At 44.5% G+C, this 144,179-nt stretch overlaps 1 protein-coding gene and 1 long non-coding RNA gene across 11 annotated transcripts; both read left to right on the plus strand.

Annotated features, from left to right (window-relative positions):
* Positions 1-9,312: 9,312 nt before the first annotated feature.
* Positions 9,313-102,986, plus strand: LOC119958360. 10 transcript variants are annotated; one of them, XM_038786818.1, is made up of 41 exons: positions 9,313-9,478; positions 13,255-13,341; positions 29,060-29,074; positions 30,993-31,010; positions 32,438-32,458; positions 38,337-38,354; positions 39,868-39,888; positions 41,132-41,149; positions 42,321-42,341; positions 43,405-43,422; positions 44,601-44,621; positions 45,686-45,703; positions 47,947-47,964; positions 49,123-49,143; positions 50,495-50,512; positions 51,663-51,683; positions 53,053-53,070; positions 54,221-54,241; positions 55,608-55,625; positions 56,776-56,796; positions 58,165-58,182; positions 59,333-59,353; positions 60,723-60,740; positions 61,992-62,012; positions 63,382-63,399; positions 64,550-64,570; positions 65,939-65,956; positions 67,033-67,053; positions 69,027-69,044; positions 69,579-69,599; positions 71,183-71,200; positions 72,441-72,461; positions 81,543-81,563; positions 83,669-83,689; positions 87,651-87,671; positions 90,586-90,600; positions 92,420-92,440; positions 94,546-94,566; positions 97,446-97,460; positions 99,942-100,039; positions 102,015-102,986. In XM_038786818.1, the coding sequence occupies exons 2-41, from the start codon at positions 13,327-13,329 to the stop codon at positions 102,046-102,048; spliced, it is 861 nt and encodes a 286-aa protein (XP_038642746.1). In that variant the 5' UTR covers positions 9,313-9,478; positions 13,255-13,326; the 3' UTR covers positions 102,049-102,986. The 10 variants fall into 10 exon arrangements, with proteins under 10 accessions (XP_038642746.1, XP_038642748.1, XP_038642750.1 ...); XM_038786820.1 differs by lacking the exon at positions 90,586-90,600; XM_038786822.1 differs by lacking the exon at positions 67,033-67,053.
* A 28,561-nt stretch (positions 102,987-131,547) lies between these two features.
* On the plus strand, positions 131,548-135,539 carry LOC119958468. The gene is made up of 4 exons (XR_005459033.1): positions 131,548-131,576; positions 133,569-133,583; positions 134,004-134,091; positions 134,767-135,539. It is a non-coding gene; the product is annotated as an uncharacterized LOC119958468 (long non-coding RNA).
* Positions 135,540-144,179: the final 8,640 nt, after the last annotated feature.

Consider the following 144,179-nt stretch of genomic DNA (forward strand, 5'->3'; position numbering starts at 1 on the left):
CATGTCCACTATTGGATTTAATGTTCAACTACTAAGTGTTCATTCACCTCCCAGAATGCAACTTCTCCTGTTTGATATCCTTCCTCAAGGACATCATCCCTCAAACACACTAGACCCAACAAATATTCATGTGAGCCATTGTAACATCATAGTTAAAAGGGATAAACTATTCTCTGATAATCTCTCAGACAGCAAGAGGCTCATGGAATTCAGTCAAGTAGTTTCCAGGTTTTCTTCTTTGTCAAGGCACATCCAGTAACGTGGCACAATGGGAAAAGGGGGAATGTGGAGCAAGTTTGAGAGGAACAAATGAGTTTGGGCCTACGGTTCACAAAGCTCTCCATCATTGAGGGCTTTCCTCACATCCTGTGTTCTATATCTGAACACGTATTGGAATAAACAGATTCCAAAGATTTCGCAACAACCCACCCACGCAGCACAGTGGCAGTTAGCACTGCTGCCTCACCATGCCAGGGATCTGGGTTTGATTCCGGCCTTGGGATGACTGTCTGTGTGGAATCTGCACGTTCTCCCCATGTCTGTGTGGATTTCGTCCAGGTGCTCCGGTTTCCTCCCACTGTTGAACGGTATGCAGGTTAGATGGATTGGCCATGATAAATTGATCCTTAGTGTCCAGGGATGTTCAGGTGAGGTTATGGGGATAGGATGGATGGCTGAGTGGACATGGGTAGAGTGCTCTTTTGGGGGGGGGGGGGGTGGGGGGGTTTAGTGAGGACTTGAAAGGCCGAATGGCCTTCTTCGGCACTGCAGCGATTCTATGAATTCATCAACACTGTGAGCCAACCAACCTCACTGAAACGTTGTCTCACTCACGAGGGTTTCTAATCGCTCTCCAAAAACCATTGCAACTTGGATGGCTCCCACGAAGGTCGACCTCCCACGAAGGTCGACCTCCCAAGAGCTGCAATCTCACTTTTTGTAATTACTTTCCCCTGGATCTGACTGAAACACAAATGCACAAGCACAATTTGATTAGTTTTCCACGTCAATACGGTTCAAAAGGTTTACCTTTGGCACAACCACCTACAGCATGGAGCCTCCAACCATTCATGATGCCTTCTCTGATCTTCTGGGATTCTTCGGAGCCCTCTTTGATATTACCCGGGCATTCCTAGAGCCCATCATTTTAAGTCTGCTTCCAGCTGTCCTTTTTCTAATTGGAGCCGATTTTCACGGTCCTCTTCGTTTCTTAACTGCAGTGGGACCTATTTCAGTCCCACATCTTTGGCCATTACCTGTGACTTTCGTTTGTGACCTTTCCCTTGTCGCTCTCTGTGGTAAACATTTTGTGATCTCTCTCTGTTCTCTCTCAATGGGAAGCTTTCTCGGACTCTCTCTAGGACATATTTCGGAACCTCCCTCTTGAATACTTTTTGGGACTTCTCCCATGTCCCCTCTCCGTTGTCTCACTCTCTATGACATGATTGGGACGACATTCCTGTCTCTTTCTCTCAAGGGTCTCAGTCTCCTCTCTCTCCAATAAATATCTGTACATTGGCTTTGAGTCTCTCAAACATCCTTTCTCAGGGAGATATCTGTACATTGACTGGTGTCTCTCAGTCCTCCCTCTCTCTCAGGGAGATATCTGTACACTGACTGGTGTCCCTCAGTCCTCCCTCTCTCTCAGGGAGATATCTGTACACTGACTAGGGTCTCTCAGTCCCTCTCTCTCTCAGGGAGATATCTGTACACTGACTGGTGTCTCTCAGTCCTCCCTCTCTCTCAGGGAGATATCTGTACACTGACTGGGGTCTCTCAGTCCTCCCTCTCTCTCAGGGAGATATCTGTACACTGACTGGGGTCTCTCAGTCCCCTCTCTCTCTCAGGGAGATATCTGTACATTGACTGGTGTCTCTCAGTCCTCCCTCTCTCTCAGAGAGATATCTGTACACTGACTGGTGTCTCTCAGTCCTCTCTCTCTCTCAGGGAGATATCTGTACACTGACTGGTGTCTCTCAGTCCTCCCTCTCTCTCAAGGAGATATCTGTACACTGACTGGGGTCTCTCAGTCCTCCCTTTCTCTCAGGGAGATATCTGTACATTGACTGGTGTCTCTCAGTCCTCTCTCTCTCTCAGGGAGATATCTGTACACTGACTGGTGTCTCTCAGTCCTCCCTCTCTCTCAAGGAGATATCTGTACACTGACTGGGGTCTCTCAGTCCTCCCTCTCTCTCAGGGAGATATCTGTACACTGACTGGTGTCTCTCAGTCCTCCCTCTCTCTCAGAGAGATATCTGTACACTGACTGGTGTCTCTCAGTCCTCCCTCTCTCTCAGGGAGATATCTGTACACTGACTGGTGTCTATCAGTCCTCCCTCTCTCTCAGGGAGATATCTGTACACTGACTGGTGTCCCTCAGTCCTCCCTCTCTCTCAGGGAGATATCTGTATACTGACTGGGGTCTCTCAGTCCCCTGTCTCTCAGGTAGGTATCTTTACACTGACTGGTGTCTCTCAGTCCCCTCTCTCTTTCAGGGAGATATCTGTACACTGACTGGTGTCTCTCAGTCCCCTCTCTCTCCCAGAGAGATATCTGTACACTGACTGGTGTCTCTCAGTCACCTCTCTCTCTCAGGGAGATATCTGTACACTGACTGGTGTCTCTCAGTCCCCTCTCTCTCTCAGGGAGATATCTATACACTGACTGGTGTCTCTCAGCCCTCTCTCTCTCAGAGAGATATCTGTACACTGACTGGTGTTTCTCAGTCCCCTCTCTCTCTCAGGGAGATATCTGTACACTGACTGGCGTCTCTCAGTCCCCTCTCTCTCAGAGAGATATCTGTACACTGACTGGTGTCTCTCAGTCCTCTCTCCCAGGAAGATATCTGTACACTGACTGGTGTCTCTCAGTCCCCTCTCTCTCAGGGAGATACCTGTACACTGACTAGTGTCTCTCAGTTCTCCCTCTCTCTGAGGGAGATATCTGTACATTGACTGGTGTCTCTCAGTCCTCCCTCTCTCTCAGGGAGATATCTGTACACTGACTGGTATCTCTCAGTCCCCTCTCTCTCTCAGGGAGATATCTGTACACTGACTGGTGTCTCTCAGTCCTCCCTCTCTCAGGGAGATATCTGTACATTGACTGGTGTCTCTCAGTCCCCTCTCTCAGATAGATATCTGTACACTGACTGGTGTCCCTCAGTCCTCCCTCTCTCTCAGGGAGATATCTGTACACTGACTGGGGTCTCTCAGTCCTCCCTCTCTCTCAGGGAGATATCTGTACACTGACTGGTGTCTCTCGGTCCCCTCTCTCTCTCAGGGAGATATCTGTACATTGACTGGTGTCTCTCAGTCCTCCCTCTCTCTCAGAGAGATATCTGTACACTGACTGGTGTCTCTCAGTCCTCTCTCTCTCTCAGGGAGATATCTGTACACTGACTGATGTCTCTCAGTCCTCCCTCTCTCTCAAGGAGATATCTGTACACTGACTGGGGTCTCTCAGTCCTCCCTCTCTCTCAGGGAGATATCTGTACATTGACTGGTGTCTCTCAGTCCTCCCTCTCTCTCAGGGAGATATCTGTACACTGACTGGTGTCCCTCAGTCCTCCCTCTCTCTCAGGGAGATATCTGTATACTGACTGGGGTCTCTCAGTCCCCTGTCTCTCAGGTAGGTATCTTTACACTGACGTGTCTCTCAGTCCCCTCTCTCTCTCAGGGAGATATCTGTACACTGACTGGTGTCTCTCAGTCCCCTCTCTCTCTCAGAGAGATATCTGTACACTGACTGGTGTCTCTCAGTCACCTCTCTCTCTCAGGGAGATATCTGTACACTGACTGGTGTCTCTCAGTCCCCTCTCTCTCTCAGGGAGATATCCATACACTGACTGGTGTCTCTCAGTCCTCTCTCTCTCAGAGAGATATCTCTACACTGACTAGTGTTTCTCAGTCCCCTCTCTCTCAGGGAGATATCTGTACACTGACTGGTGTCTCTCAGTCCCCTCTCTCTCAGAGAGATATCTGTACACTGACTGGTGTCTCTCAGTCCTCTCTCCCAGGAAGATATCTGTACACTGACTGGTGTCTCTCAGTCCCCTCTCTCTCAGGGAGATACCTGTACACTGACTAGTGTCTCTCAGTTCTCCCTCTCTCTGAGGGAGATATCTGTACATTGACTGGTGTCTCTCAGTCCTCCCTCTCTCTCAGGGAGATATCTGTACACTGACTGGTGTCTCTCAGTCCTCCCTCTCTCTCAGGGAGATATCTGTACATTGACTGGTGTCTCTCAGTCCCCTCTCTCAGAGAGATATCTGTACACTGACTGGTGTCTCTCAGTCCCCTCTCTCAGGGAGATATCTGTACACTGACTGGTGTCTCTCAGTCCCCTCACTCTCTCAGGGAGATATCTGTACACTGACTGGTGTCTCTCAGTCCCCTCACTCTCTCAGGGAGATATCTATACACTGACTGGTGTCTCTCAGTCCCCTCACTCTCTCAGGGAGATATCTGTACACTGACTGGTGTCTCTCAGTCCCCTAACTCTCTCAGGGAGATATCTGTACACTGACTGGTGTGTCAGTCCTCCCTCTCAGGTAGGTATCTTTACACTGACTGGTGTAATTTCCTGTTTGAGCGGACTCTCCTGATTTAATATTTTCTTCTTCTACTCATTTCTTGTTTCTCTCATCAGTAAATGTCTTTCATTCCCACTTTTGTCTTAGGAATCCTCCCCTTCACTACAGCTTACACTACTCTTCCACCTACAATCATCGACCACTCAATACACAAACTATTTTTCTTTGTTTCAGTCTGAAAACATCTGGATCAAAATATTCCACACAGGCACAACACTTGTTCAAGAGTAAAGTTCCCTCCACATCTCCTTTTAGGATAGAACGCTGAGTCAGACTCAAAGTTCCTTTACGTTTTTCCAAAGATTGAGACATTGTCACTTTTCAATTTGACGTTAAGCTACTAATTGTTCAATCACAGCCCAGAATGCAAGTTGTCCTGTTTGATGTCCTTCAAGGATGCCACGTCAACGAGAGTGTCTGCTCCCTCCCTCGCCCAAACTTGGCCCAACAAATATTCATGTGAGCCAGTATAACGTTCCAAATAAATGGCCTAAGAACACAATGAAATTGGATAAACTGTTCTGATGATCTCGGTGATATCAAGGACTGATTATGAGATTTGTGGCATTCAATCAGGACATTTATATTTAGTCTTCTTCGCCAAAGTGCATCCGGCAACGTGGCACATTGTGAGTGCCACCTGGCACAATGGGAAAAGGGGGAATGTGGAGCAGGTTAGAGAAGAAAAGGCGAGCTTTCAAGCATTCCTGCATTCGGGCTCCCACCCTTCCAGAGGCCCCTTCATACCAGACCTGCACCCTCCTATCATGGGCATGGGCCCCTCAGGCCTTGACCTCTGGCCCAGCTACCCTGGCAGCGCTCCTGCCGGCTTTGCTATGCTACTGGGCATTTTGGGGAGTGCCAGGGTGGCAGTGCCAATGTGCCAGCCTGGCAGTGTCCACATTCAAAGGGGAGGGCTAGGGGGGGCCTCCGATGGCCTGGGAGCCATTCCCCCTGGTTCACGTTTGTGTAGACTAGTCCGGAAAGGCACCTGGCTGGGGTCTCCCTGGGGAAGCTGGTTGATGCCAGGAGCCCACTAAATCCCTTGTCAGCATGCCTAAGCGGGTCTGAAACCTACATAAGCGTGCGAGGCTTGGCTCGCCATTGTTGGTGGGACCCTAATCCCGAGACCTGGGTAATCTTGTAAGGTGAACTGGCTGTCGGGAAGCCCGCTGGAGGCCACTCCTGGCACCTACCTGCTGCATCATGGTCCTGTCCGGGTGCAACATGGCTGGCAGATTGGGTCCATTGTCTCTTTCATCAGGATTTCCAATCTTTAGCTTTGAAGATCTGGGGGTGCAATGTACCCGAATGGGAAAAAAAATCAGTTGGCAAGTGCGTTCAGCTGGGTGTTTCCCGCCGCTCAGAGAGGCAAAAAACACCATGCTATTGAACGCCCATTCGGGTTGATCCGGGGCCTCAGTGGTGAATGCCCAGACGAGGCTACACTTTGTCTCGCTTTCGCATTTTCCACCACCATAAGTGGTGCTCCTTGCAGGAGATCGGGTCGCCGTTAAAAATTGATTTGTGATCTCTCAACCCGACAATGCAACCCCCCAACTCACCAATAAGGGGGTCCTCATGCTGATCATCTGGGAGAACTTCATGAGTGCCGTTCCGTTTGGTTCCCATTTGAGAAGACCAGCACTGAACGGCACTTGCCCGAGATCCCCAAGGCAAAGGAGTTCGATTCCAACGCCTGGATCGTGGAAGAGCATATTAGTGACCTCAGTCTCAGTCTCATATGCAGACTTGCTAAAAGGTGATGCATATTTCAACGTTCCATGTTAGCTCTAGTGAGGCGAGCCGGCTGCATCCCGGGAGAGGGATTGCCTGGCATCAACCGGCCCTGCTGCCTTTTTGAGGTGCAATGCGGCTGGTAGATCACGACCCTTAAACTGCTGATTCTTTCCAGAAATTTTGTCCCCAGGGGCGGGGCTACAAGGCTGGGCTGGCCTGGCACGGCCTTCCCACCCCATGTCCCTGACTTGCCCGTGAGGGAACGCGCGTCCTCGGCCTCGTGGCTGCCCAGATGCGCTTGCACCCCACCGGTGGAAGGTCAGTTTTCGATCGGTGTGTGCATTGGGCTCCAGGTCCCACTTCAACGCCCGCTGCCGGCCCGCACGGGGACGGCCAGTTGTCGATCGGTGTGTGTGCGAACTGGGCTCCAGGTGCTGCTTCACCGCCTGCTACCCTCCCCCCCCCCCCCCCCCGCACGGGCAGTTGTCGATGGGTATGTGAACTGGTCTCCATGTCCCACTTCACAGCCCGCTGTTGGCCCACATGGGGACTGCCAGTTGTCGATCGGTGTGTGTGAACTGGGCTCCAGGCCTGGCAGAGAGGTCTGTAGGTCTCACTTCACCGCCTGCTGCCGGCCCACATGGGGACGGCCAGTTGTCGATCGGTGTGTGTGAACTGGGCTCTGGGCTTGGTAGAGAGGGCTCCAGATCCCACTTCACCGCCCGCTGCGGGCCCGCACGGGGATGGCCAGTTGTCGATCGGTGTGTGAACTGGGCTCTGGGACTGGCAGACAGGGCTCCAGGTCCCGCTTCACAGCCCGCTGCCCCCCCGCACAGGGACGGCCAGTGGTCGATTGGTGTATGTGTGAACTGGGCTCTGGGCCTGGCAGAGAGGGCTCCAGGTGCTGCTTCACCGCTTGCTGCCCCCCCCCTCCCCCGCACGGGGACAGCCAGTTGTCGATGGGTATGTGAAATGGTCTCCATGTCCCACTTCACTGCCCGCTGTCGGCCCGCATGGGGACTGCCAGTTTTCGATCGGTATGTGTGAACTGGGCTCTAGGCCTGGCAGAGGTCTGTAGGTCTCACTTCACCGCCTGCTGCCGGCCCACATGGGGACGGCCAGTTGTCGATCGGTGTGTGTGTGTGAACTAGGCTCCAGGCCTGGCAGAGAGGGCTCCAGATCCCGCTTCACCGCCCGCTGCCGGCCCACATGGGGACGGCCAGTTGTCGATCGGTGTGTGTGTGAACTGGGCTCCAGGCCTGGCAGAGAGGGCTCCAGATCCCGCTTCACCGACTGCTGTCGGCCCACATGGGGGCTACCAATTGTCGATCGGTATGCGTGAACTGGGCTCCGGGACTGGCAGAGAGGGCTCCAAGTGCTGCTTCACCGCCCGCTGTCCACCCCACCCCCCGCCACGGGAACGGCCAGTTGTCGATGGGCGTGTGAAATGGTCTCCATGTCCCACTTCACCGCCAGCTGCCAGCCCACATGGGGACGGCCAGTTGTCGATCGGTGTGTGTGTGAACTGGGCTCTAGGCCTCGCAGAGAGGGCTCTTGATCCCGCTTCACCGCCCGCTGTCGGCCAACATGTGGACGGCCAGTTGTCGATCGGTTTGTGTCAACTGGGCCCTCGGTCTCTCTTCACCGGCTGAAGGAATCGGACGTGCTTTGGTCCCCTCGACCACAGCACTTCTGGTTGGATCTGGTAGTCCGTGTGTGGCTGCGAGACACTGGAGATAAACAGCCGGACTTTCCGCTCCACCCGGCCAACTGCCGCTCGCCGCCCGATCCGCCAATCACAGCGATCGCGCGCCCGATCCGCCAATCACAGCGCCGCTTTCCCTCCCGCTCGCGCTTCAGCTGTTCGCGCGATTTTGAACCGAGCCCCGCCCACCACAGGCCGCTCAGCCAATCGCAGCGCCGCCTTCCATCCCGCTCGCTCGGCGCGTGGGCCGCGGGCGTTTGAAAGCCGCGCCCCGCCCACAGCGCTCGCGCGTGGCCCGCCCATCCGCCAATCACAGCGCCGCTTTCCCCTCCCGCTCGCGCGCTTCGGCCGTTGGCGTTTGAAAGCCGGGCCCCGCCCACAGCGCTCGCGCGTGGCCGATCCTCCAATCACAGCGCCCCTCCCCTCCCCCACCGCTTTTCGCGCGCTTTCCTTTTGCCGTTGACGGCCGCTTTCCGCCTCTTGAGGCTCAGTTGCTGCCCTCCCTCCCTCCGTTCCTCCCTCCCTCCGTTCCTTGTGTCCCATCCCCTGGGCATTGGGGTGTTGGTTGCTGCGTGTGTGTGTGTGGTGCTGCCTCCCGCCTCTCCTGTTTGGGGGGGGGGAGATAATTCATGTCACCCCCTCACCGAACCGTCAGAAATAATCGGCCAAATGAACCGCCGGCCGCGTGTGGAAAAGGAAACCTCTTTGCCCAGCGGGTGCTTCGGGAGGGTGTGCTGGGCGGAGCTCAGAGTCGGGCACTTGCTTTGGGCACGCGGGCAATGTCCGCCTGTCGCGGCTGGTCCCCGAGCGGACCCACCCCCCCCCCCCCCCCCGAGATATCGGCCTGGGAGAGGGCACTCACGTTGGGTACGCCTCTCCTGCCTGCGGGTTTTTGCGAAGGCAGCATTGCGGATATATCTCTCCAGGGATTCGAGGTGTCTGCTGTCCCATGCTTCCGACGCACGCGGGAGGGTCGGGAGCGACCACGGCTGCTCCGTGGACCAAGAGCTTGGTGCTGGGTTTGAGGTCTGGGCGGCACGGCAGCACAGTGGCTAGCACCGTTGCTTCACAGCTCCAGGGTCCCGGGTTCGATTCCCGGCTTGGCTCACTGTCTGTGCCGAGTCTGCACGTTCTCCCCTGTGTCTCCGTGGGTTTCCTCCGGGTGCTCTGCTTTCCTCCCACAAGTCCCGAAAGATGTTCTGTTAGGTGAATTGGACATTCTGAATTCTCCCTCTGTGTTACCCGAACAGGCGCCGGAATGTGGCGACTAGGGGCTTTTCACAGTAACTTCATTGCAGTGTTAATGTAAGCCTAATGGTGACAATAAAGATTATTATTATTTGAATACTCTTCCTCAGGCGGCCGAAGACTGCGCTGGCACATTGGACTCGATGTTGGAATTTGCCGTCAATGTCTGCTCGCACCGAAAGGAGGCTCCCGAGGTATGGGAAATTATCCACATTGTCCAAGGGCTCATCGTGGATCTTGATGGTTGGGGGTGGGGGCAATTTTATGTGGTTGGAAGAGAACCCTCGTTTCCCAGATGTTTAGTCTGAGGCCCATTCTCTCATAGATACATGCAACATAGGAGCAGGCCTTTTGGCCCTTCGAGCCTGCTCCGCCATTCATCATGATCATGGCTGAACATCCAACTCAATAGCCTAATTCTGCTTTCTCCCCATTCTTTGATCCCATTCTCCCTAGGTGCTATATCTAGCCGCCTCTTGAATATATTCAAGGTTTTAGCATCTCCACACGCTTCCCAGTCTGGGTGAAGAAATGTCTCCTAATCTCTGTCCGAAATGGTTTACCCTGAATCCCCTGTTTCTGGACCAACCCACCATCGGGAACATCTTCCCTACATCCACCCTGACTAGTCCTGTCAGAAAGTCTCTGAGATCCCCCCTCGTTCTTCTAAACTCCAGCGAGAACAATCCCAACCTAGTCAATCTCTCCTCATACGAAAGTCCTGTCATCCCTGGAATCAGTCTGGTAAACCTTTGCTGCACTCCCTCGAGAGCAAGAACATCCTTCCTCGGGAAAGGAATTGATAGGAAATCAATTGAAAACGAGCCTGGCAGGAAAGACAGTGGAACAGCAATGGCAGGAACTTTTGGGGGTTATTTGGGAGGCTCAACAGAAATTCATCCCAAGGAGGAGGAAACATGCTAAGGGGAGAGGACAAGACATCCATGGCTGACGAGGGAAGTCAAGGACAGCATAAAAACAAAAGAAAAAGTATACAAAGTGGCGAGGATTAGTGGGAAGCCAGAGGATTGGGAAGCCTTTAAAAACGAGCAGAGGACAACTAAAAAAGCAATAAGGGGGGAGAAGATGAAATATGAGTGCAAGCTAGCTAGTAATATAAAGGAAGATAGGAAAAGTATTTTTAGCGAGGCAAAAATAGACATTAGACCACTGGAAAATGTGGCTGGAGAAGTAATAGGAAACAAAGAAATGGCAGAGGAACTGAGTAGTTACTTTGCATCAGTCTTCACGGTGGAAGACACCAGTGGGATGCCAGAGCTCCAGGAGAAGCAGGGGGCAGAGGTGAGTGCAGTGACCATTACTAAAGAGAAGGTTCTGGGGAAATTGAAAGGTCTGAAGGTGGATAAATCACCTGGACTGGATGGACTACACCCAGGGTTCTAAAAGAGCTGAGGAGATTGTGGAGGCATTGGTGATGATCTTTCAGGAATCACTGGAGGCAGGAAGGGTCCCAGAGGACTGGAATGTGGCTAATGTAACACCGCTATTTAAGAAGGACAGAAGTTGGGAAATTTTAGGCTGATTAGCCTGACTTCGGTCATTGGTAAGATTTTAGAGTCTGTTATTAAAGATCAGATCGCAAAGCACTTGGAGGTGCATGGTAAAATAGGACTGAATCAGCATGGCTTTGTCAAAGGGAGGTCGTGTCTGACAAATCTGTTGAGTTCTTTGAGGAGGTAACAAGGAAGTTAGACAAAGGAGAACCAATGGACGTGATTTATTTACATTTCCAGACGGCCTTTGACAAGGTGCCGCAGAGGAGACTGTTAGATAAGTTAAGAGCTCATGGTGTTCAGGGTAAGATCCTGGCATGGATAGAGGATTGGCTGACTGGCAGAAGGCAGGTGGTGGGGATAAAGGGGTCTTTTTCAGGATGGCAGCCGGTGACTAGTGGTGCGCCTCAGGGGTCTGTGCTGAGACCACAACTTTTCACAATATACATCAATGATCTGGAAGAAGGGACTGAAGGCACTGTTGCTAAGTTTGCAGATGATACAAAGATCTGTAGAGGGACAGGTAGTATTGAGGAAGCAGGGGGGCTGCAGAAGGATTTGGACAGGCTAGGAGAGTGGGCAATAAAGTGGCAGATGGAATATAATGTGGAAAAGTGTGAGGTTATGCACTTTAAGAGGAGAAATAGAGGCATAGACTATTTTCTAAACGGGGACATGCTTAGGAAATCAGAAGCACAAAGGGACTTGGGAGTCCTTGTTCACGATTCTCTTCTATCCCCATAACCCAATAACCCCCTCCTAACCTTTTTGGACACTCAGGGTAATTTAACACGGCCAATCCACCTAACCTGCACGTCTTTGGACTGTGGGAGGAAACCGGAGCACCCGGAGGAAACCCACGCAGACACAGGGAGAACGCGCAGACTCCACACAGACGGCGACCCAGTGGGGAATCGAACCTGGGACCCTGGCACTGTGAAGCCACAGTGCTATCCACTTGTGCCACCGTGCTCCCTGGGAAGCTATTGGAGAATGAGCTTGGTTATTAGCACAGGCTTAAAGTTATACATTCACCTTTACTGCAATTAGCTTCTTATTCCAGATTGATTTAATTAACTGAATTAACAACTTTGGACTTTTGAGAAAACGGTTGTTCATCCAGTAATAATTTTTGAGTTCAGTCACCAGGGGGCAAAATGTTCATGACAAATGGGTCCGGGCGAGGGAGGTGCAAAGAGAGACCCTTGGGAGACATCAGGGGTAACAGAACAAGAAACGGAGCAGAAACCATTGAACGTTATTCTCTGGCCAGTGAAATCCGATGACAAAGTTCCTCCGGGTGCGGTGTTTTCGATTGACGGGCACCTCTAGCCAGTGAACATGGCACTTACCAAATCGTCAGGCGTGCAAGGTTCATGACCTTTGGTCTGGCAAGATGCCCCAGAAATTGGTGAATGGACCCACTCACGGCCGATGGGCATTACTGGCGTGTATTGTCCATTCCGAGTCGGCCATTGAGAAGGTGACGGTGTACAACCCTGTTGACCGGCTGTGATCCATGTGATGAAGGTTCTCCCACGGCGTGGTGAGGTAGCACATCTCTGGTTGCCGGACACTCTCAGAATTGAACAGCAATTGGAAACGCTTCGGTGTCAAAAATGACATTTGAATTGAAGACCTTGGAAGTGAATCATCGACCCCGTTACACACAACGCAAAGCTGGGCGCAACGGGTGCATCACACGAGCTCCGCGGCCTGCGTCAGACCAATCATGCCTCACCTGACTAGGTCCACTCATGGGTCATTTAAATAGGTGGATTCTGGATTCGCCCAGCGTCAGGGCCTCTGGGAGCCCTCAGCAGGGTGTTGTATAGTACTGATCCTCACAAACGTGGACCAGGCATAATGGTTCCTGCCGGGGTGTGATCTCCCAGGCTATTGGAGACCCCTGGGTGGTCAAGGGCAGGGTTGGTTCCATGGCACAACACCTGGTACCATGGCGGTGCCACCCTGGCAGTACTGTCCTGGTACCGCCATGGTGGCAGAGCCTGCGTGCCAGATTGGCACTGCCAGGGATCTCTCCCAGGCGGGGTCTTGTCAATTGAAGGATTGGTGCGGGGGGGAGGGCTGTTTCTCAGGCCTCGCCAAGGTTGATGGGGGGCTCGCAATAAAGTTGGAGAGGGTCTGAAAGTTGGGCAGAGAAAGATTGTGGTGGCTGTTGAAGATGGCGTCCTGATTTGCAAATGGCCTTTCCTGCTGAGCTCGCCAACAGGAGATCACGCGAAGAGAGATCTCAGAAGGGAGGAACTACCAGAGGCTACAAAAGGGCTTAATGTCTTTGAATAGTGGGGTGTTTCCCGGTACTGCAGCCGCCGAGAATCGCCCCGCTAAATAAGCCTGACAGCGGACTTAGTTTAAAGTCGGAAAAATTGTGCCCCTAATATTACATAGGCCTTCCATAATCTAACCAATGGCTTCTTCCATTGTCTCCACAGGATGTACTGCACCTGTGACAGTGATTGTTTGCCCTATCTGACGTGCTGCAAAGGAGTGTGCCTTTAGAATCAATGTCTTTCCTTCTGGTAAGTTCTTTAGCAGTTTGTGTTACAAGGTAAATGACTTGTTTAGTTACAGAAAAAAAGATTGTCATTCCTGACATGGCCACTGGGTGTCTCAAAGCAGTTACAGCCAATGACCTTCTTTGCAAATCGAAGCCCCTATTGTGATGTCAGAAACATGGCAGCCAATCGGGGAGGGCGTGTTTCCCGACGCCGGCCTTGAATGAGCTGGTTTGAATTTTCAATGATTCCCTCTTGTTCCCGACACCCTCTGCCTCACCATCAGAGGAGATAGATTCTCTCCCCTGACCCTGTCAAACGCTTTGATCATCACTCAGAGCTGAAGCATTCATGGCTGATCTGGGCGGTTGAATAAATCCAGTGAAGAATGAGGGCTGAATTTCTGACACAGAAAACTACAGGACTTGGAGTATCTCAACCCAGTGATCTCCAGATCCCTCCTTCAATCCCTACCCAATCCTTTGGCCAATGTATCTCCAGCCCCACCGGATCTCTGAGTCCCTCCACTCCGTCCCAAACTGATTCGCTTCGATCACAATTCTGTTTTGTTAATATTCTGCTTCACACTGTATCCACAACAAACTCCATTTGGTTCATATCCCCCCCGGGTTCTGTTTCTCCGCCGGGTCAGTTGATGTTGAATAATGAAGTACGTTAACATTCCTGTCGCAAGGGCAGCACGGTGGCCTAGTGGTTAGCACAACCGCCTCACGGCGCTGAGGTCCCAGGTTCGATCCTGGCTCTGGGTCACTGTCCGTGTGGAGTTTGCACATTCTCCCCGTGTCTGCGTGGGTTTCGCCCCCACGACCCAAAAATGTGCAGAGTAGGTGGATTGGCCACGCTAAATTGCCCCTTAATTTAAAAAAAATAATTGGCTAATCTAAACTTATTAAAAAAAAACATTCCTGTCCTGAATTTCAGGAACCACTTTCTGGATTGGATCCCTAATGGACGCAATTGTGGCTTCTGCTCTTAACCTGCTTTGTGTGAAATCAGTAGCTGTTTAAAAAGGGACATCTCTTCATCGTCGGATCGGCGGCACCGGGGGGGCTAACAGATACTCCGGGAACACCACAACCCATCACTGTGGACCACCCTGCTTGGTGGTGAGCGTCACAATTGATGCCACCCCTTGGCAGAAAGGCCTTCCTGCTTCTGACTGGAGAATGATTGTTAGCCAGCGAATAACATCCATATCTGGAGATTGTCCCCATGATTCCTGCATTAGTTAAAATATATTTAGAAAGAAGTTGGTGACCATTAGATGTCCATTAAAGAGTTTATAAATGTGAATATTTTTGGACTGGGGAGTGGTGGGGGCTCCCTCTTATTCGTTAGTTTGGTTTCCTCTGTTCCATCTCCCTAATATAATTTTTAAAAAATAATAATTTTTATTGAAAGTTTTGAAAAATGTATAACAACAGAACAATAATAATAACAATAATAAACACCCCCCGGACCTGTAACAACGCATATAATGAACCCCCCCCCCCAAACCCGATGAACAACAAAATAAATTTAAAATAAATTAAATTAACATAAACAATACCCCCCTGAAACCCCCGCCCCCGGGTTGCCGCTGCTGCTGACCTAGTTCCCTATCGTTGCGCCAGAAAGTCGAGGCAAGGCTGCCACCGCCTAAAGAACCCTTGTACCGACCCCCTCAGGGTGAATTTGACCTTCTCCAGCTTAATAAATCCCGCCATGTCATTGATCCAGGTCTCCACGCTTGCGGGTGTCGCATCTTTTCATTGCAACAAGATCCTCCGCCGGGCTACTAGGGACGCAAAGGCCAGGACACCGGAATCTTTCGCCTCCTGTACTCCAGGCTCCACCCCAACCCCAAATATCGCGAGTCCCCAGCCTGGCTTGACCCTGGACCCTACCACCCTCGACACCGTCCTCGCCACCCCCTGCCAGAATTCCCCCAGTGCCGGGCATGCCCAAAACATATGGGCATGGTTCGTTGGGCTCCCCAAACACCTAATGCACCTGCCATCACCCCCAAAAAACCTGCTCATCCTCGTCCTGGACATATGAGCCCTGTGCAGTACCTTGAACTGGATGAGGCTAAGCCTCGCACATGAAGAGGAGGAGCTCCCGTCAATGAACAGGTCTCCCAACTTCCTTAGGCCCGCCCTGTGCCACCCCAAGAACCCGCCAACAATGTTCCCTGGAACAAACCGGTGGCTCCCCCACAGCGCGGCCTCCACCCAGCCCCCCACATCCCCCTGTGTCGCCTCCACTGCCCCCAAATCTCGAGGGTAGCCGCCACCACCGGGCTCGTAGTGTACCTCGTTGGAGGGAGCGGCAACGGCGCCGTTACCAGTGCCTTCAGGCTCATGCCTCCACAGGACGCCATCTCCATCCGTTTCCATGCTGCCCCCTCCCCATCCACTACCCACTTGAGTACCATCGAGACATTAGCCGCCCAATAGTACCCAGAGAGGTTGGGCAGCGCCAGCCCCCCTCTATCTCTGCCCCGCTCCAAAAAGACCCTCCTCACCCTCGGAGTCCCGTGCGCCCAAACAAATACCAGAATGCTGCTGTTCACCCTCCTAAAAAAGGCCCTCGGAATAAAAATGGGGAGGCACTGGAACAAAAACAAAAACCTCGGGAGCACCGAGGTACTCTACCCGCCAACGACAGCGGCAGCATGTCCCACCTTTTAAATTCCTCCTCCATCTGCTCCACCAATCTAGTAAAATTAAGCTTGTGCAAAGACCCCCAACTCCTAGCCACCTGAACCCCCAGGTACCTAAAACTCCTCACTGCCCTTTTTAGCGGGAGCCTATCAATCCCATCCTCCTGATCTCCCGGGTGTACAACAAACAGCTCGCTCTTGCCCAGGTTCACCTTGTAGCCCGAGAAACTCCCAAACTCAGCAAGAATCTCCATCACCTCCGGCATTCCCCCCACCGGGTCTGCTACATACAGCAACAAGTCATCTGCATAAAGTGACAATCGGTGCTCCTCCCCACCCCGCACCAGACCCCTCAACCTCCCCGACTCCCTTAGCGCCATGGCCAGAGGCTCAATTGCCAACGCAAACAGCAAGGGGGACAGGGGGCACCCCTGCCTCGTCCCACGGTAGAGCCTGAAGTACTCGGACCTCCTCCCATTTGTCGCTACACTCGCCATCGGGGCCTCGTACAGCAACCTCACCCATTTAATTAACCCCTCCCCAAACCCGAACCTCTCTAACACCTCCCACAAGTACCCCCACTCAACCCTATCAAAGGCCTTCTCCGCATCTAATGCCACCACAATCTCCGCCTCTCCTTCTGCCGCCGGCACCATTATCACATTTAGCAGCCTTCGCACGTTAGTGTTCAGTTGCCTCCCCTTCACAAAACCCGTCTGATCTTCATGTATCACCCCCGGCACACAGTCCTCTATTCTAGTGGCCAAGATCTTCGCCAGCAACTTGGCGTCCACGTTCAACAGTGAAATTGGCCTATATGATCCACACTGCAAGGGGTCCTTATCTCGCTTCAGGATCAGGGAAATCAGCGCGCGTGACACCGTCGGGGGCAAAACTCCCCCCTCCCATGCCTCGTTAAAAGTCCGAACCAGCAGGGGGCCCAACAGGCCTGCATATTTTTTATAAAATTCAACCGGGAACCCATCCGGTCCTGGCGCCTTCCCCAACTGCATGTGGCCAATCCCTCTAACCAGCTCCTCCAACTCGATCGGTGCTCCCAGTCCCTCCACCTGCTCCTCCTGCACCCTTGGAAATCGCAGCCTGTTCAAAAAGCTCTCCATTCCCGCTTCGCCTTCTCTCCATATTCGTAGACCGCTCCCTGCGCCATCCTCCACTGTGTCTCCGCCTTTCTGGTAGTCAGTAAATTAAACTTAGCCGGCAGGCTACGCCGCTCCCCCAACAATCCTTCCTCCGGGGCCTCCGCATACGTCCTATCGACACTCAGCAGCTCCCCCACCAGTCTCTCCTTCTCCCTCCTCTCCCCCCCTCTCCCTATGGGCTCGGATGGAAATCACCTCCCCCTAATCACTGCCTTCAGAGCCTCCTACACCATCCCCACCTGGACCTCCCCAGTATCATTGACCTCGAGGTACCTCTCAATACATCCCCGGACCCTCCTGTACACCACCTCATCAGCCAACAACCCCACGTCCAGACGCCAAAGCGGGCGCTAATCCCACACCTCCCCCATCTCCAGATCCACCCAATGCGGAGCATGGTCCGAAATTGCTATAGCCGAATATTCGGCATCCTCCACCCTCGGGACCAGCCCCCTACTCAGGACAAAAAAATCAATACGGGAATAAACCCTGTGCAAGTGGGAGAAAAAGGAGTACTCCCAAGCCCGCGGCCTCCCGAACCTCCAGGGATCCACCCCTCCCATCTGGTCCATAAACCCCCTCAACACCTTGGCCGCCGCCGGCCTCCTGCCCGTCCTAGAACTAGAACGATCCAGTAGGGGATCCAGCACCGTATTGAAGTCCCCCCCCCCCCCCCCCCCCCCCATGATCAGGCCCCCGCCTCCAGGTCAGGAATGCGGCCCAACATACGCCTTATAAAACCAGCATCATCCCAATTTGGGGCATATACATTTACCAACACCACCCTCTCCCCCTGCAGCTTACCGCTCACCATCACATATCTGCCGCCACTATCAGCCACCACCTCAGACGCCTCAAACGCCACCCTCTTCCCCACCAGGATCGCCACCCACCGGTTCTTTGCGTCGAGCCCTGAATGGAAAACTTGCCCCACCCACCCCTTCCTCAGACGAACCTGGTCCACCACCTTCAGATGGGTCTCCTGGAGCATGGCCACGTCCGCCTTCAGCCCCATCAGATGCGAAAACACCCGGGCCCGCTTAACCGGCCCATTCAACCCTCTCACATTCCACATGATCAGCCGGATCAGGGGGCACCCCGCCCCCCCCCTCTCCCGCCGACTAGCCATAGCCCATCGACTGCTCGCCCCTGGCCAGCACCCCCCACTCGGCCCGTTTCCCATGGCGATAGAACCTCACCCCCCCCCCCCCCCCCCCCCAACCTGCACCAGCTCCTTGTTGGCCAATCCAGCAGCAACCCGGTATCCTCCCGAGGCTAGGACCCCTCCTAGCCGCGGCACTCCCTCTATAGTGCTCCCGTGAGCCAGCTGACTTCTGCTGACCCCGGCAGCTCCCGCCCTAACTCCGACCCCTCCCGATATGGGGTCACCCCCACCCTGCAGCAGTTCCTTGGCACCGCTCCAGCGCGGGAAAACGGAACTGATATCCACGCCCCTTGCCTCCAGCAAGATATAGAAAAGAATATGATTTAAAATGGAGAGATTCCAGAATACCACGGTGCAGAGGGATCTGGGTGTCCTTATTGATGAATCGTTAAAAGTTGGCATGCAGGTGCGGCAGAAAATCAATAAGACTATCGGTCTTGATTGCAAAGAGAATGGTTCATTGGCCAATCAGTTCTGATTGTTTGGAGAAGGGGGGGGTGAAGTGGTGTCTCCCCCTCCATCAACATTTCCCAATCAGCTTGTCCAAGGGGCCCCGCCCACCCTCGTTTAGCTGATCTAAACAGTGTTTGAGGACAGAGTTGAGGAGGGAGACTCCCCTCCGCCCAGTGAGTGAAGGGACTGGGTGAGGTGAGGTGGTGGAGAGATTTGGGGTCCATAGGTCTGTTCCTCTCAAACCTGCTATGCATTTCCCCTTTTCCTACTGGAATGTGCCACATTGCCAGATGCTCACAATGTGCCACGTTGCCAGATGCACCTTGGCAAAGGAGGCAACATGGAAATGTCCTGACTGAATGCCACAAATCTCAATCACTCCTTGATATCGTAGCTATTATCAGAGAACAATTTATGCCTTTTCCTTATGTTCTTAGGCCATGTATTTGCAATGTTATACTGGCTCACATGAATATTTGTTGGGGCAAGTGAGGGACAGGGCAGACATTATACCTACAGGCATCTGAAGAAGGCAATCAAACAGGACAACAATTAGTACTTTAAACATTAAATTCAACAGTGGCCATGGGCAGCACAGTAGCACAAGTGGATAGCACTGTGGCTTCACAGTGCCAGGGTTCCAGGTTCAATTCCCCGCTGGGTCACCTCCTGTGCGGAGTCTGCACGTTCTCCCCGTGTGTGCGTGGGTTTCCTCCGGGTGCTCTGGTTTCCTCCCACAGTCCAAAGATGTGCAGGTTAGGTGGATTGGCCGTGCTAAATTGCCCTTAGTGTCCAAAAAGGTGAGATGGGGTTATTGGGTTACGGGGATAGGGTGGAAGTGGGTTGGATCGGTGCAGACTTGATGAATGAATGGCCTCCTTCTGCACTGTGTGTTCTATGTGTCAATCTTTGGAAAAATGTACAATACAGAGAGAATTTTATTCTGACTAAACCTGTGCTGTAACTGCCTTGGGAATATTTTACTGGGGACAGCATAGAGGGTTCTTTATTCTCTATCTAACCCTGTGCGGTAACTGCCTTGGGAATATTTTACTGGGGACAGCATAGAGGGTTCTTTATTCTCTATCTAACCCTGTGCGGTAACTGCCTTGGGAATATTTTACTGGGGACAGCATGGAGGGTTCTTTATTCTCTATCTAACCCTGTGCGGTAACTGCCTTGGGCACATTTGATGTTCCCAGGCAGAATCAGGGAGAGTTGAGTATTGAGGGGCGAGTTTGTGCCTGGGATCATTGTGGGAGAACGAAAAGTTAAGGGACGATTCCTGGGACAAGATTGGGAATAAAAGTTCTGGTGAGGGGGAGCAAATAAAATTTAAAAAAATTAAAGCAGGCGATCCTGGCCAGAGATGAAATAACTGTTCAGTGTAAAGATTTCTCCCTGAGAGTGGGAGAGAGAGGATGGACACCTTTCAGAGAGGGACAAGGGAGGGGTCCCAAAACGTTTCCCAGAGAGACGGACAAGGAAGAGAGAACATAAGGAGATCCCAGAAGCTGTCCCAGAGGGTGGGACAAGGAATATGGAGCAAAGAAAAGGTCGGGAAAAAAAGTGCCAGTGAGAGACAGAGAATGGAGGGAGACCATATCGAGATCACAACAACTGTTCCAGAGAGTGGGACAAAAGTGATTGAACAGGGAGTACTCCCAAAAAGTGCAAAGAGAGGCACATGGGAGAGGGATCAGAGAGAGTCTCATCAATTGTACCAGAGGGAGGGACAAAGAAGTCCCATAAGTGTTTTAGGGAGAGGTTTTCAATTATGTCCCAGAGAGAAGGACAAGGGAGCAGCCCAAGGGTGAGGGGACAGAGAGACGTCCAAAAAGTGCCCCAGACAGAGGGACAAGGGAGAGGAGACACTGATAGATTACAGATAAGGGGCAGAGAGATGGGACAGAAACAAGTCCCGCTTAAGTTCAGACAAGGAGAGGAGCAGAGAAGCATTCTCGAATTAGAAAATTATCAGTCGGGAGCAGATTGTTAGCGAAGTGGACTCAGGAGAAGCTGTGGAAATTAAAAAGGGCTGAAAGGTAATAACCCTTTTGAGCAATAATGTTGTGCTCAATGTGGCCGAGATTGTGCTTGTCAGTTGGGCGCGAGCGCAGACTCAGACATCGAGGGAAATGGAATTATCTAAGGTGCGCTTAAAACTCTGCGAGGTGCAATGCTCCATCGTTGTAGCTGCTCCAGTTGTAGTGATTTTTTGAGTGGCTTCCAAGGCGAGATCTTTGAAAGTGAAGATTGAAAACCCTCATGAGAGAGACAAGCCACTGTTGAATTTATTGTTTAAAGTACTAATTGTTGTCTTGTTTGATTGCCTTCTTCAGATGCCTGTAGGTATAATGTCTGCCCTGTCCCTCACTTGCCCCAACAAATATTCCAATATTGGTTAGCACACAACATTACTGAATTCTGGGTGGGCAGAAATCCATCAAATCTGTTTTGGTTGTATTTGGCACCCTCGATTCACATAATAATGAAGGAAAATCACAGAATTACATCCGGAAATATTGAACTTTAAGTAACAACTGCGAATCTTTCAGAATGGGCAGACAGGCCAAAGATGGCTGAGGACGTAGTCAGTCACCCGCCCCACCCTATCCCTGTAACCCCAGAACCTAACCTGCACACCCCTGGACACTAAGGAGTAATTTATCATGGCCAGTCCACCCAGTACATCTTTGGACTGGGGCAGGAAACTGGAGCATCTGGAGGAAACCCACGCAGAAACGGGGAGAATGTACAAAGTCCACACAGTGACCCAAGGTTGGAGTTGAACCCGGTTCCCTGGCGCATTGAGGTAGCAGTGCTAACCACTGTGCCACCGTGCAGCCCTAATTGCTGGTGGGTGATACCCTGAGAGACATGGAACCCCACCCAATTCCCAGACAAAGGGACTACTGCATCAGTTAGTGTAGAGATATCTATCTCGCTGAGAGTTTATGCAAGCTTGGGAAAAGAGGAACCATAGAACCTGACTGAATGCCATAAACCTCGTATTCTTTCCTTGCTATCTGAGAGATTATCAGATAACAGTTTGTACCTTACGTTCTTACACCCTTTATCTGGAACGTTATAATGGCTCACATGAATATTTGTTGGGTCAAGTGTGAGTGAGGGGAGTGGGGGCAGTCTCTCCAGCTACTGACGTGGCATCCTTGAAGAAGGAAATCAAAAAGGACAACTTGCATTCTGCGGCTTGAAATAAACAAATCGTAGTTAAAAGCCATCAAACTGAAATGTGACGCTGTCTCAATCATTGGACGAAGATAGTGAGTTTGTGTCCAGGATGATTATGGGGGGAAAGAGGAAAGTTCACTGTTGTGAAGTGGAGGATTCCTGGGACAGGAGTGGGAACAAGAGAAGACATTTTCTGCTGAGAGAAAGAAGATGCAAACAGAAGAATAAAATTAAAGCTGGAGAACCAGTCAGCAAGGGAATGACACCAGTCAGTGTACAGATATCTCCCTGAGAGAGAGAGGGGACTGAGAGACACCAGTCAGTGTACAGATATCTCCCTGAGAGAGAGGGGACTGAGAGACACCAGTCAGTGTACAGATATCTCCCCGAGAGAGAGGGGACTGAGAGACACCAGTCAGTGTACAGATATCTCCCTGAGAGAGAGAGGGGACTGAGAGACACCAGTCAGTGTACAGATATCTCCCTGAGAGAGAGGGGACTGAGAGACACCAGTCAGTGTACAGATATCTCCCAGAGAGAGGGGACTGAGATACACCAGTCAGTGTACAGATATCTCCCTGAGAGAGAGAGGGGACTGAGAGACACCAGTCAGTGTACAGATATCTCCCTGAGAGAGAGAGGGGGGACTGAGAGACACCAGTCAGTGTACAGATATCTCCCTGAGAGAGAGAGGGGACTGAGAGACACCAGTCAGTGTCCAGATATCTCCCTGAGAGAGAGAGAGGGGACTGAGAGACACCAGTCAGTGTACAGATATCTCCCTGAGAGAGAGAGGGGACTGAGAGACACCAGTCAGTGTACAGATATATCCCTGAGAGAGTGAGGGGACTGAGAGACACCAGTCAGTGTACAGATATCTCCCTGAGAGAGAGGGGGGACTGAGAGACACCAGTCAGTGTACAGATATCTCCCTGAGAGAGAGGGGGGACTGAGAGACACCAGTCAGTGTACAGATATCTCCCTGAGAGAGAGAGGGGACTGAGAGACACCAGTCAGTGTACAGATATCTCCCTGAGAGAGAGGGGGGACTGAGAGACACCAGTCAGTGTACAGATATCTCCCTAAGAGAGAGGGGGGACTGAGAGACACCAGTCAGTGTACAGATATCTCCCTGAGAGAGAGAGGGGACTGAGAGACACCTGTCAGTGTACAGATATCTCCCTGAGAGAGAGGGGGGACTGAGAGACACCAGTCAGTGTACAGATATCTCCCTGAGAGAGAGAGGGGACTGAGAGACAACAGTCAGTGTACAGATATCTCCCTGAGAGAGAGGGGGGACTGAGAGACACCAGTCAGTGTACAGATATCTCCCTGAGAGAGAGAGGGGACTGAGAGACACCAGTCAGTGTACAGATATCTCCCTGAGAGAGAGGGGACTGAGAGACACCAGTCAGTGTACAGATATCTCCCCGAGAGAGAGGGGACTGAGAGACACCAGTCAGTGTACAGATATCTCCCTGAGAGAGAGAGGGGACTGAGAGACACCAGTCAGTGTACAGATATCTCCCTGAGAGAGAGGGGACTGAGAGACACCAGTCAGTGTACAGATATCTCCCAGAGAGAGGGGACTGAGATACACCAGTCAGTGTACAGATATCTCCCTGAGAGAGAGAGGGGACTGAGAGACACCAGTCAGTGTACAGATATCTCCCTGAGAGAGAGAGGGGGGACTGAGATACACCAGTCAGTGTACAGATATCTCCCTGAGAGAGAGAGGGGACTGAGAGACACCAGTCAGTGTCCAGATATCTCCCTGAGAGAGAGAGAGGGGACTGAGAGACACCAGTCAGTGTACAGATATCTCCCTGAGAGAGAGAGGGGACTGAGAGACACCAGTCAGTGTACAGATATATCCCTGAGAGAGTGAGGGGACTGAGAGACACCAGTCAGTGTACAGATATCTCCCTGAGAGAGAGGGGGGACTGAGAGACACCAGTCAGTGTACAGATATCTCCCTGAGAGAGAGGGGGGACTGAGAGACACCAGTCAGTGTACAGATATCTCCCTGAGAGAGAGAGGGGACTGAGAGACACCAGTCAGTGTACAGATATCTCCCTGAGAGAGAGGGGGGACTGAGAGACACCAGTCAGTGTACAGATATCTCCCTAAGAGAGAGGGGGGACTGAGAGACACCAGTCAGTGTACAGATATCTCCCTGAGAGAGAGAGGGGACTGAGAGACACCTGTCAGTGTACAGATATCTCCCTGAGAGAGAGGGGGGACTGAGAGACACCAGTCAGTGTACAGATATCACCCTGAGAGAGAGAGGGGACTGAGAGACAACAGTCAGTGTACAGATATCTCCCTGAGAGAGAGGGGGGACTGAGAGACACCAGTCAGTGTACAGATATCTCCCTGAGAGAGAGAGGGGACTGAGAGACACCAGTCAGTGTACAGATATCTCCCTGAGAGAGAGGGGGGACTGAGAGACACCAGTCAGTGTACAGATATCTCCCTGAGAGAGAGGGGGGACTGAGAGACACCAGTCAGTGTACAGATATCTCCCTGAGAGAGAGAGGGGACTGAGAGACACCTGTCAGTGTACAGATATCTCCCTGAGAGAGAGAGGGGACTGAGAGACACCAGTCAATATTCAAATATTTCCCGAGAGAGAGGGGGGACTAAGAGATACCAGTCCATGTGCAAAACTTCCCTTGTGAGAGAGGGGACTGAGAAACACCAGTTAGTGTACTTATATTTCCTGCAGGGGCCACACTGAGAGTCACCAGTCAGTGTTTAGCTTCCTTTCTAAGGGAGTGGGATTGAAGGACACCAGTCAGTGCACTAATATTTCCCTGAGAGAGAGGACTGCGACATACTAGTCAATGTAGAGACTTCACTGAGAGGCAGAGAGATTGAGAGACACCAATCAGTGTACAGATAGCTCCCTGAGAGATTGGGGCTTGGGAGATATCAGTCAGACTGCAGATATTTTTCATAGAGGAGGGGTCTGAGAGACATTGGATATTTCCCTGAAAAATTAGCGACTAAGAGACCGTAGTCAGTGTACTGATATTACGCTGAACTGAATAATGTTGAAGGATCTTTACTCTGTATCTAGCTCTCTGTTGTAGCCTGGGATTGTTTCAAGAAACAGTGTAGAGGGACGTTTACACTGAATCAGACCCAGTATTGTACCTACCCTTGAAATGTTTGATGGTGACTCGCTGCGCCTGAACAAAGTTACTTGATAGAGCTGCACCACTGCCACCTACCCGACAAATGTTGATAATTATCAGTTATGACCTGTCCACAAAAACCAGAACAATCCCAACTCGGCCAAATACCACACATCAGTCTACTCTCAATCATCAGAAAAGTGATGGAAGGTGCCATCAACAGTGCTATCAAGCACCACTTACTCAGCAATTATCTGCTCACTGACACTCAGTTTGAGTTCCACCAGGGCCAGTCGGATCCTGTTCTCAATGCAGCCAAACATGGACAATAGAGCTGAATTCTCGAGGTCAGTTGAGAGCGACTGCCCTCGACATCAAGGCAACATTTGACCGAGTATGGCATCAAGGAGCCCGAGCAAAACTGAAGTCAGTGGGAAAACTCTCTGCTGGTTGGGGTCATACCTCGCACCAAGATTGTGGTTATTGGATGTCAATCATATCAGTTCCAGAATATCACTGAATGAGTTTATTTGAGTGCTATTGTGGGCCCAACCATCCTCAGCTGTTTTCAAAAGGTGACCTTTATTGTCGGCAGGATCAAATATAAATGTACGGACATCTTGATGCAACTGTACAAGATTACACCTAGATTACACCGAGAGTATGGTGTATTAGATTCCACCTGGAGTATGGTGCACAGTTTTGGCCACCTTATTTTAGAAAGGATAACTTGCATTGAAGGCATGTTCAGATAAGGTTCACTAAGCTGAAAGAGTTGTGTTATGAGGAATGTTTGGGCAGGTTGAACTATTGTGCAATTTAGAAGAATTAGAGGTGATTTTAACAACATTTAAGATGCTGAGAGGATGTTTCCACTCGGGGGGAATCTAGAATGAGCAGACGCTGTTTGACCTGGAGATGAGGGCGTGTGATAACCCTCACGAGGAGCATGGGGAATCGCTGCTTGATTTCCCCGTGGGCTTCGTACAATATGGTGGACAGCATACCCAACTGGAGCTCGTAAGCGAGACCTTTAAATTTAGCTCCTAGACCTGGACTTGGAGTTACCAATCGTCCTGGGCTGGGGCATTTGTTTTACAACTTGAAGATGTGCAGCAGAGTTGTCTGTGTGCGCTCTGCTCAGAAGCAAAAGTGTAACCAACACTGGGCTTGACACACTCCCCTTCTAGCATTGCCCTTCCATTTTGCAAGAGGTTCATGGATCCCTCCCTTTAGGACTAAATCATTATGGAGAAATCTTTCCATGAACTGAGTTTTTCTGTTGTTCTATCCTAGCTTGGGTGGATAAACTGCTCCACGTGTAGACACAATTCTGTCAAATGTATGCCCAACACCATGAATACCAAGATCCATCCTCCTCCACCCTTTACCACAGAATTGGAGCCTTTGTTGTTTTCAGTCTTCCTCAGGAGCCTCGTTTCAGCCCCTCGATTCTGATTGGTTGGGCAAGCCAGGGTTGATGGCTTTCAAAATGAACTGAGTGCTGCAATTAATGTTTTATCTTTTGGCTGACATTTCATTGCATGTTCATTGAATCCTGGTCACGCTTGTCAGAAAGGCTGATTCATGGTGAGAACAGAGTGTCACGTGTTCAAAACAGAGCCAGAAACTGCTTAACAGGGTCAGAAATGCTGGTCAGAAAATGTATATAAGCCCAGAGTCCGCAGTGCACAAACACCTCACCGAGAGGCAAACAACCCACTGCAACCATGAAGTACCTGAGTCTACTTCTCCTTTCCGCCCACATGGCAGGGCTCTTGGCAGGTAGGGAGCAATGTACTTTGCCTCTCTTTTCATACTGTTTTACCTGTCCTTGCAGCCTCTGGACAGAGCTCCAAGTGTCCAGTGTGGAGCTTGCAGCCTCTCGATGGGGTTCTGCCACTTTAGAGGGGATGTCAAAGCCTTGAGGAGAGTTTGCAGAGGAGCTTTACTAGAATGGTAACACGGCTGGGGTGACTTGGGTTATGCCCGAGACTGTAGAACCTGGGATTGTTCTCCTTCGAGCGGAGAATTTTAAGGGGGATTCAATGGAGGGTCACAATAATGAAGGGACTTGATGGAGTAAATGAGGAGAGATTGTTTCCACTGGCAGTAACTAGAGGAGTCAGATTGAACTGATTCTCTAAAATACAAGAGGGAAAATGCGACAACTGTTTCTGTACAGTGAGTTGCTGTGATCAGAGAATGACCGGGCAAAAGAACGGTGGCAGCAGATTCACAGAATTATTTTGAATTTACAGTAGTGAATTTGCCAGTGCAACTGGAGGAAGCATTCTACCCAAATATTCTTCAGCAGTAACAGTAAAGACTTCAGTGATAAAGAGTAACGAGATAAACTGGGATGTCCTTCCTCAGGGGAAAGAATGTCCATGGGAGATTTAATCCAAATGTTCAGAATTATGTGCATTTGATAGGATAACAAGGAAACTCTCCTCTGGCAGGATGGTCGGTAAGCACAGGCCAGGATGTGAGATAAGTTGTAAAGATATGAAATGAAAATGGCTTATTGTCACAAGTAGGCTTCAAGTGAAGTTACTGTGAAAAGCCCCTTGTCGCCACATTCCGCTGCCTGTTCGGGGAGGCTGATACGGGAATTGAACCGTGCTGCTGGCCTGCCTTGGTCTGCTTCCAAAGCCAGCGATTTAGCCCTGTGCTAAAAAGGGAGCAGAGGGGAAACATATTGACAGCGTGTTGCTATGATCTGCCTGAAAGGCCAGCGGAGTCAGATTCATTAGGAACTTTCAAAAGGGAATTGGTAAGTATTGGATTGGGAAACATTTAAAGGTCTCTGCGGAAGGAGCAAGTGGAGTTGGGCATCCGGGTATAATGTGAGTATATAATTACACAAATCAAGGATTTGGAAACTGCACAAGTCTGTCCTGCCTTGAGATGTGATAATTGACCAGATATCAATGTAAAATTAATCTAACTGCATGTTTCATCATCATGGATAAAGACTGCTGAGTCCTTTTTCCACAGGATTGAACTTTTCCTTTCCTAATTAACGTTTAACAGTTGTATTAACTAGTGGAGAGGGTAATGTTGCACAGCTTATAGATGTCCTCCAAATATTTTGGATTTAATAAATAAATTAGGGAAGCAAAATCTATAATACTTTCTTATATTAATTTATTATATTGACCCTGACTTTTATTTGTTTGTGTTGTTTCTCCGTTAACCCCTTTTTCCCCCCCAAAAGAAAACATCCCCATCCAACAAGGCCTGATGTTCCTCCTCCATCATGTCGACCCACTGCTGTGCCCGGTTGTGCAGCATGCAGTGAGCTATCATGTTGCTCAAGGCCCTCTGATGGCTGTATTGGAGAACTCCACCAGAGTGGTTCAGGCAGTGGAAGTGTATCTTCAGCCCGATGCACCGCTCGACAACGCTTCTGGTTGCTGAGGGGACGTCATTGTATCTGGTCTTTGTCTCGGTCTGGGGCCTCCACACTGGCGTCATCATAAAGTGAGGTGTGACTCAGGCGAATCAGATGGCGAGACAGCCAGTAATGGTGAGAATCTCATGGGAGTTCATGTTGAGCACAAAGTGCCATTGAATACTGTCCACGGTCACACCAAAGCGGCCGTTAAGGAACACCCCGCCAAACACGCCCAAAATGACACTGAAAAATGTTTCCAATGCATCGCGCCCATTATCATTCTGGATAATAATATTTAATAATGAAGACAAAATGAACTTAGATAGGTTAAAATGTAGGAAGTGTGAAATTTGTACCAAGTTATAATTTGTAAAGGAAGGAAATATGCACTTATCTCTCCACTGTAGTGCAAGATGATATTCATCTGAAAAGGAGATGGGTAAACGGATATAAATAATTATGAAGTGTAATGACCTGTACAATGTGAAAGGTACTGATTATTCAACTGGTTTTGTGTAAATGTAGTTTTCCAATTCAAATAATGTTAATTTGTTTGTTCCACAGCTTACATATATCCTGGTAAAGTATTATCTTTAATTTATATATTTCGCTCTCCAAACAGTACAGTGACAGTGCCAAGCAATGAAGGTTGTTGATAAAAGCCAAACACACACATCCTTCAATGCAGCATTAACTTGTACATTGTCATCTAATGTCTCGTTACAAAGCACTAATGAAGTGAATTTTCTGCACTTGAAATTACTCGCCAAGGAAGCAATATACATTTGTTATCCAAAACACAGCAGAAAATAGTACTGCCCAAATCTAGTACTTGGCTAGATGTTCAGCTGACCGTATCGACAACAAATTTCAGATCCTGCCCATCGAGTCTGCACCGGCTCCCTACCCAAGATTAACACCTCCACCCTATCCCATAACCCAGTAACCCCACCCAACACTCAGGGCAATTTTGGACACTAACGGCAATTTATCACGGCCAATCCATCTAACTTGCACATCTTTGGTCTGTGGGAGGAAACCGGAGCACCCGGAGGAAACCCACGCACACACGGGGAGGATGTGCAGACTCCGCACAGACAAGTGACCCAAGCCGGAATCGAACTTTGGACCCTGGAGCTGTGAAGCAATTGTGCTATCCACAATGCTACCGTGCTGCCCATTACTGTAACACTAACAGGGAATGAACTAACATTATTGAAAGACAGTTAGAAAACCCATTGCAAACTGCATTGACCTCCCCACCTGTGTACAATCAGCAGTGAAGGCAATGGTCTATATAGCGAGAAGCCATTCAGGCTATTGGCTAGGATTGTCCAGTAACTGGATGTTACAACGTCAATAGAAATAGTTCTATCCAAACAGCGAGGTCAAATATTTCCAATTTAGCTGATGGTCATCAAGCAGATGCCACCTGAACTTATAATTCGATCCAGTCAGGAACATTCTGAGTTACTCAGGCTGTTCCTGACCTGAGAGGTGACCATTAACCAGACCGCAATGCACATTTATCAAATATATAGAAAAACCTCTGCACTGTTGTCATACAGTTCTGGGATTTTTTGAACAATATTTAGATTTTGAAAACAACAGAGCGAAGAATTTCACACAAATCAGACTGGATTAGCTGCAAATAATCCCAGTATAAAGAAAAGCATTAAGCAAGTTCAAATGACGTGAAAAGGAATGGTAATGTTTATATCAATTATAAAAGGTTAGGGCAATATATGAACTGTGAAGGAGAGAATTTTATATTTTATTCTCTGTATTGATGCAAGACAGATATTCATCTGCCAAGGGATGGGAAATTAATAAAGGGAAATAAGATGATTATAATAAAATCAATGGTCACGATATGCCTAATATATTGTGTTCACTGCTGGACACGTCAGCATCCAGGCATCATGGGAACATATCATTCTAAACAATCAATGATGGCCTCAGCTATTGAATTGAGTGCTGCCCTGTGGTATTGGTATGGATTAATCAGACAAACATGCAAATTCATACAACTTGATAATTTAGCAAAATGATAAATAATCAGCATTCCTCCATTTTTGTCACAATGAACAGCGACACACTGTGGTGAATATCAGATAAAGGAATGTCACATACTTTGTACATTACCTGTTCTGGAGCTAAAATGATTGTAAATGAATTGAAATGATGAAAATGTGAATGATCAAATTAATTTCATTTGTGGAAATATATACGGTTATAATCCAAAAGGAGGGAAATATACATTATACGCTGACCTTTAGGGCAAGATAATTAGATATTTCACCTGAATCACAAGAAAGGACCAATAAACTGCTAAGAAAACATACACAGCAATGTTCCTTCAATATTTAGAATAGAAATTATAACCCAACAACTATGCAACGTGTAAGGTACAGATTATTGAACAGGTTTTGTGTAAATGTAGTCTTCCAATTAATTCTTTGCAAACAATGTTAACTTCAATCTGTTTGTTCCACAGATTGCGATTATTATACAGGTAAAGGATTATCTTTAATTTTATATATTACACTCTCCAATAAGTAGTGACAGAGTTGGAGCAATAAATATTGATGATAGCCAAACAATCCCTTCAATGCATTACTACAGTAGATCTAATCCCTCACTCCAAAGTATTAACTGGTAAATTTGCTGTTCTCAAAATTACTTGCCAAAGAAAATATGTATTTGCGTTCTCCAGAACGCAGCAGAAATTGGTATTTCTCAAATTTTGTAGTTGCCGAGAGTTGCAGCCTATGAAAAATGATTACAGCAAACTTTAGATCCTGCCAAGGAAAACCTCTCCCTTTATTCAAGGGAAGGAATGAACAGTATTGAAAAACAGCAACAGTGAGAATCCCCATGGTAAACCGCATTTATCTCCCCAACCTGTTTACAGTCAGCAGAGAAGACAATGATCAACATCAGGACAAGTCATTCAGACTATTGGCTGGGATAGGCCAGCAGCTGGATATTTTTAACGATAAATGAGATAGTTCTATCCAATCACCTGTGTCAGACATTTCCAACAGCCCTGTTGGTCAACAACTAGGAACAGAGTGACGTTATAATTCTATCCAATACAGAGCTTTCTGAGTTACTCAAGTCTGTCCTGCCCTGCTCAACGACCATTACCCAGACCGCAAGGCTAATTGATCAAATATATAGAAACATTACTGCACTGTCGTCATACAGTTCTGGTAGATTTGGAACAAAAATTGTGCACAAAAAACTGCATTATATAATAAAGAGGAGAATGTCACACAACTCAGACTGGATCAGTCCCAAATAATCCGAGTATAAATTGGAGTCATAAATAAATTAAGGGTGTTGAAATGAAGTGAGTGTGAATGGCAATGTTCATGTCAATTGTAAAAACTTAGCTCAATAAAGAAACTGTGAAGGAGCAAATTTTATATTTTACTCTCTGGATTGATGCAAGATAAATCTTCACCAATGAACGGATGGAAAATTAATAAACTAAAATAAAATGATTATGATGCATAATTTTAATTTAATTTTTGAAAGAGTAAAACCTACTGGGTCACTGTCTGTGTGGAGTCTGCACGTCCTCCCCCTGTGTGCGTGGGTTTCCTCCGGGTGCTCCGGTTTCCTCCCACAGTCCAAAGATGTGCGGGTTAGGTGGATTGGCCATGCTAAATTGCCCGTAGTGTCCTAATAAAAGTAGAGTTAAGGGGGAGGTTGTTGGGTTACGGGTATAGGGTGGATACGTGGGTTTGAGTAGGGTGATCATGGCTCCGCACAACATTGAGGGCCGAAGGGCCTGTTCTGTGCTGTACTGTTCTATGTTCTACCCATAATCCTTGCACCATTTATTGTTCCAGTTGTAGAACTAACTGTGTTGAACATGTGGATTTCCAATAGATTCTGTCAAAATGTGTTAACACCAATCTATTTTTTCCACAGGATACGGCGGCCAATCCCATGGTAATGTCTTTACTTTTACTGATCAGTTTCTCAACAAGGAATAAGGACACAGACACTGAAGAATATAAGATGTTGATGACAACCAATCACAAATCCCATCTCTGCCCCATCACCCAGCACATTGACATCTACTCCCTTGTTACACAGCACTCATATATTTGCTATTATTCAAATTACTGGTCAGGAATTCTGTATGTTTCTGTGATTAGAAGATGCAGCAGAAATTACAGCTTCCAAGCATTCTAATTATTTAAATATTCAGCAGACTCAATGGAATATGACAGCTGCAAATTTCAGAACCTCTGTCAATCCAGCCTCTCGTTTTGTGAGGACACAAAATATATTTGCGCACCCCCACTGTGGGAAAATCCATGGTGAACTGCATCTGCCTCCCACACTGTGTGAGGACTGTAATAAAATCAATGGTCATAATATGCCCAATATATTGTGTTCAATGCTGGACAGGTCAACATCTAGGCAGCATGGGAATATATAATTCTAAACAGTCAATGATGGCCTCAGCTATTGAATTCAGTGCTGCTCTGTGGTATGGGTATGGATTAATCAGACAAACATGCAAATTTATACAACTTGATCGTTTAGCAAAATGATAAAAAATATCAGCATTCCTCCATTTTTGTCACAATGAACAGCGAAACGCTGTGGTGAATATCAGACAAAGGAATGTCACATAGTTTGTACATTACCTGTTCTGGAGCTAAAATGAACGTAAATCGATTGAAATGATGAAAATGTGAAAGGTAAAATTTGTTTCGTTTGTGAAAATCGTCACTGTTATAATCCTGAAGGAGGGAAATATACATTATACTCTGCACTTTTGTGCAAGATAATTAGATATTCATCTGAAGCACCAGAAAGGATCAGTAAACTGCTAAGAATACATGCACAGCAATGTTCCTTCAATATGTCGAAAATAAATTATAACCCAACTGGGCAATGTGTAAGTTACAGATGACTAAATTGGTTTTGTGTAAATGAAGGTTGCCAATTCATTCTTTGCAAACATTGTTAACTTCGATCTGCTTGCTCCACAGGTTATGATTATTATTCAGGTAAAGTATTATCTTTAATATTATATATTGCACTCTCCAATAAGTGACAGTGATGGAGCAATAAATATTGATAACAGTAAAAACAATCCCTTCAATGCATTACTACAGTACACATCAACATCTAATCCCTCCTAACAATGTATTAATTAGGTGAACTTTTTGTTCTTGAAATAATTAGCCAAAGGAAATATATATTTTTGTTCAACAACATGCCGCCGAAACTGGTATTTCTCAAATTTTGTAGTTGCCGAGAGTTTCAGCTGACCCTACGAAAAATGATAACAGCAAACTTTAGATCCTGCCAAACAAGAACTGTCTCTTTATGATTCTTGTAACACAGGGAATGAATGAACAGTATTGAAAGACAACAACAGTGAGAATCCCCATGGTACTGCATTTACCTCCCCAACATGTTTACAGTCACCTGTGAAGGCAATGCTGAACATCGGGACAAGTCATTTAGACTATTGGCAGGGATAGTCCAGGGGCTGGATGTTTTTAACAACAAATGAGATAGTTCTATCCAATCAGCTGTGACAGGTATTTCCAACATCCCTGTTGGTCAACAACTAGGAACAGAGTGAAGTTATAAATATATCCAATACAGAGCTTTCTGAGTTACTCAAGTCTGTCCTGCCCTGCTCAGTGACCATGAACCAGACAGCAAGGTTAATTGATCAAATATATAGAAACATTACTGCACTGTCGTCATACAGTTCTGATCGTTTTGGAACAATAAATTGTTAACAAAAAACTGCATTATGTAATAAAGAGGAGAATGTCACACAACTCAGACTGGATCAGTCCCAAATAATCCGAGTATAAATTGGAGTCATAAATAAATTAAGCGTGTTGAAATGAAGTGAGTGTGAATGGCAATGTTCATGTCAATTGTAGAAACTTGGCTCAATAAAGAAACTGTGAAGGAGCAAATTTTATATTTTACTCTCTGGATTGATGCAATATAAATCTTCATCAATGAACGGATGGAAAATTAATAAACTAAAATAAAATGATTATGATTCATATTTTTAATTTAATTTTTGAAAGAGTAAAACCCACCCATAATCCTTGCACCATGTATTGTTCCAGTTGTAGAACTAATTGTGTTAAACATGTGGATTTCCAATAGATTCTGTCAAAACGTGTTAACACCAATCTATTTTTTCCACAGGATACGGCGGCCAATCCCATGGTAATGTCTTTACTTTTACTGATCAGTTTCTCAACAAGGAATAAGGACACAGACACTGAACAATAAAAGATGTTGATGACAACCAATCACAAATCCCATCCCTGCCCCATCACCCAGCACATTGACATCTACTCCCTTGTTACACAGTACTCATATATTTGCTATTATTGAAATTACTGGTCAGGAATTGTGTATGTTTCTGTGATTAGAAGATGCAGCAGAAATAAAATCAACCAAGCTTTATAATTATTTAAATATTCAGCAGACTCAATGGAATATGACAGCACCAATTTCAGAACCTGCTCTGTCAACCCAGCCCCTCGCTTTGTGAGGACACAAAATATATTTGCGCACCCGCACTGTGGGAAAATCCATGGTGAACTGCATCTACCTCCCACATTGTGTGAGGACTGTAATAAAATCAATGGTCATAATATGCCCAATATATTGCGTTCACTGCTGGACAGGTCAACATCCAGGCATCATGGGAATATATCATTCTAAACAGTCAATGATGGCCTCAGCTATTGAATTCAGTGCTGCTCTGTGGTATGGGTATGGATTAATCAGACAAACATGCAAATTTATACAACTTGATAGTTTAGGAAAATGATTTTAAAAATCAGCATTCCTCCATTTTTGTCACAATGAACAGCGAAACGCTGTGGTGAATATCAGACAAAGGAATGTCACATAGTTTGTACATTACCTGTTCTGGAGCTAAAATGAACGTAAATCGATTGAAATGATGAAAATGTGAAAGGTAAAATTTGTTTCGTTTGTGAAAATCGTCACTGTTATAATCCTGAAGGAGGGAAATATACATTATACTCTGCACTTTTGCAAGGTAATTAGATATTCATCTGAAGCACCAGAAAGGATCAGTAAACTGCTAAGAATACATGCACAGCAATGTTCCTTCAATATATCGAAAATAAATTATAACCCAACAACTGGGCAATGTGTAAGTTACAGATTACTGAATTGGTTTTGTGTAAATGAAGGTTGCCAATTCATTCTTTGCAAATATTGTTAACTTCGATCTGTTTGCTCTACCGGTTATGATTATTATCCAGGTAAAGTATTATCTTTAATATTATATATTGCACTGTCCAATAAGTGACAATGATGGAGCAATAAATATTGATAACAGTAAAAACAATCCCTTCAATGCACTACTACAGTACACATCAACATCTAATCCCTCCTAACAATGTATTAATTAGGTGAACTTTTTGTTCTTGAAATTACTCGCTGAAGAAACTATATATTTTTGATCTGCAAAACGCAGCAGGAATTGGTATTTCTCAAATTTTGTAGTTGTCGAGAGTTTCAGCTGACCCTACGAAAAATGATAACAGCAAACTTTAGATCCTGCCAAGGAAATCCTGTCCCTTTATGATATCTGTAACACAGGGAATGAATGAACAATATTGAATGAACAACAGTGAGAATCCCCATGGTAAACCGCATTTATCTCCCCAACCTGTTTGCAGTCAGCAGAGAAGACAATGATCAACATCGGGACAAGTCATTCAGACTATTGGCTGGGATAGGCCAGCAGCTGGATATTTTTAACGATAAATGAGATAGTTCTATCCAATCACCTGTGTCAGACATTTCCAACATCCCTGTTGGTCAACAACTAGGAACAGAGTGACGTTATAATTCTATCCAATACAGAGCTTTCTGAGTTACTCAAGTCTGTCCTGCCCTGCTCAACGACCATTACCCAGACCGCAAGGCTAATTGATCAAATATATAGAAACATTACTGCACTGTCGGCATACAGTTCTGATCGTTTTGGAACAATAAATTGTTAACAAAAAACTGCATTATATAATAAAGAGGAGAATGTCACACAACTCAGACTGGATCAGTCCCAAATAATCCGAGTATAAATTGGAGTCATAAATAAATTAAGGGTGTTGAAATGAAGTGAGTGTGAATGGCAATGTTCATGTCAATTGTAAAAACTTAGCTCAATAAAGAAACTGAAGGAGCAAATTTTATATTTTACTCTCTGGATTGATGCAAGATAAATCTTCACCAATGAACGGATGGAAAATTAATAAACTAAAATAAAATGATTATGATGCATAATTTTAATTTAATTTTTGAAAGAGTAAAACCTACTTGGTCACTGTCTGTGTGGAGTCTGCACGTCCTCCCCCTGTGTGCGTGGGTTTCCTCCGGGTGCTCCGGTTTCCTCCCACAGTCCAAAGATGTGCGGGTTAGGTGGATTGGCCATGCTAAATTGCCCGTAGTTTCCTAATAAAAGTAGAGTTAAGGGGGAGGTTGTTGGGTTACGGGTATAGGGTGGATACGTGGGTTTGAGTAGGGTGATCATGGCTCGGCACAACATTGAGGGCCGAAGGGCCTGTTCTGTGCTGTACTGTTCTATGTTCTATGTTCTACCCATAATCCTTGCACCATTTATTGTTCCAGTTGTAGAACTAATTGTGTTAAACATGTGGATTTCCAATAGATTCTGTCAAAACGTGTTAACACCAATCTATTTTTTCCACAGGATACGGCGGCCAATCCCATGGTAATGTCTTTACTTTTACTGATCAGTTTCTCAACAAGGAATAAGGACACAGACACTGAAGAATATAAGATGTTGATGACAACCAATCACAAATCCCATCTCTGCCCCATCACCCAGCACATTGACATCTACTCCCTTGTTACACAGCACTCATATATTTGCTATTATTCAAATTACTGGTCAGGAATTCTGTATGTTTCTGTGATTAGAAGATGCAGCAGAAATTAAATCAACCAAGCTTTATAATTATTTAAATATTCAGCTGACCCAATGGAACATGACAGCAGCAAATTTCAGAACCTGCTCTGTCAACCCAGCCTCTCGTTTTGTGAGGTCACAAAATATATTTGCGCACCCCCACTGTGGGAAAATCCATGGTGAACTGCGTCTACCTCCCACATTGTGTGAGGACTGTAATAAAATCAATGGTCATAATATGCCCGATATATTGTGTTCACTGCTGGACAGGCCAACAACCAGGCATCATGGGAATATATCATTCTAAACAGTCAATGATGGCCTCAGCTATTGAATTCAGTGCTGCTCTGTGGTATTGGGTATGGATTAATCAGACAAACATGCAAATTTATACAACTTGATAGTTTGGCAAAATGATAAAAAATATCAGCATTCCTCCATTTTTGTCACAATGAACAGCGAAATGCTGTGGTGAATATCAGACAAAGGAATGTCACATAGTTTGTACATTACCTGTTCTGGAGCTAAAATGAACGTAAATCGATTGAAATGATGAAAATGTGAAAGGTAAAATTTGTTTCGTTTGTGAAAATCGTCACTGTTATAATCCTGAAGGAGGGAAATATACATTATACTCTGCACTTTTGTGCAAGATAATTAGATATTCATCTGAAGCACCAGAAAGGATCAGTAAACTGCTAAGAATACATGCACAGCAATGTTCCTTCAATATGTCGAAAATAAATTATAACCCAACTGGGCAATGTGCAAGTTACAGATTACTGAATTGGTTTTGTGTAAATGAAGGTTGCCAATTCATTCTTTGCAAACATTGTTAACTTCGATCTGCTTGCTCCACAGGTTATGATTATTATCCAGGTAAAGTATTATCTTTAATATTATATATTGCACTCTCCAATAAGTGACAGTGATGGAGCAATAAATATTGATAACAGTAAAAACAATCCCTTCAATGCACTACTACAGTACACATCAACATCTAATCCCTCCTAACAATGTATTAATTAGGTGAACTTTTTGTTCTTGAAATTATTAGCCAAAGGAAATATATATTTTTGTTCTTCAACATGCCGCCGAAACTGGTATTTCTCAAATTTTGTAGTTGCCGAGAGTTTCAGCTGACCCTATGAAAAATGACAAAAGCAAACTTTAGATCCTGCCAAATAAGACCTGTCTCTTTATGATTCTTGTAACACAGGGAATGAATGAACAGTATTGAAAGACAACAACAGTGAGAATACCCATGGTATTGCATTTACCTCCCCAACATAGAACATAGAACAGTACAGCACAGAACAGGCCCTTCGGCCCTCGATGTTGTGCCGAGCAATGATCCCCCTACTCAAACCCACGTATCCACCCTATACCCGTAACCCAACAACCCCCTCTTAACCTTACTTTTGAGGACAATTTACGGGCAATTTAGTACGGCCAATCCACCTAACCCGCACATCTTTGGACTGTGGGAGGAAACCGGAGCACCCGGAGGAAACCCACGCACACACGGGGAGGACGTGCAGACTCCACACAGACAGTGACCCAGCCGGGAATCGAACCTGGGACCCTGGAGCTGTGAAGCATTTATGCTAACCACCATGCTACCGTGCTGCCCCCCTGTAACATGTTTACAGTCAGCTGCGAAGGCAATGATGAACATCGGGACAAGTCATTTAGACTATTGGCAGGGATAGTCCAGGGGCTGGATGTTTTTAACAACAAATGAGATAGTTCTATCCAATCAGCTGTGACAGGTATTTCCAAAATGCCTGCTGGTCAACAACTAGGAACAGAGTGACGTTATAAATCTATCCAATACAGAACTTTCTGAGTTACTCAAGTCTGTCCTGCCCTGCTCAGTGACCAAGGTTAATTGATCAAATATATAGAAACATTACTGCACTGTCGTCATACAGTTCTGATCGTTTTGGAACAATAAATTGTTAACAAAAAACTGCATTATATAATAAAGAGGAGAATGTCACACAACTCATATAGGATCAGTCCCAAATAATCCGAGTATAAATTAGAGTCATAAATAAATTAAGCGTGTTGAAATGAAGTGAGTGTGATTGGCAATGTTCATGTCAATTGTAAAAACTTAGCTCAATAAAGAAACTGTGAAGGAGTAAACTTTATATTTTACTCTCTGGATTGATGCAAGATAAATCTTCATCAATGAACGAATGGAAAATTAATAAACTAAAATAAAATGTTTATGATTCGTAATTTTTATTTAATTTTTGAAAGAGCAAAACCTAACCATAAACCTTGCACCATTTATTGTTCCAGTTGTAGAACTAACTGTGTTGAACATGTGGATTTCCAATAGATTCTGTCAAAATGTGTTAACACCAATCTATTCTTTCCACAGGATACCACGGCCACTACCATGGTAATGTCTTTACTTTTACTGATCAGTTTCTCAACAAGGAATAAGGACACAGACACTGAACAATATAAAATGCTGATGACGGCCAATCACAAATCCCATCCCTGCACCATCACCCAGCACATTGACATCTACTCCCTTGTTACACAGTACTTATGGGGTTTATTTGCTATTATTGAAATTGCTAGTCAGGAATTGTGTATGTTTCTGTTATTAGAAGATGCAGCAGAAATTACAGGTTCCAGGCATTCTAATTATTTAAATATTCTGCAGACTCAATGGAATATGACAGCAGCAAATTTCAGAACCTCCTCTGTCAATCCAGCCTCTCGTTTTGTGAGGACACAAAATATATTTGCGCACCCCCACTGTGGGAAAATCCATGGTGAACTGCATCTGCCTCCCACACTGTGTGAGGACTGTAATAAAATCAATGGTTATAATATGCCATTGTCCAAAGATGTGCGGGTTAGGTGGATTGGCCATGCTAAATTGCCCGTAGTGTAAGGTTAATGGGGGTTGGGTTAGGTTACGGGTATACGGGTTACGTGGGTTTAAGTAGGGTGATCATGGCTCGGCACAACATCGAGGGCCGAAGGGCCTGTTCTGTGCTGTACTGTTCTATGTTCTATATTGTGTTCACTGCTGGACAGGTCAACATCCAGGCAGCATGGGAATATATAACTCTAAACAGTCAATGATGGTCTCAGCTATTGAATTGAGTGCTGCTCTGTGGTATGGGTATGGCTTAATCAGACAAACATGCAAATTTATACAACTTGATCGTTTAGCAAAATGATTTAAAAAATCACCATTCCTCCATTTTTGTCACAATGAACAGCGAAACGCTGTGGTGAATATCAGACAAAGGAATGTCACATAGTTTGTACATTACCTGTTCTGGAGCTAAAATGAACTTAATTGAATTGAAATGATGAAAATGGGAAAGGTAAAATTAGTTTCGTTTGTGAAAATCGTAACTCTCGTAATTCTAAAGGAGGAAAATATACATTATACTCTGCACTTTTGTGCAAGGTAATTAGATATTCACCTGAATCACAAGAAAGGATCAGTAAGCTGCTGAGAAAATATGCACAGCAATGTTCCTTCAATATGTTGAAAATAAATTACAACCCAACAACTGGGCAACATGTAAGGTATCGATTACTGAATTGGTTTTGTGTAACTGCAGTTTTCCAATTCGTCCTTTGCAAACAATGTTAACTTCAATCTGTTTGTTCCACAGATTACAATTATTATCCAGGTAAAGGATTATCTTTAATTTTCTATATTTCACTCTCCATAAAGTACAGTGACAGTCGGTGCAATAAATATTGATGATAGTCAAACAATCCCTTCAGTGCACTATTACAGAGTACATCAACATCTAATCCCTCAGTACAAAACATTAATTAGTTGAATTTTATGTTCTTGAAATTACTCGCTGAAGAAACTATATATTTTTGATCTCCAAAACGCAGCAGAAATTGGTATTTCTCAAATTTTGTATCTGCTGAGAGTTTCAGCTGACCCTACGAAAAATGATGACAGCAAACTTTAGATCCTGCCAAGGAAATCCTGTCCCTTTATGATTCCTGTAACACAGGGAATGAATGAACAGTATTGAATGAACAACAGTGAGAATCCCCATGGTAAACCGCATTTACCTCCCCAACCTGTTTACAGTCAGCAGTGAAGGCAATGATCAACATCGGGGCAAGTCATTCAGACTATTGGCTGGGATAGGCCAGGAGCTGGATTTTAAACGACAAATGAGATAGTTCTATCCAATCAGCTGTGTCAGATATTTCCAACATGCCTGCTGGTCAACAACTAGGAACAGAGTGACGTTATAATTCTATCCAATACATAGCTTTCCGAGTTACTCTGTCCTGCCCTGCTCAGTGACCATTACCCAGACCGCAAGGCTAATTGATCAAATATATAGAAACATTATTGCACTGTCGTCATACAGTTCTGATCGATTTGGAACAAAAATTGTGAACAAATAACTGCATTATATCATAAAGAGAAGAATGTCACACAACTCAGGCAGGATCAGTCCTAAATAATCCTAGTATAAATTAGAGCCATAAATAACTTAAGAATGTTGAAATGAAGTGAGTGTGAATGGCAATGTTCATATCAATTGTGACATGTTAGCTCAATAAAGAAACTGTGTGAGAGAGAATTGTATATGTTACTCTCTGCATTGATGCAAGACAAATATTCATCGATGAACGGATGGGAAAGTAACAATCTAAAATAAAATGATTATGAGTCATAATTTTAATTTAGTTTTTGAAAGAGTAATACCTACCCATAATCTTAGCACCATTTTGTTCTCCACTTGCAGAACTAATTGATTTGAACATGTGTATTTCCAATATGTTCTCTGCAAAAAATGTTTACACCAATCTATATTATTTCCACAGGATACCACGGCCACTACCATGGTAATGTCTTTACTTTTACTGATCTGTTTCTCAACAAGGAATAAGGACACACAGACTGAACAATATAAGACGTTGATGACGGCCAATCACAAATCCCATCCCTGCCCCATCATCCTGCACATTGACATCTACTCCCTTGTTACACAGTACTCATGGGGTTTATTTGCTATTATTGAAATTACTGGTCAGGAATTGTGTATGTTTCTGTTATTAGAAGATGCAGCAGAAATTACAGCATCCAAGCTTACTAATTATTTAAATATTCAGCAGACCTACTGAAATATGACAGCAGCAAATTTCAGAACCTGCTCTGTCAATCCAACCTCTCGTTTTGTGAGGACACAAAATATATTTGCGCACCCCCACTGTGGGAAAATCCATGGTGAACTGCGTCTACCTCCCACATTGTGTGAGGACTGTAATAAAATCAATGGTCATAATATGCCCAATATATTGTGTTCACTGCTGGACAGGCCAACAACCAGGCATCATGGGAATATATCATTCTAAACAGTCAATGATGGCCTCAGCTATTGAATTGAGTGCTGCTCTGTGGTATGGGTATGGATTAATCAGACAAACATGCAAATTTATACAACTTGATAGTTTAGCAACATGATAAAAAAATCAGCATTCCTCCATTTTTGTCACAATGAACAGCGAAATGCTCTGGTGAATATCAGACAAAGGAATGTCACATAGTTTGTACATTACCTGTTCTGAAGCTAAAATGAACTTATTTGAATTGAAATGATGAAAATGGGAAAGGTAAAATTTGTTTTGTTTGTGAAAATCGTAACTTGTAATTCTAAAGCAGGAATATATACATTATACTCTGCACTTTTGTGCAAGGTAATTAATTATTCACCTGAATCACAAGAAAGGATCAGTAAGCTGCTGAGAAAATATGCACAGCAATGTTCCTTCAATATGTGGAAAATAAATTATAACCCAACAACTGGGCAACATGTAAGGTATCGATTACTGAATTGGTTTTGTGTAACTGTAGTTTTCCAATTCATCTTTTGCAAACAATGTTAACTTCAATCTGTTTGTTCCACAGATTACAATTATTATCCAGGTAAAGGATTATCTTTAATTTTCTATATTTCACTCTCCATAAAGTACAGTGACAGTCGGTGCAATAAATATTGATGATAGTCAAACAATCCCTTCAATGCACTATTACAGAGTACATCAACATCTAATCCCTCAGTACAAAACATTAATTAGTTGAATTTTATGTTCTTGAAATTACTCGCTGAAGAAACTATATATTTTTGTTCTCCAAAACGCAGCAGAAATTGGTATTTCTCAAATTTTGTATCTGCTGAGAGTTTCAGCTGACCCTACGAAAAATGATGACAGCAAACTTTAGATCCTGCCAAGGAAATCCTGTCCCTTTATGATTCCTGTAACTCAGGGAATGAATGAACAGTATTGAATGAACAACAGTGAGAATCCCCATTGTAAACCGCATTTATCTCCACAACCTGTTTACAGTCAGCAGTGAAGGCAATGATCAACATCGGGGCAAGTCATTCAGACTATTGGCTGGGACAGGCCAGGAGCTGGATGTTTTTAACGACAAATGAGATAGTTCTATCCAATCAGCTGTGTCAGATATTTCCAAAATGCCTGCTGGTCAACAACTAGGAACAGAGTGACGTTATAATTCTATCCAATACATAGCTTTCTGAGTTACTCAAGTCTGTCCTGCCCTGCTCAGTGACCATTACCCAGACCGCAAGGCTAATTGATCAAATATATAGAAACATTATTGCACTGTCGTCATACAGTTCTGATCGATTTGGAACAAAAATTGTGAACAAATAACTGCATTATATAATAAAGAGAAGAATGTCACACAACTCAGGCAGGATCAGTCCTAAATAATCCTAGTATAAATTAGAGCCATAAATAACTTAAGAATGTTGAAATGAAGTGAGTGTGAATGGCAATGTTCATATCAATTGTGACATGTTAGCTCAATAAAGAAACTGTCTGAGAGAGAATTGTATATGTTACTCTCTGCATTGATGCAAGACAAATATTCATCGATGAACGGATGGGAAAGTAACAATCTAAAATAAAATGATTATGAGTCATAATTTTAATTTAGTTTTTGAAAGAGTAATACCTACCCATAATCTTAGCACCATTTTGTTCTCCACTTGCAGAACTAATTGATTTGAACATGTGTATTTCCAATATGTTCTCTGCAAAAAATGTTTACACCAATCTATATTATTTCCACAGGATACCACGGCCACTACCATGGTAATGTCTTTACTTTTACTGATCTGTTTCTCAACAAGGAAGAAGGCCACAAGAGACTGAACAATATAAGACGTTGATGACGGCCAATCACAAATCCCATCCCTGCCCCATCACCCTGCACATTGACATCTACTCCCTTGTTACACAGTACTCATGGGGTTTATTTGCTATTATTGAAATTACTGGTCAGGAATTGTGTATGTTTCTGTTATTAGAAGATGCAGCAGAAATTACAGCATCCAAGCTTACTAATTATTTAAATATTCAGCAGACCTACTGAAATATGACAGCAGCAAATTTCAGAACCTCCTCTGTCAATCCAACCTCTCGTTTTGTGAGGACACAAAATATATTTGCGCACCCCCACTGTGGGAAAATCCATGGTGAACTGCGTCTACCTCCCACATTGTGTGAGGACTGTAATAAAATCAATGGTCATAATATGCCCAATATATTGTGTTCACTGCTGGACAGGCCAACAACCAGGCATCATGGGAATATATCATTCTAAACAGTCAATGATGGCCTCAGCTATTGAATTGAGTGCTGCTCTGTGGTATGGGTATGGATTAATCAGACAAACATGCAAATTTATACAACTTGATAGTTTAGCAACATGATAAAAAAATCAGCATTCCTCCATTTTTGTCACAATGAACAGCGAAACGCTGTGGTGAATATCAGACAAAGGAATGTCACATAGTTTGTACATTACCTGTTCTGAAGCTAAAATGAACTTATTGAATTGAAATGATGAAAATGGGAAAGGTAAAATTTGTTTCGTTTGTGAAAATCGTAACTTGTAATTCTAAAGGCAGGAATATATACATTATACTCTGCACTTTTGTGCAAGGTAATTAATTATTCACCTGAATCACAAGAAAGGATCAGTAAGCTGCTGAGAAAATATGCACAGCAATGTTCCTTCAATATGTGGAAAATAAATTATAACCCAACAACTGGGCAACATGTAAGGTATCGATTACTGAATTGGTTTTGTGTAACTGTAGTTTTCCAATTCATCCTTTGCAAACAATGTTAACTTCAATCTGTTTGTTCCACAGATTACAATTATTATCCAGGTAAAGGATTATCTTTAATTTTCTATATTTCACTCTCCATAAAGTACAGTGACAGTCGGTGCAATAAATATTGATGATAGTCAAACAATCCCTTCAATGCACTATTACAGAGTACATCAACATCTAATCCCTCAGTACAAAACATTAATTAGTTGAATTTTATGTTCTTGAAATTACTCGCTGAAGAAACTATATATTTTTGTTCTCCAAAACGCAGCAGAAATTGGTATTTCTCAAATTTTGTATCTGCTGAGAGTTTCAGCTGACCCTACGAAAAATTATGACAGCAAACTTTAGATCCTGCCAAGGAAATCCTGTCCCTTTATGATTCCTGTAACTCAGGGAATGAATGAACAGTATTGAATGAACAACAGTGAGAATCCCCATTGTAAACCGCATTTATCTCCACAACCTGTTTACAGTCAGCAGTGAAGGCAATGATCAACATCGGGGCAAGTCATTCAGACTATTGGCTGGGACAGGCCAGGAGCTGGATGTTTTTAACGACAAATGAGATAGTTCTATCCAATCAGCTGTGTCAGATATTTCCAAATGCCTGCTGGTCAACAACTAGGAACAGAGTGACGTTATAATTCTATCCAATACATAGCTTTCTGAGTTACTCAAGTCTGTCCTGCCCTGCTCAGTGACCATTAATCAGACCGCAAGGCTAATTGATCAAATATATAGAAACATTATTGCACTGTCGTCATACAGTTGTGATCGATTTGGAACAAAAATTGTGAACAAATAACTGCATTATATAATAAAGAGAAGAATGTCACACAACTCAGGCAGGATCAGTCCTAAATAATCCTAGTATAAATTAGAGCCATAAATAACTGAAGAATGTTGAAATGAAGTGAGTGTGAATGGCAATGTTCATATCAATTGTGACATGTTAGCTCAATAAAGAAACTGTCTGAGAGAGAATTGTATATGTTACTCTCTGCATTGATGCAAGACAAATATTCATCGATGAACGGATGGGAAAGTAACAATCTAAAATAAAATGATTATGAGTCATAATTTTAATTTAGTTTTTGAAAGAGTAATACCTACCCATAATCTTAGCACCATTTTGTTCTCCACTTGCAGAACTAATTGATTTGAACATGTGTATTTCCAATATGTTCTCTGCAAAAAATGTTTACACCAATCTATATTATTTCCACAGTATACCACGGCCACTACCATGGTAATGTCTTTACTTTTACTGATCTGTTTCTCAACAAGGAAGAAGGCCACAAGAGACTGAACAATATAAGACGTTGATGACGGCCAATCACAAATCCCATCCCTGCCCCATCACCCTGCACATTGACATCTACTCCCTTGTTACACAGTACTCATGGGGTTTATTTGCTATTATTGAAATTACTAGTCAGGAATTGTGTATGTTTCTGTTATTAGAAGATGCAGCAGAAATTACAGCATCCAAGCTTACTAATTATTTAAATATTCAGCAGACCTACTGAAATATGACAGCAGCAAATTTCAGAAAACCTCCTCTGTCAATCCAATGTCTCGTTTTGTGAGGACACAAAATATATTTGCACACCCCCACTGTTGGAAAATCCATGGTGAACTGCATCTGCCTCCCACACTGGTGGGAGTCAATATGCCCAATATATTGTGTTCACTGCTGGACAGGTCAACAACCAGGCATCATGGGAATATATCATTCTAAACAGTCAATGATGGCCTCAGCTATTGAATTGAGTGCTGCTCTGTGGTATGGGTATGGATTAATCAGACAAACATGCAAATTTATACAACTTGATAGTTTAGCAACATGATAAAAAAAAATCAGCATTCCTCCATTTTTGTCACAATGAACAGCGAAACGCTGTGGTGAATATCAGACAAAGGAATGTCACAGAGTTTGTACATTACCTGTTCTGGAGCTAAAATGAACTTAATTGAATTGAAATGATGAAAATGGGAAAGGTAAAATTTGTTTCGTTTGTGAAAATCGTAACTTGTAATTCTAAAGGAGGAAAATATACATTATACTCTGCACTTTTGTGCAAGGTAATTAATTATTCACCTGAATCACAAGAAAGGATCAGTAAGCTGCTGAGAAAATATGCACAGCAATGTTCCTTCAATATGTGGAAAATAAATTATAACCCAACAACTGGGCAACATGTAAGGTATCGATTACTGAATTGGTTTTGTGTAACTAGTTTTCCAATTCGTCCTTTGCAAACAATGTTAACTTCAATCTGTTTGTTCCACAGATTACAATTATTATCCAGGTAAAGGATTATCTTTAATTTTCTATATTTCACTCTCCATAACGTACAGTGACAGAGTCAGTGCGATAAATATTGATGATAGTCAAACAATCCCTTCAGTGCACTATTACAGAATACATCAACATCTAATCTCTCAGTTCAAAACATTAATTAGTTGAATTTTATGTTCATGAAATTACTCGCTGAAGAAACTATATATTTTTGTTCTCCAAAACGCAGCAGAAATTGGTATTTCTCAAATTTTGTATCTGCTGAGAGTCTCAGCTGACCCTACGGAAAATGACAACAGCAAACTTTAGATCCTGCCAAGGAAATCCTGTCCCTTTATGATTTCTGTAACACAGGGAATGAATGAACAGTATTGAATGAACAACAGTGAGAATCCCCATTGTAAACGGCATTTATCTCCACAACCTGTTTACAGTCAGCAGTGAAGGCAATGATCAACATCGGGGCAAGTCATTCAGACTGTTGGCTGGGATAGGCCAGTAGCTGGATGTTTTTAACGACAAATGAGATAGTTCTATCCAATCAGCTGTGTCAGATATTTCCAAATTGCCTGTTGGTCAACAACTAGGAACAGAGTGACGTTTTAATTCTATCCAATACAGAGCTTTCTGAGTTACTCAAGTCTGTCCTGCCCTGCTCAGTGACCATTAACCAGACCGCAAGGCTAATTGATCAAATATATAGAAACATTACTGCACTGTCGTCATACAATTCTGATCATATTGGAACAAAAATTGTGAACAAATAACTGCATTATATAATAAAGAGAAGAATGTCACACAACTCATACTGGATCAGTCCTAAATAATCCGAGTATAAATTAGAGCCATAAATAACTGAAGCATGTTGAAATGAAGTGAGTGTGAATGGCAATGTTCATATCAATTGTAAAACTGTGAAGGAGAGAATTTTACTTTTTGTTCTCTGCATTTATGAAAGATAGATAATCATCAGCGAATGGCTGGGAAATTAATAAATTAAATAAAATGATTATGATTTGTAACTTTAATTTAATTTTTGAAAGAGCAGCACCTACCCTTAATCCTTGCACCATTTATTGTTCCAGTTATAGAACTAATTGTGTTCAACATGTGGATTTCCAAAACGTTTTCTACAAAAACTATTAACACCAATCTATTCTTTCCACAGAATACAACTTTCATCGCTATGGTATTGTGTTTAATTTTACTAATCAGTTTCTCAACAAGGAATAAGGACACAGACGCTGAACAATAAAAGATGTTGATGACGGCCAATCACAAATCCCATCCCTGCCCCATCACCCTGCACATTGACACCTACTCCCTTGTTACAAAGTATTCATGGTGTTGATCCCTATTATTGAAATTATTGGTCACAACATGAATATGTTTCTGTTATCAGAAGATGCATCAAATATTACATACACCAAACTTTCCAATTAATTAAATATTGATCATAATAATTATAAGCTTTATTGTGACAAGTTAACTTACATTAACACTGCAATGATGTAACCGTGAAAAGCTCCTCGTCACCACATTCCGGCGACTGTTCGGGTACACTGAGGACGAAATCAGAATGTCCAATTCACCTAACAGCATGTCTTTCGGGACTTGTGGGAGGAAATATGAGCCCCCGGAGGAAACCCACGCAGACACGGGGAGAACATGCAGACTCTCCACAGACAGTGACCCAAGCCGGGAATCAAACCTGGGAACCTGGCACTGTGAAGCAACAGCGCTAACCACTGTACTACCCTACCGCCCATAGATAACAACAAATTCCATATTCTGCTCAGTCAATCCGAGCCTCCAGCCTCTCACTTTGTGATCCCGCTAAGAGGGCACGAAAAATGTTTACATATTCCAACTGTGGGAAAAACCATGGTAAACTGCATCTACCTCCCACACTGTGTGAGGACTGTAATAAAATCAATAGTCACGACATGCCAAATATTTTGTGTTAACTGCTGAACACGTCAACAGACAGGCAGTCACCTGAACATATAATTCCAAATAATCAATAATGGCCTCAGCGATTCATTTCAGTGCTGTCCTGTGGCGTGGATTAATCAGACAAAGATACAAATTTATGTAACTTTATAGTTCAGCAAGAAGAAAAATAATCAGCATTCTTCCATTCTGTGGTGAACAGCAGACAAAGAAATGCCACATAGCTTCTACATTACTTGTTCTGGGGATAAAATGAACTTAAATGAATAGAAGAGAAGGAAATGTGAAAGATATAGTTTGTGTTGTTTGTGAAAATCTGCACCGTTATAACCCTAAAGGAGGGAAATATATATTTTACTCTGCACTTTGGTGCAAGCTAATTTGATATTCATTCGAATCACGAGATAGGAGCAAAAACTGCTACAAAATATAAGAAGAGCAATGTTCCTTCACTCTTTGGAAAATAGCTAATAACTGAACAACTGTACAACGTGTAAGATACCGAATATAGAACTGGTATTATGTGAATGAAGTTTCACAATACATTCTTTGCAAACAATGTTAACTTCAATCTGTTTGTTCCACAGAGCAAAATACTTATCCAGGTAAAGTATTATGTTTAATTTTTTTATATTTCACTCTCCATATACTAGTGACAGAGTAGGAGCAATAAATATTAATGATAGTCAAACAATCCATTCAATGCACGATTACAGTATACATCAACATCTAATCCCTCACTACAAAGTGTTAATTAGGTGAATTTACTGTTCTTGAAATTACTCGCTGAAGAATCTATATATTTTTGTTCTCCAAGATGCAACAGAAATTGATATTTCTCTAATTTTGTAGTTGCCGAGAGTTTCAGCTGACCCTATGAAAAATGATAACAGCAAACTTTAGATCCTGCCAAGGAAAACCTCTCCCTTTATGATTCCTGTAACAGAGGGAATGAATGAACTGAATCGAATGAACAACAGTGAGAATCCCCATGGTAAACCGCATTTATCTCCCCAACCTGTTTACAGTCAGCAGTGAAGGCAATGATCAACATCGGGGCAAGTCATTCAGACTACTGTCTGGGACAGACCAGTAGCTGGATGTTTATAATGACAAAAGAGATCATTCGAAACAATGAGCTGGGTTGGGTCAAATATTTCCAACATGCCTGCTGGTCAACAACCAGGTACCGAGTGAAGTTATAATTCTATCCAATCCACAAATTCCTGAGTTATTCAAGTCTAAGACCGCAAGGCTAATTTATCAAACCTATAGAAAAATGACTGCACTGTCGTCATACAATTCTGATCGATTTGGAACAAATATTGTTAACAGAAAATGAATTATATAATAAAGAGAAAAATGTCACACAGCTCACATTGGATCATCCCGAATAATCCCAGTATAAATTAGAGCCATAAATAACTGAAGCATGTTGAAATGAAGTGAGTGTGAATGGCAATGTTCATATCAATTGTAAAACCTTAGCTCAATAAAGAAACTGTGAAGGAGAGAATGTTACTTTTTGTTCTCTGCTTTGATGTAAGACATAATCATCAGTGAACGGCTAGGAAATTAATAAACTAAATAAAATGATTATGATTTGCAACTTTAATTTAATTTTTGAAAGAGCAGCACTTACCCTTAATCCTTGCACCATTTATTGTTCCAGTTATAGAACTAATTGTGTTGAACATGTGGATTTCCAAAACGTTTTCTACAAAAACTGTTAACACCAATCTATTCTTTCCACAGAATACAACTTTCATCGCTATGGTATTGTGTTTAATTTTACTAATCAGTTTCTCAACAAGGAATAAGGACACAGACGCTGAACAATAAAAGATGTTGATGACGGCCAATCACAAATCCCATCCCTGCCCCATCACCCTGCACATTGACACCTACTCCCTTGTTACAAAGTATTCATGGGGTTGATTTCCTATTATTGAAATTTTGGTCGCAATATGAATATGTTTCTGTTATCAGACGATGTAGCAAATATTACATTAACCAAACTTTCCAATGAATTAAATATTGATCATAATAATTATAAGCTTTATTGTGACAAGTTAACTTACATTAACACTGCAATGATGTAACCGTGTAAAGCTCCTCGTCACCACATTCCGGCGACTGTTCGGGTACACTGAGGACGAAATCAGAATGTCCAATTCACTTAACAGCATGTCTTTCGGGACTTGTGGGATGAAATATGAGCCCCCGGAGGAAACCCACGCAGACACGGGGAGAACATGCAGATTCTCCTCAGACAGTGACCCAAGCCGGGAAAAGAACCTGGGAACCTGGCACTGTGAAGCAACAGCGCTAACCACTGTGCTGCCATACCGCCCATAGATAACAACAAATTCCATATTCTGCTCAGTCAATCTGAGCCTCCAGCCTCTCACTTTGTGATCCCGCTAAGAGGGCACGAAAGATGTTTACATATGCCCACTGTGGGGAAAACCATGGTAAACTGCATCTACCTCCCACACTGTGTGAGGACTGTAATAAAATCAATAGTCACGACATGCCAAATATTTTGTGTTAACTGCTGAACACGTCAACAGACAGGCAGTCACCTGAACATATAATTCCAAATAATCAATAATGGCCTCAGCTATTAATTTCAGTGCTGTCCTGTGGCGTGGATTACTCAGACAAAGATACAAATTTATGTAACTTTATAGTTCAACAAGAAGAAAAATAATCTGCATTCTACCATTGTTGCCACAGCTAAACGCTGTGGTGAACAGCAGACAAAGAAATGCCACATAGCTTCTACATTACTTGTTCTGGGGATAAAATTAACTTAAATGAATAGAAGAGAAGGAAATGTGAAAGATATAATTTGTTTTGTTTGTGAAAATCTGCACCGTTATAATCCTAAAGGAGGGAAATATATATTTTACTCTGCACTTTAGTGCAAGCTAATTTGATATTCATTCGAATCACGAGAACGGAGCAAAAAACTGCTACAAAATATAAGAGGAGCAATGTTCCTTCACTCTTTGGAAAATAGCTAATAAATGAACAACTGTACAACGTGTAAGATACCGAATATAGAACTGGTATTATGTGAATGAACTTTCCCAATACATTCTGTGCAAACAATGTTAACTTCAATCTGTTTGTTCCACAGAGCAAAATACTTATCCAGGTAAAGTATTATGTTTAATTTTTTTATATTTCACTCTCCATATACTAGTGACAGAGTAGGAGCAATAAATATTAATGGTAGTCAAACAATCCATTCAATGCACGATTACAGTATACATCAACATCTAATCCCTCACTACAAAGTGTTAATTAGGTGAATATACTGTTCTTGAAATTACTCGCTGAAGAATCTATATATTTTTGTTCTCCAAGATGCAACAGAAATTGGTATTTCTCTAATTTTGTAGTTGCCGAGAGTTTCAGCTGACCCTATGAAAAATGATAACAGCAAACTTTAGATCCTGCCAAGGAAAACCTCTCCCTTTATGATTCCTGTAACAGAGGGAATGAATGAACTGAATCGAATGAACAACAGTGAGAATCCCCATGGTAAACCGCATTTATCTCCCCAACCTGTTTACAGTCAGCAGTGAAGGCAATGATCAACATCGGGGCAAGTCATTCAGACTACTGTCTGGGACAGACCAGTAGCTGGATGTTTATAATGACAAAAGAGATCATTCGAAACAATGAGCTGGGTTGGGTCAAATATTTCCAACATGCCTGCTGGTCAACAACCAGGTACCGAGTGAAGTTATAATTCTATCCAATCCACAAATTCCTGAGTTATTCAAGTCTAAGACCGCAAGGCTAATTTATCAAACCTATAGAAAAATGACTGAACTGTCGTCATACAATTCTGATCGATTTGGAACAAATATTGTTAACAGAAAATGAATTATATAATAAAGAGAAAAATGTCACACAGCTCACATTGGATCATCCCGAATAATCCCAGTATAAATTAGAGCCATAAATAACTGAAGCATGTTGAAATGAAGTGAGTGTGAATGGCAATGTTCATATCAATTGTAAAACCTTAGCTCAATAAAGAAACGGTGAAGGAGAGAATGTTACTTTTTGTTCTCTGATTTGATGTAAGACATAATCATCAGTGAACGGCTAGGAAATTAATAAACTAAATAAAATGATTATGATTTGCAACTTTAATTTAATTTTTGAAAGAGCAGCACCTACCCTTAATCCTTGCACCATTTATTGTTCCAGTTATAGAACTAATTGTGTTGAACATGTGGATTTCCAAAACATTTTCTACAAAAACTGTTAACACCAATCTATTCTTTCCACAGAATACAACTTTCATCGCTATGGTATTGTGTTTAATTTTACTAATCAGTTTCTCAACAAGGAATAAGGACACAGACGCTGAACAATAAAAGATGTTGATGACGGCCAATCACAATCCCATCCCTGCCCCATCACCCTGCACATTGACACCTACTCCCTTGTTACAAAGTATTCATGGGGTTGATTTCCTATTATTGAAATTTTGGTCGCAATATGAATATGTTTCTGTTATCAGAAGATGCAGCAAATATTACATCAACCAAACTTTCCAATGAATTAAATATTGATCATAATAATTATAAGCTTTATTGTGACAAGTTAACTTACATTAACACTGCAATGATGTAACCGTGAAAAGCTCCTCGTCACCACATCCCGGCGACTGTTCGGGTACACTGAGGACGAAATCAGAATGTCCAATTCACTTAACAGCATGTCTTTCGGGACTTGTGGGATGAAATATGAGCCCCCGGAGGAAACCCACGCAGACACGGGGAGAACATGCAGATTCTCCTCAGACAGTGACCCAAGCCGGGAAAAGAACCTGGGAACCTGGCACTGTGAAGCAACAGCGCTAACCACTGTGCTGCCATACCGCCCATAGATAACAACAAATTCCATATTCTGCTCAGTCAATCTGAGCCTCCAGCCTCTCACTTTGTGATCCCGCTAAGAGGGCATGAAAGATGTTTACATATGCCCACTGTGGGGAAAACCATGGTGAACTGCATCTACCTCCCACACTGTGAGGACTGTAATAAAATCAATAGTCACGACATGCCAAATATTTTGTGTTAACTGCTGAACACGTCAACAGACAGGCAGTCACCTGAACATATAATTCCAAATAATCAATAATGGCCTCAGCTATTAATTTCAGTGCTGTCCTGTGGCGTGGATTACTCAGACAAAGATACAAATTTATGTAACTTTATAGTTCAACAAGAAGAAAAATAATCTGCATTCTACCATTGTTGCCACAGCTAAACGCTGTGGTGAACAGCAGACAAAGAAATGCCACATAGCTTCTACATTACTTGTTCTGGGGATAAAATTAACTTAAATGAATAGAAGAGAAGGAAATGTGAAAGATATAATTTGTTTTGTTTGTGAAAATCTGCACCGTTATAATCCTAAAGGAGGGAAATATATATTTTACTCTGCACTTTAGTGCAAGCTAATTTGATATTCATTCGAATCACGAGAAAGGAGCAAAAAACTGCTACAAAATATAAGAAGAGCAATGTTCCTTCACTCTTTGGAAAATAGCTAATAAATGAACAACTGTACAACGTGTAAGATACCGAATATAGAACTGGTATTATGTGAATGAACTTTCCCAATACATTCTTTGCAAACAATGTTAACTTCAATCTGTTTGTTCCACAGAGCAAAATACTTATCCAGGTAAAGTATTATGTTTAATTTTTTTATATTTCACTCTCCATATACTAGTGACAGAGTAGGAGCAATAAATATTAATGGTAGTCAAACAATCCATTCAATGCACGATTACAGTATACATCAACATCTAATCCCTCACTACAAAGTGTTAATTAGGTGAATTTACTGTTCTTGAAATTACTCGCTGAAGAATCTATATATTTTTGTTCTCCAAGATGCAACAGAAATTGGTATTTCTCTAATTTTGTAGTTGCCGAGAGTTTCAGCTGACCCTATGAAAAATGATAACAGCAAACTTTAGATCCTGCCAAGGAAAACCTCTCCCTTTATGATTCCTGTAACAGAGGGAATGAATGAACTGAATCGAATGAACAACAGTGAGAATCCCCATGGTAAACCGCATTTATCTCCCCAACCTGTTTACAGTCAGCAGTGAAGGCAATGATCAACATCGGGGCAAGTCATTCAGACTACTGTCTGGGACAGACCAGTAGCTGGATGTTTATAATGACAAAAGAGATCATTCGAAACAATGAGCTGGGTTGGGTCAAATATTTCCAACATGCCTGCTGGTCAACAACCAGGTACCGAGTGAAGTTATAATTCTATCCAATCCACAAATTCCTGAGTTATTCAAGTCTAAGACCGCAAGGCTAATTTATCAAACCTATAGAAAAATGACTGCACTGTCGTCATACAATTCTGATCGATTTGGAACAAATATTGTTAACAGAAAATGAATTATATAATAAAGAGAAAAATGTCACACAGCTCACATTGGATCATCCCGAATAATCCCAGTATAAATTAGAGCCATAAATAACTGAAGCATGTTGAAATGAAGTGAGTGTGAATGGCAATGTTCATATCAATTGTAAAACCTTAGCTCAATAAAGAAACTGTGAAGGAGAGAATGTTACTTTTTGTTCTCTGCTTTGATGTAAGACATAATCATCAGTGAACGGCTAGGAAATTAATAAACTAAATAAAATGATTATGATTTGCAACTTTAATTTAATTTTTGAAAGAGCAGCACCTACCCTTAATCCTTGCACCATTTATTGTTCCAGTTATAGAACTAATTGTGTTGAACATGTGGATTTCCAAAACGTTTTCTACAAAAACTGTTAACACCAATCTATTCTTTCCACAGAATACAACTTTCATCGCTATGGTATTGTGTTTAATTTTACTAATCAGTTTCTCAACAAGGAATAAGGACACAGACGCTGAACAATAAAAGATGTTGATGACGGCCAATCACAATCCCATCCCTGCCCCATCACCCTGCACATTGACACCTACTCCCTTGTTACAAAGTATTCATGGGGTTGATTTCCTATTATTGAAATTTTGGTCGCAATATGAATATGTTTCTGTTATCAGAAGATGCAGCAAATATTACATCAACCAAACTTTCCAATGAATTAAATATTGATCATAATAATTATAAGCTTTATTGTGACAAGTTAACTTACATTAACACTGCAATGATGTAACCGTGAAAAGCTCCTCGTCACCACATCCCGGCGACTGTTCGGGTACACTGAGGACGAAATCAGAATGTCCAATTCACTTAACAGCATGTCTTTCGGGACTTGTGGGATGAAATATGAGCCCCCGGAGGAAACCCACGCAGACACGGGGAGAACATGCAGATTCTCCTCAGACAGTGACCCAAGCCGGGAAAAGAACCTGGGAACCTGGCACTGTGAAGCAACAGCGCTAACCACTGTGCTACCCTACCGCCCATAGATAACAACAAATTCCATATTCTGCTCAGTCAATCCGAGCCTCCAGCCTCTCACTTTGTGATCCCGCTAAGAGGGCACAAAAGATGTTTACATATGCCCACTGTGGGGAAAACCATGGTGAACTGCATCTACCTCCCACACTGTGTGAGGACTGTAATAAAATCAATAGTCACGACATGCCAAATATTTTGTGTTAACTGCTGAACACGTCAACAGACAGGCAGACACCTGAACATATAATTCCAAATAATCAATAATGGCCTCAGCTATTAATTTCAGTGCTGTCCTGTGGCGTGGATTAATCAGACAAAGATACAAATTTATGTAACTTTATAGTTCAACAAGAAGAAAAATAATCTGCATTCTACCATTGTTGCCACAGCTAAACGCTGTGGTGAACAGCAGACAAAGAAATGCCACATAGCTTCTACATTACTTGTTCTGGGGATAAAATTAACTTAAATGAATAGAAGAGAAGGAAATGTGAAAGATATAATTTGTTTTGTTTGTGAAAATCTGCACCGTTATAATCCTAAAGGAGGGAAATATATATTTTACTCTGCACTTTAGTGCAAGCTAATTTGATATTCATTCGAATCACGAGAAAGGAGCAAAAAACTGCTACCAAATATAAGAAGAGCAATGTTCCTTCACTCTTTGGAAAATAGCTAATAAATGAACAACTGTACAACGTGTAAGATACCGAATATAGAACTGGTATTATGTGAATGAACTTTCCCAATACATTCTTTGCAAACAATGTTAACTTCAATCTGTTTGTTCCACAGAGCAAAATACTTATCCAGGTAAAGTATTATGTTTCATTTTTTTATATTTCACTCTCCATATACTAGTGACAGAGTAGGAGCAATAAATATTAATGGTAGTCAAACAATCCATTCAATGCACGATTACAGTATACATCAACATCTAATCCCTCACTACAAAGTGTTAATTAGGTGAATTTACTGTTCTTGAAATTACTCGCTGAAGAATCTATATATTTTTGTTCTCCAAGATGCAACAGAAATTGGTATTTCTCTAATTTTGTAGTTGCCGAGAGTTTCAGCTGACCCTATGAAAAATGATAACAGCAAACTTTAGATCCTGCCAAGGAAAACCTCTCCCTTTATGATTCCTGTAACAGAGGGAATGAATGAACTGAATCGAATGAACAACAGTGAGAATCCCCATGGTAAACCGCATTTATCTCCCCAACCTGTTTACAGTCAGCAGTGAAGGCAATGATCAACATCGGGGCAAGTCATTCAGACTACTGTCTGGGACAGACCAGTAGCTGGATGTTTATAATGACAAAAGAGATCATTCGAAACAATGAGCTGGGTTGGGTCAAATATTTCCAACATGCCTGCTGGTCAACAACCAGGTACCGAGTGAAGTTATAATTCTATCCAATCCACAAATTCCTGAGTTATTCAAGTCTAAGACCGCAAGGCTAATTTATCAAACCTATAGAAAAATGACTGCACTGTCGTCATACAATTCTGATCGATTTGGAACAAATATTGTTAACAGAAAATGAATTATATAATAAAGAGAAAAATGTCACACAGCTCACATTGGATCATCCCGAATAATCCCAGTATAAATTAGAGCCATAAATAACTGAAGCATGTTGAAATGAAGTGAGTGTGAATGGCAATGTTCATATCAATTGTAAAACCTTAGCTCAATAAAGAAACTGTGAAGGAGAGAATGTTACTTTTTGTTCTCTGCTTTGATGTAAGACATAATCATCAGTGAACGGCTAGGAAATTAATAAACTAAATAAAATGATTATGATTTGCAACTTTAATTTAATTTTTGAAAGAGCAGCACCTACCCTTAATCCTTGCACCATTTATTGTTCCAGTTATAGAACTAATTGTGTTGAACATGTGGATTTCCAAAACGTTTTCTACAAAAACTATTAACACCAATCTATTCTTTCCACAGAATACAACTTTCATCGCTATGGTATTGTGTTTAATTTTACTAATCAGTTTCTCAACAAGGAATAAGGACACAGACGCTGAACAATAAAAGATGTTGATGACGGCCAATCACAAATCCCATCCCTGCCCCATCACCCTGCACATTGACACCTACTCCCTTGTTACAAAGTATTCATGGGGTTGATTTCCTATTATTGAAATTTTGGTCGCAATATGAATATGTTTCTGTTATCAGAAGATGCAGCAAATATTACATCAACCAAACTTTCCAATGAATTAAATATTGATCATAATAATTATAAGCTTTATTGTGACAAGTTAACTTACATTAACACTGCAATGATGTAACCGTGAAAAGCTCCTCGTCACCACATCCCGGCGACTGTTCGGGTACACTGAGGACGAAATCAGAATGTCCAATTCACTTAACAGCATGTCTTTCGGGACTTGTGGGATGAAATATGAGCCCCCGGAGGAAACCCACGCAGACACGGGGAGAACATGCAGATTCTCCTCAGACAGTGACCCAAGCCGGGAAAAGAACCTGGGAACCTGGCACTGTGAAGCAACAGCGCTAACCACTGTGCTACCCTACCGCCCATAGATAACAACGAATTCCATATTCTGCTCAGTCAATCCGAGCCTCCAGCCTCTCACTTTGTGATCCCGCTAAGAGGGCACAAAAGATGTTTACATATGCCCACTGTGGGGAAAACCATGGTGAACTGCATCTACCTCCCACACTGTGTGAGGACTGTAATAAAATCAATAGTCACGACATGCCAAATATTTTGTGTTAACTGCTGAACACGTCAACAGACAGGCAGACACCTGAACATATAATTCCAAATAATCAATAATGGCCTCAGCTATTAATTTCAGTGCTGTCCTGTGGCGTGGATTAATCAGACAAAGATACAAATTTATGTAACTTTATAGTTCAACAAGAAGAAAAATAATCTGCATTCTACCATTGTTGCCACAGCTAAACGCTGTGGTGAACAGCAGACAAAGAAATGCCACATAGCTTCTACATTACTTGTTCTGGGGATAAAATTAACTTAAATGAATAGAAGAGAAGGAAATGTGAAAGATATAATTTGTTTTGTTTGTGAAAATCTGCACCGTTATAATCCTAAAGGAGGGAAATATATATTTTACTCTGCACTTTAGTGCAAGCTAATTTGATATTCATTCGAATCACGAGAAAGGAGCAAAAAACTGCTACAAAATATAAGAAGAGCAATGTTCCTTCACTCTTTGGAAAATAGCTAATAAATGAACAACTGTACAACGTGTAAGATACCGAATATAGAACTGGTATTATGTGAATGAACTTTCCCAATACATTCTTTGCAAACAATGTTAACTTCAATCTGTTTGTTCCACAGAGCAAAATACTTATCCAGGTAAAGTATTATGTTTAATTTTTTTATATTTCACTCTCCATATACTAGTGACAGAGTAGGAGCAATAAATATTAATGGTAGTCAAACAATCCATTCAATGCACGATTACAGTATACATCAACATCTAATCCCTCACTACAAAGTGTTAATTAGGTGAATTTACTGTTCTTGAAATTACTCGCTGAAGAATCTATATATTTTTGTTCTCCAAGATGCAACAGAAATTGGTATTTCTCTAATTTTGTAGTTGCCGAGAGTTTCAGCTGACCCTATGAAAAATGATAACAGCAAACTTTAGATCCTGCCAAGGAAAACCTCTCCCTTTATGATTCCTGTAAGAAGTCTTACAACACCAGGTTAAAGTCCAACAGGTTTGTTTCAAACACGAGCTTTCGGAGCACGGCTCCTTCTTCAGGTGAAATATTTATGATTCCTGTAACAGAGGGAATGAATGAACTGAATCGAATGAACAACAGTGAGAATCCCCATGGTAAACCGCATTTATCTCCCCAACCTGTTTACAGTCAGCAGTGAAGGCAATGATCAACATCGGGGCAAGTCATTCAGACTACTGTCTGGGACAGACCAGTAGCTGGATGTTTATAATGACAAAAGAGATCATTCGAAACAATGAGCTGGGTTGGGTCAAATATTTCCAACATGCCTGCTGGTCAACAACCAGGTACCGAGTGAAGTTATAATTCTATCCAATCCACAAATTCCTGAGTTATTCAAGTCTAAGACCGCAAGGCTAATTTATCAAACCTATAGAAAAATGACTGCACTGTCGTCATACAATTCTGATCGATTTGGAATAAATATTGTTAACAGAAAATGAATTATATAATAAAGAGAAAAATGTCACACAGCTCACATTGGATCATCCCGAATAATCCCAGTATAAATTAGAGCCATAAATAACTGAAGCATGTTGAAATGAAGTGAGTGTGAATGGCAATGTTCATATCAATTGTAAAACCTTAGCTCAATAAAGAAACGGTGAAGGAGAGAATGTTACTTTTTGTTCTCTGCTTTGATGTAAGACATAATCATCAGTGAACGGCTAGGAAATTAATAAACTAAATAAAATGATTATGATTTGCAACTTTAATTTAATTTTTGAAAGAGCAGCACCTACCCTTAATCCTTGCACCATTTATTGTTCCAGTTATAGAACTAATTGTGTTGAACATGTGGATTTCCAAAACGTTTTCTACAAAAACTATTAACACCAATCTATTCTTTCCACAGAATACAACTTTCATCGCTATGGTATTGTGTTTAATTTTACTAATCAGTTTCTCAACAAGGAATAAGGACACAGACGCTGAACAATAAAAGATGTTGATGACGGCCAATCACAATCCCATCCCTGCCCCATCACCCTGCACATTGACACCTACTCCCTTGTTACAAAGTATTCATGGGGTTGATTTCCTATTATTGAAATTTTGGTCGCAATATGAATATGTTTCTGTTATCAGAAGATGCAGCAAATATTACATCAACCAAACTTTCCAATGAATTAAATATTGATCATAATAATTATAAGCTTTATTGTGACAAGTTAACTTACATTAACACTGCAATGATGTAACCGTGAAAAGCTCCTCGTCACCACATTCCCGGCGACTGTTCGGGTACACTGAGGACGAAATCAGAATGTCCAATTCACTTAACAGCATGTCTTTCGGGACTTGTGGGATGAAATATGAGCCCCCGGAGGAAACCCACGCAGACACGGGGAGAAGATGCAGATTCTCCTCAGACAGTGACCCAAGCCGGGAAAAGAACCTGGGAACCTGGCACTGTGAAGCAACAGCGCTAACCACTGTGCTACCCTACCGCCCATAGATAACAACAAATTCCATATTCTGCTCAGTCAATCCGAGCCTCCAGCCTCTCACTTTGTGATCCCGCTAAGAGGGCACGAAAGATGTTTACATATGCCCACTGTGGGGAAAACCATGGTGAACTGCATCTACCTCCCACACTGTGTGAGGACTGTAATAAAATCAATAGTCACGACATGCCAAATATTTTGTGTTAACTGCTGAACACGTCAACAGACAGGCAGACACCTGAACATATAATTCCAAATAATCAATAATGGCCTCAGCTATTAATTTCAGTGCTGTCCTGTGGCGTGGATTAATCAGACAAAGATACAAATTTATGTAACTTTATAGTTCAACAAGAAGAAAAATAATCTGCATTCTACCATTGTTGCCACAGCTAAACGCTGTGGTGAACAGCAGACAAAGAAATGCCACATAGCTTCTACATTACTTGTTCTGGGGATAAAATTAACTTAAATGAATAGAAGAGAAGGAAATGTGAAAGATATAATTTGTTTTGTTTGTGAAAATCTGCACCGTTATAATCCTAAAGGAGGGAAATATATATTTTACTCTGCACTTTAGTGCAAGCTAATTTGATATTCATTCGAATCACGAGAAAGGAGCAAAAAACTGCTACAAAATATAAGAAGAGCAATGTTCCTTCACTCTTTGGAAAATAGCTAATAAATGAACAACTGTACAACGTGTAAGATACCGAATATAGAACTGGTATTATGTGAATGAACTTTCCCAATACATTCTTTGCAAACAATGTTAACTTCAATCTGTTTGTTCCACAGAGCAAAATACTTATCCAGGTAAAGTATTATGTTTAATTTTTTTATATTTCACTCTCCATATACTAGTGACAGAGTAGGAGCAATAAATATTAATGGTAGTCAAACAATCCATTCAATGCACGATTACAGTATACATCAACATCTAATCCCTCACTACAAAGTGTTAATTAGGTGAATTTACTGTTCTTGAAATTACTCGCTGAAGAATCTATATATTTTTGTTCTCCAAGATGCAACAGAAATTGGTATTTCTCTAATTTTGTAGTTGCCGAGAGTTTCAGCTGACCCTATGAAAAATGATAACAGCAAACTTTAGATCCTGCCAAGGAAAACCTCTCCCTTTATGATTCCTGTAACAGAGGGAATGAATGAACTGAATCGAATGAACAACAGTGAGAATCCCCATGGTAAACCGCATTTATCTCCCCAACCTGTTTACAGTCAGCAGTGAAGGCAATGATCAACATCGGGGCAAGTCATTCAGACTACTGTCTGGGACAGACCAGTAGCTGGATGTTTATAATGACAAAAGAGATCATTCGAAACAATGAGCTGGGTTGGGTCAAATATTTCCAACATGCCTGCTGGTCAACAACCAGGTACCGAGTGAAGTTATAATTCTATCCAATCCACAAATTCCTGAGTTATTCAAGTCTAAGACCGCAAGGCTAATTTATCAAACCTATAGAAAAATGACTGCACTGTCGTCATACAATTCTGATCGATTTGGAATAAATATTGTTAACAGAAAATGAATTATATAATAAAGAGAAAAATGTCACACAGCTCACATTGGATCATCCCGAATAATCCCAGTATAAATTAGAGCCATAAATAACTGAAGCATGTTGAAATGAAGTGAGTGTGAATGGCAATGTTCATATCAATTGTAAAACCTTAGCTCAATAAAGAAACGGTGAAGGAGAGAATGTTACTTTTTGTTCTCTGCTTTGATGTAAGACATAATCATCAGTGAACGGCTAGGAAATTAATAAACTAAATAAAATGATTATGATTTGCAACTTTAATTTAATTTTTGAAAGAGCAGCACCTACCCTTAATCCTTGCACCATTTATTGTTCCAGTTATAGAACTAATTGTGTTGAACATGTGGATTTCCAAAACGTTTTCTACAAAAATTGTTAACACCAATCTATTCTTTCCACAGAATACAACTTTCATCGCTATGGTATTGTGTTTAATTTTACTAATCAGTTTCTCAACAAGGAATAAGGACACAGACGCTGAACAATAAAAGATGTTGATGACGGCCAATCACAATCCCATCCCTGCCCCATCACCCTGCACATTGACACCTACTCCCTTGTTACAAAGTATTCATGGGGTTGATTTCCTATTATTGAAATTTTGGTCGCAATATGAATATGTTTCTGTTATCAGAAGATGCAGCAAATATTACTTCAACCAAACTTTCCAATGAATTAAATATTGATCATAATAATTATAAGCTTTATTGTGACAAGTTAACTTACATTAACACTGCAATGATGTAACCGTGAAAAGCTCCTCGTCACCACATTCCGGCGACTGTTCGGGTACACTGAGGACGAAATCAGAATGTCCAATTCACTTAACAGCATGTCTTTCGGGACTTGTGGGATGAAATATGAGCCCCCGGAGGAAACCCACGCAGACACGGGGAGAACATGCAGATTCTCCTCAGACAGTGACCCAAGCCGGGAAAAGAACCTGGGAACCTGGCACTGTGAAGCAACAGCGCTAACCACTGTGCTACCCTACCGCCCATAGATAACAACAAATTCCATATTCTGCTCAGTCAATCCGAGCCTCCAGCCTCTCAATTTGTGATCCCGCTAAGAGGGCACAAAAGATGTTTACATATGCCCACTGTGGGGAAAACCATGGTGAACTGCATCTACCTCCCACACTGTGTGAGGACTGTAATAAAATCAATCGTCACGACATGCCAAATATTTTGTGTTAACTGCTGAAGACGTCAACAGACAGGCAGTCACCTGAACATATAATTCCAAATCATCAATGATGGCCTCAGCTATTAATTTCAGTGCTGTCCTGTGGCGTGGATTAATCAGACAAAGATACAAATTTATGTAACTTTATAGTTCAACAAGAAGAAAAATAATCAGCATTCTACCATTGTTGCCACAGCTAAACGCTGTGGTGAACAGCAGACAAAGAAATGCCACATAGCTTCTACATTACTTGTTCTGGGGATAAAATTAACTTAAATGAATAGAAGAGAAGGAAATGTGAAAGATATAATTTGTTTTGTTTGTGAAAATCTGCACCGTTATAACCCTAAAGGAGGGAAATATATATTTTACTCTGCACTTTAGTGCAAGCTAATTTGATATTCATTCGAATCACGAGAAAGGAGCAAAAAACTGCTACAAAATATAAGAAGAGCAATGTTCCTTCACTCTTTGGAAAATAGCTAATAAATGAACAACTGTACAACGTGTAAGATACCGAATATAGAACTGGTATTATGTGAATGAACTTTCCCAATACATTCTGTGCAAACAATGTTAACTTCAATCTGTTTGTTCCACAGAGCAAAATACTTATCCAGGTAAAGTATTATGTTTCATTTTTTTATATTTCACTCTCCATATACTAGTGACAGAGTAGGAGCAATAAATATTAATGATAGTCAAACAATCCATTCAATGCACGATTACAGTATACATCAACATCTAATCCCTCACTACAAAGTGTTAATTAGGTGAATTTACTGTTCTTGAAATTACTCGCTGAAGAATCTATATCTTTTTGTTCTCCAAGTTGCAACAGAAATTGGTATTTCTCAAATGTTGTATTTGCCGAGAGTTTCAGCTGACCCTATGAAAAATGATAACAGCAAACTGTAGATCTTGCCAAGGAAAACCTCTCCCTTTACGATTCCTGTAAGACATGGAATGAATGAACAGTATTAGAACATAGAACAGTACAGCACAGAACTGGCCCTTCGGCCCTCAATGTTGTGCCGAGCCATGATAACCCCACTCAAACCCACGTATCCACCCTATACCCATAACCCAACAAACCCCCCCTTAAGCTTACTTTTATTAGGACACTACGGGCAATTTAGCATGGCCAATCCACCTAACCCGCACATCTTTGGACTGTGGGAGGAAACCGGAGCACCCGGAGGATACCCACGCACACAGGGGGAGGACGTGCAGACTCCACACAGACAGTGACCCAGGCGGGAATCGAACCTGGGACCCTGGAGCTGTGAAGCATTTATGCTAACCACCATGCTACCCTGCTGCCCAAATTGAAAGGCAGCAACAGTGAGAATCCCCATGGTAAACCGCATTTGCCTCCCCAAACTGTTTACAGTCAGCAGTGAAGGCAATGATCAACATCGGGGCAAGTCATTCAGACTATTGGGTGGAATAGTCCAGCAGCTGGATGTTTTTAACGACAAATGAGACAGTTCTATCCAATCAACTGTGTCAAATATTTCCAAATTAAATAACATGATTATGATTCAGATTTTTAATTTAATTTTTGAAAGAGCAACACCTATCCATAATTCTTGTACCATTTATTGTTCCAGTTGTAGAACTAATTGTGTTGAACATGTGGATTTCCAATACGTTTTCTCCCTAAATTGTTAACACCAATCTATTCTTTTCACAGCATACAACAGCAACTACTATGGTATTGACTTTACTTTTACTGATCAGTTTTTCAACAATGAATAAGGCCACACACACTGAACAATATAAGATGTTGATGACAGCCAATCACAAATCGATCACTGCCCCATCACCCTGCACGTTGACACCTACTCCCTTGTTATAAAGTATTCATGATTCCCTATTATTGAAATTATTGGTCACAACATGAATATGTTTCTGTTATCAGAAGATGCAGTAGAAATTACATAAAACAAACTTGCTAATTAATTAAATATTCAGCTGACCCAATGTAATTAGAACAACAATAACAATTATAATCTTTATTACCACAAGTACATAGAACATAGAACAGTACAGCACAGAACAGGCTCTTCGGCCCTCAATGTTGTGCCGAGCCACGATCACCCTACTCAAACCCACATATCCACCCTATACCCGTAACCCAAAAAACCCCCCCCCCCTTAACCTTACTTTTATTAGGACACTACGGGCAATTTAGCATGGCCAATCCACCTAACCCGCACATCTTTGGACTGTGGGAGGAAACCGGAGCACCCGGAGGAAACCCACGCACACAGGGGGAGGACGTGCAGACTCCACACAGAAAGTGACCCAGCCGGGAATCGAACCTGGGACCCTGGAGCTGTGAAGCATTTATGCTAACCACCATACTACCCTGCTGCCCCAGTAACGCAGCAATATTTTTACCGTGAAAAGGACCGCGTCGCCACATTCTGGCGCCTGTCCGGGTACACTGAGGGAGAATTCAGAATGTCCAATTCACCTAACAGCATGTCATTCGGGACTTGTGGGAGGAAATATGAGCCCCCGGAGGAAACCCACGCAGACACGGGGAGAACATGCAGATTCTCCTCAGACAGTGACCCAAGCCGGGAATAGAACCTGGGAACCTGGCACTGTGAAGCAACAGCGCTAACCACTGTGCTGCCATACCGCCCATAGATAACAACAAATTCCATATTCTGCTCAGTCAATCCGAGCCTCCAGCCTCTCACTTTGTGATCCCGCTAAGAGGGCACAAACCGGGCAGCACGGTGGCCTAGTGGTTAGCACAACCACCTCACGGCGCTGAGGTCCCGGGTTCGATCCTGGCTCTGGGTCACTGTCCGTGTGGAGTTTGCACATTCTTCCCGTGTCTGCGTGGGTTTCGCCCCCACAACCCAAAAATGTGCAGAGTAGGTGGATTGGCCACGCTAAATTGCCCCTTAATTGGAAAAAATAATTGGGTAATCTAAATTTAAAAAAAAAAAGAAGAGGGCACAAACGATGTTTACATATGCCCACTGTGGGGAAAACCATGGTGAACTGCATCTACCTCCCACACTGTGTGAGGACTGTAATAAAATCAATAGTCACGACATGCCAAATATTTTGTGTTAACTGCTGAAGACGTCAACAGACAGGCAGTCACCTGAACATATAATTCCAAATAATCAATAATGGCCTCAGCGATTCATTTCAGTGCTGTCCTGTGGCGTGGATTAATCAGACAAAGATACAAATTTATGTAACTTTATAGTTCAGCAAGAAGAAAAATAATCAGCATTCTTCCATTGTTGCCACAGCTAAAAGCTGTGGTGAACGGCAGACAAAGAAATGCCACATAGCTTCTACATTACTTGTTCTGGGGATAAAATCAACTTAAATGAATAGAAGAGAAGGAAATGTGAAAGATATAATTTGTTTTGTTTGTGAAAATCTGCACCGTTATAATCCTAAAGGAGGGAAATATATATTTTACTCTGCACTTTAGTGCAAGCTAATTTGATATTCATTCGAATCACGAGAAAGGAGCAAAAAACTGCTACAAAATATAAGAAGAGCAATGTTCCTTCACTCTTTGGAAAATAGCTAATAACTGAACAACTGTACAACGTGTAAGATACCGAAAATAGAACTGGTATTATGTGAATGAAGTTTCCCAATTCATTCTGTGCAAACAATGTTAACTTCAATATGTTTGTTCCACAGATTACAATACTTATCCAGGTAAAGTATTATCTTTAATTTTATATATTTCACTCTCTATAAGGTACAGTGACAGAGTTGGAGCAATAAATATTGATGATAATCAAACAATCCCCTCAATGCACTATTACAGTATACGTCAACATCTAATCCCTCACTACAAAGTATTCATTAGGTGAACTTTCTGCTCTTGAACTTACTCGCTGAAGAAATTATATATTTTTTCTCCAAAACGCAGCAGAAATTGGTATTACAGTCAGCAATGAAGGCAATGATCAACATCGGGGCAAGTCATTCAGACTATTGGCTGGGATAGTCCAGGAGCTGGATGTTTTTAATGACAAATGAGATAGTTCTATCCAATCAACTGTGTCAAATATTTCCAAATTTAATAAAATGATTATGATTTGTAACTTTAATTTAATTTTTGATAGAGCAACTCCTACCCATAATCCCTGCACCATTTATTGTTCCAGTTGTAGAACTGTGTTGAACATGTGGATTTCCAATACGTTTTCTCCCTAAATTGTTAACACCAATCTATTCTTTTCACAGCATACAACAGCAACTACTATGGTATTGACTTTACTTTTACTGATCAGTTTTTCAACAATGAATAAGGCCACACACAGTGAACAATATAAGATGTTGATGACAGCCAATCACAAATCGATCACTGCCCCATCACCCTGCACATTGACATCTGCTATCTTGTTATAAAGTATTATGGGGTTTATTTGCTATTATTGAAATTGCTGGTCACAAAACGAATATGGTTCTGTGATCAGAAGATGCAGCAGAAATTACATTCATCAATTTTGCTAAATAATTCAATATTCAGCAGACCCAATGAAATATGATGGCAGCAAATTTCAGAACCTGCTCTGCCAATCCAGCCTCTCACTTTGTGATCCCGATTGGAGGACACAAAAGAAATTTGAACAGACCGGCTGTGGGAAAATCCATTCTGAACTGCATCTGGCTCCCACACTGTGTGAGGACTGTAATGAAATCACTGGTCACAATATGACAAATATTTCACGTGATCAACTGGACAGGTCAACCTCCAGCCATTATACGAACATATGTTTCGACACAATCAATGATGGCCTCAGCTATTGAATTCAGTGCTGCTCTGTGGTATGGGTTTGGATGAATGAGACAAACATGCCGATTTATACAACTTGATAATTCAGCAAAATGATAAATAATCAGCATTCCTCCATTTTTGTCACAATGAACAGCGAAACGCTGTGGTGAATATCAGACAAAGGAATGTCACATAGTTTGTACATTACCTGTTCTGGAGCTAAAATGAACGTAAATCGATTGAAATGATGGAAATGGGAAAGATTAAATTTGTTTTGTTTGTGAAAATCTGCTGATGATGGTCAATCACAAATCCCACCACTGCCCCATCTCCCTGCACATTGACATCTACTCCCTTGTCACACCGTACTCATGGGGTTTATTTGCTATTACTGCAATTACTGGTCAGGAATTGTGTATGTTTCTGTTATTAGAAGATGTAGTCCGCATTCCCCACCTGCAGATAAGATAATCTTTATTATTGTCACAAGTAGGCTTACATTAACACCGCAATGAAGCTACAGTGAAAATCCCCTCGTCGCCACATTCCGGCGCATGTTCGGGTACACAGAGGGAGAATTCAGAACGTCCAATTCACCTAACAGTACGTATTTCGGGAATTGTGGGAGGAAGCCGGAGCAGCCGGAGGAAACTCACGCAGACACGGGGAGAACGTGCAGACTCCGCACAGACAGTGACCCAAGTAGGAATCGAACCCGGGACCCTGGTGATGCAAAGCAACAGTGCTAACCACTCTGCTACTGTGCCACCTTCAACTCTCCTGTACAATCATTGCTATATCAGCCTCACTCCTGATCTTTCCCTCATTTCTTGCCTGAATTTCAACTTATATTCTCAGTTCCTAGTCTGCCCTTTTTTATTCTTATCCCTGCGGTTTATATTTTTGAGACACTGCACTCCGTGACCCTTCTGACACCCTCCTGTGAGTCGCGAACCGCATTTTGAGAAACATTGTGCAAGGTAACGATTGTTGAACTGGTTTTGTGTAAATGTACTATATCAATTTGTTCTCTGCAAACAATGTTAACTCCAATCTGTTTGTTCCACAGATTACAACTATTATCCTGGTAAAGAGTTATCTTTAATTTTATACATTCCACTCCCCTCAGAGTGACAGTTTCCGAGCAGAAACGATATTAATGAGAGCCAAACGCAATCCCTTCAATGCACCATTACGCTCGATGTACATTCACATTTAATCCCTCACTACAGAGTATTATTTAGGAGAATTTTCTGTTCTCAGAATTACTCGACAAGGAAAATAAAATTTTTTCCAAAAAGCAGCAAGAATTAGTATTTCCCAAATTTTGTAGTTGACTAGAGGTTTAGCTGACCCTATGATTGTGTCCGGAAATATCTGGTCGTTGGCCTCTCCCCTTATGATTGCCCACAGGCAATGAACTATCAGTATTGAAAGATAGCAACAGTGAGAATGGCCATGCTTAACTCCCCTGCGTACAGTCAGCAGTGAAGGCAATGGTCAACATTGGGGCAAGTCATTCATACCATTGGCTGGAATTGTCCAGCAGCTGAATGTTTAACGTCAAATGAGATAGTTCTAGCCAATCAGCTGTGCCAATTATTTCCAATTTACCTTCTCGTGAACAAGCTGCTTCAAAATGAATTTATAATCCTATCCAATCAGGATCCTTCTGGGTCACTCAAGTCTGTCCTGCTCTGAGATGTGATCATTAACCAGACCACACTGCACATTTAACAAAATTGCTGAAAAAACTCAGCAGGCCTGTCCCATCTATCAGGAGAGAAACCTGTTTCTTGTTTTGGATTCCATCATCTGCAGTATTTTTGTTGTTTTATACATATTGGCTGCACTGCTGACGTACAGTTCTGACTTATTTTAAATGATGAAATCTTTAACAACGGCATTAAATAACAGAGAGAAGAAAGCAACTTACACAACTCATGCAGGATTGTCCCCAAATAATTCAAGTATAAATTAGAGACATAAATAACTTAAGCAAGTTGAAATTTGGGTGTGAATGGTAAACTTTAGTTCAAAACCTAGGTAAATACATAAACTATGAAAGAGAGAAATTTGCATTTTATTCTCTACATTGATGCAAGACAGTTAGATATTTGCCTACAAAGGAAGGAGATATGAATAACCATGAAAATAAAATCATTTGAATGGAAATTTTCATTTAATGTTTGAAAGAACCACACCAACCTGATAATGCTTGCATTGTTGAATGTTCCAATTGGGAATCTAACTGCTTTCAAAATGTAGATTTCCAAAACACTGTCTCCAGAAACTGTTAACACCAATTTATTCTTTGCTTTCCGCAGGAAACAGCTACTACAACAAAGGTAATGATTTTAATTTTACTGATCTGATTTTCAACACGGAATAAGGTCACAGGCCCTGAATAATAAAAGATGTTGATGGCGGCCAATCACAAACCCCGTCTCTCACCAATTACCCTGCACATTGACGTCTATTCCCTCGTTACAAAGTATTCACGGGGTCAATGCAGGTCAAGGAATAAAAATATGTTTTTGTTCCGAGAAGGTAGAGCAGGACTGACATTTCTAATTGACAAAATGTTCAGCTGACCCAATGAAATATGATAACAGCAAATTTCAGATCCTGTCCAGGCGAAGCCAGCCACCAGGCTCTCACTTGGTGATTCCAATAATGCTCGGAGGGCAGGGAGAGTAACTGAAGGCAACAACAGTGGTTAAACCGAAGGGGAAGATGCTGGAAAATCTCAGCAAGTCTGGCAGCATCTGTAGGGAGAGAAACGAGCTAACGTTTCGAGTAGGATGACTCTTTGACTCAAAATAAGCCGAATATTTCAAATAGCTGTTGGACAGATTACCATCGGGTTATAATGTGAATATATAATTCTTTCCTATTGGAGGCTTTCTGAGCTCTTAAAATCAGTCCTATCGGAAATGTGATCATTAACCAGACCGTAATGAAAATTGATTCAACTGAAGAACTTAGCAAGGTTGAAATAAATTCTGTACCCCAAACAATTTTCGTTATATTTAATTGCATGAAAGCTTCATTGAATACCTGACAAAGGAATGTCAGATAAGACCATAAGACATAGGAGCAGAATTCGGTCACTCGGCCCATCGAGTCTGCTCCGCCATTCGATCATGGCTGACATTTGTCTGATCTCCATTCTCCTGCCTTCTCCCCATAACCCCTGATCCCCTTATTAATCAACAACCTATCTACCTCTGTCTTAAAGACACTCTGATTTGGACTCCACAGCCTTCTGCGGCAAAGGTTCGGCAGATTCACCACCCTCTGGCTGAAGAAATCCATCCTCATTTCAGTTTTAAAGGATTGTCCCTTTAGTCTGAGATTGTGTCCTCTGGTTCTAGTTTTTCCTACAAGTGGAAACATCTTCTCTACGTCCACTCTATCCAGGCATCACAGTATCCTGTAACTTTGAATAAGATCCCCCCTCATCCTTCTGAACGCCAACGAGTACAGACCCTGAGTCTTTAATCGCTCCTCATACGACAAGCCCTTCATTCCAGGGATCATTCTTATGAACCTCCTCTGGACCCTTTCCAAAGTCAGCACATCCTTCCTTAGATATGGGGTCCAAAACTGCTCACAATACTCCAAATGGGGTCGGACCAGAGCCTCATACAGCCTCAGAAGCAGATCCATGATCTTGTATTCTAGCCCTCTCGACATGAATGTCAAAATTGCATTTGCCTTCCTCGCTGCTGATTGAACCGGCACATTAACCTTAAGACAATCTTGAACAAGGACTCCCAAGTCCTTTGTGCTTCTGCTTTCCAAAGCCTTTCCCCATTTAGAAAATAGTCTATGCCTCCATTCTTCCTTCCAAAGTGCATAACCTCACACTTTCCACATTGTAATCCATCTGCCACTTCGTCGCCCACTCTCCTAGCCTGTCCAAATCCTTCTACAGCCGCCCTGCTTCCTCAATACTATCTGTCCCTCTGCATATCTTTGTGTTATCTGCTTATATATTAGATAGCTCAATAGATAGCTCATATATTATCTGTCCCCAAATGATCTTATCAAAAAATAGAACCAAAATTAACTTAAATAAATTGAAATGAAGCGGGGCTGAAGGGTAAAATGTGTTTTGTTTGTGAAAATTAATGCCAAGCTAGAATTTGTCATGGAGATAAATATTGCCTTGATGCGAAGTAATTCGATGTTGATCGGAAAAGGGAGAAGTGATGAAAAAAACTGAAATGAAACAGGAATGCTCCTTTAGTTTTGGAAAGACCCAAATCAGCGCCGTGCTAAAAGTGCCAATTGCTGAACTGCTTGGATCGAAAATGTGGATTTCCAAGTCATTTTCTGCAGACGGTGTTGACACCAATCTGTTTGTTCCACAGGATATGGAAATTATGGCAAGTATTGTCTTTATTTTCCGAGATCTGTTGCACCCCCACGAATAAGACCAGAGAGAGTGAGGAACAAAACTGTCGATGGGAGTGAATCGCGAGTATAGTACCGCACCAAAAGTGACTCCGGTCCTGGAGCAATGTAGGACATTAATTGGGCTAGCACATGGAATTCGGGCAATTCCAATGCATGCCCATGTGCGATACGACGGGGTCGGGATCGGCACTGGGGAGCCTGACAAGCAGGAACTGCACATAAGCACTCGACGCCTCACACATTCTCACCCCAGCCAGGCAGGTGGTACTGGTTGCGTTGGAGCTTGCCCATCTCATTGATGGGTTGGCTGGGGCAAGAGGGTACCTAGGGGGGGGTGCCCGAAACACCCCCGATTTTCAGCTGACGAGCGATTCTCCGTCTGAATGCGGTATTAATTCAGTTAGTTTTCTGTTCTGAAATTACTCAAGGTAAACGCAACGTAAAATGAGATTTACCAAATTGTGTGGTTGATTAGAGGTTCAGCTGACCTATCAAAAAAAGATAACAGCAAACTTTAGACCCTGCTCAGGAATTGCTGGTCTTTGGCCTCTCCCTTTATGATTCCTGTAACGCAGGGAATGAATGAACAGTATTGAAAGACAGCAACAGTGAGAATAGCCATGGTAAACGGCATTTACCTCCCCAACCTGTTTACAGTCAGCAGTGAAGGCAATGATCAACATCGGGGCAAGTCATTCAGACTATTGTCTGGGACAGACCAGGAGCTGGATGTTTTTAACAACAAATGAGATAGTTCTATCCAATCAGCTGTGTCAAATATTTCCAACATGCCTGTTGGTCAACAGTTAGGAACAGAGTGAAGTTATAATTCTATCCAATACAGAGCTTTCTGAGTTACTCAAGTCTGTCCTGCCCTGCTCAACGACCATTAACCAGACCGCAAGGTTAATTGATCAAATATGTAGAAACATTACTGCACTGTCGTCATTCAGTTCTGATCGATTTGGAACAATAAATTGTTAACAAAAAACTGCATTAGATAATAAAGAGGAGAATGTCACACAACTCATACTGGATCAGTCCCAAATAATCCGAGTATAAATTAGAGTCATAAATAACTGAAGCATGTTGAAATGAAGTGAGTGTGAATGGCAATGTTCAACAAAGAAACTGTGATGGAGCAAATTTTATATTTTACTCTCTGGATTGATGCAAGATAAATCTTCATCGATGAACGGATGGAAAATTAATGAACTAAAATAAAATGATTATGATTCGTAATTTTAATTTAATTTTTGAAAGAGCCAATGCTACCCATAATCCTTGCACCATTTATTGTTCCAGTTGTAGAACTAATTATGTTAAACATGTGGATTTCCAATAGATTCTGTCAAAACGTGTTAACACCAATCTATTCTTTCCACAGGATACGGCGGCCACTCCCATGGTAATGTCTTTACTTTTACTGATCAGTTTCTCAACAAGGAATAAGGACACAGACACTGAACAATATAAGATGTTGATGACGGCCAATCACAAATCCCACCACTGCCCCATCTCCCTGTACATTGACATCTACTCCCTTGTCACACCGTACTCATGGGGTTTATTTGCTATTATTGCAATTACTGGTCAGGAATTGTGTATGTTTCTGTTATTAGAAGATGTAGTCCGCATTCCCACCTGCAGACAAGATAATCTTTATTGTTGTCACAAGTAGGCTTACATTAACACCGCAATGAAGCTACAGTGAAAATCCCCTTGTCGCCACATTCCGGCGCATGTTCGGGTGCACAGAGGGAGAATTCAGAACGTCCAATTCATCTAACAGTACGTCTTTCGGGAATTGTGGGAGGAAGCCGGAGCAGCCGGAGGATACCCACGCAGACACGGGGAGAACGTGCAGACTCCGCACAGACAGTGACCCAAGTAGGAATCGAACCCGGGACCCTGGTGATGCAAAGCAACAGTGCTAACCACTCTGCTACTGTGCCACCTTCAACTCTCCTGTACAATCATTGCTATATCAGCCTCACTCCTGATCTTTCCCTCATTTCTTGCCTGAATTTCAAATGACATTCTTTGTTCCTAGTCTGCCCTTTTTTATTCTTATCCCTGCGGTTTATATTTTTGAGACACTGCACTCCGTGACCCTTCTGACACCCTCCTGTGGGTCGCGAACCGCACTTTGTGAAACATTGTGCAAGGTAACGATTGTTGAACTGGTTTTGTGTAAATGTACTATATCAATTTGTTCTCTGCAAACAATGTTAACTCCAATCTGTTTGTTCCACAGATTACAACTATTATCCTAGTAAAGAGTTATCTTTAATTTTATATATTCCACTCCCCTCAGAGTGACAGTTTCCGAGCAGAAACGATATTAATGAGAGCCAAACGCAATCCCTTCAATGCACCATTACGCTCGCTGTACATTCACATTTAATCCCTCACTACAAAGTATTAATTAGGAGAATTTTCTGTTCTCAAAATTACTCGACAAGGAAAATATATTTTTTTTCCAAAAAACAGCAAAAATTAGTATTGCCCAAATTTTGTAGTTGACTAGAGGTTTAGCTGACCTTATGATCGTGTCTGGAAATATCTGGTCGTTGGCCTCTCCCCTTATGATTACACAGGCAATGAACTATCAGTATTGAAAGATAGCAACAGTGAGAATAGCCATGGTTAACCCCCCTGCGTACAGTCAGCAGTGAAGGCAATGGTCAACATTGGGGCAAGTCATTCATACCATTGGCTGGAATTGTCCAGCAGCTGAATGTTTAACGTTAAAAGAGATAGTTCTATCCAATCAGCTGTGCCAATTATTTCCAACTTACCTACTAGCGAAGAAGCAGCTTCAAAATGAACTTAGAACCCTATCCAATCAGGATCCTTCTGGGTCACTCAAGTCTGTCCTGCTCTGAGATGTGATCATTAACCAGACCACACTGCACATTTAACAATATTGCTGAAAAAACGCAGCAGGCCTGTCCCATCTATCAGGAGAGAAACCTGTTTCTTGTTTTGGATTCCATCATCTGCAGTATTTTTGTTGTTTTGTACATGTTGCTGCACTGCTGACGTACAGTTCTGACTTATTTGAAATGATGAAATCTTTAAAAACGGCATTAAATAACAGAGAGAAGAAAGCAACTTACACAACTCATGCAGGATTGTCCCCAAATAATTCAAGTATAAATTAGAGCCATAAATAACTTAAGCAAGTTGAAATTTGGGTGTGAATGGTAAACTTTAGTTCAAAACCTAGGTAAATACATAAACTATGATGGAGAGAAATTTGCATTTTATTCTCTACATTGATGCAAAACAGTTAGATATTTGCCTACAAAGGAAGGAGATAGGAATAACCATGAAAATAAAATAATTTGAATGGAAATTTTCATTGAATGTTTGAAAGAACCACACCAACCTGATAATGCTTGTGTTGTTGAATGTTCCAATTGGGAATCTAATTGCTTTCAAAATGTAGATTTCCAAAACACTGTCTCCAGAAACTGTTAACACCAATCTATTCTTTGCTTTCCGCAGGAAACAGCTACTACAACAAAGGTAATGATTTTAATTTTACTGATCTGATTTTCAACACGGAATAAGGTCACAGGCGCTGAATAATAAAAGATGTTGATGGCAGCCAATCACAAACCCCGTCTCTCACCAATTACCCTGCACATTGACGTCTATTCCCTCGTTACAAAGTATTCACGGGGTCAATGCAGGTCAAGGAATAAATATATGTTTTTGTTCCGAGAAGGTAGAGCAGGACTGACATTTCTAATTGACAAAATGTTCAGCTGACCCAATGAAATATGATAACAGCAAATTTCAGATCCTGTCCAGGCGAAGCCAGCCACCAGGCTCTCACTTGGTGATTCCAATAATGCTCGGAGGGCAGGGAGAGTATCTGAAGGCAACAACAGTGGTTAAACCGAAGGGGAAGATGCTGGAAAATCTCAGCAAGTCTGAAGGGAGAGAAAAGAGCGAACGTTTCGAGTCCGATGACTCTTTGACTCAAAATAAGCCGAATATTTCAAATAGCTGTTGGACAGATTACCATCGGGTTATAATGTGAATATATAATTCTTTCCTATTGGAGGCTTTCTGAGCTCTTAAAATCAGTCCTATCGGAAATGTGATCATTAACCAGACCGTAATGAAAATTGATTCAACTGAAGAACTTAGCAAGGTTGAAATAAATTCTGTACCCCAAACAATTTTCGTTATATTTAATTGCATGAAAGCTTCATTGAATACCTGACAAAGGAATGTCAGATAAGACCATAAGACATAGGAGCAGAATTCGGTCACTCGGCCCATCGAGTCTGCTCCGCCATTCGATCATGGCTGACATTTGTCTGATCTCCATTCTCCTGCCTTCTCCCCATAACCCCTGATCCCCTTATTAATCAACAACCTATCTACCTCTGTCTTAAAGACACTCTGATTTGGACTCCACAGCCTTCTGCGGCAAAGGTTCGGCAGATTCACCACCCTCTGGCTGAAGAAATCCATCCTCATTTCAGTTTTAAAGGATTGTCCCTTTAGTCTGAGATTGTGTCCTCTGGTTCTAGTTTTTCCTACAAGTGGAAACATCTTCTCTACGTCCACTCTATCCAGGCATCACAGTATCCTGTAACTTTGAGTAAGATCCCCCCTCATCCTTCTGAACGCCAACGAGTACAGACCCTGAGTCTTTAACCGCTCCTCATACGACAAGCCCTTCATTCCAGGGATCATTCTTATGAACCTCCTCTGGACCCTTTCCAAAGTCAGCACATCCTTCCTTAGATATGGGGTCCAAAACTGCTCACAATACTCCAAATGGGGTCGGACCAGAGCCTCATACAGCCTCAGAAGCAGATCCATGATCTTGTATTCTAGCCCTCTCGACATGAATGTCAAAATTGCATTTGCCTTCCTCGCTGCTGATTGAACCGGCACATTAACCTTAAGACAATCTTGAACAAGGACTCCCAAGTCCTTTGTGCTTCTGCTTTCCAAAGCCTTTCCCCATTTAGAAAATAGTCTATGCCTCCATTCTTCCTTCCAAAGTGCATAACCTCACACTTTCCACATTGTAATCCATCTGCCACTTCGTCGCCCACTCTCCTAGCCTGTCCAAATCCTTCTACAGCCCCCCTGCTTCCTCAATACTATCTGTCACTCTGCATATCTTTGTGTTATCTGCTTATATATTAGATAGCTCAATAGATAGCTCATATATTATCTGTCCCCAAATGATCTTATCAAAAAATAGAACCAAAATTAACTTAAATAAATTGAAATGAAGCGGGGCTGAAGGGTAAAATGTGTTTTGTTTGTGAAAATTAATGCCAAGCTAGAATTTGTCATGGAGATAAATATTGCCTTGATGCGAAGTAATTCGATGTTGATCGGAAAAGGGAGAAGTGATGAAAAAAACTGAAATGAAACAGGAATGCTCCTTTAGTTTTGGAAAGACCCAAATCAGCGCCGTGCTATAAGTGCCAATTGCTGAACTGCTTGGATCGAAAATGTGGATTTCCAAGTCATTTTCTGCAGACGGTGTTGACACCAATCTGTTTGTTCCACAGGATATGGAAATTATGGCAAGTATTGTCTTTATTTTCCGAGATCTGTTGCACCCCAACGAATAAGACCAGAGAGAGTGAGGAACAAAACTGTCGATGGGAGTGAATCGCGAGTATTGTACCGCACCAAAAGTGACTCTGGTCCTGGAGCAATGTAGGACATTAATTGGGCTAGTACATGGAATTCGGGCAATTCCAATGCATGCCCATGTGCGATACGACGGGGTCGGGATCGGCACTGGGGAGCCTGACAAGCAGGAACTGCACATAAGCACTCGACGCCTCACACATTCTCACCCCAGCCAGGCAGGTGGTACTGGTTGCGCTGGAGCTTGCCCATCTCATTGATGGGTTGGCTGGGGCAAGAGGGTACCTAGGGGGGGGTGCACGAAACACCCCCGATTCTCAGCTGACGAGCGATTCTCCGTCTGAATGCGGTATTCAGTTAATATTCTGTTCTGAAATTACTCAAGGTAAAAATATACTATAGTTCTAAATGCAACTTAAAATGATATTTACCAAATTGTGTGGTTGATTAGAGGTTCAGCTGACCTATCAAAAAAAGATAACAGCAAACTTTAGACCCTGCTCAGGAATTGCTGGTCTTTGGCCTCTCCCTTTATGATTCCTGTAACGCAGGGAATGAACGAACAGTATTGAAAGACAGCAACAGTGAGAATAGCCATGGTAAATGGCATTTACCTCCCCAACCTGTTTACAGTCAGCAGTGAAGGCAATGATCAACATCGGGGCAAGTCATTCAGACTATTGTCTGGGATAGTCCAGGAGCTGGATGTTTTTAACAACAAATGAGATAGTTCTATCCAATCAGCTGTGTCAAATATTTCCAACATGCCTGTTGGTCAACAGTTAGGAACAGAGTGAAGTTATAATTCTATCCAATACAGAGCTTTCTGAGTTACTCAAGTCTGTCCTGCCCTGCTCAGTGACCATTACCCAGACCGCAAGGCTAATTGATCAAATATATAGAAACATTACTGCACTGTCGTCATTCAGTTCTGATCGATTTGGAACAATGAATTGTTAACAAAAAACTGCATTAGATAATAAAGAGGAGAATGTCACACAACTCATACTGGATCAGTCCCAAATAATCCGAGTATAAATTAGAGTCATAAATAACTGAAGCATGTTGAAATGAAGTGAGTGTGAATGGCAATGTTCAACAAATAAACTGTGATGGAGCAAATTTTATATTTTACTCTCTGGATTGATGCAAGATAAATCTTCATCGATGGAACGGATGGAAAATTAATGAACTAAAATAAAATGATTATGATTCGTAATTTTAATTTAATTTTTGAAAGAGCCAATGCTACCCATAATCCTTGCACCATTTATTGTTCCAGTTGTAGAACTAATTATGTTAAACATGTGGATTTCCAATAGATTCTGTCAAAACGTGTTAACACCAATCTATTCTTTCCACAGGATACGGCGGCCAATCCCATGGTAATGTCTTTACTTTTACTGATCAGTTTCTCAACAAGGAATAAGGACACAGACACTGAACAATATAAGATGTTGATGACGGCCAATCACAAATCCCACCACTGCCCCATCTCCCTGTACATTGACATCTACTCCCTTGTCACACCGTACTCATGGGGTTTATTTGCTATTATTGCAATTACTGGTCAGGAATTGTGTATGTTTCTGTTATTAGAAGATGTAGTCCGCATTCCCACCTACAGACAAGATAATCTTTATTGTTGTCACAAGTAGGCTTACATTAACACCGCAATGAAGCTACAGTGAAAATCCCCTCGTCGCCACATTCCGGCGCATGTTCGGGTGCACAGAGGGAGAATTCAGAACGTCCAATTCATCTAACAGTACGTCTTTCGGGAATTGTGGGAGGAAGCCGGAGCAGCCGGAGGATACCCACGCAGACACGGGGAGAACGTGCAGACTCCGCACAGACAGTGACCCAAGTAGGAATCGAACCCGGGACCCTGGTGATGCAAAGCAACAGTGCTAACCACTCTGCTACTGTGCCACCTTCAACTCTCCTGTACAATCATTGCTATATCAGCCTCACTCCTGATCTTTCCCTCATTTCTTGCCTGAATTTCAAATGACATTCTCTGTTCCTAGTCTGCCCTTTTTTATTCTTATCCCTGCGGTTTATATTTTTGAGACACTGCACTCCGTGACCCTTCTGACACCCTCCTGTGGGTCGCGAACCGCACTTTGTGAAACATTGTGCAAGGTAACGATTGTTGAACTGGTTTTGTGTAAATGTACTATATCAATTTGTTCTCTGCAAACAATGTTAACTCCAATCTGTTTGTTCCACAGATTACAACTATTATCCTAGTAAAGAGTTATCTTTAATTTTATATATTCCACTCCCCTCAGAGTGACAGTTTCCGAGCAGAAACGATATTGATGAGAGCCAAACGCAATCCCTTCAATGCACCATTACGCTCGCTGTACATTCACATTTAATCCCTCACTACAAAGTATTAATTAGGAGAATTTTCTGTTCTCAAAATTACTCGACAAGGAAAATATATTTTTTTTCCAAAAAACAGCAAAAATTAGTATTGCCCAAATTTTGTAGTTGACTAGAGGTTTAGCTGACCTTATGATCGTGTCCGGAAATATCTGGTCGTTGGCCTCTCCCCTTATGATTACACAGGCAATGAACTATCAGTATTGAAAGATAGCAACAGTGAGAATAGCCATGGTTAACTCCCCTGCGTACAGTCAGCAGTGAAGGCAATGGTCAACATTGGGGCAAGTCATTCATACCATTGGCTGGAATTGTCCAGCAGCTGAATGTTTAACGTTAAAAGAGATAGTTCTATCCAATCAGCTGTGCCAATTATTTCCAACTTACCTACTAGCGAAGAAGCAGCTTCAAAATGAACTTATAATCCTATCCAATCAGGATCCTTCTGGGTCACTCAAGTCTGTCCTGCTCTGAGATGTGATCATTAACCAGACCACACTGCACATTTAACAATATTGCTGAAAAAACTCAGCAGGCCTGTCCCATCTATCAGCAGAGAAACCTGTTTCTTGTTTTGGATTCCATCATCTGCAGTATTTTTGTTGTTTTATACATATTGCTGCACTGCTGACGTACAGTTCTGACTTATTTGAAATGATGAAATCTTTAAAAACGGCATTAAATAACAGAGAGAAGAAAGCAACTTACACAACTCATGCAGGATTGTCCCCAAATAATTCAAGTATAAATTAGAGCCATAAATAACTTAAGCAAGTTGAAATTTGGGTGTGAATGGTAAACTTTAGTTCAAAACCTAGGTAAATACATAAACTATGATGGAGAGAAATTTGCATTTTATTCTCTACATTGATGCAAAACAGTTAGATATTTGCCTACAAAGGAAGGAGATAGGAATAACCATGAAAATAAAATAATTTGAATGGAAATTTTCATTGAATGTTTGAAAGAACCACACCAACCTTATAATGCTTGTGTTGTTGAATGTTCCAATTGGGAATCTAATTGCTTTCAAAATGTAGATTTCCAAAACACTGTCTCCAGAAACTGTTAACACCAATCTATTCTTTGCTTTCCGCAGGAAACAGCTACTACAACAAAGGTAATGATTTTAATTTTACTGATCTGATTTTCAACACGGAATAAGGTCACAGGCGCTGAATAATAAAAGATGTTGATGGCGGCCAATCACAAACCCCGTCTCTCACCAATTACCCTGCACATTGACGTCTATTCCCTCGTTACAAAGTATTCACGGGGTCAATGCAGGTCAAGGGATGAATATATGTTTTTGTTCCGCGAAGGTAGAGCAGGACTGACATTTCTAATTGACAAAATGTTCAGCTGACCCAATGAAATATGATAACAGCAAATTTCAGATCCTGTCCAGGCGAAGCCAGCCACCAGGCTCTCACTTGGTGATTCCAATAATGCTCGGAGGGCAGGGAGAGTATCTGAAGGCAACAACAGTGGTTAAACCGAAGGGGAAGATGCTGGAAAATCTCAGCAAGTCTGGCAGCATCTGTAGGGAGAGAAAAGAGCGAACGTTTCGAGTCCGATGACTCTTTGTCAAAGCAGTTGACAGTGGTTAAACCCATTGTCATAATATACATCTCTGTATATAATGGAGTGCAGACAGGCAGTGATTGACACACAGGATGACCAGGAAGCACACAGCACAGAGCAGCCAATCACCAGACAGGACACAACCACTATAAAGCCAGAGGGCACCAGTTTTCCCGCTCTCTCTGGACCCAGCCTCTGAGACAGTCAGAGCTCGTGAGCATAGCCAGTGCAAACACCATGCGGTAGCTAGTAAGTCTGGTCAGGGTAGTACTAGGTCTCCAGTCAAGTCAGCACAGTGTCAACCCACAGTTGAATATGTATAATAGTTAAGACGTTAAATAAAATCGTGTTGCATCTTATCAAGTGTTGGAGGTCTGTCTCTTGCGACACTGCATCAAGTGCCGTCCACATCTACCCAGCCTGCCCAACACATCACCCATGGCATCTACCGCCCCAACCAGCGTATGCTCATTAATAAAGGCAATGCTCAAAATAAGGCGAATATTTCAAATAGCTGTTGGACAGATTACCATCGGGTTATAATGTGAATATATAATTCTGTCCTATTGGAGGCTTTCTGAGCTCTTAAAATCAGTCCTATCGGAAATGTGATCATTAACCAGACCGTAATGAAAATTGATTCAACTGAAGAACTTAGCAAGGTTGAAATAAATTCTGTACCCCAAACAATTTTCGTTATATTTAATTGCATGAAAGCTTCATTGAATACCTGACAAAGGAATGTCAGATAAGACCATAAGACATAGGAGCTGAATTCGGTCACTCGGCCCATCGAGTCTGCTCCGCCATTCGATCATGGCTGACATTTGTCTGATCTCCATTCTCCTGCCTTCTCCCCATAACCCCTGATCCCCTTATTAATCAACAACCTATCTATCTCTGTCTTAAAGACACTCTGATTTGGACTCCACAGCCTTCTGCGGCAAAGGTTCGGCAGATTCACCACCCTCTGGCTGAAGAAATCCATCCTCATTTCAGTTTTAAAGGATTGTCCCTTTAGTCTGAGATTGTGTCCTCTGGTTCTAGTTTTTCCTACAAGTGGAAACATCTTCTCTACGTCCACTCTATCCAGGCATCACAGTATCCTGTAACTTTGAGTAAGATCCCCCCTCATCCTTCTGAACGCCAACGAGTACAGACCCTGAGTCTTTAACCGCTCCTCATACGACAAGCCCTTCATTCCAGGGATCATTCTTATGAACCTCCTCTGGACCCTTTCCAAAGTCAGCACATCCTTCCTTAGATATGGGGTCCAAGACTGCTCACAATACTCCAAATGGGGTCGGACCAGAGCCTCATACAGCCTCAGAAGCAGATCCATGATCTTGTATTCTAGCCCTCTCGACATGAATGTCAAAATTGCATTTGCCTTCCTCGCTGCTGATTGAACCGGCACATTAACCTTAAGACAATCTTGAACAAGGACTCCCAAGTCCTTTGTGCTTCTGCTTTCCAAAGCCTTTCCCCATTTAGAAAATAGTCTATGCCTCCATTCTTCCTTCCAAAGTGCATAACCTCACACTTTCCACATTGTAATCCATCTGCCACTTCGTCGCCCACTCTCCTAGCCTGTCCAAATCCTTCTGCAGCCCCCCTGCTTCCTCAATACTACCTGTCCCTCTGCATATCTTTGTGTTATCTGCTTATATATTAGATAGCTCAATAGATAGCTCATATATTATCTGTCCCCAAATGATCTTATCAAAAAATAGAACCAAAATTAACTTAAATAAATTGAAATGAAGCGGGGCTGAAGGGTAAAATGTGTTTTGTTTGTGAAAATTAATGCCAAGCTAGAATTTGTCATGGAGATAAATATTGCCTTGATGCGAAGTAATTCGATGTTGATCGGAAAAGGGAGAAGTGATGAAAAAAACTGAAATGAAACAGGATTGCTCCTTTAGTTTTGGAAAGACCCAAATCAGCGCCGTGCTATAAGTGCCAATTGCTGAACTGCTTGGATCGAAAATGTGGATTTCCAAGTCATTTTCTGCAGACGGTGTTGACACCAATCTGTTTGTTCCACAGGATATGGAAATTATGGCAAGTATTGTCTTTATTTTCCGAGATCTGTTGCACCCCAACGAATAAGACCAGAGAGAGTGAGGAACAAAACTGTCGATGGGAGTGAATCGCGAGTATTGTACCGCACCAAAAGTGACTCTGGTCCTGGAGCAATGTAGGACATTAATTGGGCTAGTACATGGAATTCGGGCAATTCCAATGCATGCCCATGTGCGATACGACGGGGTCGGGATCGGCACTGGGGAGCCTAACAAGCAGGAACTGCACATAAGCACTCGACGCCTCACACATTCTCACCCCAGCCAGGCAGGTGGTACTGGTTGCGCTGGAGCTTGCCCATCTCATTGATGGGTTGGCTGGGGCAAGAGGGTACCTAGGGGGGGGTGCACGAAACACCCCCGATTCTCAGCTGACGAGCGATTCTCCGTCTGAATGCGGTATTCAGTTAATTTTCTGTTCTGAAATTACTCAAGGTAAAAATATACTATAGTTCTAAATGCAACTTAAAATGATATTTACCAAATTGTGTGGTTGATTAGAGGTTCAGCTGACCTATCAAAAAAAGATAACAGCAAACTTTAGACCCTGCTCAGGAATTGCTGGTCTTTGGCCTCTCCCTTTATGATTCCTGTAACGCAGGGAATGAACGAACAGTATTGAAAGACAGCAACAGTGAGAATAGCCATGGTAAATGGCATTTACCTCCCCAACCTGTTTACAGTCAGCAGTGAAGGCAATGATCAACATCGGGGCAAGTCATTCAGACTATTGTCTGGGATAGTCCAGGAGCTGGATGTTTTTAACAACAAATGAGATAGTTCTATCCAATCAGCTGTGTCAAATATTTCCAACATGCCTGTTGGTCAACAGTTAGGAACAGAGTGAAGTTATAATTCTATCCAATACAGAGCTTTCTGAGTTACTCAAGTCTGTCCTGCCCTGCTCAGTGACCATTACCCAGACCGCAAGGCTAATTGATCAAATATATAGAAACATTACTGCACTGTCGTCATTCAGTTCTGATCGATTTGGAACAATGAATTGTTAACAAAAAACTGCATTAGATAATAAAGAGGAGAATGTCACACAACTCATACTGGATCAGTCCCAAATAATCCGAGTATAAATTAGAGTCATAAATAACTGAAGCATGTTGAAATGAAGTGAGTGTGATTGGCAATGTTCAACAAAGAAACTGTGAAGGAGCAAATTTAATATTTTACTCTCTGGATTGATGCAAGATAAATCTTCATCTATGAACGGATGGAAAATTAATGAACTAAAATAAAATGATTATGATTCGTAATTTTAATTTAATTTTTGAAAGAGCCAATGCTACCCATAATCCTTGCACCATTTATTGTTCCAGTTGTAGAACTAATTATGTTAAACATGTGGATTTCCAATAGATTCTGTCAAAACGTGTTAACACCAATCTGTTCTTTCCACAGGATACGGCGGCCACTCCCAAGGTAATGTCTTTACTTTTACTGATCAGTTTCTCAACAAGGAATAAGGACACAGACACTGAACAATATAAGATGTCGATGACGGCCAATCACAAATCCCACCACTGCCCCATCTCCCTGTACATTGACATCTACTCCCTTGACACACCGTACTCATGGGGTTTATTTGCTATTATTGCAATTACTGGTCAGGAATTGTGTATGTTTCTGTTATTAGAAGATGTAGTCCGCATTCCCACCTGCAGACAAGATAATCTTTATTGTTGTCACAAGTAGGCTTACATTAACACCGCAATGAAGCTACAGTGAAAATCCCCTTGTCGCCACATTCCGGCGCATGTTTGGGTGCACAGAGGGAGAATTGAGAACGACAAATTCATCTAACAGTACGTCTTTCGGGAATTGTGGGAGGAAGCCGGAGCAGCCGGAGGATACCCACGCAGACACAGGGAGAATGTGCAGACTCCGCACAGACAGTGACCCAAGTAGGAATCGAACCCGGGACCCTGGTGATGCAAAGCAACAGTGCTAACCACTCTGCTACTGTGCCACCTTCAACTCTCCTGTACAATCATTGCTATATCAGCCTCACTCCTGATCTTTCCCTCATTTCTTACCTGAATTTCAAATTACATTCTCTGTTCCTAGTCTGCCCTTTTTTATTCTTATCCCTGCGGTTTATATTTTTGAGACACTGCACTCCGTGACCCTTCTGACACCCTCCTGTGAGTCGCGAACCGCACTTTGTGAAACATTGTGCAAGGTAACGATTGTTGAACTGGTTTTGTGTAAATGTACTATATCAATTTGTTCTCTGCAAACAATGTTAACTCCAATCTGTTTGTTCCACATATTACAACTATTATCCTAGTAAAGAGTTATCTTTAATTTTATATATTCCACTCCCCTCAGAGTGACAGTTTCCGAGCAGAAACGATATTAATGAGAGCCAAACGCAATCCCTTCAATGCACCATTACGCTCGATGTACATTCACATTTAATCCCTCACTACAAAGTATTATTTAGGAGAATTTTCTGTTCTCAAAATTACTCGACAAGGAAAATATTTTTCTTTTCCAAAAAGCAGCAAAAATTAGTATTTCCCAAATTTTGTAGTTGACTAGAGGTTTAGCTGACCCTATGATCGTGTCCGGAAATATCTGGTCGTTGGCCTCTCCCCTTATGATTACACAGGCAATGAACTATCAGTATTGAAAGATAGCAACAGTGAGAATAGCCATGGTTAACCCCCCTGCGTACAGTCAGCAGTGAAGGCAATGGTCAACATTGGGGCAAGTCATTCATACCATTGGCTGGAATTGTCCAGCAGCTGAATGTTTAACGTCAAATGAGATAGTTCTAGCCAATCAGCTGTGCCAATTATTTCCAACTTACCTACTAGTGAAGAAGCAGCTTCAAAATGAATTTATAATCCTATCCAATCAGGATCCTTCTGGGTCACTCAAGTCTGTCCTGCTCTGAGATGTGATCATTAACCAGACCACAATGCACATTTAACAATATTGCTGGAAAAACTCAGCAGGCCTGTCCCATCTATCAGGAGAGAAACCATTTTCTTGTTTTAGATTCCATCATCTGCAGTATTTTTGTTGTTTTCTACATATTGCTGCACTGCTGACGTACATTTCTGACTTATTTTAAATGATGAATAGTTAAAAATGGCATTAAATAACAGAGAGAAGAAAGCAATTTACGCAACTCAGGATTGTCCCCAAATAATTTAAGTAAACATTACAGCCATAAATAACTGGAGCAAGTTGAAATTTGGGTGTGAATGTTAAACATTAGTTAAAAACCAAGGTAAATACATAAACTATGAAGGAGAAAAATTTGCATTTTATTCTCTACTTTGATGCAAGACAGTTAGATATTCGCCTGCAAAGGAAGGAGATGGGAAAAACCATGAAATTAAAATCATTTGAATGGAAATTTTCATTTAATTTTTGAAAGAACCACACCAACCTTATAATGCTTGCATTGTTGAAGTTCCAATTGTGAATCTAATTGCTTTGAAAATGTAGATTTCCAAAACACTCTCTCCAGAAACTGTTAACTCCAAAGTTATTCCGTCAATTCACTGTGAGACCGTGAGAACGAGGAACTCGGAACTATCCAGGAACTCGCCTGCCAGTATGTGCTGTGCAAATGAGTGCCGCCCACAGGTGGCCGGTCTATATATCGCCCCGGGAAGGGCGGAGCAAGAGGCGGAGCAATTTTAACATGAATGTTAAAATTGCGTTTGCCTTCCTAACTGCAGACTGAACCTGCACATTAAACTTAAGAGAACTTTAAACAAGGACTCCTAAGTCCCTTTGTGCTTCTGATTCCCTAACATTTTGAAAATACTCTGTCTCCATTCTTCCTTCCAAGTTGCATAACCTCACACTTTTCCGCATTGTATTCCATCTGCCACTCCGTTGCCCACTCTCCCATCCTGCTCAAAAGTCCTTCTGCAGCCCCTCTGCTTCCGCAATACTATCTGTCCCTCTGCATATCTTTGTATTATCTGCTTATACATTAGATAACTCAATAGATCGCTCATACATTATCTGTCCCCGAATGATCTTATCAAAAAATAGAACCAAAATTAATTTAAATGAATTGAAATGAAGCGAGTCTGAAGAATAAAATGTGTTTCGTTTGTGAAAATTAATGCCAAGCTAGAATTTGTCATGGAGATAAATATTGCCTTGATGCGAAGTAATTCGATAGTGATCAGAAAAGGGAGAAATGATCAAAAAAACTGAAATAAAACAGGATTGCTCCTTTAGTTTTGGAAAGACCCAAATCAGCGCTGTGCTAAAAGTGACAATTGCTGAACTTTTTGGATAGAAAATGTGGATTTCCAAGTCATTTTCTTCAGACGGTGTTGACACCAATCTGTTTGTTCCACAGGATATGGAAATTATGGCAAGTATTGTCTTTATTTTCCGAGATCTGTTGCACCCCCACGAATAAGACCAGAGAGAGTGAGGAACAAAACTGTCGATGGGAGTGAATCGCGAGTATTGTACCGCACCAAAAGTGACTCTGGTCCTAGAGCAATGTAGGACATTAATTGGGCTAGCACATGGAATTCGGGCAATTCCAATGCATGCCCATGTGCGATACGACGGGGTCGGGATCGGCACTGGGGAGCCTGACAAGCAGGAACTGCACATAAGCACTCGACGCCTCACACATTCTCACCCCAGCCAGGCAGGTGGCACTGGTTGCGCTGGAGCTTGCCCATCTCATTGATGGGTTGGCTGGGGCAAGAGGGTACCTAGGGGGGTAACCAAAACACCCCCGATTTTCAGCTGACGAGCGATTCTCCGCCTGAATGCGGTATTCAGTTAGTTTTCTGTTTGAAATTACTCAAGTTAAAAGGGCAGCACGGTAGCATGGTGGTTAGCATAAATGCTTCACAGCTCCAGGGTCCCAGGTTCGATTCCCGGCTGGGTCACTGTCTGTGCAGAGTCTGCATGTCCTTCCCGTGTGTGCGTGGGTTACCTCCGGGTGCTCCGGTTTCCTCCCACAGTCCAAAGATGTGCGGGTTAGGTGGATTGGCCATGATAAATTGCCTGTAGATTCCTAAAAGGTAAGGTTAAGGTGGGCGGGGGGGGGGGTTGTTGGGTTATGGGTATAGGGTGGATACGTGGGTTTGAGTAGGGTGATCATTGCTCGGCACAACATCGAGGGCCGAAGGGCCTGTTCTGTGCTGTACTGTTCTATATTCTATGTTCTAAAAATATACTTTAGTTCTCAACGCAACGGAAAATGAGATTTACCAAATTGTGTGGTTGATTAGAGGTTCAGCTGACATATCAAAAAAAGATAACAGCAAACTTTAGACCCTGCTCAGGAATTGCTGGTCTTTGGCCTTTCCCTTTATGATTCCTGTAAGAAAGGGAATGAACGAACAGTTTTGAAAGACAGCAACAGTGAGAATAGCCATGGTAAATGGCATTTACCTCCCCAACCTGTTTACAGTCAGCAGTGAAGGCAATGATCAACATCGGGGCAAGTCATTCAGACTATTGGCTGGGACAGGCCAGGAGCTGGATGTTTTTAACAACAAATGAGATAGTTCTATCCAATCAGCTGTGTCAGATATTTCCAACATGCCTGTTGGTCAACAGTTAGGAACAGAGTGACGTTATAATTCTATCCAATACAGAGTTTTCTGAGTTACTCAAGTCTGTCCTGCCCTGCTCAACGACCATTACCCAGACCGCAAGGCTAATTGATCAAATAAATAGAAACATTACTGCACTGTCGTCACACAGTTTGATTTGATCGATTTGGAACAATAAATTGTTAACAAAAACTGCATTACATAATAAAGAGGAGAATGTCACACAACTCATATAGGATCAGTCCCAAATAATCCCAGTATAAATTAGAGCCATGAATAAATTAAGGGTGTTGAAATGAAGTGAGTGTGATTGGCAATGTTCATGTCAATTGTAAAAACTTAGCTCAATAAAGAAACTGTGAAGGAGCAAACTTTATATTTTACTCTCTGGATTGATGCAAGATAAATCTTCATCAATGAACGGATGGAAAATTAATAAACTAAAATAAAATGATTATGATTCGTAATTTTAATTTAATTTTTGAAAGAGCAAATGCTACCCATAATCCTTGCACCATTTATTGTTCCAGTTGTAGAACTAATTATGTTGAACATGTGGATTTCCAATAGATTCTGTCAAAACGTGTTAACACCAATCTATTCTTTTCACAGGATCCGGCGGCCACTCCCATGGTAATGTCTTTACTTTTACTGATCAGTTTCTCAACAAGGAATAAGGACACAGACACTGAACAATAAAAGATGTAGATGACGGCCAATCACAAATCCCATCCCTGCCCCATCTCCCTGTACATTGACATCTACTCCCTTGTCACACCGTACTCATGGGGTTTATTTGCTATTATTGCAATTACTGGTCAGGAATTGTGTATGTTTCTGTTATTAGAATATGTAATCCACATTCCCCACCTGCAGATAAGATAATCTTTATTATTGTCACAAGTAGGCTTACATTAACACCGCAATGAAACTACAGTGAAAATCCCCTCGTCGCCACATTCCGGCGCATGTTCGGGTGCACAGAGGGAGAATTCAGAACGTCCAATTCACCTAACAGTACATCTTACGGGAATTGTGGGAGGAAGCCGGAGCAGCCGGAGGAAACCCACGCAGACACGGGGAGAACGTGCAGACTCCACACAAACAGTGACCCAAATGGGATTCGAACCCGGGACCCTGGTGATGCAAAGCAACAGTGCTAACCACTCTGCTACTATGCCACCTTCAACTCTCCTGTACAATCATTGCTATATCAGCCTCATTCCTGATCTTTCCCTCATTCCTTGCCTGAATTTCAAATGACATTCTCTGTTCCTAGTCTGCCCTTTTTTATTCTTATCCCTGCGGTTTATATTTTTGAGACACTGCACTCCGTGACCCTTCTGACACCCTCCTGTGGGTCGCGAACCGCACTTTGTGAAACATTGTGCAAGGTAACGATTGTGGAACTCGTTTTGTGTAAATGTACTATATCAATTTGTTCTCTGCAAACAATGTTAACTCCAATCTGTTTGTTCCACAGATTACAACTATTATCCTAGTAAAGAGTTATCTTTAATTTTATACATTCCACTCCCCTCAGAGTGACAGTTTCCGAGCAGAAACGATATTGATGAGAGCCAAACGCAATCCCTTCAATGCACCATTACGCTCGCTGTACATTCACATTTAATCCCTCACTACAAAGTATTAATTAGGAGAATTTTCTGTTCTCAAAATTACTCGACAAGGAAAATATATTTTTTTCCCAAAAAATAGCAAAAATTAGTATTGCCCAAATTTTGTAGTTGACTAGAGGTTTAGCTGACCTTATGATCGTGTCCGGAAATATCTGGTCGTTGGCCTCTCCCCTTATGATTACACAGCAATGAACTATCAGTATTGAAAGATAGCAACAGTGAGAATAGCCATGGTTAACTCCCCTGCGTACAGTCAGCAGTGAAGGCAATGGTCAACATCGGGCCAAGTCATTCATACCATTGGCTGGAATTGTCCAGCAGCTGAATGTTTAACGTTAAATTAGATAGCTCTAGCCAATCAGCTGTGCCAATTATTTCCAACTTACCTACTAGCGAAGAAGCAGCTTCAAAATGAACTTAGAACCCTATCCAATCAGGATCCTTCTGGGTCACTCAAGTCTGTCCTGCTCTGAGATGTGATCATTAACCAGACCACAATGCACATTTAACAATATTGCTGATAAAACTCAGCAGGCCTGTCCCATCTATCAGGAGAGAAACCTGTTTCTTGTTTTGGATTCCATCATCTGCAGTATTTTTGTTGTTTTATACATATTGCTGCACTGCTGACGTACAGTTCTGACTTATTTTAAATGATGAAATCTTTAAAAACGGCATTAAATAACAGAGAGAAGAAAGCAACTTACACAACTCATGCAGGATTGTCCCCAAATAATTCAAGTATAAATTAGAGACATAAATAACTTAAGCAAGTTGAAATTTGGGTGTGAATGGTAAACTTTAGTTCAAAACCTAGGTAAATACATAAACTATGAAGGAGAGAAATTTGCATTTTATTCTCTACATTGATGCAAAACAGTTAGATATTCGCCTGCAAAGGAAGGAGATAGGAATAACCATGAAAATAAAATAATTTGAATGGAAATTTTCATTTAATGTTTGAAAGAACCACACCAACCTTATAATGCTTACGTTGTTGAATGTTCCAATTGGGAATCTAATTGCTTTCAAAATGTAGATTTCCAAAACACTCTCTTCAGAAACTGTTAACACCAATCTATTCTTTGCTTTCCGCAGGAAACAGCTACTACAACAAAGGTAATGATTTTAATTTTACTGATCTGATTTTCAACACGGAATAAGGTCACAGGCGCTGAATAATAAAAGATTTTGATGTCAGCCAATCACAAACCCCGTCTCTCACCAATTACCCTGCACATTGACGTCTATTCCCTCGTTACAAAGTATTCACGGGGTCAATGCAGGTCAAGGAATGAATATATGTTTTTGTTCCGAGAAGGTAGAGCAGGACTGACATTTCTAATTGACAAAATGTTCAGCTGACCCAATGAAATATGATAACAGCAAATTTCATATGCTGCTGTCGGTAGCATGGTGGTTAGCATAAATGCTTCACAGCTCCAGGGTCCCAGGTTCGATTCCCGGCTGGGTCACTGTCTGTGTGGAGTCTGCACACCCTCCCCCGTGTGTGCGTGGGTTTCCTCCGGGTGCTCCGGTTTCCTCCCACAGTCCAAAGATGTGCGGGTTAGGTGGATTGGCCGTGATAAATTGCCCGTAGTGTCCTAAAAAAGTAAGGTTAAAGGGGGGGTGGGGGGGGTTGTTGGGTTACGGGTACAGGGTGGATACGTGGGTTTGAGTAGGGTGATCATTGCTCGGCACAACATCGAGGGCCAAAGGGCCTGTTCTGTGCTGTACTGTTCTATGTTCTATGTTCAGATCCTGTCCAGGCGAAGCCAGCCACCAGGCTCTCACTTGGTGATTCCAATAATGCTCGGAGGGCAGGGAGAGTATCTGAAGGCAACAACAGTGGTTAAACCGAAGGGGAAGATGCTGGAAAATCTCAGCAAGTCTGGCAGCATCTGTAGGGAGAGAAAAGAGCAAACGTTTCGAGTCCGATGACTCTTTGACAAAGCAGTTGACAGTGGTTAAACCCATTGTCATAATATACATCTCTGTATATAATGGAGTGTAGACAGGCAGTGATTGACACACAGGATGGCCAGGAAGCACACAGACCACAGAGCAGCCAATCACCAGACAGGACACAACCACTATAAAGCCAGAGGGCACCAGGTTTCCCGCTCTCTCTGGACCCAGCCTCTGAGACAGTCAGAGCTCGTGTGCATAGCCAGTGCAAACACCATGCGGTAGCTCGTAAGTCAGGTCAGGGTAGTACTAGGTCTCCAGTCAAGTCAGCACAGTGTCAACCCACAGTTGAACATGTATAATAGTTAAGACGTTAAATAAAATCGTGTTGCATCTTATCAAGTGTTGGAGGTCTGTCTCTCGCGTCACTGCATCAAGTGCCGTCCACATCTACCCAGCCTGCCCAACACATCACCCATGGCATCTACCGCCCCAACCAGCGTATGCTCATTAATAAAGGCAATGCTCAAAATAAGCCGAATATTTCAAATAGCTGTTGGACAGATTACCATCGGGTTATAATGTGAATATATAATTCTGTCCTATTGGAGGCTTTCTGAGCTCTTAAAATCAGTCCTATCGGAAATGTGATCATTAACCAGACCGTAATGAAAATTGATTCAACTGAAGAACTTAGCAAGGTTGAAATAAATTCTGTACCCCAAACAATTTTCGTTATATTTAATTGCATGAAAGCTTCATTGAATACCTGACAAAGGAATGTCAGATAAGACCATAAGACATAGAAGCAGAATTCGGTCACTCGGCCCATCGAGTCTGCTCCGCCATTCGATCATGGCTGACATTTGTCTGATCTCCATTCTCCTGCCTTCTCCCCATAACCCCTGATCCCCTTATTAATCAACAACCTATCTATCTCTGTCTTAAAGACACTCTGATTTGGACTCCACAGCCTTCTGCGGCAAAGGTTCGGCAGATTCACCACCCTCTGGCTGAAGAAATCCATCCTCATTTCTCTTTTAAAGGATTGTCCCTTTAGTCTGAGATTGTGTCCTCTGGTTCTAGTTTTTCCTACTAGTGGAAACATATTCTCTACGTCCACTCTATCCAGGCATCACAGTATCCTGTAACTTTGAATAAGATCCCCCCCTCATCCTTCTGAACGCCAACGAGTACGGACCCTGAGTCTTTAACCGTTCCTCATACGACAAGCCCTTCATTCCAGGGATCATTCTGATGAACCTGCTCTGGACCCTTTCCAAGGTCAGCACATCCTTCCTTAGATATGGGGTCCAAAACTGCTCACAATACTCCAAATGGGGTCGGACCAGAGCCTCATACAGCCTCAGAAGCAGATCCATGATCTTGTATTCTAGCCCTCTCGACATGAATGTTAAAATTGCATTTGGCTTCCTCGCTGCTGATTGAACCGACACATTAACCTTAAGAGAATCTTGAACAAGGACTCCCAAGTCCTTTGTGCTTCTGCTTTCCGAAGCTTTTCCCCACTTAGAAAATAGTCTATGCCTCCATTCTCCCTTCCAAAGTGCCTAACCTCACACTTTCCACATTGTATTCCATCTGCCACTTCATTGCCCACTCTCCTAGCCTGTCCAAATCCTTCTACAGCCCCCCTGCTTCCTCAATACTATCTGTCACTCTGCATATCATTGTATTTTCTGCTTATATATTAGATAGCTCAATAGATCGCTCATACATTATCTGTCCCCGAGTGATCTTATCAAAAAATAGAACCAAAATTAACTTAAATAAATTGAAATGAAGTGGGGCTGAAGGGTAAAATGCGTGTTGTTTGTTAAAATTAATGCCAAGCTAGAATTTGTCATGGAGATAAATATTGCCTTGATGCGAAAAAATTCGATGTTGATCGGAAAAGGGAGAAGTGATGAAAAAAAAATGAAATAAAACAGGAATGCTCCTTTAGTTTTGGAAAGACCCAAATCAGCGCCGTGCTAAAAGTGACAATTGCTGAACTGCTTGGATAGAAAATGTGGATTTCCAAGTCATTTTCTGCAGACGGTGTTGACACCAATCTGTTTGTTCCACAGGATATGGAAATTATGGCAAGTATTGTCTTTATTTTTCGAGATCTGTTGCATCCCCACGAATAAGACCAGAGAGTGTGAGGAACAAAACTGTCGATGGGAGTGAAAGACGGATCCATTCCCCACACCGCCGCCCTTTCACTCATATCTACCTCCATGTTACAACAAACTATTGATGGGGCGAGCAGCTCATGCCTGAGATGTTTAGTAGGAGATGGTAGCACAGGGGTAATGTCAACTGGACAAGTGATCCAGAGGCCGCAGGCTAATGCTTGGGGACACAGGTTCAAATCCCGCTGCTGTAGCTGGTGGAATTTAAATTCAATTAATAATCCTTACATTTTATCGCTAGTCTCAGTCATGGCGATTTTGAAACTATAATTGCTGGATCACTAATTCCCTTTCAGGAAGGGAATCTGACATCCTTCCCTTGTCTGGCTGGCTACAGACCCTCAGCAATGAGGTTGATTCTATAGTAACTGAGCAAGACTCTCAGTTCAAGGATAATCATTGATACTCACATCCCGTGAAAGAATAAAGAAATGCCAAACTTTCCCCTCTTGCTGCATAATGCCACGAATATCGGGTGATAATCAGCTGTAATCAAATGATGAAAACAGTGAAAGACCGACGGAAGTACCTTTGTATCAGCCACTAATAACGACACTGAGTGAAATGGGCAAAATGCCAATACCATTGTCTGTGATGATTCGATTCAGTGATCTGTGTAAAATACTTGCAGTTACCCGCTGGACGTGATCCCATATTTTCAATTCACAACAGCCAGAGTAATGTCACGCAGCTTAACCACAACCTGCCGTCCAGTAATGTTCCATCGATCATTGTTGGTGGCACAGTGGTTGGCACTGCTGCCTCACACCGACCTGGGTTCAATTCCGGCCTTGGGTTACTGTCTGTGTGGAGTTTGCACTTTCTCCTCGTGTGTGCGTGGGTTTCCTCCGGGTGCTCCGGTTTCCTCCCACAGTCCAAAGAGGTGAAGGTGAGGTGGATTGGCCATGATATAAATATCCCCCTGAGTGTTCAGGGATGTACAGGTTAGGTGGGGGGTAATGGGGATAGGGTGGAGGAGTTGGTCTAGGTCGGGTGTTCCCTCAGGGGGTCGATGCAGACTCGATGTACCTTCTGCACTGGAGAGATTCTACGATTGATGAAAAGCTTCAATTTTAAAAACCCCCCGGTATCCTTGCCAAGAAAGAAATGTTGCATTTGGAGCAATTTGAAATGTACAAAAAGGTTCAACTTTCTGACTTTATACAAATCTTTTGTTCCAAAACATTGATTGGGATTCAATGGAGATTTCTCCACTCAGTGGTATTAATTGTTTTGGTCACTTTGAAGAGATATTGCAGCTAAGCAGAGATATAAATCCACACACCTGCCAAAACATCATTTTAGTGTCTGGGAGTTTAAAATTTACTAAGTAATCGGTACTTCCCATAGTGCTTTGTTTCCTGGCCATTGAACAACTTCCTGTCCAGACTACTTCATTTCCTGTTCTACCAGACACCAGGATATCTTTTCGCTGTCAGGACTTTTATTCTATCCACCCACAGCTACTGGAATGTAAGTGAGTGACTAACTTGCCCATTTCAGAGGGCATCCACACTCCTGTGGGTCTGGAGTCCCATGTCGGTCAGACCGGGTAAGGGTGGCAGATTGCCTTGCCTGAGGAGCGATTCGTGAATCACTTTAGTTTTCCACATGATCCAATAGTTACATGGTCACCTTTATTGCGATCAGCTTAGTATTCCAGATTGATTTAATGAACTGAATTCAAATTTTAGGAGTTTGCCAACAACGGCGGTTAGACTAATAATTCCCCAGATAATCGATTTATTCTGAGTTCTGATGCATCAATTTCTGGAGACCAATGAGCCAAATAGAAAGTGAAGGGAGATTAGGAACATTTTGTAACAGGCTCCAGTGTCGTAGGGTTTTCTCTCTTATTATCCCGAAGCCTCATTCTTCCTCATTACCTTTTGAACATCTTTTCTATGAATTTTTTTGGACACTCAACGTCCAAGAATCTTTATCGTTGCTGTTCTCCCCCCCCCCCCCCCTCCCCAAACTGGTGTTAGAATTTCAAAACCACAAAGTTCCTCCTGGGTACAGGGCCTTCGATTTGCAGCAACTGTACGGTTATGAGAACTCTGGACCCACTGTATATGTGAGGGTTTTTGTTCGTTGTCTTCGCTTGAGTAAGATGCCCCAGAAATTGGTGAATGGACCCACACACTGCCGATGGGCATCGCTGGCGTGTTTTGTCTATTCCCAGCATCCTTTACGAAGATGGTGGTGGACGACTTTCTTGAACGATTGTAATCCGTGTGCTGAAGGGTCTCCCACAGGGAGGTTAGGTGGCATTTCTCTGGTTTCTGAACATTCATAGAACTCCTGAACCTCATTCCTGGTGATAAAAGCATTGGAAAAAGCTGGTTTAAATAATTGAACTAAATTCACCTTGCATATCCTTCCCAGGCTGCAGCTGTGACGCCGATTGCCCCCCTGGTTGTTACTGCTACTATGGACAATGTCGCTGATGTCACTCTGATGGTTCCTCATAAGTCATCCTTCTGGTAAATGGATCTTTTAAGAGTTTATATTAAAACATGACTCCGTTATTCTGTTCGGGGTTGAAAAATGAGACTTGCATTTATATAGTTCTTTAAATTCCCATTGGATGTCTTGAAGCACTTTACAACCAATTCAATACTTGGTGAAATGGAGTCACTGGTGTAAGTGGGGTCTTGTGGTGCAATGGGCAATGATTCTATTTCTTTTTTTTTTATAAATTTAGATTACCCAATTATTTTTTCTATTAAGGGGCAATTTAGCGTGGCCAATCCACCTACTCTGCACATTTTTGGGTTGTGGGGGCGAAACCCACGCAGACATGGGGAGAATGTGCAAACTCCACACGGACAGTGACCCAGAGCCGGGATCGAACCTGGGACCTCAGCGCCGTGAGGCGGTTGTGCTAACCACTAGGCCACCGTGCTGCCCCAATGATTCTATTTCTGGGCCTCAACTTCTGGGTCCAAGTCCCACATCAGGACTGGATGGCTATGGAAGGTGCATTGATAACGTGGGTGAACAAGGGGGCGGCGTGGTGGCACAGTGATTAGCACTGCTGCCTCACAGCTGCAGGGTCCTGGGTTCAATCCTGCCCCGGGTGACTGTCCGTGTGGAGTTTGCACTTTCTCCCTGTGTCTGCATGGGTCTCCTCCGGATGGTCCGGTTTCCTCCCACAGTCCAAAGATGTGCAGGTGATGTGGATTGACCATGATACATTGCCCCTTAGTGTCCAAAGTGTTAGGTGGGGTTACGGGGAGAGGGTGGAGATGTGGGCTTAAGTAGGATGATCTGTCCAAGGACTGGTGCAGACTCGATGGGTCGAATGGCCTCCTTCTGCACTGTAAATTCTGTAAACCAGCCTACAGACCCTTTGTCAATGACAGGCAATAAAAGACCAGAAGACATCGGAGCAGAATTCGGCCCAAAGGGGGCAAGTTTCCTTATCAGCCATACAGCAGAAGGTAAATAACTGCAGTACTTTGGTCAAGTCTAATCCCGGACCAATCCAGCCAGAGCCCTCCATTGTTGGCAGTGCCCTCTGAGGACATGTTACCTGAAAGAGTCACTGTTGTAATAGAGGAAACACGGTCGCCAATTTGGAGTCAGTGAGGTGCTGATGACCGATCGATGGCGTATTTTCTGGTGAGGGATAAGTGTTGGTCAGGACAACTTCCCTACTGTCTTTCAAAATATCACTCCCATTTTAACATCTCACACAATAGACGACACCTCAAACAGTGCAGGACTGGGTGTGTCGGCCTTGATGATGGTGGACAGACCCTGGAGTACCACTTGAACCCAGAACCTTGAGTGCCAAAATTGAGAGTTCTACCAACTGAGCCATGGCTAGACAGTGAGTCAGTAGAAGGCCAGGCCTATGATTGGTTACAACCAATAACAATCACTTGTATTCTTAGAGCCCCTTGGTTAGGAAAGATTAACGAATGACATTTGAAGAAAATGTCCTGTCTCAACGCTCTGCCCTTTCTATTTGACAGCAATTGAGTCTTTACTGGCTCTGAGTTATCCCATAAAGAATTTGGGAGAATGAAATCTTACAGGAGGCAGTGTGAAGATCCTCAATCGAGGGAGCTGTGGGAGTCAGTGGGATTGTAATGAGGTTATTCATGATGGCCCCACCTTCTCAACCTTGCCCCTCGCCTGAGGAGTGACCTCGGGTTAAATCCCCACCAATCAGCTCCCCTCCTCTAAGGGGAAAGCAGCCCATGGTCATCTGGGGCTGTGACGACTTTACCCTTTACCTAATGAATATTGACAGTCAGTCTACTTAATATCCTTATTCCACGCCATTCTGAAGTGATAGTTTTCATTACAATCATGTTTTGTTATTTTCCTGCTTCATAGTTATTCACAACCAACTCCATTTGCCTCATATCCACCTGGGCTCTTGATTCTCAGTTGATGAAGTTGACGTTGAACAATGATGTTCATTAATATGTCTGTCTCGATTTCTAGGAAGCACGTTCTGGATTGGATCCCTAATGGATGAAATGATTATTGCTGCTCATAATCTGCTTCGCGTTAAATCAGTAGCTGCTCAAGAAGGGACATCCCTTCACCATTGGATCAGGAATACGGAGGACAACTGATGCTCCAGTAACACCGCAACCCACCACCGCGGACCAACCTCTTTGTTGGTGACCATCACAAAAACCAGAAATGGTACAACCTGTTGGGATAAAGGCCTTCTTGGTCTCTGACTGGAGATCCTTGGAGAATGAATGTTTATTCGTCAAGTAACGTCCTTAACTGAAGATTTGTCCTCCTTGATTCATGGATTAGTTTTAAAATATTTTAGTTAAAAATTGACGTGATCTCTTCCAACCATAATTCCCGAGTCCAATTAAAGTTGCATCTCCCCTGAGGCATTTTGGAGTAATCTTGGAGTGACTGGCTCTGACGTTTCAAATGAAACATCTTTGCAGAATGAAGGGTGGTACTGATGTCAACTGAATGTAATTATTATCTTTGTGGGACAGGAAGTTGAACAAACTTTCAATTCAAATCTGAAACTGAGGGGAACTCCCGGGGAACGTAACGGTGAAATCTTAATCAAAATCAGAAACCACTTTCTTCTTCGATTCCACTGCGCAGATCGAAAACTGGATGTCAAGCACATTGATTAAGAGTTCATCAAGACCGGTTTCAAAATCCAAAGTTGTCTTCTTATGAGTTTTGAACAAGGAAAACAACTTGGAGCTGTGGTCTTGCTGATTTTCCTTCTCAGTAAAAGTTGGCTTGCTCCATGGTTTGAGCTGGACTCAGTTGGGTGCTGGAGATGAACCCATTAGATCAGCTGCTTTTCCCTGGGTTGAGTTGAGTTGAATTCCAAGTGTGTCAGTTGGGTTTGGGAGAGTGGGATTGGATTCCAATGATAAACAATGTACTTGCACCTTGCTAGCTTAATAAAAGATTCAGGAATGACAAGTGATGTGTCAGATTTCTTTTTTCAATCCCTTTGATCATCATCACACACATATTCATCTTCTGCAATCATAATTCTTGAATATTGTTGGCAGCCACAAACCGATATTAACTGTGATCAGACACAAAGGTGATATTCAGGAATATGCCTTCAAAACATTGACCGATACAGCAAGTTCCCATACTTGTAACAATAAGCGATTTTCATTTCATTTTATGTTCTTCAATGTGAAAGTTGAAAGGTTAAAATGGGGAATAATCTCGCCCTGTTGTCACTACTTTAAAAGGCTTTCCAAACTTGGAAATGCGGCCAAGTGTGAGCACGATACAATCGACTGCAGCATGAAAGGCGAGTCGAATAGGCAGGCTGGTAGCAGACGGGAATTAATGCCAAGAAGCAGGAGGTGGCGCATTGTGGCAGAAGGGAGAGGCAATATGGACCAAACAACATTCCTGAAGAATGTGCTGAGATGGAGGAATGTGCTTCGATCTTTGAAGAGGCAGGGCCGCTTGAGTGAGTCTTTAAAAAAGCAAATGGGATCTTTTATTTCATAAATAGGGACATTGAGGGGAAAAAAGCAGCAAAGTTACACTGAATCTTTCTAAAACTCTGGTCAGGTTCCAACTGGAGTATTGTGTCCAGTTCTGGTCACCATACTTGAGTAAAATGCTCAGGTCATTGAGAGGTTGTCGAGGAGATTTGTCGGATGGTTGCACAGATGAAGGATTTTAGCTACAAGATTAGGTTGGAGAAGCTGGTGTTGGTCACTTGAAGCAAAGGAGACGAGGGGAGATTATTTTCAGGTTGAGCAGCTGAGCTCACGGGTCAGGTCGACTCCTCAGAGATCGGGCCGCCATTTTGGAAGGGTGGGCCCGATCTCTGAGTGAGCTCGAGGGTCCCCACAACCCCCACCCACGGGCAGTGTCACCCCCTCCCCCCACACTCGGGTATTGCCCCTGCCCTCCGCGTTGCCATGAGGACACCAGGCCGTGGAGTCACTGAGGACCCACCTTCTCAGGCTGTTCCGCATCCCCTTTCGGCCTCTCCCCTTTCTCGGACCCCCATCCTCCCCCAATATCCTGGAGGCCACACATGCCCGCTCGTCAACCCCCACCCTCCATATTCCCCCCCCCCCTCCATCCTCCTTCTCTTGACCATTGCTCCCCTCACACCTGGACCCTTGGCAGTGCCACCCAGGTGCCCTGGCACCCTGTCAGTGCCACGCTGGCACCTCAGCATGCCAGGTTGGCGGTGTTAATGTGCCAGCCGGGCAGTGCCAAGTTGCCTAAGTACCAGGGTCAGAGCCAGGGCTCCACCCTGCCCTGTCCGTGACCACCCAGGGCCCCCCGACATACTGGGAGACCCCCCCCCCCCCAGGTGCCACTCCGCCAGGTCCTCGTTTGTGTGGGCCCGTACTAATCACCGCCCACGGTACCACTCACCGGCGAGCCCGTTCGATCCAAGGAGGTTGTTCGATTGGGCAACCATCTCGTTAATGAGATGAAGATTGGTCTTCATCGGTGATTATTGTTTTCACGCCGCGCCGTGGCCAGTTCCGGACTCCGCCAACGGGAACCCGTCGGCCCGGTCGCAAACTGCTTGGCATCAGGCAAGCGCCTTGATTTAGGTTGCCCCCGCAATCGAACCGGCTCGCACGGATTCTCGCCGGGCACGACAAGGACATTAAATCGCGTCCAAGACTTTGGGGGAAGTGATGCGAGGGGGGGATGCTGGGAAGGACAATATTTCCACAGAAAGTGATAATGACCTGGAGCCCACTGTCTACGAGGGGGAGAAAAGCAAAGGCGATGAGTGATTTCGAAAGGAAATTGGATGAGTTTTTGAGGGAAATAAACTTTCAGGGCTACGGGGATAGAGCGGGGGAATGAGACCGATGGGCAGAGAGCTAGCATGGATCCGATGGGCTAAATGGCTTTGCTCTGTGTTGCAATGACTGTATGGTTCTAGAACTCTCTATATATTCTGGGTTGGCATCATTGGCAAGGTTGTCCACACCAAGTGAAAGGCGGTGGAGCTGCCTGTGTGTTAACCACTGTGTGGTGACGGCGCTCCCACCATGTTGCTAGGTGACCTGCTCCGGGAGTCTGACCCAGAGACAATGGAAGAGCGGTCGCTATCCATTCCCGTCAGGGTGGTGCGGAGGGGGACTTGGCGTCGTTCGGGATTTGGGTCACCGCCCGAGAGGATGTTCGCTGTCTCCCTCTGTTCCCCTTTGCCCCCCCCCCCCCCCCCCCCCCCCCCCCCCCGAGGCCAATTGAGGGGAGGGGAACAGAGGCAGAGCTGTCGGAGGCAGGATGGGGGGTGGGGTTGGTGGATGGAGTTGACGAGTGTGCGAATGTTTTTGACGCCCCTGCTGATTTAATGGACTGTGCTACTGAGCAGGAGCTACAGCTGCTCAGGATCATCCTGAATAAATTAGCATAAAAACCAGTGTACGTACAGAGTGAACAGCTCAAGTTTACACTCTGACAGAACCTAGGGCCCATTCACACACCTCCGAATGTCCAAACGGAAGTATAATTGCCCCCCTCGGAGGTTTCAGGTTCAATACGGAAGGATGTCTCACCGCCCAACACCATTGGAGGTTAATGAGATGTTAATGATATTGTTAAGATACACAGGTGATAATCATGGCGATTGTATAGGGGAGGGGGGGGGGGGGGGGGGGGAGAGAATGCTAGGATCCCAAAGAAGGTCCTACAAAAAACAAAATCCAGGGGGGCTTGCCCTCCCAAACCTACAACTCTACCACTGGGCGGCAACGGCTGAGCATGTAAGGGGATGGATCAAGGAGCCAGAGGCCGAGTGGGTGCATGCGGAGGAGGCCTCCTGCATGGGGACCTCCCTCCGGGCCCTCGCCACGGCAGCACTCCCATCCCCACCCAAAAAACACTCCACCAGCCCGGTGGTGACAGCCACCCTCCAATCCTGGAACCAACTGCGGCAGCAATTTGGCCTGACCAAAATGTCGGACAAGGCTCCCATCTGCAACAACCATAGGTTCACGTCAGCGCTGACTGACGCCACCTTCAAAAGGTGGAGGCAGGACGGGGGGACACTGACAGTCAGGGACCTATACACGGACGACAGGATCGCAACACTGGACGAACTGCCAGAGAAATTTCGGCTAGCTGGGGGGAACGAGCTAAGGTATCTGCAGCTCAAAAACTTCCTACGAAAGGAGACAAGGACGTACCCACAACCACCATGACAGACACTGGTGGAAGAGTTACTGGACGCACGCATCCTAGATAAAGGGGACTGTAGCGACATGTATGACCGACTGGTAGAAAGGGCCGACACCGTACTGGACGCAACAAGAATGAAATGGGAGGACGACCTGGAGATGGAGATAGGGTGGGGACTCTGGAGCGAAGCACTGCATAGGGTCAACTCCACCTCCACGTGCGCAAGGCTCTGTCTGACGCAGCTAAAAGTGGTACATAGAGCCCACTTAACAAGAACCCGTATGAGTAGGTTCTTCCCGGAGGTGGAGGATAGATGTGAACAATGCCAAAGAGGCCCGGCCAACCACGCCCACATGTTCTGGTCTTGCCCCAGACTTGTGGAGTACTGGACAGCCTTCTTCGAGGCAATGTCCAAAGTGGTGGGGGTGAGGGTGGAGCCATGCCCGAAAGTGGCGGTCTTCGGGGTTTCAGACCAGCCAGATCTATTCCTGGGGAGGAGGGCGGACGCCCTTGCCTTTGCCTCCCTGATCGCCCGCCGTAGAATCCTGTTTGGCTGGCGGTCAGCAGCACCGCCCAGAGCTGCAGACTGGCTGCCCGACCTCTCGGAATCTCTCCAAATGGAGAAAATCAAATTCGCCATCCGAGGGTCGGACGACGGCTTCCACAGAACGTGGGAGCCGTTCATGCAACTGTTCCGGGACCTGTTTGTGGCCAACGAACAAGAGGAAGAATAGTCGGGTGGCCAAGAATCAGGGGAAAGTAGCCAAAGCCAAAGCATGAGAGGGAGAGATAGACCCGGGGTAAGGGGGGGTGGGGGGGGGGCACGGCTAAACCTAAGAGGAAGGAAAGGCGAACCACAGGGCTGGGGTGGGGCGGGGGGGGGGGGGGCAGAAGCGGGGCGAGGGGGGGGGGGGCAGAGGGAGAGACAGGGAACAGAGAGAGCCAGGGAAGGGGAGGGGGGGCGGTAGGGAAACGTTAACAAACTTGGCATCCACAGGAACAGAGAAAATGGGGAAGATGGGAGGGCCGCAGAAGCGGAAGTGTGCACGAGACGACAACGTCGGCGAACTCCATCGGGAAGAAGCAAGGGACAACACCACGAACGGATGCCTACATATGTGTGTAAATAACTTTGCCAAGGGTACAGAGCTGCCGCTGTTGAGCGGGGGCACAAAACCGTCCGCTGACTCCGCCGGGAAAATAAACACTTCAGCAGCAGCAGCAGCGACCCGTGGGGTGGGTGGGGGTGGGTGGGCGACAATATTCCTCCACATTCTCCAACAAAAGATAAAATTACTGGCCGGAATTCTCTGTTGATGAGACTCGGGGCGGGATTTTCCCCTAGCTGGCGGGGCAAGCTGTACCGGCGCCAAGGAGTGTCGACCACTCCGGCCATTTTTAAATAGTGTTCCGAGCTTTGCGAAATTCTCCGCACCTTCAGGGGTTAGGCCGGTGGCCACTCGGCCCATCGCGGGCCGGAAAATCGCCGGGTGGGCCACTGCCAACGGCCCCCGACCGCTGCGGCACGATTCCCGCCCCCCCCCCCCCCCCCCGCCAAAAAAATGGTGCCAAGGAATGCGGCGGCTGGCGGCCGGGTGGGATACACGCCGCCCCCCCTGCCGATTCTCCGGCTTGGCTAGGGATTCTTCGGCCAATCGCCGAATGCGATTTCAGCGTCAGCAATTGGAGCCTCCAGCCCGAAGTGTTGACGCTGAGGCAGGATCGGATTCGTGGAATTTCATGACAGCAAAACGGCCGTCGGTGTCTATGTATTTACACTCTGGACCTTGTGTGGCCCTATTATGTATCTTCTCTTTATTTTATTTTCAGGTACTTAATTATGTGTTTGAGCTGTTCGCAAAAGAAACACTTTTCACTGCACCTTGGTACATGTGACAATAAACAAATCCCATCACTCCAAGCCATCCAGAGGATTATAGGATTCAAAATATCAACAGATTAACAGAATTCAAAGAATTTGGGAAAATAGTTATGTGTGAGATGCAGAATACAACTCCCTCTGTCTACACTGTCCCCATCAAACACTCCCAGGACAGGTACAGCACGGGGTTAGATACAGAGTAAAGCTCCCTCTACACTGTCCCCATCAAACACTCCCAGGACAGGTACAGCACGGGGTTAGATACAGAGTAAAGCTCCCTCTACACTGTCCCCATCAAACACTCCCAGGACAGGTACAGCACGGGGTTAGATACAGAGTAAAGCTCCCTCTACACTGTCCCCATCAAACACTCCCAGGGCAGGTACAGCACGGGGTTAGATACAGGGTAAAGCTCTCTCTACACTGTCCCCATCAAACACTCCCAGGACAGGTACAGCACGGGGTTAGATACAGAGTAAAGCTCCCTCTACACTGTCCCCATCAAACACTCCCAGGACAGGTACAGCACGGGGTTAGATACAGAGTGAAGCAGGGTAAATAGAATTATAGACCTTTACAGCATGGAAACAGGCCCTTCGGCCCAGCTTGTCAATGCCGCCCAGTTTCTATTACTAAGCTAGTCCCACTTGCCCGCATTTGGCCCATATCCCTCTATACCCACCCTGCCCATGTAACTGTCTCACTGCTTTTTAAAGGACAAAATTGTACCCGTTTCTACCACTGCCTCTGGCAGCTCGTTCCAGATGCTCACCACCCTCTGTGTGAACACATTTCCCCTCTGGACCCTTTTGTATCTCCCCCCTCTCACCTTCAACCTTTGCCCTCTAGTTCTCGACTCCTCTACCTTTGGGAAGAGATGTCGACTATCTACCTTAACAATGCTCCTCATTATTTTATAGACCTCTATAAGATTACCCCTCAGCCTCCTAGGCTGCAGGGAAAAAAGTCCCGGCCTATCCAGCCTCTCCTTATAACTCAGACCATCAAGAAACAGAGAATCCCTACAGTGTAGAAGTAGGCCATTCGGCCCATCGAGACTACACCCACCCTCTGAAAGAGCACCCTAATTAGGCCCACTCCCCACGCTACCCCATAACCCCACCTAACCTTTGGACACGACGGGCAATTCCGCCTGACCAATCAACCTAATCTTTAGATACGGGGCCCAAAACTGTTCACGATACTCCAATGGGGTCTGACCAGAGCCTTACACAGCCTCAGAAGTACATCCCTGGTATTGTATTCTAGCCCTCTCGACATGAATGCTAACATTGCATTTGCCTTCCTAACTGCCGACTGAATCTGCACGTTAACCTTCAGAGAATCTTGAACAAGGACTCAAATCTCTTTGTGCTTCCGATTTCCGAAGCATTTCCACATTTATAAAATAGCCTCAGCCTCCATTCCTCCTTCCAAAGGGCAGAACCTCACACTTTCCCCCCTCTTCCCGCTGTGCCAGGTGACAGTCACAATGTGCCACGTTGTCGGATACACCTTGGCAAAGGAGGCAACATAAAGGACCTGACTGAATGCCATGTACCTCCTAATCTCCCCTTGATATCTGAGATAATCAGAGAACAGGTTAACCCTTTTCATTGTTCTCAGGCCCTTTATCTGGAATGTTCTAATGGCTGACGTGTATGTTTGTTGGGTTAAGTGTTGGCGAGGGGGGAGCAGACACTCCGATTGCTGACGTGGCAGGCTTGAAGAAGGAACTCAAACAGGACAACCTACCTTCTGGGACTTGAAGCAAACGATTAGTTTAACAATATCAAACTGAAATGGGACGGTGTCTCCCAAAGGACTGAACTTATCCCTATGGGAGGAACAATGATGGGGGAAAGGTGACTGGCACATTGCAGCTGCCTCTCTCTCTGGAGTTGTTGTGATGTCTGCACATCATCGCACTCGTCCAATCCCAATTCCGTCCCGGACCAGACCCTCAATCCCCATGGAGAGTGAGGATGAACAGATGACACGGTATTCCCTTTGAGGGAAACACTTTGCAAGATTCTTCCCTCAGTCCAGAAGACAATGGCACAAACTCCAGGGGAACATATCTGAGCAACGGGCCCAATGATCCAGCCGCCACCTTTCTGTGCCCCGTCGAGCTGGTCAATCTCAGAACACAGTGCCGGACCTTCTCAAATACGTTGCCGGATACACCTTGGCAAAGGAGGCAACGTAAAGGACCTGACTAAATGCCAAGAGCCTCCTAATCTTTCCTTGATTGTTCTCAGGTCCTTTATCTGGAATGTTCCAATGATTCACATGAATGATTGTTCGGTCAAGTGTGAACGGGTGGGGACACCAACCATAGAACATAGAACAGTACAGCACAGAACAGGCCCTTCGGCCCTCAATGCTGTGCCGAGCCATGATCACCCTACTCAAAACCACGTATCCACCCTATACCCGTAACCCAACAACTCCCCCCTTAACCTTACTTTTATTAGGACACTACGGGCAATTTATCACGGCCAATCCACCTAACCTGCACATCTTTGGACTGTGGGAGGAAACCGGAGCACCCGGAGGAAACCCACGCACACACGGGGAGGACGTGCAGACTGCACACAGACAGTGACCCAGCCGGGAATCGAACCTGGGACCCTGGAGCTGTGAAGCATTTATGCTAACCACCATGCTACCGTGCTGCCCCAACCACTGACGTGGCCTTCTTGAAGAGGGCAACCAAACAGCACAACGAGGATTCTGGGACTTGAACCAAACAAGGAATAGTTTCAAAGTGTCAAATTGAAAGGGGACGGAGTCTCCAAAAGGAGCAGAAAGACCTCAAAGGAAAATAAAAATACACATTGAAGCTCTCATCCCGGAGTTACTGGAATGTCGGTACATCATTCCAGTTGTCCATCCCCCCCCCCCCCCGGCCAACACCAGATTCAGAATCCCCTGGGTGAATGAGGATAGACGGAAAGGGCCGTGATCGGGTTGGTGTTGACGCTTCCCTCAGCCCTGAAGACAATCACACAAACTCCAGGAGAGAAGCTCTGAACAATGGATGCAATAATCCAACATCTTCCTATGTCCAGTCGTGCTGGTCAACCTCACGACACTGTCCAGCAACTTCTCAAATTCACCAAATCACCACTCACCCCTCTCCTGGAGGGCAAGAAACAGAGAATCCCGACAGTGTAGAAGGAGGCCACTCGGCCCATCGAGACTACACCGACCCTCTGAAAGAGCACCCTAATTAGGCCCACTCCCCATGCTACCCCATAACCCCACCTAACCTTTGGACACGACGGGCAATTCCGCCTGACCAATCAACCTAATCTTTAGATACGGGGCCCAAAACTGCTCACAATACTCCAAATGGGGTCTGATCAGAGCCTTACACAGCCTCAGAAGTCCATCCCTGCTCTTGTATTCTAGCCCTCTCGACATGAATGCTATCATTGCATTTGCCTTCCTAACTGCCGACTGAATCTGCACGTTAACCTTCAGAGAATCTTGAACAAGGACTCAAATCTCTTTGTGCTTCCGATTTCCGAAGCATTTCCACATTTATAAAATAGCCTCAGCCTCTATTCCTCCTTCCAAAGGGCAGAACCTCACACTTTCCCCCCTCTTCCCGCTGTGCCAGGTGACAGTCACAATGTGCCAGGTTCCCGGATACACCTTGGCAAAGGAGGCAACATAAAGGACCTGACTGAATGCCATGTACCTCCTAATCTCCCCTTGATATCTGAGATAATCAGAGAACAGGTTAACCCTTTTCATTGTTCTCAGGCCCTTCATCTGGAATGTTCTAATGGCTGACGTGTATGTTTGTTGGGTTAAGTGTTGGCGAGGGGGGAGCAGACACTCCGATTGCTGATGTGGCAGGCTTGAAGAAGGAACTCAAACAGGACAACCTACCTTCTGGGACTTGAAGCAAACGATTAGTTTAACAATATCAAACTGAAATGGGACGGTGTCTCCCAAAGGACTGAACTTATCCCTATGGGAGGAACAATGATGGGGAAAAGGCGACTGGCACATTGCAGGGGCTGGTTTAGCTCACTCCGCTAAATCACTGGCTTACCAAGCAGGCCAGCAGCACGGTTCGATTCCCGTACCAGCCTCCGCCGGAATGTGGCGACTAGGGGCTTTTCACAGTAACTTCATTGAAGCCTACTCGTGACAATAAGCCATTTTCATTTTCATTTCTCTGGAGTCGCTGTGACGTCTGCACATCATCGCACTCGTCCAATCCCAATCTCGTCCCAGACCAGATCCACAATCGCCATGGAGACTGAGGATAAACTGATAACACGGTATTCCCGTTGAGGGAAACACTGCAAAAATGCAAATCATAAGGGGAGCTTCACTCTGTATCTAACCCCGTGCTGTACCTGTCCTGGGAGTGTTTGATGGGGACAGTGTAGAGGGAGCTTTACTCTGTATCTAACCCCGTGCTGTACCTGTCCTGGGAGTGTTTGATGGGGACAGTGTAGAGGGAGCTTTACTCTGTATCTAACCCCGTGCTGTACCTGTTCTGGGAGTGTTTGATGGGGACAGTGTAGAGGGAGCTTTACTCTGTATCTAACCCCGTGCTGTACCTGTCCTGGGAGTGTTTGATGGGGACAGTGTAGAGGGAGCTTTACTCTGTATCTAACCCCGTGCTGTACCTGTCCTGGGAGTGTTTGATGGGGACAGTGTAGAGGGAGCTTTACTCTGTATCTAACCCCGTGCTGTACCTGTCCTGGGAGTGTTTGATGGGGACAGTGTAGAGGGAGCTTTACTCTGTATCTAACCCCGTGCTGTACCTGTCCTGGGAGTGTTTGATGGGGACAGTGTAGAGGGAGCTTTACTCTGTATCTAACCCCGTGCTGTACCTGTTCTGGGAGTGTTTGATGGGGACAGTGTAGAGGGAGCTTTACTCTGTATCTAACCCCGTGCTGTACCTGTCCTGGGAGTGTTTGATGGGGACAGTGTAGAGGGAGCTTTACTCTGTATCTAACCCCGTGCTGTACCTGTCCTGGGAGTGTTTGATGGGGACAGTGTAGAGGGAGCTTTACTCTGTATCTAACCCCGTGCTGTACCTGTTCTGGGAGTGTTTGATGGGGACAGTGTAAAGGGAGCTTTACTCTGTATCTAACCCCGTGCTGCACCTGTCCTGGGAGTGTTTGATGGGGACAGTGTAGAGGGAGCTTTACTCTGTATCTAACCCCGTGCTGTACCTGTCCTGGGAATGTTTGATGGGGACAGTGAAGTGTATGTTTCATCTCTATTGTTCCCGTGTGGGTTATTTCTTTACCCAGAGACAGAAGCAGTGAGAGAAAGAGTGGAGGCACTGAGGGTTTTGTGTCTGTGAGGAAATAGGAGTGTAAATTGTTTAGGGACCAGAACTCCACAGCACTCTAGCTGCGGCTTAACCAGTGTTTTATACAGCTCCATCACAGCCTCACTGCTTTTATAGTCTATACCTCTGCTAATAAGGGCATGTGTCTCATTTGCTTCCTTAACCACCTTATCTACCTATCCTGCTGTCTTCAGAGATCTATGGCTATCCACTCCAAAGTCTGTGTTTCTGTATTTCCGAGGGCCCGATCATTCATTGTGTATTCACTTGTCTTGTTGGTCCTTTTACAATGCTCCACCTCACACTTTTCAGGGTTAAATTCCTTTTGCCGCTGTTCTGCCCGTCTAACCAGCCCGTCTATATCCTGTAATCTCAGGCTTTCCTCCTCGTGATTCACCACAACTCCAAACTTACTGATCATATTTCCAACATTCAATTCCCGATCATTAATAGACAATAGACACAGCAGGGGACCCAGCACCGATCCCCGCGGGACACCACTCGACACAAACGTTCAGTCACAAATACAAAACCATTCTGTCAAACATCTGATCAACTCCACCATTGCCTGGATCCATCCTCCCCGACCCCCGTAACCTCAGAATCCAACCCTCTGTTGGTCCCAGTCTGGCACAGGAGCCTCGTGTCAATATGTCCCTGGGCTCTGATTGGTTGGTCAGGGTTGGTCAATGGCTGGAATAATGGACTCAGGTGGCTCAGCGCTATAATCAATGTCTTATCACTTGGCTGACATTTCAGCACCCGGTGATTAATCCCTGGTCACACTTGTCAGAAAGTCTGATTCATGTTGGGAACAGAACGTCACCTGTTCAAAGCTGTGCCAATGACTGATCAGCAGATCCCACGAGACTGGTCAGAAAATGTATATAAACCCAGAGTCCGCAGTCAACAAAACACTTCACCGAGAGGCAAACAACTCACCGCTACCATGAAGAACCTGTGTCTGCTTCTCCTTCTAGGCCTGATGGCTGTGGTCATGGCGGGTAAGTAACCGTGGGTAGTCCCACTCGCTCGCCTGATGTTAGACAGTTTTTAATAGTCCTGCTCTTTAAACTTTAAACTTCTGAGTTGGGGGGAAGGGAAAGTGAAAGCGACAGGGAGCATGGAGTTAAATGGCAAGGTACGCAGGAGGATAACATGTAGGCAGGTGGATTTAAGCTTGAGGCAGACTAGGAATTCAACAAAAAGGAAGGATAACTTTGGACATCTTAGGACTTCCAATATCTGTAATGATAAGAAAGTTAGCATTAAGGCACTTTACCTGAATGCTCGTAGCATTTGTAACAAAGTAGACGAACTAATGGCACAGATCATCGTGAATGATTATGATGTGGTAGGCATCACAGAGACATGGCTGCAGGGGGTTCAGGACTGGCAGTTAAACATCCAAGGATATACAACCTATCGAAAAGACAGGGAGGTGGGCCGAGGGGGTGGGGTTGCCTTGTTAGTTAAGAACAAAATTAAATCTATGGCACTAAACGACATAGGGTCGGATGATGTGGAGTCTGTGTGGGTAGAATTGAGGAACCACAAAGGCAAAAAAACCATAATGGGAGTTATGCACAGACCTCCTAACAGTGGTCAGGACCAGGGGCGCAACATGTACCGGGAAATAGAAAAGGCATGTCAGAAAGGCAAGGTCACGGTGATCATGGGGGACTTCAATATGCAGGTGGATTGGGTAAATAACGTAGCCAGTGGATCTAAAGAAAAGGAATTCATGGAATGCTTACATGATGGCTTTTTGGAACAGCTTGTCATGGAGCCCACAAGGGAGCAGGCTATTCTGGACCTAGTGCTATGTAATGAACCAGACTTTATAAAAGATCTTAAAGTAAGGGAACACTTAGGAAGCAGCGATCATAATATGGTTGAGTTCAGTCTGCAGTTTGAAAGAGAGAAGGCAAAATCGGATGTAATGGTGTTACAGTTAAATAAAGGTAATTACGAGGGCATGAGAGAGGAACTGGCGAAAATCGATTGGAAGCAGACCCTAGTGGGGAAGACAGTAGAGCAAAAATGGCAGGAGTTTGTATGCATAATTGAGGACACTGTACAGAGGTTCATCCCCAAGAAAAGAAAGATTATCCGGGGAGGAATTAGACAGCCATGGCTGACAAAGGAGGTCAGGAAATGTATCAAAGAAAAAGAGAGATCCTATAAAGTGGCCAAAAGCACTGGGAAATCAGAAGATTGGGAAGGCTACAAAAACAAACAGAGGTTAACAAAGAGACAAATAAGGAAGGAGAGGATCAAATATGAAGGCAGGCTAGCCAGTAATATAAGAAATGATAGTAAAAGTTTCTTTCAATACATAAGAAACAAACGACAGGCCAAAGTAGACATTGGGCCAATTCAAACTGATTCCGGAAGGCTAGTGATGGGAGACGAGGAAATGGCTGGAGAACTTAATAAGTACTTTGCGTCTGTCTTCACAGTGGAAGACATGAGTAATATCCCAAAAATTATAGAGGGTCAGGGGGCTGAGTTGAGTATGGTTGCCATTACAAAAGAGATGGTGCTAAAAAAGCTAAAAGGTCTTAAAATTGACAAATCTCCTGGCCCCGATGGGCTACACCCTAGAGTTCTGAGGGAGGTGGCTGAAGAAATAGCGGAAGCGTTGGTTGAGATATTTCAAAAATCACTGGAGTCAGGGAAAGTCCCGGACGATTGGAAGATCGCTGTTGTAACCCCCTTGCTCAAGAAAGGATCAAGACAAAAGATGGAAAATTATAGGCCAATTAGCCTAACCTCGGTTGTTGGTAAAATTCTAGAATCGATCGTTAAGGATGAGATTTCTAAATTCTTGGAAGAGCAGGGTCGGATTAGAACAAGTCAACATGGATTTAGTAAGGGGAGGTCGTGCCTGACGAACCTGTTAGAATTCTTTGAGGAGGTGACAAGTAGGTTAGACCAGGGAATCCAGTGGATGTGGTCTATCTGGATTTCCAAAAGGCCTTTGATAAGGTGCCACACAGGAGGCTGCTGAGTAAGGTGAGGGCCCATGGTGTTCGAGGTGAGCTACTGGCATGGGTTGAGGATTGGCTGTCTGACAGAAGGCAGAGAGTTGGGATAAAAGGTTCTTTTCGGAATGGCAGCCGGTGACCAGCGGTGTCCCACAGGGTTCAGTGTTGGGGCCGCAGCTGTTCACCATATATATTAATGATCTGGATGAAGGGACTGGGGGCATTCTAGCGAAGTTTACCGATGATACGAAGTTAGGTGGTCAGGCAGGTAGTGCTGAGGAAGTGGGGAGGCTGCAGAAGGATCTAGACAGTTTGGGAGAGTGGTGCAGGAAATGGCTGATGCAATTCAACGTGAGAAAATGTGAGGTCTTGCACTTTGGAAAAAAGAATCCAAGCATAGACTACTTTCTAAACGGTGAGAAAATTCATAATGCCAAAGTACAAAGGGATCTGGGAGTGCTAGTCGAGGATTCCCTAAAGGTAAACATGCAGGTTGAATCTGTGATTAAGAAAGCGAATGCAATGTTGTCATTTATCTCAAGAGGGTTGGAATATAAAAGCAGCGAAGTGCTACTGAGCCTTTATAAGGCTCTGGTTAGGCCCCATTTGGAGTACTGTGTCCAGTTTTGGGCCCCACATCTCAGGAAGGACATACTGGCACTGGAGCGTGTCCAGCGGAGATTCACACGGATGATCCCTGGAATGGCAGGTCTAACATATGATGAACGGCTGAGGATCCTGGGATTGTATTCATTGGAGTTTAGAAGGTTAAGGGGAGATCTAATAGAAACTTACCAGATAATACATGGCTTAGAAAGGGTGGACGCAAAGAAACTGTTTCCGTTAGGCGAGGAGACGAGGACCCGTGGGCACAGCCTTAGAATTAGAGGGGGTAAATTCAGAACAGAAATGCGGAGACATTTCTTCAGCCAGAGAGTGGTGGGCCTGTGGAATTCATTGCCGCGGAGTGCAGTGGAGGCCGGGACGCTAAATGGCTTCAAGGCAGAGATAGATAAATTCTTGATGTCGCGAGGAATTAAGGGCTACGGGGAGAATGCTGGTAGGTGGAGTTGAAATGCCCATCAGCCATGATTGAATGGCGGAGTGGACTCGATGGGCCGAATGGCCTTACTTCCACTCCTATGTCTTATGGTCTTATGGTCTTATGGTCTTATGCTCTTGCAGCCCCTGGCTGGGCCTCCCGAGGGTCGATGATGGGCAGAGCTGGCAGCCACTGGGCAGGGCTCTGCGTCGAAATGTCAAGCACTGGTAGAGTGCTGAATGTAAAGGCTTCAGCAATGGAGAGGGACGAGATAAATTGGGATGTTTTTCCTCAGAGGATAGAATGTGGGTGATTGGAATTCTGCGTGTTTGATAGGGTAATTGGGGAACCCCTTTCCAATGGCAGGAAGGTCAGTGATCAGAGGCCACAGATTTAAGATAAGTTTCAAAGGGTCCAGAGGGAAGTTGGGGAAACATATTTTAACGCAGTGAGTTATGGTCGGGAAAGCGCTGCCTGAAAGGCCGGTGGAATCCGGTTCAATAGGAACCTTCAAAAAGGGAATTGGACAAGTACCGGATTTGGAAGCATTTGGAGGATCCTTGGGAAAGGACCTGTGTAATCAGACATCCAGGTTCAATGTGAACATCTAATTAAATCAGTCCAAGATTTAGAAACTGCCTCAGTCTGTCCTGCCCTCAGATGTGATCATTGACCAGACCTCTATGCAAAATTTAGCAAATTCATACTTCACCAAATGTGAAATTAAATAAAAACAGCTGAGTCGGACCACGGCCGACCCATCAGTGGGGTGGGCACCCTCCAGCTCAACCAGTGCCATCTTATTGGCTGGGATCAGGGTGTGTGGGGAGTGAAGCGTGCACCTGCGGGTGCAGCTTGTCAGCCTCCTGAGTGTCAATCACGGACCCGGCGAATCCACCATCATTTCCCATTGGAAGCGATTGTGTTCCACGTGGCACCGGTGCCGGCCCCTCAATAGTCGGCGAATCGGTCCAGGTGCGGCACCAGTTCTGCTGTCGCGGGATCCCTGCCCCAGCGTCAACACTTAGTCTCAGGAATTGAGAATCCCACCCAGGGACTCTTTCCATCCGGGGCAAAGATGGGTTAACTCGCACACAAAATAATGTTGCACAGTTCATGTATCATCGTCAGCCTCCTTCAGGTACCATACCCTAGAGAATACTTAGAGTAGGGATCTGTGCAAAGTCCTTCAAATATCCTGCACAATGGGTCCACATCCAGTGATAATGTGAACTTATCATTCTATCCAGTTGAGGTCTACTGAGCTACTCAAGTCTGCCCTGCCCTGAGATGTGATCATTAACCAGACCACAATCGAAATTCGTACAACTTGATAGCTTAACGTGGGTGAAAGGTTCGGCAGTCTTGTCACATAGCACTGAGCATATTCTGGTACAATTAGTATCTCAACAACTGCATTAAATAGTATTCAAAGGAATGTCACATGATTCATGGTTATCCAACTGGTACTGTATCGAAAAATGGAACCAGATACAATTTGAATAAGGTGAACTGAGCTGAATGTGAGGTCTGAAAGTCATTTACTTAAAAACATATGCACCAAAGTACAACCTGTGAAGCAAGAGAGAAATAGATACATCATTCATAGTTTTGAACAAGAGAATTAACTATTAATTTCAAAAGGGAGGACAAATGAATCAACTGAAATAAAGCAATTAGCAACAGTAATGTTCATTGAATTTCTGGAAGAGTAACATAAACCCCTAATCTGTGCAATGCTGAAAGTATTGATCCTTCACCAGGTAATGTTGAAAATGTTGATTTTAAAATTAATTCTCTCCAGAAAATGTTAACACCAGTCTGTTTGTTCCACAGGTCACTCAGGTTACGGTAACCACGGTATTCTTTAAATTTTACACATCAGAACCTCCACAAGGCAGAAGGACATATTAAACAATGAACGATGTCGAAGATAGACAAACACACATCACTTCACTGCCCCGCTTTGTGATGTCTGCAAAATATTTCAGGTTTCCTGCATCATGGGTCTACGCCCAGTTACAACGTGAACATATTATTCTCCCCAGTTAAGGTCGAGTTGAGCCACTCAAGTCTGACCTGTCCTGCACTGAGGTGTGATCATTAACCAGACCACAATTAAAATGAGGACAGCTTGTTAGCTTAACGAGGAGGAAAGGTTCTGCCACTTGTCATACAGGAGCGAGAACTTTCTTAGCACTTTAACAACTGCATTAAATAGTATACATTTTTTTTAAATGTTTTTAATTGGGTTTTTGAACATAGTATATTTACAGTTATGTACACAGAATAAAATATAAAAAAGACTGGTTGAATATTGTACACCAGCTCAAAAACAGCAACCCTGTAACATTTAGCAATATTACGTTTAACAAATAACTAGACCCGTGTTTGTGGGGGTGGGGGGTAACTGGGGAGGTCCATATACATTTGGGTGCCAGAGAAACAATGACATTAGTTATGTCCAATACTGAGTGGGCAGTACGAGAATGGATCTGGTGTTGGTGTTATTTGTTTCTCCCGGATAGTTTTCGCTGCCGTAGTCGCCGTGCGTTCACCTCCGCTTCGGCCATTCGTCCCGTCTTTCTCCCGTATTTCCCTTGCTCTCTGTTACTGTATTTGCCGAGTTTGTTGTTGTTTCCCGTGCTGTCCCTCCGGCTATCGTTCCCTCGCCTCCTCTCCCTCCCTGGTTCCTCTCTATTGTTCCCTGTCTCCTTCTTCTTCCACCCCCTTCTGACCCCCTCCCCCCCCCTCCTTCTCCTGTGGTTCACCTTCTCTTAGGTTTAGCCGTGCCCCCCCCCCCCCCCCCTCACCCCGGGTCTATCCCTCCCTCTCAAGCTTTGGCTACTTTCCCCTGATTCTTGGCTACCTGGCTGTTCTTCTGCTTGTTTGTTGGCCACGAACAGGTCCCGGAACAGTCGGGTGAATGGCTCCCACGTTCTGTGGAAGCCGTCGTCCGACCCTCGGATGGCGAATTTGATTTTCTCCATTTGGAGAGATTCCGAGAGGTCGGACAGCCAGTCTGCAGCTCTGGGTGGTGCTGCTGACCGCCAGCCAAACAGGATTCTACGGCGGGCAATCAGGGAGGCAAAGTCAAGGGCGTCCGCCCTCCTCCCCAGGAATAGATCTGGCTGGTCTGAAACCCCGAAGACCGCCACTATCGGGCATGGCTCCACCCTCACCCCCACCACTTTGGACATAGCCTCGAAGAAGGCTGTCCAGTACTCCACAAGTCTGGGGCAAGACCAGAACATGTGTGTGTGGTTGGCCGGGCCTCCTTGGCATTGTTCACATCTATCCTCCACCTCCGGGAAGAACCTACTCATACGGGTTCTTGTTAAGTGGGCTCTATGTACCACTTTTAGCTGCGTCAGACTGAGCCTTGCGCACGTGGAGGTGGAGTTGACTCTATGCAGTGCGTCGCTCCAGAGTCCCCACCCTATCTCAATCCCCAGGTCTTCCTTCCATTTCTGTCTTGTTGCGTTCAATACGGTGTCGGCCCTATCTACCAGTCGGTCGTACATGTCGCTACAGTCCCCTTTATCTAGGTTTGCGTCTAGTAACGTCTATCGGTTGTGGGTACGCCCTTGTCTCCTCTCGTAGGAGGTTTTTGAGTTGCAGATACCTTAGCTCGTTCCCCCTGGTTAGCTGGAGTTTCTCCCTCTGTTCGTCCAGTGTTGCGATCCTGCCGTCCGTGTATAGGTCCCTGACTGTCAGTGTCCCCCCGTCCTGCCTCCACCTTTTGAAGGTGGCGTCGGTCAGCGCTGGTTTGAACCTATGGTTGTTGCAGATGGGAGCCTTGTCCGACATTTTGGTCAGGCCAAATTGCTGCCGCAGTTGGTTCCAGGATTGGAGGGTGGCTATCACCACCGGGCTGTTGGAGTGTTTTTTGGGTGTGGATGGGAGTGCTGCCGTGGCGAGGGCCCGGAGGGAGGTCCCCATGCAGGAGGCCTCCTCCGCGCGCACCCACTCGGCTTCTGGCTCCTGGATCCATCCCCTTATTCGCTCGGCTGTCACCGCCCAGTGGTAGAGTTGTAGGTTTGGGAGGGCTAACCCTCCCCTGGATTTTGTTTTTTGTAGGACCTTCTTTGGGATCCTAGCATTCTCCGCCCCCCCCCCCCCCCCTCCCCATACGAACGCCATGATTAGTTTGTCCAGCACTTTGAAAAAGGCCTTGGGGATGTAGATCGGGATGGATCTAAACAGGAAGAGGAACCTGGGCAGTACGTTCATTTTGATCGTCTGGACTCTCCCCGCGAGGGAGAGTGGGAGTGTGTTCCATCTTTGCAGGTCCTCTTTAACTTCCTCCGTCAGGCTGGTGAGGTTCCATTTGTGGATCCCTTTCCAGTCATGGGCTATTTGGATCCCCAGGTAGCGGAATTTGTGTCGGGCTTGTTTGAACGGCAGCCCCTTTAGTGCTGCCCCCCTCCCCCCTTGCGGGTGTACTGGGAAGATCTCGCTTTTGCTCATGTTGAGTTTGTCGCCCGAGAAGGCTCCAAACTCTTTCAGGAGCGCGATGATTCCGTCCATGCTGCTCTGTGGGTCCGAAATGTCGCCACGGGAGCGTTGTATCGGAGCTTTACCCTCACAAGGAGGTGAACCCTGTTCCAAGCCCGAACCGCTCCTGTACCTCTATGAGGTATTTCCATTCGACCCTGTCGAAGGCCTTTTCTGCGTCCAGGGAGACGATCACCTCTGGTGTTCTCTCCCCAGAGGGGGTCATTATCACGTTCAGCAGGCGCCTGATGTTCGAGGTCAGCTGCCGACCTTTGACAACATACGTCTGGTCCTCTGCGACCACCTCTGGTACTCTAGTGGGTTGGGGAAAGTTTTCCTCCCCACTAAGTTGCCCAGAATCCCGGCCACGTATGCCGTGGGGTTTCTGCCCTCGATCCCCTCCAGTAGGCCCACTATCCTGACATTTTGCCTTCTCAAGCGGTTCTCCTGTAACATGGTCCACATCCAGTTACAATATAAATATATTATTCTGCCCAGTTAAGGTCTATTGAGCTACTCAAGTCTGTCCCTCCCTGAGATGTGATCATTAACCAGACCACAATTAAAATGAGCACAATTTGATATCTTATCGAGGAAGAAAAGTTCTGCAGTCTTGTTGTACAGGAGCGAGCACTTACTTAGTAGCTTAACAACTGCATTAAATTATATTCAAAGGAATGTCACCCGGGTCATACACATTCCCACATTATTTGCTACAATATCAAAACGTTGCAGGAAATAGAACTTGACTAAGTTGAATTAAACTGCAGATGAGAATTAATAGATATTTATTTGATAAAAATCTACACCAATGTATAATTTATGAAGCTAAAGAGAAATAGATATTTAATTCATATGGTTGAGCACGAGAGTTAACTATCAATTTCAACAGGGATGAATCAACTGAAATAAAACTATTATCAACAGTAATGTTCATTGAATTTCTGAATAGGCGGGAGCAAACCATAATCTGTGAAATGTCAAATGTATTGATTATGGAACAGTTCATGTTGAAAATGTCGATTTCAAATTCATTCTCTTCAGACAATATTAACACCAATCTGTTTGTTTCACAGGATATGGGAAACCATATGGCTATGGAGGTATTATGTTCAACTTTACAGATCTAGATCTCCATTAAGAATAAGGACAGAGAGATTGAGCCATGAAATATTTGGTGATAGCCAAACACCAATTATTTCATTGCCCAATCACGCTGCACATTGATACCTTCTGTCTTGTTGCAAAGTGTTAATGGGGTCAATTTCCTATTCTTGATATGAATGGCCTGGAACTGGCCATAATTTTGGAACAGTCCCTGACAATCTCTTAAGGCAAAAAATACAGCAGAAAATACACTTCCTCAAACTTTGCTGTTGACTTAAATGTTCTGCTGTCATTCATGAATGTGCAACAGCTCAGTGCAGCTCCTTCCCAAGATATTCCAAACTCTGCTCTCTCGATGTGTCATTCCAATAACACAGTGAGGACACCAGCTTAATCGATATGATGGGGACAATGGAAAACCAATGGAGGGGAAGTTCCAACATTTACAGCTGGCCATAAAAACAGCGGACAATATGGGCAATACTCATCATCGTGATTGTCCCAAATTGTCCATCCACTGAGGGTTTAATCACAAAATGAGATCATTCTATTTACTGATCTGTGCAAATGATTTCAAGTTTCCTGTGACATGGGCCCACATCCAGTTACAATGTGAACATGTTATTCTCAGCAGTTAAGGTCTACTGAGCTATTCAAGTCTGTCCTGCCCTGAGATGTGATCATTAACCAGACCACAATTAAAATTAGTACAATTTGATATCTTAACGAGGAAGAAAGGTTCTGCAGTCTTGTCGTACAGGAGCGAGCACTTACTTAGTAGCTTAACAACTGCATTAATAAATTCAAAGGAATGTCACATAGATCATAGAATTTACAGTGCAGAAGGTTTATACATGGTTTATACATACTCCCACATTATTTGCTACAATATAAAAAAGTTGAAAGAAATAGAACTTGAATCAGGTGAACTGAGCTGAATACGAATATAAATAGTCTTTTAGTTTATTATATTGTACACCTAGAGAGAAATAGATATTTCATTCATATTTTTGAGGGAGAGAGTTCGCAGAATCATTGAATCCCAGTAGTGGAGAAGGAGGCCATTCAGCCCATCGGTCTGCACCAACCCTCCGAATGAGTACCCCACCTCGGGTCAGGCTCCCACTCTATCTCCGAAACTCAGGAACCCCACCTAAACTTTTGGACACGAAGGATAAATTTAGCAATGGCCAATCCACCTAACCTGCGGATCTTTGGACTGTGGGAGGAAACCGGAGCACCCGGAGGAAACCCACGCAGACACGGGGGAGAGAGTGCAAACTCCGCACAGACAGTCACCCAAGGCCAGAATCGAACTCAGCTCCCTGACACTGTGAGGCAGCAGTGCTAACCACTGTGCCAACGTGCCAGCCCTCTGCCACCTTGCCGCGCCCACCCCCACCTCATTAACTATGAATTTCAACAGGGTGGAGGGATGAATCAACTTAAATAAAACTATTACCTACAGTAATGATCATTGATTTTCTGAATAGGCTGGAGCAATCCATAATCTGTGTAATGTCGAATGTATTGATTCTTGAACAGTCCATCTTGAAAATGTCAATTTCGCATGCCCAGCGCTGGGGGAGTTTTGGAAGGGGGTAGCAAGGACGGTGTCGAGGGTGGTGGGATCCAGGGTCAAGCCAGGCTGGGGACTCGCAATTTTTGGGGTGGCAGTGGAGCCGGGAGTGCAGGAGGCGATAGAGGCCGGTGTTCTGGCCTTTGCGTCCCTCGTAGCCCGGCGGAGGATCTTGCTCCAATGGAAGGATGCGAGGCCCCCAAGCGTGGAGGCCTGGATCAATGATATGGCGGGGTTCATTAAATTGGAGAGGGTGAAATTTGCCCTGAGGGGATCAGTACAAGGGTTCTTTAGGCGGTGGCAGCCTTTCCTGGACTTCCTGGCGGAACGGTAGGGAAATAGGCCGACAGCAGCAGCAACCCGGGGGGGAGGTAGGGAGGGATGGAGGGAGGGGGGGGGGGGTTTGGATCGGTGGGAGGGAGAACTGTGTACATGGGTTTGTGGGATGCGGCAGGTGCTATCTCTTTCCCTTTTGTTGTTTGGGTGTTCTTTTGTTTTTCTTTCTTTTGTTTGGAGTTGCTTTTGAAGTTGGGTGGGAATTGTTCTTGGGGCGGTACCGCGGTTGTTTTGTTAATAGAGTTGAGATGTTTATATTTTGTAAAAATTTCAATAAAAATTATTTTTTAAAAAAAGAGAAAATGTCAATTTCAATGCATTCTCTTCAGTAAATATTAACACCAATCTGTTTGTTTCACAGGATATGGGCCTTCGAAAGGCTGGGGAGGTATTATGTTCAACTTTACAGATCTGAATCTCCACTAAGAATAAGGACAGAGAGATTGAGCAATGAAATACTTGGTGATAGCCAAACACAAATCGATTCACTGCCCCATCACCCTGTGCATTGATATCTTCTCCCTTATTACAAAGTGTGAATGGGGCCAATTTTCTGTTCTTGATATGAGTGGCCTGGAACTGACTAGAATTTTGGAACAGTCCCTGACAATCTCTTACAACGAAACAAAGCAGAAAATGCGCTTCCTCAAACTTTGCTGTTGACTGAAATGTTCTGCTCAGTGCAGCTCCTTCCCCAGAAACCCCAAACTCTGGTCTCTTGATGTGTCACTCCAATAACACAGTGAGGACACCAGTTGTATCGATAATCAATAGGATGGGCACAGTGGGAAACCCATGGAAATGACGTTCCCACATTTCCCGACAGCAATAAAAACAGCAGAGAACTTGGGCAATACTCATCATCATGAATGTCCCTAATTGCCCAGTCACTGAGGGTGTAATCCTGGAGTGGGATCATTCTATTTAGTGATCTGTGCAAAGCATATCATGTTTCCTGTATCAAGGGTCCCCATCCAGTTGCAATGCGAACATGTTACTCTATACAGTTACAGTCTTCTGAGCCATTCAAGTCTGTCCTGCCCTGAGATGTGATCATTAACCAGACCACAATTGAAAAGAGTACAACTTGATATCTTAATGAGGGGGAAAGGTTCTGCACTCATGTCGTACAGAAGCGAGCACTTATTTCTCAGCTTAACACCTTCCTTAAATAGTCTTCAAAGGAATGTCGTTCATACATATTCCCACATTATTTAGATTTAGATTTATTGTCACGGGTACCAAGATACAGTGAAAAGTATTGTTCTCTGGACAGTCCAGACAGATGGCTCCATACATGAAAACATAAAACATACAATAAATACATGAGGATACATAATGTAAATACATAAACATAGACAGTGGGTGACGTAGAAGATACATAGAACATAGAACAGTACAGCACAGAACAGGCCCTTCGGCCCTCGATGTTGTGCCGAGCCATGATCACCCTACTCAAACCCACGTATCCACCCTATACCCCCAACAACCCCCCCCCCCTTAACCTTACTTTTTAGGACACTACGGGCAATTTAGCATGGCCAATCCACTTAACCCGCACATCTTTGGACTGTGGGAGGAAACCGGAGCACCCGGAGGAAACCCACGCACACACGGGGAGGACGTGCAGACTCCGCACAGACAGCGACCCAGCCGGGAATCGAACCTGGGACCCTGGAGCTGTGAAGCATTTATGCTAACCACCATGCTACCGTGCTGCCCTTTTACCTTGAGTACTACAACTTTAGAGACGATGGGTAGAATGATCAGTTCAGTCTGTAAGATCTGTTTAGACCCTAAATGGGTCATTCAGGAGTCTGGGAACAGTGGGGAAGACGCTGTTTTTAATCTATTGGTGAGCGTTCTGAAACATTTGTATCTTCTGCCCAATGGAACAGTTTGGAAGAGAGAACAGCCCAGGTGGGAGGGATCAATGATTATGCTGCCCGCTTTCCCAAGGCAACAGGAGTTGCTACAATATCAAAAAGTTGAAGGAAATAGAACTTGAATAAGTTGAATTCAACTCAATATGAAGACTTATCGTCTTTTAGTTTATAAAAATCCACACCATTGTATAATTTATGAAGCAAGAGATAAATAGATATTTCATTCATATTTTTGGGTGAGAGAGTTAACTATTAATTTCAAAGATGTGGAGGTGCCGGCGTTGGACTGGGGTGAGCACAGTAAGAAGTCTGACAACACCAGGTTAAAGTCCAACAGGTTTGTTTCAAACACGAGCTTTCGCGAAGGAGCTGTGCTCCGAAAGCTCGTGTTTGAAACAAACCTGTTGGACTTTAACCTGGTGTTGTAAGACTTCTTACTGTATTAATTTCAAAAGCGTGGAAGGATGAATCAACTGAAATAAAACTGCTATCAACAGTAATGTACATTGAATTTCTGAATAGGCTGGAGCAATCCATAATCCGTACAATGTCGAATGTATTGATTCTTGAACAGTTCATGTTGAAAATGTCAATTTCAAATTCATTCTCTTCAGTAAATGTTAACACCAATCTGTTTGTTTCACAGGATATGGGCATTCACAAGGCTGGGGAGATATTATGTTCAACTTTATAGATCTGGATCTCCACTAAGAATAAGGACAGAGAGATTGAGCAATAAAATACTTGGTGATAGCCAAACACAAATCGATTCATTGCCCCATCACCCTGCACATTGATATCTTCTCCCTTGTTACAAAGTGTGAATGGGGCCAATTTCCTGTTCTTGATACGAGTGGCCTGGAACTGACTATAATTTTGGAACAGTCCCTGACAATCTCTTAAGGCAAAACACAGCAGAAAACGCGCTTCCTCAAACTTTGCTGTTAACTTAGATGTTCTGCGTCATTGACGACTATGGCAACAGCTCAGTGCAGTTCCTTCCCAAGAAACCCCAACCTCTGGCCTCTCGATGTGCCATTCCAATAACACAGTGAGGACACCAGCTGTATCGATATGATGGGAACAGTGGAAAACCAATGGAAAGGAAATTCCCACTGTGTGCATCCCGCAATAAAAACACCGGATAATATGAGCAAGATTCATAAACATGATTGTCCGTGATTGTCCAGTCAGTGAGGGTTTTATTATGGAATGAAACAATTCCATTTAGTGATCTCTGCAAAGGATTTCATCTTTCCTGTATCATGGGTCCAGATCCAGTTACAATGTGAACATGTTATTCTCAGCAGTTAAGGTCTACTGAGCTACTCAAGTATGTCCTGTCCTGAGATGTGATCGTTAACCAGACCACAATTAAAATTAGTACAACTTGATATCTTAACGCGGAGGAAAGATTCTGCAGTCTTGTCGTACAGGAGCGAGCACTTACTTAGTAGCTTAACAACTTCATTAAATAGTAATCGAAGGAATGTCTCATGGTTCACACATAATCTCACATTATTTGCTACAATATCAAAATGTTGAAGGAAATAATACTTGAATAAGTTGAATTGAGCTGAATACGAAGGTTAATAGTCATTTAGTTTATTAAACTCTGCCCCAAGAGACACATCAATATTTCATTCATATTTCTGAGGGAGAGAGTTCATAGAATCGTAGAATCCCAATAGTGGAGAAGGAGGCCATTCAGCCCATCGGTCTGCACCAACCCTCCGAATGAGTACCCCACCTAGGGTCAGGCTCCCACTCTATCTCCGAAACCCAGGAACCACCTAAACTTTTGGACACGAAGGATCAATTTAGCAATGGCCAATCCACCTAACCTGCGGATCTTTGCACCGTGGGAGGAAACCGGAGCACCCGGAGGAAACCCACGCACACACGGGGAGGACGTGCAGACTCCACACAGACAGTGACCCGAGGCTGGAATTGAGCCCGGTTCCCAAGCACTGTGAGGCAGCAGTGCTAAATACTCTGCCAACGTGCCGGCCCTCTGCCACCATGCCGCACCCCCCCCCCCACCCACCCCATTAACTAATCATTTCAAAAGAGAGGGGGAAGCACGGTAGCATTGTGGATAGCACAATTGCTTCACAGCTCCAGGGTCCCAGGTTCGATTCCGGCTTGGGTCACTGTCTGTGCGGAGTCTGCACATCCTCCCCGTGTGTGCGTGGGTTTCCTCCGGGTGCTCCGGTTTCCTCCCACAGTCCAAAGATGTGCAAGTTAGGTGGATTGGCCGTGATAAATTGCCCTTAGTGTCCAAAATTGCCCTTAGTGTTGGGTGGGGTTACTGGGTTATGGGGATAGGGTGGAGGTGTTGACCTTGGGTAGGGTGCTCTTTCCAAGAGCCGGTGCAGACTCGATGGGCCGAATGGCCTCCTTCTGCACTGTAAATTCTATGATCTATGAACAGTAATGTACATTGAATTTCTGAATAGGCTGGAGCAATCCATATTCCGTGCAATGTCGAATGTATTGATTCTTGAGCAGTTCATGTTGAAAATATCGATTTCAAATTCATTCTCTTCAGTAAATGTTAACACCAATCTGTTTGTTTCACAGGATCTGGGCGTTCAGGTGGCCGTGGAGGTACGATATTCAACTTTACAGATCTGGTTCTCCACAAGGAATAAGGACAGAGAGATTGAGCAATGAAATATTTGGTGATAAACAAACACAAACACTTTCATTGCCCCATCACCCTGCACATTGATATCTATTCCCTTGTTACAAAGTGTTAATGCGGTCAATTTCCTGTTCTTGACATGAGTGTCCTCGAATTGTCTATAATTTTGGAACAGTCCCTGACAATCTCATGAGGCAAAATACAGCAGAAAAATGCACTTCCTCAAACTTTGCCGTTGATTTAAATGTTCTGCTGTCCTTCACGAATGTGGCAACAGCTCATAGAACATAGAACAGTACAGCACAGAACAGGCCCTTCGGCCCTCGATGCTGTGCCGAGCAATGATCACCCTACTTAAACCCACGTAACCCGTATACCCGTAACCCAACAATCCCCCCCATTAACCTTACACTACGGGCAATTTAGCATGGCCAATCCACCTAACCCGCACATCTTTGGACTGTGGGAGGAAACCGGAGCACCCGGAGGGAACCCACACACACACGGGGAAGACGTGCAGACTCCGCACAGACAGTGACCCAGCCGGGAATCGAACCTGGGACCCTGGAGCTGTGAAGCATTGATGCTAACCACCATGCTACCGTGAGGCTCAGTGCAGCTCCTTCCCAAGAAACCTCAAACACTGGTCTCCCGATGTGTCATTCCAATTACACAGTGAGGACACCAGCTTAATCGATATGATGGGAACAGTAGAAAACCAATGGAAAGGAAATTCCCACCGTCTGCATCCCGAATTAAAAACAGCGGACAATATGGGCAAGATTCATTAGAACAAAAACAAGGAAAAGTACAGCACAGGAACAGGCCCTTCGGCCCTCCAAGCCCGTGCCGACCATGCTGCCCGTCGAAACTAAAATCTTCTACACTTCCCAGGTCCGTATCCCTCTATTCCCATCCTATTCATGTATTTGTCAAGATGCCCCTTAAACGTCACTATCGTGATTGTCCAGTCACTGAGGCTTTTATCATGGAATGAGATCATTCTATTTAGTGATCTCTGCAAATGATTTCAACTTTCCTGTAACATGGGTCCACATCCTGTCACAATGTGAGTATATTATTCTGCGTAGTTAAGGTCTACTGGGCTACTCAAGTCCGTCCGGCCCTGAGATGTGATCATTAACCAGACCACAATTAAAATGAGTACAACTTGATATCTTGACGAGGAAGAAAGGTTCCGCACTCTCTTCATACAGGAGCGAGCACTTACTTAGTACCTTAACGACTTCATTAAATTGTATTCAAAGGAATGTCACACGGTACATACATATTTCCACATTATTTAGATGTCACGTGTACAGGGTAAAGTATTGTTCTTCGTACAGTCCAGACAGATGGCTCCACACACGAATACATAGAACATACAATAAATACATGAGGATACATAATGAAAATGCATAAATATAGACAGTGGGTGAAGTAGACGATTCATAGTGCTACAACTTTAGCGAAGATGGGTAGAAAGATCAGTTCAGTCTATAAGATCAGTTTAGACCCTAAAAGGATTATTCAGGAGTCTAGTAACAGGGGGGGAAGGAGCTGTTTTTGAATCTATTGGTGCGTGTTCTCAAACCTTTGTATCTTCTGCCCAATGGAAGAGGTTGGAAGAGAGACTAGCCCGCGTGGGAGGGGTCTATGATTATGCTGACCACTTTCCCAAGGCAGCAGGAGTTGCTACAATATCAAAATGTTGAAGCAAACAAAACTTGAATAAGTTGAATTAAACAATGCAAAACTTAATAGTCATTTATTTTCTAAAACTCTCCACCAAGGTAAAATTTGTGAAGCAAGAGAGAATTAGATATTTCATTCATATTTTCGAGCGAGAGTTGACTATTAATTTCAAAAGCAAGGAAGGATGAATCAACTGAAACAAAACTATTCCCGACAGTAATGTTCATTGAATTTCTGAATAGGCTGGAGCAATCCATACTCCGTACAATGTCGAAAGTATTGATTCTTGAATAGTTCATGTTGAAATTATCGATTTCAAATTCATTCTCTTCAGACAATATTAACACCACTCTGTTTGTTTCACAGGATATGGGAAACCATATGGCTATGGAGGTATTATGTTCAACTTTACAGATCTGGATCTCCACAAGGAATAAGGACAGAGAGATTGAGCAATGAGATATTTGGCGATAGCCAAACACCAATCGTTTCACTGCCCAATCACCCAGCACATTGATATCTTCTCCCTTATTACAAAGTGTTAACGGGGCCAATATCCTGTTCTTGACATGAGTGGCCTGGAACTGACTATAATTTTGGTACAGTCCCTGACAATCTCTTCAGGCAAAGTAAGAACAGAATAAGCTTTGTTCTGTCTCCTCAGATGTTGTCAGACCTGCTGAGATTTAACACCATCTTTTGTTCCTGCTGCAGTAGATCAATAGCTGTGCGTGTTGGTACCTCTGTCGCTGTGGGATAAAGTTCTGCCGTCTGCTCGGAGCTGTTGGCTGTTTCCTTAACAGGGAGCAAAGGTGGCCACTGTATCATGTGACCCTGGAACAAATGTCAAGACATCTTCCAAGGAAGCCATTATGACCAGTTTGATTACAGCCTGAATCCTCCTCCCACCTGCTGTGGGGGCTATTGACACCTTAACCTGTCCCATCAGACAATGTATTTGTGTGTGAAGGGAAAACAGCAAAGTCAATGGTGTCTATTTACATTTGTTGAACACTCATTGTATAACTTTCATGTCTGAGAATGCATCCTCTTGTCTCGTCGCAAGATAACAGAAAAATTAGTGAAATCCACCTGAGAAGTCACGTGACGTTCTCTGTCCATTTTGACTTACAATTCCTTTTTTACAAAAAGGAACATTTAAATGATAATTTTTCACAATTAATAATGTTGTTATGATGAACCATCATGCTAACGGGTACAATGTGAACATGTAATTCTCTGCAGTCATGGCCTGTCTGAGCTCCTCGAGCCCTGAGGTGTGATCATTAACCAGACCGCAATGAAAATTGGATGAGTCTTAATAAATAGATTATTAACAAATAGATTATTAAATTTATCCAATCTTAGAGTTTGACAAGTGTATCAAACACTGCCCTCTTGTCATACAGTATATTTTTTAGTAATTAAAGATTGAACAGCTGCAGGTAATAAGAGAGGAATGTCGGACAACTCTGATGTGACATGTTCACAAACATTCGAACCACAAAGTAGGGACAAAAATAGGTTAAATAATTTGAAAGGAAATGAGTGCGAAGTCTAACGTTCTTTTAATTTATAAAAATGAAAGACAATCTATAATTTAAGGAGAGTGAGAACAATCTAATTTTACTCTCTGCTTTGGTGCCTGAGAGTTTGATATTTAACTGTAATGGGAGCGGAGTTCAATAAACTGGAGGAGTAATAGGTTGATTTAACACAATCAACCCATGATCCATGCGCTGATGAATGGACTGATTGTAGAACTGACTGTACTGAAAATGTAGATTCCCAATTCATTCTGTGAAGATAAGAGTCATTAACGCAAATCCATCAGGGCAGCACGGTAGCATTGTGGATAGCACAATTGCTTCACAGCTCCAGGGTCCCAGGTTCGATTCCCGGCTGGGTCCCTGTCTGTGCGGAGTCTGCACATCCTCCCCGTGTGTGCATGGGTTTCCTCCGGGTGCTCCGGTTTCCTCCCACAGTCCAAAGATGTGCAGGTTAGGATTGGCCGTGATAAATTGCCCTTAGTGTCCAAAATTGCCCTTAGTGTTGGGTGGGGGTTACAGGGTTATGGGGATAGGGTGGAGGTGTTGACCTTGGGTAGGGTGCTCTTTCCAAGAGCCGGTGCGGACTCGATGGGCTGAATGGCCTCCTTCTGCACTGTAAATTCTATGATCTATCAACACACTGGAAAAGGAGAACTGAATGAACTGATATACAACCATTCGGAACAGTATTGTTCTTCGATTCCTGACAGACTCACACCAACCCATAACCCGTGCACTGCAGAATGTACTGATTGCTAAATTGATCATATCGAAAGTGCGGGTTTCCAATTTACTCTCTGCAGGCAATATTAACACCAATCTATTCCATCCGCAGGTTATGGTGACTATGGTAAATATTGTCATTGTTTTTTTTCATATTTAACAGCTGTAAAAGAATAATGGGATCTGAGCAGGAAAGGATTTCATGGTTCCGAAGTTCTTATGTTAAGCAAAGTAGATATTCTTCCCTGGGGAGCTATTGGAGAATGAGTGGTTATTAGCACAGGCCTATAGTTATATATTCGCCTTTACTGCGATGAGCTTTTTATTCCAGATTGATTTAATCAACTGAATTAACAACTTTGGACTTTTGAGAAAACTGTTACTCACCCAGTAATAATTTTTGAGTTCAGTCGACAGGGGGCAGAATGTTCACGACAAATGGGTCAGGGTGAGGGAGGTACAAAGAGAGACCCTTGGGAGACGTCAGTTTTAAGTTGGAACAATAGCGCCCCGAATGTTACAATGGTTTCTCCCATTGTCTCCACAGGATGTTACTGCACCTGTGACAGTGATTGTTTGCCCTATCTGACGTGCTGCAAAGGAGTGTGCCTTTAGAATCAATGTCTTTCCTTCCGGTAAGTTCTTTAGCAGTTTGTGTTACAAGGTAAATGACTTGTTTAGTTACAGAAAAAAAAGATTGTCATTCCTGACATGGCCACTGGGTGTCTCAAAGCAGTTACAGCCAATGACCTTCTTTGCAAATCGAAGCCCCTATTGTGATGTCAGAAACATGGCAGCCAATCGGGGAGGACGTGTTTCCCGACGCCGGCCTTGAATGAGCTGGTTTGAATTTTCAATGATTCCCTCTTGTTCCCGACACCCTCTGCCTCACCATCAGAGGAGATAGATTCTCTCCCCTGACCCTGTCAAACGCTTTGATCATCACTCAGAGCTGAAGCATTAATGGCTGATCTGGGCGGTTGAATAAATCCAGTGAAGAGTGAGGGCTGAATTTCTGACACAGAAAACTACAGGACTTGGAGTATCTCAACCCAGTGATCTCCAGATCCCTCCTTCAATCCCTACCCAATCCTTTGGCCAATGTATCTCCAGCCCCACCGGATCTTAGTCCCTCCACTCCGTCCCAAACTGATTCGCTTCGATCACAATTCTGTTTTGTTAATATTCTGCTTCACATTGTATCCACAACAAACTCCATTTGGTTCATATCCCCCCCGGGTTCTGTTTCTCCGCCGGGTCAGTTGATGTTGAACAATGAAGTACGTTAACATTCCTGTCCTGAATTTCAGGAACCACTTTCTGGATTGGATCCCTAATGGACGCAATTGTGGCTTCTGCTCTTAACCTGCTTTGTGCGAAATCAGTAGCTGTTTAAAAAGGGACATCTCTTCATCGTCGGATCGGCGGCACCGGGGGGGCTAACAGATACTCCGGGAACACCACAACCCATCACTGTGGACCACCCTGCTTGGTGGTGAGCGTCACAATTGATGCCACCCCTTGGCAGAAAGGCCTTCCTGCTTCTGGCTGGAGAATGATTGTTAGCCAGCGAATAACATCCATATCTGGAGATTGTCCCCATGATTCCTGCATTAGTTAAAATATATTTAGATAGAAATTGAGTTGATCCCTTCCAACCATAATTAGCTAAGACCCAATTCGATTAAAGTTCCTCTCACACCTCATGGAGTTTGGAGTTATCATGGAGGGACCTGGTCTGACTCTTCAAATGAAACATCTCATTTCCGAATGAAGGATGGGATTAGTCACCATTGAAAGTCTTTATTATCTTTGATTGAAAGTATGTTGGCTTCTTCCTGTGATACAAACTCTGACAGTGTGAGGAAAGTTCCTGGTGAAGGTCATCGCGAAGAATTGAGGAAGCTCTTGGAATGGGAGGTGAATCCTAGAATTGGGATAACATCACTTGCGTTTCCCTGCGGATGTGTGGAGTTGAATTCCAAGGGTGTCAGTTGGGTTTGGGAGGGTGAGATTGGACTCCAGTTGGTTGCTGTATCAATGTAGTTGAACCTTGCTAGCTTAATAAATGATTAATGCATCACAAGTGAAGTGTGGGTGATTTTTAGAATGTCTTTGGTGTGTACCACATACATATTCCTGTTTGACAGTCTTCATTCCCAATCGCTGATGGAAGCCAAGCAGGAATATTAATTGGGATCAGTCAACAAGGTGATGTTCATCGAAGAAAACCCATTGGGATGTTTTGTGAAACCGAGCCCCGTTATATATCGTCAATGTGAAAGGTGAAAGGGTCCCAAATGGGCAGGAACGTGATCACTTTGGAGTGAATGTTCTTCCGAGTGAGCTTGATTCAGGACAGATCATTCCGAGCCCTCACTCCATTGGTCAGTTCATTGTGTTTCACAGTTAGAACATAGAACAGTACAGCACAGAACAGGCCCTTCATGTTGTGCCGAGCAATGATCACCCCACTCAAACCCACGTATCCACCCTATACCCGTAACCCAACAATCCCCCCATTAACCTTACACTACGGGCAATTAAGCATGGCCAATCCACCTAACCCGCACATCTTTGGACTGTGGGAGGAAACCGGAGCACCCGGAGGAAACCCACGCACACAGGGGGAGGACGTGCAGACTCCACACAGACAGTGACCCAGCCGGGAATCGAACCTGGGACCCTGGAGCTGGTAGGTTCTTTACTCAGAGAGTGGTTGGGGTGTGGAACGCACTGGGGTCCCACACACACACTGACGCTCACTGGGGTACGGGTCCCACACACACTGACTCTCACTGGGGTCCCACACACACTGACTCTCACTGGGGTACGGGTCCCACACACACTGACTCTCACTGGGGTACGGGTCCCACACACACTGACTCTCACTGGGGTACGGGTCCCACACACACTGACTCTCACTGGGGTACGGGTCCCACACACACTGACTCTCACTGGGGTACGGGTCCCACACACACTGACTCTCACTGGGGTACGGGTCCCACACACACTGACTCTCACTGGGGTACGGGTCCCACACACACTGACTCTCACTGGGGTACGGGTCCCACACACACTGACTCTCACTGGGGTACGGGTCCCACACACACTGACTCTCACTGGGGTACGGGTCCCACACACACTGACTCTCACTGGGGTATGGGTCCCACACACACTGACTCTCACTGGGGTACGGGTCCCACACACACTGACTCTCACTGGGGTACGGGTCCCACACACTGACTCTCACTGGGGTACGGGTCCCACACACTGACTCTCACTGGGGTACGGGTCCCACACACTGACTCTCACTGGGGTACAGGTCCCACACACACTGACTCTCACTGGGGTACAGGTCCCACACACACTGACTCTCACTGGGGTGCGGGTCTCACACACACTGACTCTCACTGGGGTCCCACACACACTGACTCTCACTGGGGTCCCACACACACTGACTCTCACTGGGGTACGGGTCCCACACACACTGACTCTCACTGGGGTACGGGTCCCACACACACTGACTCTCACTGGGGTAGGGGTCCCACACACACTGACTCTCACTGGGGTACGGGTCCCACACACACTGACTCTCTCTGGGGTACGGGTCCCACACACACTGACTCTCACTGGGCTACGGGTCCCACAAACACTGACTCTCACTGGGGTCCCACACACACTGACTCTCACTGGGGTCCCACACACACTGACTCTCTGTTTCTCTGCCTTGTGATGAGTGATACACTGCCACCCTCTGCTGGCAAAGTGATGTTATTACAGCAGCAGAGGGTAAATCCAAAACGACAGGAGCATTAATACAAGTTGTGTGGAGAGAGAGTTCATTCTTTAATGGAACTCTGAAAACAACTTTCACAAGACGGAAGCCATTTCAAATGAAAACATTAATAAACATGGCCAATATGTGGCAAAGTGCGATTTGTAAAAAGCTGACAATTTTATCTTATCTCAGCTCTGGTTGTGTCTGGTGATAAAGGGGTAAATGTGCTCCCCAATATCCCCAAACAAACCTCAGTCCCTAACAACATTGTTCGACATTCCCACTTTATCCAGCTGTCTCCAGGTGCAGCCCATCCCAGTTCCTGAGCATCTTTCAGGCTCAAAGGCCTGTAGTAGCAGCGATCCGCCAGCAGAGAGTGGTAGTGTACCACTTCAATCACAAGGCGGTGGGACTGGTTTGAGGAAGGGGAGAGGATTTGACCTTCTTGATTAAATCATTCACCCAGAGACAACTGATCAGCTGAAGTGGGGGGTGGGGTGGGGTGGGTGGGGGGAGAGGGAGACACAGAGGAGGTCCAGCCTCTGAAAGGAATGGGACAGTGAGGAGAGACCGCCTGGAAATATATTTAATACAATTCAAACAGTAAATTCAACTCAGCACTTGACCACTCATTGAGACTTCAGCCAAACTCTCTGACACAGGAACTGAACCCCCCACAATTGAGGCTGATGTTGTGGAGGTGGGTCTGGAAATCTGTTGTTAGCAGTTGACCGTTTCCCCTCCCCCACCTCCCTCCCGTGTGCGGCAAGTTTTGTTTTGAGCATCATTCCTTTCTCCAAGTCAACCCTTTGCTTGACACCTTTAGATCTCGACCTCGATTGGCAGTGGTGCCTATCTGGGTGTGTCTGCCACCAACCTTCTGCCCAGACGCTGTTGTGTTATGTACTCTGGGCTAACACAGTTGCAGCTCGATGCAGCATTGACCCAAAAGATACTCCAGACTTTGTTCAATGTGATTTATTGAACCATTAGCACAGTTCTCTATGAGTTCGACTCTCCTGCTAATCTTGCTGTAGTAACTCAGTCTAACTAACCAGTCTGCTCTAAGCCACGTGGTGGGTGTGATGCTTCTGATCTGCCCCTGTCCTACTCTCTAAGTGTCGGCTGTGGAAAGAGACACAGCCTGTGTGCCCTGTCCTTTAATATGGGTTGTGCAATGCCCCCTTGTGGTAATGTCACCTCTGGGTGTTTTGACTGCCCATTGTTCGTGTCCTATTCTATGTGTTCATTAGCTGTGTGTCTGCGTGTCATGATGCCTCTGGTGCTCCCTCTAGTGGTTACTTAGTTGTAGTGTATTTACATTAACCCCTTGTGTATTTACGGTGATGCAGATCACCCCAGGCTAATCCAGCCTGGATTAGGGGCCCTGATTTACCCGCCCCCTTCCTGCATGGGACACCCTACAGAAAGGACCAGCTTGCGTATTTCACCCTCATCACAGCCAACAAGATTATTCAGTTTCCCTCCGCAATGTTCTCGCTGTGGGGCAACGAGGCGGCCCGTGAGTGCTCAGAAAGATCCCACAAACCGCCACGAGGCGGCCAGTGAGTGTACAGAAAGATCCCATAAACAGCAACGGGGCGGCCGGTGAGTGTACAGAAAGATCCCACAAACAGCAACGGGGCGGGCAGTGCGTGCACAGAAAGATCCCACAAACAGCAACGGGGCGGCCGGTGAGTGTACAGAAAGATCCCATAAACAGCAACGGGGAGGCCGGTGAGTGCACAGAAAGATCCCATAAACAGCAACGGGGAGGCCAATGCGTGCACAGAAAGATCCCGCAAACAGCAACAAGGCGGCCAGCATTTCTGTCGGCAAAGACATAGTGGGCCGACCATGGGATCTTTACTACCCACCCGAGAGGGCAGATGGGGGTGGGGTGGGGGGTGGGGACTGGGTTTGATCTGAAAGATGCTCCTTCAGCAGTGAGCCGCTCCCTCAGTGCTGCACTCGGAGCGCCGGCCTGGACATTGTGCTCAATTCCCTGGAATGGGGCTTCAATCCAAGAGCTGATGGGTGTGTGAGAGAGAGAGAGAGAGAGAGGGAGGGAAGGAGGGAGCGAGAGAGAGAGAGAGAGAGAAGGAGGGGTAAAGAGTGAAAAGGAGACAGAGAGGCACAGAGCAAAGGAAAGAGAGAGAGGGAGAGAGAAGGGGAAAGGAATAAGAGAGAGAGAGAAAGAGAAATAGAGAGAGGGAGAAAAGAGAGGAAGAGCAAGAGAAAGGGAAATAGAAAGGGAGAGAGGGAGGGAGGGGAGGGGGGGAGAGTGAAAAGGAGGTAGGCACAGAGAAAAGGAAAGAGAGGAAGAGAGAGAGAGAAGGGGACAGGAATAAGATAGAGAGAAAGATAGAGAGGGAGAAAAGAGAGAAAGAGCGAAATAGAAAGAGAGAGAGAAATTGAGAGAGAGGGAAAGTGTGAAAAGAGAGAGAGACAGAGAGAGGGAGAAAAGAGAAAAAGAAAAAGCGTGAGTGTGGTGAATGTGATTCACACTATATATAGTTGCCAATATCACTCCATGTATATATGTTCGTTATCTACCCATTGTAAGATCAATGCTGTATATAGTTGCCAACGTCACTCCGTGTATATATGTTCACTATCCACCATTGTAAGTGCAGTTACACTATCCGACCACCAGGGGGAGTCGCTGTGGGAGTACGCGAGAGTTTGTACTGGGCTCCTACCTTGGCTCCGCCCAGGACTCCTCCCCCCTGGGACCGATGTATAAAGATCAGTGCCTTAGAGCCAGCCTGCCAGTTCATCTGAAGTTCAACGACGAATAGGCTGGCTCTGTCGTAAGTGTATTAAAGCCTCTGTTCAGATCCAACTACATGTGTTCGCTGAATTGATGGTTCCATCAGTGAGAAAAGGGAAATAGATGGAAAGGAATTGAGAGAAAGAGTGGAAAGAGAGAGATAAAAAGAGAGAAAATGAAAGAAAAACAAAGAGGGAGAGAAAGAGATTAGAAGAGAGAGAAAAAGAGAGGGAGAGAGGGAAAGAGAGAGAGGAGGGGGAGGGGGGGGGAGATAAAATGCGGGCTAGACAAGCCTGAGGTGATAGGCCGTGGCTCCAGCTGCCTGTGTCAGATCAGAGACCAGGCTGGATATCTGGAGCACAAACACGGGGTCCATTCCTGGACAAGCGAGAGATGATCCGTCGGACATGGTGGGTGGTTTGGAGACGGAGACAAACATGAGAGAAGCCAAAGATTAGCAAAAGCGGTAACTTGCATTGCTATAGTGAATTAAATCCCCTCACGCTAGCGATGGTCAAGCAAAGGTCTCACACCTGGGCCATTCTTTGTGTTGTTACTTTTAAGTATGGTTGGGGCAGTGTTCACAAAGACCAGAAACAGCTTTAACTTCAACAAAGATATAAATTTATTAACACTATTTATTCGGCTGCAAGATTTACTCCTACAAAATGCAAAGTTGGCCCCAGCCAAAACCCCGGCGCCAGAGAGTTCGACAGCCAGCGTCGGGGCAGGATTCACGCTGCCCCCCCCCAACAATTCTCCGACCCAGGGGGTGGGGGGTCGGATAATCCCGCCCATAATCTACAACTGTCTGCTCTGTCACACACTAAGTTTCTTCAGTCTGTCCTCTAACTTTCTCCTCAACCTCTCACCCACCAGGCTTAGCATCGATGCCCTATATAGTTGTACATCTAGCTCCCTCTCGTGGTTGATTTAGACATTACGTTAACCCTTCCGGTGCTTTACAATTATGATGATGCCACAACACAGGTCAGGTTGACAACGAGGGACAGGTGACCAAACGCTCAGTCAAAGAGGTCGGTTCTAAGGGGCCTCTCACAGGGCGGGAGACTCCAGTGCGTAGGGTCCCAGGCAGCTGAAGGCACGGCCGCCAATGGCGGGACGATGCCAATCGGGGGATTGAACCAATGTGGAGCTGGAGGAGGTTATGGGGGGGGGTGGGGGGGGGGGGGGTGGGGGGCCAGGCCACGGAGGGATTTGAAACCGAGGAGGGGAATTTTACTCCTCACGGTAGCATGGTGGTTAGCATCAATGATTCACAGCTCCAGGGTCCCAGGTTCGATTCCTGGCTGGGTCACTGTCTGTGAGGAGTCTGCACGTCCTCCCCGTGTGTGCGTGGGTTTCCTCCGGGTGCTCCGGTTTCCACCCACAGTCCAAAGATGTGCGGGTTAGGTGGATTGGCCATGCTAAATTGCCCGTAGTGTAAGGTTAATGGGGGGATTGTTGGGTTACGGGTATACGGGTTACGTGGGTTTAAGTAGGGTGATCATTGCTCGGCACAACATCGAGGGCCGAAGGGCCTGTTCTGTGCTGTACTGTTCTATAATCTATAATCCCCAACAGTCTTACCTCCTGTGCAGATGTCCTCGGGGTCAAACCAGCAGTGGGCGTCCCTGCGGGGAGCTGTACCCCGGGGGAAATGGATGGCAGTGCCCGGGTATTTCAGGGTGCCCGTCGCTACGTTGACCGAGTGGGTCGCCCTCAGTTGGCTCCCGGTTGCGTCGGTATCCAGGACCACGTAGTCAGCGACGACTGCCCCGTCTTTGTCCGTCCGCACGTCCTGGTTAAATCCCTTAAACCCCGTCGCCCGTGTGTGCCGGGCAACGCTCGCCCCGGTTACCCACCTCCTTCCCCCGGTAGGCGTTTTCTGTCGCCTCGCCCAGGAAGTAAACCGAGTTGGAAATGGTACCGAGTAATGGGGAGCCCTGGAGAGAGAGAACAGGTGCTGACGTCGTGTACCTGGAACTGAGAGACGTCAACAGTCCCGGAGAGGAGAGGTGGGGGAGGGGTATTGGGTGGGGGGGGGGGGGGGGGGGGGGGGGTGGGGGGCTTGTTCCTGCCCGAAATCCCAACAAACATTCATCCCTCAGCCAAAACCACCGGTGGGGGGGGGGGGGGTGGGATAATGCTGCGCACAGATTGACCGCTGTGTTTGCTACATTACAACTTGTGACACACTGGAAAAAAGCTCATTGGGGGCGCTATAGAAATGCACCTTCTGTCTTTCCCCCCCGCCCCTGTATATTTTATTGACAAGCCCCACATGCAATAAACTCATTATAGCATCACTCCTCACAGTGGAGAGGCAAGCCATTCGGCCCCATCCCCACTGCGTCCAGCCCTTCGAAAGAGTTCTCCAATTGGTCGCTGTCACCACACCCCTCCCCTTGCTCCTCCCCCTACCCCGCCCCCGCCCCGCCGTCGCCATTCCACGACCACCTTCCCGATCACAACAACTCGCTGTGGAGAATAATATTTAACGCTGTGGATCTGATTGCAGGCACGCCTTCGAGCCCCAGCGTTAATCCTCGTTAGCTGGAGGAAATTGATGAGCGACAATCTTCCGGGTAATCGGATTATTCCATTTAAAAGCCTTGGTTTAATTCAGAGCTACGGCTTTTAGATTTAGTTTACCTGAGAGCGAGCGAGCTTGACCCCGAAGTAGCTCAGCCAGTCGAAGCCAAGTCAGGCCAACTCCAAACCTTCTTCCAATTGCGCCAAACCCCGTGCACGCGCCCAGTGAGTGATCACAGAATTTACAGCGCAGAAGGAGGCCATTCAGCCCATCGAGTCTGCGCCGTGGGGTGAACGTGCATAGTCACCATTCACCACTGTCCTACATTGTATCTCACTGTTGCCCATGTGGGTTCCACCTATGGACCATTGTACTGTGCTACACGATTGTATCATGTCGGTGCCCTTGTGAGCTCCGCCCCTAGCTCCACCCCCTTGAGGGGAGGTATAAGAGCAGCTGCCCTGTAGGCGGCTCACAGGAGATCAGTCGCAGGCAGGCACTGTTCCAGTCGATTAAAGCCACTGTTCACTTCTATTCTCTGTCTGGAGTGAATTGATGGTCACATCACACCGGCCCTTGGAAAGAGCACCCACGCCTCCACCCTATCCCCTTTATCCCCGTAACCCCACCTATGTGGTGCACAGTGACCAGGATCGCTAACTATTTCCCCTTCTCTACCCCAGGGGCTGCAAGGTTACCGTGTCCCAGTTCTGTATTGGATTTGGGTTGATCAGGGACGGTCAGGGAGAGCTCTGTAAACCTGAGCTCATCCTAAGCTCAGCCTAACCTCAACATTCTCAACCTTGTGGTCAAATCTCTTCATGGCCTCACCCTCTCCCTATTCCTATACCTCCTACAGCACCCCCCCCCCCCCCCCGAGATCTCTAGACTTCCATCGCTCCACCATTGGCAGCTGTGCCTTTAGCTGGATCCTATGCTCCAGAATTCCCTCCCTAAACCTCTCCCTTCTCTCTCTCCCCCTCTCTCTCCTGTCATAATATCCACTCATGTATATCATGAGATGCAGACAGGCAGTAATTGACACACAGGATAACCAATGAACTCACACGACACAGAACAACCAATCACCAGATAGGCCACCACCACCATAAAGCCCACAGGGCATTAAAGCTCTCCCTCTCTCACAGGGCACGGCCAGGGAGATAGTCACAGTGCACAGGCCAATGAACATCATCACCATGTGGTAGAGAGCTAGTCTGGTCAAGCCAGTAGGAGGTTATCAGTTAGGTTAATAGAGTGTCAACCCACAGCAGATTATGTGCAGCAATCAACAGGTTCAATAAAACAGTGTTGGACCATCTCCTGTGTCGGAAGCCTGTTTCTCGTTTTACTGCATCCAGTTGCAGTCGATGTTAGACCAACACAGATAACACATCATCTCCCTCTCTCTCTCCCGCCCCCTCACTCTCTTCCCCCCTCTCTCTCTTTCTCTCTCTGTCCCTCTTCTTCTCTTCTGCCTTCTCTCTCTCTCTCTCTCGGCCTCTCTCTCTCTACCTCTCACTCTCTCAAGACCCTCGCTCTCTCTGCCTCCTCTCTCCCTCTCCCTCTCTCTATCCCCCTCCCCGTTCTCTCTCCCCGCTCTCTCTCCCCCTCTCCCTCTGTCCCCCTCTCT

This window comes from Scyliorhinus canicula, chromosome 29, assembly GCF_902713615.1.
Source record: "Scyliorhinus canicula chromosome 29, sScyCan1.1, whole genome shotgun sequence".
In the NCBI taxonomy this organism is placed as follows: domain Eukaryota; kingdom Metazoa; phylum Chordata; class Chondrichthyes; order Carcharhiniformes; family Scyliorhinidae; genus Scyliorhinus; species Scyliorhinus canicula.

What these genes read in the sequence shown, in the direction of transcription:
- LOC119958360 (XM_038786818.1), top strand. An exon ending in ATACGGCGGCCAATCCCATG is followed by an intron (nt 81,564 to 83,668) that starts GTAATGTCTTTA and finishes TGCTTTCCGCAG; the next exon opens with GAAACAGCTACTACAACAAA. An exon ending in CCTCATAAGTCATCCTTCTG is followed by an intron (nt 100,040 to 102,014) that starts GTAAATGGATCT and finishes CTCGATTTCTAG; the next exon opens with GAAGCACGTTCTGGATTGGA.